Source organism: Antedon mediterranea, chromosome 6 (assembly GCF_964355755.1).
Source record: "Antedon mediterranea chromosome 6, ecAntMedi1.1, whole genome shotgun sequence".
NCBI classification, from domain to species: domain Eukaryota; kingdom Metazoa; phylum Echinodermata; class Crinoidea; order Comatulida; family Antedonidae; genus Antedon; species Antedon mediterranea.
This window is the reverse complement of record NC_092675.1, coordinates 18514123-18658301: the sequence shown is the minus strand read 5'-3', so window position 1 is coordinate 18658301 and position 144179 is coordinate 18514123. Positions and strand designations below refer to the sequence as shown.

The 144179-nt window shown below is 32.4% G+C and overlaps 9 protein-coding genes and 1 non-coding gene across 15 annotated transcripts; 4 read left to right on the top strand and 6 right to left on the bottom strand.

Moving 5' to 3' along the window:
- Nucleotides 1-2613: 2613 nt before the first annotated feature.
- LOC140051106 (hydroxyacyl-coenzyme A dehydrogenase, mitochondrial-like) lies at nucleotides 2614-11787 on the top strand. The gene is made up of 8 exons (XM_072096215.1): nucleotides 2614-2771; nucleotides 3133-3261; nucleotides 4547-4704; nucleotides 5394-5520; nucleotides 6717-6806; nucleotides 10017-10089; nucleotides 10512-10628; nucleotides 11151-11787. Exons 1-8 carry the CDS (start codon nucleotides 2649-2651, stop codon nucleotides 11270-11272), a joined length of 939 nt encoding a protein of 312 aa, XP_071952316.1. The 5' UTR covers nucleotides 2614-2648; the 3' UTR covers nucleotides 11273-11787.
- Nucleotides 11788-15045: 3258 nt separating this feature from the next.
- Nucleotides 15046-47560, bottom strand: LOC140051261 (synaptotagmin-15-like). Of its 3 annotated transcripts, none has more exons than XM_072096411.1 (8): nucleotides 47216-47560; nucleotides 24191-24270; nucleotides 24001-24054; nucleotides 20729-20925; nucleotides 19400-19673; nucleotides 18510-18849; nucleotides 16947-17079; nucleotides 15046-16268 (listed from the first exon to the last, which is right to left on the bottom strand). In XM_072096411.1, the coding sequence occupies exons 4-8, from the start codon at nucleotides 20910-20912 to the stop codon at nucleotides 15964-15966; spliced, it is 1236 nt and encodes a 411-aa protein (XP_071952512.1). In that variant the 5' UTR covers nucleotides 20913-20925; nucleotides 24001-24054; nucleotides 24191-24270; nucleotides 47216-47560; the 3' UTR covers nucleotides 15046-15963. The 3 variants fall into 3 exon arrangements, with proteins under 3 accessions (XP_071952512.1, XP_071952513.1, XP_071952514.1); XM_072096412.1 differs by having other exon boundaries at nucleotides 47220-47560; XM_072096413.1 differs by lacking the exons at nucleotides 24001-24054; nucleotides 24191-24270; nucleotides 47216-47560 and adding an exon at nucleotides 23432-23449.
- A 361-nt stretch (nucleotides 47561-47921) lies between these two features.
- Nucleotides 47922-51480, bottom strand: LOC140052229 (uncharacterized). The gene is made up of 4 exons (XM_072097693.1): nucleotides 50938-51480; nucleotides 50465-50532; nucleotides 49344-49515; nucleotides 47922-48920 (listed from the first exon to the last, which is right to left on the bottom strand). Exons 1-4 carry the CDS (start codon nucleotides 51182-51184, stop codon nucleotides 48589-48591), a joined length of 819 nt encoding a protein of 272 aa, XP_071953794.1. The 5' UTR covers nucleotides 51185-51480; the 3' UTR covers nucleotides 47922-48588.
- A 243-nt stretch (nucleotides 51481-51723) lies between these two features.
- Nucleotides 51724-55371, top strand: LOC140052230 (sphingomyelin synthase-related protein 1-like). Of its 3 annotated transcripts, none has more exons than XM_072097695.1 (5): nucleotides 51724-51829; nucleotides 52521-53147; nucleotides 53727-53844; nucleotides 54507-54548; nucleotides 55272-55371. In XM_072097695.1, the coding sequence occupies exons 2-4, from the start codon at nucleotides 52537-52539 to the stop codon at nucleotides 54510-54512; spliced, it is 735 nt and encodes a 244-aa protein (XP_071953796.1). In that variant the 5' UTR covers nucleotides 51724-51829; nucleotides 52521-52536; the 3' UTR covers nucleotides 54513-54548; nucleotides 55272-55371. The 3 variants fall into 3 exon arrangements, with proteins under 3 accessions (XP_071953796.1, XP_071953798.1, XP_071953795.1); XM_072097697.1 differs by lacking the exon at nucleotides 55272-55371 and adding an exon at nucleotides 54738-54756; XM_072097694.1 differs by lacking the exons at nucleotides 54507-54548; nucleotides 55272-55371 and adding an exon at nucleotides 54158-54205.
- A 1578-nt stretch (nucleotides 55372-56949) lies between these two features.
- LOC140052228 (sphingomyelin synthase-related protein 1-like) lies at nucleotides 56950-62421 on the top strand. 2 transcript variants are annotated; one of them, XM_072097692.1, is made up of 5 exons: nucleotides 56950-56965; nucleotides 57748-58374; nucleotides 58954-59071; nucleotides 59385-59535; nucleotides 61867-62421. In XM_072097692.1, the coding sequence occupies exons 2-5, from the start codon at nucleotides 57764-57766 to the stop codon at nucleotides 62169-62171; spliced, it is 1185 nt and encodes a 394-aa protein (XP_071953793.1). In that variant the 5' UTR covers nucleotides 56950-56965; nucleotides 57748-57763; the 3' UTR covers nucleotides 62172-62421. The 2 variants fall into 2 exon arrangements, with proteins under 2 accessions (XP_071953793.1, XP_071953792.1); XM_072097691.1 differs by having other exon boundaries at nucleotides 56955-57064.
- Nucleotides 62422-67466: 5045 nt separating this feature from the next.
- On the bottom strand, nucleotides 67467-69873 carry LOC140052227 (macrophage mannose receptor 1-like). Its single transcript, XM_072097690.1, has one exon. It carries the CDS (start codon nucleotides 69831-69833, stop codon nucleotides 67989-67991), a length of 1845 nt encoding a protein of 614 aa, XP_071953791.1. The 5' UTR covers nucleotides 69834-69873; the 3' UTR covers nucleotides 67467-67988.
- A 726-nt stretch (nucleotides 69874-70599) lies between these two features.
- LOC140051961 (macrophage metalloelastase-like) lies at nucleotides 70600-76634 on the bottom strand. The gene is made up of 7 exons (XM_072097317.1): nucleotides 76420-76634; nucleotides 75024-75147; nucleotides 74571-74782; nucleotides 74006-74213; nucleotides 72201-72491; nucleotides 71895-72034; nucleotides 70600-71678 (listed from the first exon to the last, which is right to left on the bottom strand). The coding sequence occupies exons 1-7, from the start codon at nucleotides 76501-76503 to the stop codon at nucleotides 71112-71114; spliced, it is 1626 nt and encodes a 541-aa protein (XP_071953418.1). The 5' UTR covers nucleotides 76504-76634; the 3' UTR covers nucleotides 70600-71111.
- Nucleotides 76635-80899: 4265 nt separating this feature from the next.
- Nucleotides 80900-114556, bottom strand: LOC140052243 (choline O-acetyltransferase-like). The gene is made up of 13 exons (XM_072097707.1): nucleotides 114456-114556; nucleotides 103499-103684; nucleotides 98670-98864; nucleotides 98207-98379; nucleotides 97548-97728; nucleotides 97173-97347; nucleotides 96675-96871; nucleotides 96199-96299; nucleotides 95902-96036; nucleotides 94926-95048; nucleotides 94341-94479; nucleotides 93952-94152; nucleotides 80900-84354 (listed from the first exon to the last, which is right to left on the bottom strand). The coding sequence occupies exons 1-13, from the start codon at nucleotides 114516-114518 to the stop codon at nucleotides 83992-83994; spliced, it is 2232 nt and encodes a 743-aa protein (XP_071953808.1). The 5' UTR covers nucleotides 114519-114556; the 3' UTR covers nucleotides 80900-83991.
- On the top strand, nucleotides 101244-101315 carry Trnad-auc (transfer RNA aspartic acid (anticodon AUC)). Its single transcript has one exon. It is a non-coding gene; the product is annotated as a tRNA-Asp (tRNA).
- A 5030-nt stretch (nucleotides 114557-119586) lies between the features above and the next one.
- On the bottom strand, nucleotides 119587-142481 carry LOC140052004 (probable vesicular acetylcholine transporter-B). The gene is made up of 2 exons (XM_072097376.1): nucleotides 142379-142481; nucleotides 119587-124004 (listed from the first exon to the last, which is right to left on the bottom strand). Exon 2 carries the CDS (start codon nucleotides 123954-123956, stop codon nucleotides 122385-122387), a length of 1572 nt encoding a protein of 523 aa, XP_071953477.1. The 5' UTR covers nucleotides 123957-124004; nucleotides 142379-142481; the 3' UTR covers nucleotides 119587-122384.
- Nucleotides 142482-144179: the final 1698 nt, after the last annotated feature.

Genomic DNA, 144179 nt, shown 5'->3' with positions numbered 1-144179 from the left:
GTATCATAAAAAAATATTGAAGATGGTATAATCATGTACTGATAATTAGTATTATGATTCAGGATTTCGTATAAATGGTGTTATTATTCATATACTATTATCATTAGTTAGCCTTATGTTGTTATTTGGTTTATTAAAGAACAAGTTTGAAAGTACCTTCGGGTCAGTTTAAATTAAGAATAGCAAAGATATTTCACTTGCAATTTGAGATTTAATCAATGATACGTGCAATAACATGTAGTGCCATATATAGACTTATCACATTTCATGTTCAAATAATTATTATTTGAAAAGAGCAACGTTCATTCTGTTATAGTTATTGGGAACGTATTTATATTATACGACTTATAATTACTTTTAAATGTAATAATTCTAAAAGAAAAATGGAATTTTAACTTCGCTTCAATCAAATATAAGAAGTCATTAACATTTAATGTAATAACAGTACTCTAACATGAGTATACATTGTAAGAACTGGTCCAATGTTTCACCCTAACGAACTCAAACCGATTTAATAATTCATCAACTGCACATCAATTAAACTATGTATTCTTACAAACATTGTTCTTGTGCTAATACCCCTTTCAAATCGCTTTACAAACTCCCGAATTTACACAAATGGTGTACCATTGTATACAAGGAGAACTCACAAGTTACCCATCAGGACTGTTTTGTGCTATTTTTGTACTATGTCCACTTTTGATTGATGGCTTTAGAATGAAAGACTTTTTTTTAATACATGACAAAAGTTTTGCTAGTCGACTTGAAATTGGTAGGCGTTAGGTAAAGCTATATACATTTTTGATATAATATTTGGCAAAATGAACATAGGCCTAAATTTTTATTTGTTTTTTTTTATTGGTAGAGCTTATAGGATGTTGCTGTATGGTTTTGAGAAGACTTTTTTTGTTTAGGTGCTATCAACATTAGAATTAACTTTATTTTAAACGATTTTATTTCCATGGTCGTGTCATTCAACTAAGTAAACAAAGGTATAAATACATAACCAAATATCAAATCACCGAAAAACAATATCCATATAATTAAATAAAGCTGGTAGAATATTTTATTTTCATATATTTAACTAACCTACTGTGAATTAAGACACTGATACTTTTGACATCGAACCTGACGTTTGAAACTGCCAGGCTAAAGACGTCAATTAGGCCTATACTATATAGGCCTACAACAAAATTAAAACAAACAAATTGTTCAGGAACAGGTTCAGTCTCCTTATATAAGCAATAATTTGAAAAACCCAGATCATAATTGCTTAAAGAAAACAATGTGAAAATTTAATTTGAGTGTAACATTTTTGTAGACAAACTTTATTGCCAGATGTTTCATACTTGTCGTGCGCACTACGGATGCAACGCGAGGCGAAGTGTACGACTATGTAGGCCTTTTACGATTAAGTCACATATTTTGTATACAACTCAGTATAATCTGCTTTGTGGGTGGTAGTACGGCTTTTGACTCGTGATATTGCTAGGAGTTACTGGATTTTATTTCAACATATGAAAGTTTACGTAAAAGAAGGGCTTAATAACCATACATTGTTTCAGTTGCACTCGTTAAAGATTCGTACATTTTGTATTATTGGATTTTTCCATTATCGCCTTTTCTTCGGAGAGTTTCGATCTTCACGGCTAATTTCAACTCGTTATCCAATCCGAAGTCGAATTGACATTGGCTGTATAATCTAATAAAATACTAGGTTAAATCAAATTACCGAAGAACAACAAACACTTGGAAAATATATAGTTTCAGCTAATGACATCATAGATGATTATACTTAAGGCTATCAACATTTGACAGCAATGTGTCACTTTGTGTCTGTACCTAATTCTTTGATCTTTACAGCTACATTAGACTATCAAAAAGTATTGGTAAAAAACATGTATTACAATTACAGTTCCTCGCATGTTACACGCATTTCATTAGGGTCAGTGTGCATTGCCTTTCCTTTGAGGTATTGAACCGCAAGGGCCATACCCAAAATACTACGCGAGTTTATAGACCGCAGTAGGCATACTGTGTTCATGCTGGAATAAGTGAAATAAAATTGGACGTACATTCGCCAAGTAAAATTGTGGTCATTTTGATAGCCTACTCATTGTGTGTATGTGTAGGTGTGGATGCGTGCAATAGCAACAATCTGTCGAACGCAGAGGGAAATGAAGGTGTGGTATTTATGTCTAATTGGATCCAAGATGACAGATAAATGTTAAATTGTATAAAAACCTTCATTAATTCTGATACTGCAAATAGGCATATTACGTATACTATAGTAGGAAACATACTTAAACTTATATAAAATTAAGTGACTCTCTTAGTTAAATTAGTTTACGCAAGGCACATGATAACTTACTTTCCATGTTAAATGGTGATAATTGAATATTTGAAGTAGTCACGATAACATTATAAAACCAATAAATGTAGGAAGATATGGCAGTTAAAATGAAAATGAGCTGGTCCGAATCGCTTCAACAACTACTATCAAATAACTATTGTTATCCAAAACCAAATTCTTCATTAATATAATTATGCCCGCTAAAAAAGTTATAGAATCAGGGAAAGAAAGAGGGCGCTCTCTTTTTAAAAACTGGTTGCTCATCGCGTTGCATGTGTCTTTTTTCATTCTGAAAATGTCATTTATAAACCTTACAAAAAATTGTACTAGAGGCCTATCGACCTCAGTAGCTCGAATGGCGGCTATTAAAAATGTAACTATCATTGGCGGGGGTCAAATGGGTGCTGGAATTGCTCAGGTAAAAATATTTTTGATGTAACTAGGTTAGGACTGGGCTAGGCCTATTCTAGTATAGCCTAGGCCTGGCCCTAGCCTAGCTAGGCCTAGGCCTAGAGGGGCCTAGCGTTACTACTTTTCACAGCTGCGGGACAAAGCCGGGCAGGGTAGTACTAGTAGTATGTAGACCTAGGCTAGGGCCTAGCCGCGTAATAATAGACTATGCCTAGATAAATAAGCCTTTATTTTTGCATTATTTGTTTATTATTACAGTGTTATTAGGCCTACAGCTTAGTAGCTAGGCCTATTTTTATTAAAAGATGGAGGATTGTAATGATTTTAAATTGATAAGTTTCTAACAAATAACATACTGTCCTTTCCAGGTAGCTGCACAGACCGGCCATCATGTTGTAGTTGTTGACCAGTCTGATGAGATTTTGGGGAAATCTGTTGCTGGAATTCAGAAAAGTTTAGCAAGAGTTGCAAAAAAGAAATATGCAGATGATCCTGCTGTAAGTTATTTGTTGATTTGTTTCCAAATACCATCCATGTGTATCTTCATTCTATTTTGTAAAACAAAGGCAGGCCATTTGAAGACAAGCCCACTGGGTTTCTTTTCAAGATAGTAATGCTAATGGTCTTCTTTTCTTTTTGAATGTACTGTATTTAAATGTCAAAGAAATAGACATTTATTTAGTGTTTTCTAGATAGTATTTTTATTGCACCTCTTTTCTCTTGTCTGCTTCCTTGGCAAATATGCCAACGTTGAGTTGAGATTGGCAGGGATGTCTAAATACATTATATTTTTAGTAGTAATTCATAAAATGTACAGCATTCATTAGAAAAAAGCTTCCTTTTCAGTGTGTAAAGTAAGTACGAAAAGAAGCCCATCTTGAAAAGACGCCCACCCAAATAATACTACAAAAATAAGAAGCTCATGGGCTTCTTTTGAGGTTTTATGGTGTACACAAATAGTACCATATGAATCCTAAAAGTAGGCCTACTTAACTCCCGCTTACAGTAAATAAAAAAGTAAGTTAAATTAATTTTAGTCTTCAAAAGTGCCTAAAACACTTGAAGAAGCAACCTGAAGAAAACAATCTTATTCAATGTTATAACCGACTACAGTACCATTATCTCAAAACCTCAACCATGTTAGCCCATGTGCTATAAAAGAAAAAGTAAATCTTTATATCTGCCATAATTGTGGTAACTCTTTACATTTTTGGCCTGAAGCCTAGAACTAAAATTCTTTTAGGATAAGGGAAATAATTACTATGAACTTCATTAATAGTCAACACCAGCAGCAGAAGAATAACCAGGCGTACTGAACATCACAAAGGCAGAATCATTATGTTGTTAATACTAATTTACGCTAAGTAGGCTTACTACCTGCATTTTTTTTAAACTCCAGACTTCAGTGTATTTTTAGATCATTAGAGTACTGTAATTACTAGCAGTTCTTTTTTTGCAGATTTTTGGAATGTTATGGTATCTAGCTTGTTTATGATCCTGTTATTTTGAGATGATTGTTTATATAGTGCTCCTTCAATACTTTCAAAATAAAAACAATTGTAAAAATGAATGCATCTAGTACAGAATATTATTCTTGTTAAACAGGACTAATACTGTAATACAAAATTGCATGCAAGCTTTTGGAATAAACAGTTTAGCATTGTTTAAACACAAAATTACTGCAAAACATCATACACTGTATTGTTAATGAGTTGGTTTTATGTCATTTACTATTTTGAATATTAACACATCAATTACCTCTGATTTATTTATATGATACAGGGAGGTGAAAGTTTCATGAAGACCACAATGGGTCAGATATCAACAGAAACAGATCCTGAGGCAGCAGTGAAAGAAGCAGACTTAGTGATCGAAGCCATCGTTGAAAACATCAAAATCAAGCAAGACCTCTTTGAAAAACTTGATAAAGTGGCACCACAGTACTGTACACATCCTTGTGGTTTATTTGAATGTGCTAAGACCGTGTTTCCGCAGCCAAAACCAAATTATCTGTTAATTTTTTAACCAATAAAGTGCGCATGATCAGTCATTATCAAACAACCAGATGCACAATCACATCGCAACAATTTGGCCTCCGGGTAAAAGGTTAAAAATAATCGCATTTATATCCGTTAATTATCTGATTTGAATGAGGTAATTATCGGTTAATTTTTCTTGAGTGGAATCGGTTAAACCCTGTTTCCACTGGGAGTTTATCGGTTAATTATCAGTTATTTTTTATCGATTCATTTTTGGCTGTGGAAACACGGCCTAAGTAAAAACCCTATTGCTAACAAAGTTTCCCCTGAATAGTGGGGTCCCGTAAATTGTGTTAAAAAAATTAATTTCCCCTTGTTTATTTCACAGGTAATTGTCCTCTGAATTAGTCGTTACATAGTGACTAATAATCGCACCCTATCACACCACCTCCTTCCCCAACTCTAAATCTGAAACTAGTTTTATTTAACATCAGTATTTGTGTAAATTTTATCCATTTCAGTACATTTAATTGGGAAATATTATATCTATTATAACTAATTATATCAACATTTAAAATGTCTTTTATCATCTATCTAATTGACCAACTTCTCTTATGATTCTCATATGTGTTCATTATTTTGTTTTTCAGAAATGCAATTTTTGCTAGTAACACATCGTCTTTACCAATTTCGGAAATAGCACAAACTTCTCAACGTAAGAGCAAATTCGGAGGGCTACACTTCTTTAATCCTGTGCCAGTGATGAAGTTAGTAGAGGTAAACACAATTTAAGTACAGTACTACCAAAATATGGACACATGTGATTGTAAATATGGTTTTTATCTAATATTGTTACCTGTTGTGTGTGTTTAGTGAGTGAGTGCAGCTCAATTGTTTTAAAGCTCAGGTACAGGCATGAATTTTAAATATAATATTTGGTTAATTGTACATAAATCAAATATTTGTAACAGAAATCGAGACGAAAAAACATGAATTTCCCTTAATATGGTCAAATACAAAATTTGGCAAAATTCTTCCATAAAAACCAGAAAGACTTTTTTTCAGTAGTTAGGTAGTTAACCTAATGTAATAACATGTCTGGTGACTCCTTAGACGGTGAAAAAAGATGGTGGATATACGGTGGAGAATTTTTGCTATAGCATGAAAATAAAAATCTGAAGTTGAATAAAAATATCAGAAATGTAATATTCTAGTTATATTACCTACTGTATATTTAGCCATCTGATAATATTTTTTACCACACCATTTATTTTTCATAGCTTTTTAAAATGCCTCTCTATTTACAAAATTTGTGTACAAAAGAATAGAGATTTTACTGTGTAATTTGAACTATCCCCCCAACTGATATGAAAGTGCTTATTTTCAACAAGCTTGTGTAACACAAATAAAATCCCAAAAATTATGAAACATAGGGGAAACTATAGATCGATAATTATTGGAATGTATGATCAATATAAATTTTTTGCCCGCACCTGGCCTTTAACACACTATTTGATAAATAATGTACTAACAACTTATTAATAGGTTTGAGTTATAAAATAATAAAAACTATATAAAATAACAAACCGAAATAAGCAAGAGAAAAAACATGGTAAGCATAACACTGTAGCTTGGTGGTTAACAGGCTTGCCTTCCAATCCCAAGGTCCAGGGTTCAATCCTGTCCTAGTGCAGAGAAGTAACACACGGCTCTTTTAACTCCACTCCCTAAACCTCAAATGAGACTTGGTTTATAAGCATGATACATTTTGAAATATATAATATCTTTTTTTAAATATATATATATTATCCATTCTGTAATTGGCGAGTTACTCGCTGTTGGATGCGCATGAAATTAAAAAAAATAAGGTAAATATTGAGTACATGTTGAAGCTAACATTTCATGATTATTGTAGATGACATATAATATTGTTTATTCACGATTCAAGGACGTCTGGCCTTTTTTCCCTTCAGGTAGTAAGAATTGATGAAACTAGTGATGAAACATTTAATAGTCTGGTTGCTTTTGGACAAGCTGTAGGCAAAACTACAGTGTCATGCAAAGTATGTATACAAATATTTAACATCTACACCTTTATATTATTTTGAGAGAACATTTTCTTGTATTCATTTTAATGCTAGAAGCATAAAAAAAAATGTTGATAACCTCACATCCTGTTTAGATTCCATAAATTTTAATTTTGATGTAATTTCTGTATCTGAAACATGGATGAAACATGAAAACCCTCTTATTAATATTCCTAACTCTATTACTTTTAAACTACGTACGTACAAGTGTGGTGGCGTTCTTATGTATGTCAGAGACGGTCTTTCTTTTAAAACAAGAGCCGATTTGTCATCCAGTCCATACTTCTGTGAATCCCATTTTACCGAAATAAAAACCAATGATAAGAATATAATTGTTGGTACTATATATAGGCCTCATATAATTAACATTCCATATTTTAACGAGCAACTTGATTTATTAATTAAAAGACTTTCCAAAGAAAATAAGCGTATCTATATTTTAGGTGATTTTAATGTTGATGTACTTAAATTTGAGTATGATAATAATATAAAAGATTTTGTTAATTGCCTTTTTAATAATTTTCCTATATCAGTCTTATTCATAGACCTACACGGATTACTCTCCTCTCTACGCTTTTAGACAATATTATTACATCTCCCAGTTTTTAACATCTCAAGTAAAGCTAAAACTAATACTAACATTAATAATAATATAAAACGCACGTTTAGGCAAATTAACGTTAATAATATTAATAAATTTCGCACTGACCTATTAAATTGTTCCTGGGACGATGTCATCAATGCCCGGGACCCCAACGTAGCATGTGATTTATTCTTAAGCAAATACTCTTTTCTGTACAACAAGCATTTCCCTCTTATTAATCAATCTAAAAAGAAAATCAAACTTAAGCCTTTGATCACTGATGGTTTATTGAAATCAATTAATTAAGCACAAACTGTATTCTAAAAGCCTCTGACATCCTAATCATGTTAATATAACTAAATTGAAAGTTATCGTAATAAATTTAATTTAATTTTGAAAACTGTAAAGAAAGATTATTATACTAATAAATTTAGCGAACTAAAAAACAACATCAAAGGTACTGTACTTGGCGTGTCATCAATTCTCTCCTCAAACTGCGTAAAAACTAATAACTTCGATAATATTGAAATGAACTTTGAGGGTAAGTTAACTAAAGATCCCTCAAAAACTGCAAATCTTTTTAATGACCACTTCACTAGTATCGGACCTAAATTAGCTCATAAAATCACTAATTCTGGTTCTAATATCTCGATCCCCCATTAATTAATTTGTTTTTTCCCAGTAGTTAAAGAAGAAATTCTAAAAATTTTTAACTCCTTTAAGAATAATAAGGCCCCTGGCATTGATGACATCAATAACAAAGTCGTGAAGCAATCTATATACCCAATTCTTTTCCCTCTTTCGCACATTTTAAACTTTGTCCCTCTTGTGGCGTATTCCCGAACGGCATGAAGATTGCTAAAGTAACTCCTATTTTCAAGAAAGGTGACAAAAGTGACCCTAATAACTATCATTCCATATCAATTCTACTACCTTTATTTTTCAAAATCCTTGAAAAAATTATTTATGATCGTACATATAATTTTATCAAAAAACATAATATCCTTTATAATAAGCAATTTGGTTTTAGAAAACAATATTCTACATGTTTCGCCTTAATTGACCTTATAAATAATATTTCTGATTCAATTGAAAGCAAAGTTTTTTTACTGGAATTTTCATTTACCTTTCTAAGACATTCGATACTATCAATCACAGTATTCTTATTTCCAAATTATTTAATTACGGTATCCGTCGATCTTCTCTTAACCTATTTAAAGACTACCTTAGCAACCGACAACAATGTACAAAGATTAATTCTTCACTTTCAAATTTTAAACATCTTACTTGCGGTGTCCCCCAGGGTTCCCTCTTACTTGCGGTGTCCCCCAGGGTTCCCTCCTCGGTCCTCTTTATTTCTTCTTTACGTAAATGATTTACCAAACTCATCTAAAGATTTAACGTTCTACCTTTACGTTGATGACACCACCATATGTGACCCGATCTGGCAAAACCCTACTTTTGTCGTGAATTGTCTATTTTACTATGGTATAAACAAATACAGGCTACAGCTATTGCAGAACACGCCGAACACTTTACTTTGAATATTAAAATCGTTTTTATTCCAATTTAGGACATGCTGTGTGTAAAATGAAAATAACCTCACAAAAATGTAAACAACTTTTTATTTCCGCGCGTAGAGCGTATAACATCTAGCGCGTTGACCAATAACGTTTGTTATTGCGATGATGCGCCATAGCAACACACACAGTTCGCTGTTCCAGAAACTTCGAAGAACCGAATTTTCTGAAATTATGTCATAGTAAATCAAAGTTTTCATTGGTTCCTTCTTTAAACTCCGCCCTAATACTTCCATATTTGGAATGTCAAATGGATGAGCTTTATTTTGATGTGTGACCTTTCAACATTGTGCAGCGAACTGGCGATCAAAATGTCGTCAAACTCGGCAACTTTCAACGCAAAATTTTAGCGTAGATCGTGAATAAATTGTTAGGCTTGAGGAAAATACATGTTTTTAAAACTCTCTTTTTTCATAATTTTAATTAAATTTTGGGAGTTTAAATCAGGTAGACGTATTCTTAAATAGTGAAACATTTCGAAAATGCAAAAACATGAAATCTGCCAGGGTAGTCGATTTGGACTTATTCTGACTGATTACGTGAATTTTGAATTGCCGACAAAGAGAGGGTTTTGCGAGATCGGGTCACATATTTTATTCAAATTCAAATCTTGATTCCCTCTTTTTTTTCTTTCTGTGCTAATTTACCATTACAGACCTTCCAACAAGTAAAAAAAAATGGGTTGCCAAATGTATTTTCCGCCTTTGCCATCACTGGAAAATGCTGCTATTTATATGTCCAAGAATTTGTTTCTGTAATGTAGTAGTGCCCTCTGTAGTTTGGTGTGTTTTTGTTCTGTAGCACCTTTTGTTTGATCATAAATTCTGTCTTCCGTATAAAAAGAAATAATTTTGGGGCAAATACTTTTATTTTTGTCTGGACATTTTGGCCTTCCTGTCAAGAAGGAAGATTCAATTGGTAAAACATGTTTACTCATTCTTGTACCGCATGTAATATTTATATCCTCTTTTTTATAGTGACTAGTTATTCTTTGATATACTAAACTATTATTGTTAATTGCAGGATACACCTGGATTTATTGTTAATCGACTACTTGTGCCTTACCTTATGGAAGCTGTTAGGTTATTCGACAGAGGTAAGTACAACCCCCCTTTTTTCCCCTAGTTTATGACTGCTAGAATTCGATGGTTGTTACGCATGGTTTCAACCGTACCTGGAAGGAAATTGTAAAACTGTCTGTTATAACATTATGTGACATTCATTTGATAATATATTTTAATTTTTAACTTTTTGTACACTTGTTCATAAATCTATATAGAGTAATAAAACTGTACACTTGATAAAACGTCTTCTTCGCACATTCAGTCCTGAAACAAAAATCTTTATTTTAATATCTTTCTGTGTCTGAGTACACTTATCATTTGAAATATTTATTTTGAAATTCCCATTAATGGTTTTAAAGCCTACTGTTATGTTATATCATCTATTTTTCCTTCATCTATTCCAACAAACCAACAGTAATCAAGTTTTCGTTGATATTTTTACTTCAACATTTAGGCGATGCCAGTGCACGAGACATCGATGTTGGAATGAAGTTAGGAGCTGGACATCCAATGGGTCCATTTGAACTAATTGATTACGTTGGCCTTGATGTCACTAAATTTATTATGGATGGTAAGTAAACAGTTTAACCATAATACTGTACTTTTAAGGGTTGTGCAATGAATTTAGCAAAGAAAAATTATTGATAAATGATATTAATGTTGATGATCATTTTGGATGTCATTAAAGTAACATGCTCTTGACTCTTAACTATTTAACTTACCGTTGAAAACTAAAGAGTACAATGTCTTCAATGAAGATTCCACCTACCTCCACTTAAAATTCTTCACAAGATGCTGCTTTTCTGTCAAAGGGACCAGCCTTCTTTCTCTCCTTGAATAGGCAAAATAAGCTTCCCTATAAGGAAGCCAGGCCTCCTAGTAGTGGAGTCAAAGTATTCTAGTAGCAGATTGTAAGCTTCTCCAACAAAGATTAGTTACCCTGTCAAGAGAAGCATGGTTTCCTTATAGGACGGTAGAGAACCACATTACTCATTAGCTTCACCAATAAATACTACCTAAAGGCTACCTCTGCAATGCTACCATAACATAGTGTACTGCTTCTTTTATTTTTATTTTGTTTACCTTTATCTAGGATGGCACGAGAAATATCCAGACAACGCTTTATTCAATCCCAGCCCCTCAGTAGACAAACTTGTGTCCGAGGGAAAACTAGGTGTTAAGACCGGAGAAGGATTCTACAGTTATAAGAAATAAATGATTTAAACAGAATAATAATATTAGTAACAGTAAATGAATAAAGTATATTAAATTACTAGTTTTGATAATTTTACATTATTGCAAGAACCACCTTGTTGTTTTGAGGGGATGTTATTGTAAGAAAATTGTCTTTATACCTTAAATTGTATTTGATTATTATATAATCATTAGGTGAAGCTTGTCTGTTTCATCTTGTCCTATGTTTTTTACTTTTAATAATGAAGTAGGTTGCAAGTCACGGAACAAAAGGCAACGATACAGCAGACATCAAAATAAATAAAAAATATTTCCATTGTATTTGTGATAATCAGGAATCACATCCACCAATTATCCACATTATTAAATATACAGTGCTTCTTCAGATGTTGTGGTGCATTGACAAAACATTTCCTATGTAACAAGTAACGTATTTATAATTATTATATTTTTTTTCAACGTTATTACATGGAATAAATTATATGGAGGACTGAGATCAACTTTCAGCGGAGAGAATAAATGTATTCTGAAATGAATTATTCAGTGTGTATTTTTTTATTTTTTTTTGATAAAAAAATACGATGGCATCACCCAATATTTGATAATTGAATTGACGCTTGGTGTTGAAAAAGTGACAAATATTACTAGACCCAGAATACGTAAATATTTCCTCCAGTAATATACTGTTTATTTTTAGTTGTAAATCAACATTTCTAATTGAGATGACTCCCTCGCACCATTTCGTTTTGATATATTGCCCCCCCCCCCCCACTCCCCTAAAAAAACAAAATGTTACATATATTATTTTTTTCATATGCCTGTGAATTTAACTGTTTATTTTCTCTTTTGTAAGTGAAATCATTACTTTGAACGTGAATCGGCTATTCAAATCTGAATTGTTTATGTTTTGGGGGGACAATACACCTTTAATGTGTACGTTGGCGTGATTAATTTCTACATTCTGCAACAGTTGCGTTGGTGTGTTTTAGACGAAAATATTGACAAAGATAATACATTAACGTCGTCCAAACAATTTGCCTCTGGAATGTTTATTAGTGATACTGTCGTTCGTTAATGTTAGAGAGATTGTAATCAGAATCAGCAGTGAGACTTAACAGTTTCATTGCTGTTTCTGAGAAAATGATGAACCGTTGCACACATTACATTAAATTGTACATTTCGTGCAACGTATAGTATTTGACATGATCGAGACATGCAAGTTTTCACAGATGTTCGTTGTTCCACAAATGAGAAAAAAAATCATGACTCGAACTGGGCTAGTTGCATCTCATCCCAGTGCTGTTTCTCCACATACTACTGTATATATATTTTCAAAGTATCAGGAATATTTGGTAATAGTTGTGCCTGTATCATGTAAGGTTAGGTTAAGGGTTGTTAAATGTTCTTGTATTACCAAATATTCATATGCTTCGGAAATAGAAAACGAGAATCGACTACTAGTTCGTAGTCCTATTGACCATTTACTTCTGCATGTTCCTAGCTTGAAAGGGGAACATCAAGTAAAAGCGCCTGTTTGTTCAATAGGTCTAATGTATAATTATTTAATTGTCAACCCGTAATTGGTGTGCCTTATACCTGTTGATTATAAGAATAAAACACGTCCGTTGTCCACTTGTTTTTTATGTGGGATATCATGAAAATACGTTTTTTCAATGAAGAGGCTTAGTGTCATTAGCCGCACTACGTGATCTATTTTGATCGGAACCTTGATATCCAATTGACTCAAAGCCCCAAAGCAGTAAGGTTATTATTGTAATATTTTCATTAACCACTTTGTAATACGAATAATTACAATAATAGTAACAATCAGCCGCAAGCCTTAATGACATACCGCATCTTTCCCCCCTAATATCGTACCCTCATATTCATCACTTTATATCACTTTTTTCAAAATGGTAGTGATATGCTTAAATATGGTAGTGATAAGACATCATCATGTTCATATATATCCACATCACATTTTTTGTCACATAAAGTTGGATGTAGACAGAGCTTTAGGCCTAGGCCTATACCAAGTCATTTTACAAAAGTTAAGGGCTATTTTCTTAAAGCTTTTAAATAACTTGCCTTTCGTTAAGACGCTGCTTCAGCGTTGCCTCGTTAAATAGAACGGTTTAATATGTTTTCCATTCAACTCTTAAACCTTCTTTATTTTGTATAATAACCAACATAGTATACGCACTGGTCGGTATGTCGATAGGATAAATAAGTGTATAATAGTAGGCCTACAAACCGATATGTTGACAGTACGAATAGTTAATTACGTACCGGTATATCGATAGTGTAAATACGGAGAGTTCATAATGAGCAATTATGAAAATTGATCCAGTATCAGCAACTAAACGAATTCGCGTATTACACTTTGACGATTTATTTTAGTAATTATAGTTGTAATTAAAAAATGCTGTCAATTTGCATTAACCTGAGTACTTTTACAAACTCATATAATAATTCTCCCGTACGTGCACTGATAACAACACATTAATTGCAGTCATGGATGGTATACTTGTATATTATAATAAAATACTTGTTTTTTATTCAAAAGAAAGAATTTTAATTGACAAAATAATGTGTTCTTGGAATTTAACTGATCAGAACTGACGTCCGTTTTCTTTTTGTTTCAATGCTTGCAGCGGCAAATAAAGTCAAGTTTGTGGTACACTAAAGTAACGTTGAAAATGTCTGGACGTTGGTTGTACTGTTTACTTGGACTGTTTACTTACTACTGTACTATATTCCATTATTATTGATCGCACTCGATACTGCAGAGTATCATGAACGACAGTAAAAAAACATTAAGTATCGTGTCTTCCCACAGAAACCTGATACGGTAAATATTCTAATAATAACCAGCACTCTAATAGTAACCCACCTTATAAGTCAATCTATAATAATAACCCACTACTCTAATAGTAACCCATGGGGGTACTATAAGAGTCACAAAAACTATTGACAAAATGACATTATGAAGAATGGTCGTTTATGATGCAGACGTATTTTGAAAATAAGGAGGTAATGCTGATGTTGATCTCGGGAGTAGGGAGGATTGAGTGTCTTTGAGTTTATAAAATAAAGTTAGAGTTCAAACAAATGTGTTTATCCCTACTGTTTTATTATTTTGTTATGAGTTGCTGACCGGAAAAAGTCGGGTGAGTTACTATTTCCAGGTGCCTAATTTAAGATTACTAATAGTAATACTAGTACGGTAACCCACTATTCTAATAGTAATCCCCCTTCTAATAGTAACCCACCCTAAAAAACAATCAAAGAATAATAACCCAGGGTTACAATTAGAAGATTTATGGTATTCAGTGTAATGGTCTACAACGTGAAGTAGTAATATTTGTTTGTACCCCATCCCCGTCGTTCCGTTTATAGAATCGATGGTGTTGACCAGTTTACACAGACGAGAGGTAACGGTAAGCGGAAAACCGCGTAGTTTTGTCCCATAGAATCTGCATCTATCCTGAAACCGTCCGCTCCGTGTTTTGTGTAAATGGTCATAAGAAATAACATAAATTATATGTGCTCATCATACATATAATAATATATTATATGACCTTTTTAATTGTCACTCCACTCCGAGTTAAATTGTAGGCTTATTATGCTGAGTACGTGAATGTAGAATGCTAGAAGAAAAAATGAAAAAAAGTGTAGTTCATGACGTTCATTAAGTCATTCAACGGTCAAAATGAACAAACACAACGTCTCCAGTTTTTATAATTAATATACTGTCTTTATACACATTTTTCAATATGATTAACAAACTTCGCATAAATTTCCTCGGAATAACAATAATAACATTGACAACTATTATACTATTATATTAGCCCTGACTAATGTTGTATTTTTTAAAGATGTAGTTCACCTATAGTATTTCTACGGTCATTATCTCTCCATAAATGTCAACTATATCGATTTATATCTGGATGGCTCATTAACCCATCTCTTTCGGTTATCAGAGAGATGGGTATAACATTGTGAACAATTCGTTTCATAGATTTCTGATAATGAATTGAGCTTAACATTAGAACGATTGCATTCTAACTTAAATCTGTCGATGATTTTATTGAGCAAAAATGATTTTAAAAACGACCATTGTATTTGTTAAAACATAGGTAGTAACACGAATTGCTTTGGATTATTAAAATAAATGTACCAACTTTAGCCTAACTAATCGTCGATATCTTCCGTGCAGTCGTATAACAACAACAAAATACAACATTGATTACCACCGTGCTTTACCAGAATGCATACATGTATTCATTTAAAATGCAATTCTTGTCTTATTGTACGGTAAATGTTAAAAATTAACATGTTAATTGGAAATATTATCTTCAATATGTCAACCAAAACACAAGGCAATAGTAAGTAATTATAAAATCCACTGAGTAGGGAAAAAACCATATTCATCTTTTCCAATCGTGAAATGAAATGAAATATCATATCTCATTTATCCATTTCTTCAAAGATAATGTGTGGATTTTCCAAGCGTGTTTACCAGATTGTCTAATAGCCCAACACGATGGATGTGTCCCAATCATAAAAGCTTCTTACAATTTCTGTATACATCCACACATTGGGTAGATTTATTATTGATAGCTCTACTAACTGCATTATGCAACAAGAAAAACAGGCACGTACTCACATCACAGTATCAAAAGCTTTTACAACGATTTAAAAATTACGATTCATAAATATAAATCATGCCATTTTTTGGTGGCTTCGCGATGAGTGACCATTTTACCCCAGTGACTTAGATTGCGACCATCTGTGTACATGTACGGGCCTAGAATTAGTCGTCCAATTGTATCATCCCTCTTAAAATGTCCTTTCTGCAAAACTTGTATTACAAGACAAGCGTCACTAATATATTCATTTGGTACGACAAACGTCAATGATTCTGTGAATATAGGGCTCGAGCCAGTCGACACGTTAGTATGACGTGATTTTACCTTGTCCTCACCCACCATTAAAGATACCTTTACATACGTTTCTGAAATAAAAAATATGCCCTCATTAAGTGGCAATTCTTTTGTGTATAGAAGCTATAAAAACGAAGCACACATACGTGGACGTATAAATATTAGAGTTCATTAGTGGTACAGTTTGATCGTGACGTCATTAAAACATTATTTATTTACTCGATTTAACACTGGCATAAGGCCTATATTCGACATAGTATAACAAAACCATGATCTACATGAAGGAGGTATAACTCTCCTATAAAGGGCCGTTAAATTTAGCAGTTTTTTTTACAAACCGTGTCATTTTATCTTTGATTAAGCTTTTCGTCAGTTAAAAGTGAAACAATGAAATATCCAGTGTATTGTTTATCATTTGGACCCGTTAACCAAACAATATGTTATTAACTAACTGCCCTTCTTTAAATTTATAGGCCTTTAACGTTAAATATCATACCGTTAGTATGTTGTGATGACACTCTCTTCGTTATGCGTGATTACATTATAGAATGACGTAATGCATAACGGTATAAGATACGTACGTTGGGACTCATTTCGTTCCCATTGTGGATCGGTGAATGTTATGCATTGTAACAGGCCATCGTTTTCGTAAATGCAGTTAAGAACGAACTTAACTTGATATCGTTGCTTTATATATATTGAGATAACAGGACGGCATATAACTATTTATAATAACATGTCTAACTTACCCATTGACTGTAGCTCCTTGGTCTCCTTTTCCATGCCCTGTAATCCATTAGCTTTAATTATAACAACAGACAAGCGATCAGTCGAAGGTAAGTACGCCAACGTTAACATCAGTCGTCCCAAGTGGTGTGTTATCTGTCAACAACATTAATTGTCGTTAAATTAATCAAATTAACATATTCTCAAACGTACATTTTACTTTTAAAAGACAATTCCAAATGAACACAATGTATACATGTACGATATAAACTATATTATAGAATGGCATACACCAGATTCAGCCTAAAGCCGATTTTCCACTAGGCGAATTTGTTCGCGCGAATCGAAAGCGTCATGCTATGCACATGCGTATTCGCGTTTCTGTCTGTCATACTGCCTTCTTCGACGAATTCTAGTTTCTTTGATTTTTCGCTTCAGCGAAATTTACTAGTTCGAATTGTTTCTATTTTTTGCGAAGCGAAATATTGCGCAACCAATCAGAGCTCAGGAAATGAGATATGACGCTTTCATGAGCACTCATGCGAATCGAAATGCTCAGCAACCACGCGAGGAACATGAACGTCGCAGCTATTCGCTCATGTAGTGGAAAGAGAGTAGGCGATTTATTTCTCTTCGAAACGTTGGATTCGCGCGAACAAATTCGCCTAGTGGAAAATCGGCTTAAAGAGGATATTTTATGCACTTGCTTAGACGAGGTCGTTTTAACAAGCACGGCACACAATTGTCATAATAAATATTCTGTGTGAGAGAAATAAATGTAAGACTGAGTAAAGAGTATTTTGTATCTAACCAGCACCCCATTATGTTACTGAACTATTCAGATGGAAAGCGATTTGACTAGTTCTATTGTTTATTGTTTTATGTTTTTTATGTAAAAGGGTCCTGCGAAAACAGAAGTGTAAACTTCTCTATGCAGGATCCTTGCCATCATTTATGCTATGAAACTGTATTTATAAACGATGAGTAAATAAATGTGAATTGAAATGAAATTGAAAAAAATAAATGTGCTTATTTACTGTTTTCTATTTTTATTCATAGGAAGTGTGCGCTCTTTAAACGAGTTTCCTCGTATTTCATTTTAAAATAGGTACATAATACGAACGTTTATTTTTAAACAGCGCGTGTTTTACTAATAAATCCATGTTCAACCGCGGTATCACGATTGAAGCTAGGCCTACACGAAGTACACTTAAATACAGTAGTTTTAATGGATTATGCATTAAATAGGCGATTGAATCATTATTCTCATGGGATATATTTTAACAAGTTGTTCGATATTTAAGAGCTTAGATTACAGACTTAGGTGCTTGTCAAAAAAATCGTGATCATTTAATCATTTCGCTTTTTAAAAATATATGAACTTTTGCACTGACGTAAAACATCTAACTAAATATTATTTAGTATTTAGTTGGATAGCATTGAGGTAAGATATCAAAACTGCTACGTAGGCCTACTTTTTTATGCGTCAGTGAGTGAGATCTTATGACTGTAATATTTTGATATTACAATGTGCAGTCTAAATGTTCATAACCACCTCATCGTGGTCTAAATAAACCTATTCATACCTTTGATCTTTTCTTGATTGCTTTCTTGAACGTTTTAGGGGTTCCACTAAAATCACACTGTGGAAACGGAACGATCACGTGTCCAACGACGTTATACTTATGACGTCGAACAGCATCACATACAGACATTCGCAGTGCTTGTCGTTCTAATGATTTCTTCATATCTAATGGAAAGTCGAGTTCTTCGTCATAATCTGGGTTTAGCGTTCGATGCACGACGCTCGACTCGCAAGTAAACTTTTCATCAGGTAAAATACATGCTGATACAATAGTGTCATACGCGATGTCCCCTTGTCCTTTTGCTGGTAGATCGGAAACTTGCTGAAGATGTACAACCATCCTTTTATATTACAAAACAAAAATGTAGACACACATACAATGATATTATTTGATATACTGTAGACCTATAACATAACGTATTTGCTTCTCATTTAAAGTGACGTTCTTACACATTATTTTTTGCCATTAAATGAAGAACAATCAATATCAGCAAATAATCGTCAATCTCATCATAATTTTGGCAGCTTTAAATTGTTGACGACCCACGTATTATCGTTGATTGTCGTCACGCATAATTACCATGAGCCTAAACTAGTACCTATGTAATCTTACCAAATTTCATTTTAAAAAAAACTCTGGAGCCGACAATGTGAAGCCATATTCAGATATGATTGCAACGCAAGGACGTAAGCCACAACCCAAACTAATTGCCCAATCAAAAGCGAAGCGTCCTAGTGGGACCTTACAGCACGAAATGCAATGCTACGGTCCAGTGCGTAACGCATGTCTGTTTTTAAACAGACATGCGTTACGCACTCTTTTGAAAATTAAAACCAACCTAGACAAATAATTTTGATAACATAACATCTTGCAGGTGTTATTGTACTTACCTATGCGATGCTTTGCTGTATCTAATAGCGAACGTAACAGATCCATACGTTTCCGTAAATTCATCATTACTTCCTCCGGAATATGACCTTGAACGCTTTCCATCTGCTTTGACGTCATCACTGGCGTAAAGCTCAGGACGTAACGTACCTAATGGAAACTGAGGTGTGAAACTCCGTCGCCTTTCTGGAATCGGTGAGACGCTCGGGGAATTTGTGTACGTAATAGCTGGCACTGCTTCCTCGTGCGATGTTGCGGAATCTCCACTGTCAGATGCTATGTGATTAATAGTAGTAATAGTAACAGTTTAATGCAGCACTCACAAAGCCAGACTAGACGCGTGCTTCCGCGACGTCATATCAACGCAATCTAAAATAATGTACGCATTATGCGCAGTGAAAAAGACTCTACTCGGTCACGGTGACACTTTTTATCGTTAATATAATTTCCCGTAAAACGAAATAAACAGCTTGTTCTTGTGTGTGACGGCAACCACACGTTCCACATGGGCTACAACGAGAAAATTAGATAGATACTATTGGTAGTTTATTGTCGTTATAGATTGAAACCTTATGAGAGCCTCACATGAATTTCAATAGGAATAACAATTAAATACACACAATTAAAAATTGCCATTCTATAAAAATATCATACACTTCATGCTTTTTTCAATTTAATTTTGAAAAAAAAAAATTTGTTTTTTAATTAAATTCGAAAAATCATTACATTAAATTTATATTTCATTTTCCCGTATGTTGTTTTAACAACTAATAAGATAATATTAATCCATTATGATTTGTTAACATTATCTTATATCAATATATAACTTAATGCTATTGAGTTTATTCCTGAATCGACGCAGCGGTCATACGGAACAAAATATCCTTCAAATGGGTCGCGTGGGAGGTATACATCAAAGCATCCGAGTCGTTTCGTTCAATATATGGTTAACATAATTAATAATACCAATGTACTGTATGTGTCAATTGGACACATAGTTAGGTTTTAGTAATGACATTTTTGTCTAAAGACGTGATCCTTTCTTTTGTGAGGTGTGAAAAACATGCGCACAACTAAAACCACGCAGCTTTTCCCACGTATACAGAATCTGTATCCTGCGCGGCAACCGCCCGTCCACTCCGCGGTTTGTGTAAATGCAACTTGGCCTTTATTTAATTTGGGCTTAACATTTGGTGCTCACTTTTGGGCGCAACGACGACGTAGGCTTAATACAATGAGTTGTTCGAATGATTCACGGGTCGTGATTGGTCAAATTACTTGCGTTTCGTTTAAATGGGAACCAAGACACTAATATTAATCAATGCACTCACTAGGCGGGGTCTTTGTTTCCTCTGTGGGTTTTGAAACCCAGAACCACACCCTGTCATTCTTCTTTGCGTCTGGCCATAGGCTCTTGTTCTCTGCTGTGGATGACGACGTTAAAGTGGCAAATGAATCCGTTTCGCTTAACTCGTGATTCCTAGGAATGTATAAGCAACAGCAACATTGGCCCATCTTCTTTGGGTGTCTAGCAACAAAAAAAAACAAAACAACTGTATTTACGTTCAGATTACTCTTGGCACTGAACCAGGCCGAGGTTTGATGTGAAACGTATCTTAACCACTGGTAAAATACAATGCTGTGTACTAGACATGCTAGCAATTGTGTGAAACGGGTATGGAATACATGGTTATATAAATTGGTAACGTTAATTAAAATGATATTATTAAACCACCCACGGATATTATATCATTCGTAATGTGAATATCTTGGTATAATTTGAACTGTTATCATAAGCAATATCATTAACACTATAATTAATTATAGCATTGTTTGTTATAAATTACATTCTTTTGAATTAATTCTGTAATTGTTTGTTGGTTGCTTATTTAAAATTAATTATACAAGATATTAAATGTGTCCTTAATTCTTCTTTCAAACATTATGCATAATTCGGTAACGTACTGTTTTAGGTTGAACTCAGTGCTGTATGCTGTATCTCCACATACTATATTGCCGAAATATTAAAGGAATATAGTGAAACAGCATCTCATTTATATCACATGTGGTACCTGTATCATGAAGGTTACGTTAAATGTTAGGTTACTACTACATACATGTGAAACACATGTGATGTTGTATTATCAAATATTCCTATGATACTTTGATAGATACACAGTAGGCCTACCTGGACATAAGTCTCATATTGTATTTTTTTACGTTGGTATATATTCATTTGATTGTTGACCAGATCAAGTATTAATATGACACGCCAAATATCCTTAACTAGAATGAACGCAGTTGAAGCATTGGTTGTGCCATAAATAGGAGAGGAGACAAACTGTTTTTACGATACGCATCTCTTCTCTTTCCTTAACTTGAAAACATATGTCACGATTTTAAAAAAAACACATGTGAATTACTTATTGAACACATTGGAAATTGAAGGCAACCAATCAACCGAATAGAATGACTGTCAAACGCTGGTGTGTGTCAGGAGACGCACGTTGCTGTCCTATGACTCGATAGCGGTTTATTGTTGTTATTATATCATGTTTGTCGGGTTGACATATCCATATTTTTAAAAATGAATACCTACACTGTCTTAGACATTTTTTGGTGTAAGTAGTTTGCCTTTTAATTGGCCCGAATGTCGTATACAGTATCATGACTAGCAAATAGTAAACAACCTCTATAGTTTCTTGCCTGATGATTACAACCTTTTTTTATAATTGATGTTACATTTCCTCTCATTTTCAAAAGCATTGTGTCACCCGTGTGATATGGATGACACTGTTACCTTAGCTTGACATGAAACTGTCCCGTTCCTGTTGTTATATGACCGTACAAGATTTAAATGTTTAATTTAAAATGAGTTCTACCGATATGATAAACAAGTGCATCTTTAAAGACATAAATCTGTGGAATTGCTATAAATTGAATACGTCAATATTTAAAGTTATTCTTATTTCTTATATCAGTTTCTGTCAAACTGAAATTAAAATGAATCACAACAAACTACAAAAACATCGCATGTAACAAAAACATACGTATGGGTGTAAACAAGTCCTACTTTTGGAAATGTCACAGTCTTACTATTGTTATAAAAGTACTAATATTCGATCACTGTACAATGATAAAAATAATATATAGTAGAGCGTTTTTTTATAATGTACGCTCTCGTGACTTTAAATCGTAGAGAAATTAATTAGTTAATCAATTCTTGTTACTGACGCAAATAGAAGACGACACGTTTACCATCGAACGTGATAAACAGCAAAGAAACTATTTTCCACGTAGTGAATATACGCCGTAAATACGTAGTGAATATACGCCGTAAATATACATCTTAAAAACACCTCCTAGTTTAAATTTATAGTATACGATTATTTGTTGACTGTGTTAATATCATGTTAGTAGTTCAAATCTGAGGAAACGCCCTTTTCATTATTAGAAATCGATGGTCCGATTAACATTTAGATTCGTATTAATGTGTTACATCAGGATAGAGTAAAATCAATTACTCTTTCATGTTTACGCTACATTCCACTTGTTTCGTTTCAGGGAATGGAAGATGATGCTGCCGATTTTCCATTATTTTTATGACAACACGGCGCCGTCTTCCGTTCCGTAAAACGGAACAAATGTGAATGTTAAATCACCAGTATTCATAATATACACATAGTATTATAATATTATTCCAAGTTATAATTATGCTTTGATTAATAAATAGAAGAGAGGACGCTTACGCTTTTTATCAGAAAATGAATAGGCTTTTGTGTGTGTAAGTTTCGATCGAGATATTCGAGAGGTCTAAGCTCTGTCTACATTATCAAACTTCATGTGACAACAAATGTGACGTCATATCACTACCATATTAGACACATCACACTTTCTTAGTCAAACTAGTTTGATAGTGTAGACAGTGTTTTACATTCGAAGCAGTTACAGTTAGAAGCTGGGAGGCACATTAAATATGAATTGATTTTAATTACAATAAAATAACATTATACATAATGTATATTGTACTCAACCTTCACTCATGTACTTTATCACAAGACGCGTCCTCGATCATTTCTTATGTACGTCAGCCTGTAAAGTTAATCCGACATTAAGCGCACTTTACTTTGTAGTATTGTGTCATACTATAATCATTATTCTCCTTTTTAAATATATAAAATCATTTTTAAAATGTGAAATATAGTTGGTTATGTCTATGACAGTTTACCTTTTATATCGTTTTTATTCTAAGCTTTTTATGGTTATTTTCTCAGCTCAATCAATACAGACGCTGTTTGCCGCATTATCATTAATATTTCATAAATTTCCTTTGGATTTATATAAGTAGAAAGCATTATTTATGAACATAATAGGTATTGTGCATTGATAATAATGACAGCATTTTATTTCAAGAAGATGTTTACTCTCTCGTATTGAAAAAATACTTTCTTTTAAATGCCATAATAAACGTTGAATATGTTTTCTATGATACATGATTCTGATATTCCTTATTACTATAATATTATGAATGTAACTTAAATTGTCGGTTATGGTGACATTTCTTTTAAGGCTAAAGTAAAGTTAGAACTAGACACCGTCTTACCTCTGTTCATTAATTCTACTACTACTCCCTAAACAGAATCTCACATTAGAAAATCTGAAAAAAGAAAAGCATTTTTTTTGTTAAAGTTGGATCTCACCACGAAAGAGTCACAGCAAACTATGTTGCCAGGAAGAGAACATTATATTTTTTCTAAGAAAAAATAGTAAAAATGTATTAATCAACTACAAACCTGATTGATGTTGCCCTCTTTATCAATTAACAGCTCCTCTCATTTTTATTTTCTTTGCTTGATGCTGGATAAATACTTCGCTGTAATAAACAAAAATATATAAAAAATGTATTTATTTGCATTGATGAAGGGCTAGTGTTGCCCGAAAGCTCTGCTAACTTTTCTGGCTATTTTACTTTATCGTTTTGATTTAGATTTTCGCTTGTTTTTTGTTTCTCCATTGAGATCCCGCTACTGATACCCACAGTATTGTCATTTTTTTTCAGTTATTTGCCTTTGGATTTATATATATATATATATATATATATACTTTCATTTAAAATAATAATGTTATTCTCTTTCGAATACACCTTACTGATCTGCAAATATATCGGGGTTTTTTAATATTCTGAATTGTTATTTTTATGTTGAAATTGAGGATGAACTTAAAATGTTTTCACATGTTGCAATGAAAATGATTAAATTGAAGAAAAAAAATGTTAGCTTACTGATAGTATAACATTAAGCTGTTTATGTATTGTGATATAACGTATTAAACCTCGCGGGGTTGCCTAGAATTTTACTCATCTTGAAGAATGTGTCAACCATACGAAGCATAAAATTAATTACTAAATAACACGCTTTCTTGGTTTTAAATTATACTAAATAAAATTGTGATATCGGTTTGTTTGTATTTCATCTTTGAGTAAATCAATGTATAACATTTTGCTTTCTGTCTTGCTGTTACATTAATTAAATGATGATGATAAAGTGGTCTTGACGATGCTGTTACTAAAGTTATGCCTACACTACACTACACACAACTATGTGACAAAAAATGTGATGTGCCCATATATGGACATGATGATGTCATATCATTACCATATTTGGACATATCACTACCATAATTGGGAACATCACCCTTTATTTTTGTCACATAAAATTTGACAGTGTCGACAGAGCGTTAGAATGTTTATGGTATTAATGATTATAATGAAAGAAAACAAAAATGTTTTTTAAGGAATTATAAACATAACCCACCCGATTCTTTGTACTGTATCTGCACCTGACATTGTCTATCATAGGCAACTTTCTAATAAGAAATACCAGGGAAGAGTCTTCCCTGGAAATATAAATCACCTGCCAAATATTTTCTACAGGCTCAGCTTTGATCATAATTTCCCATATGTTATCTGACAGTAATGTTGCCGTTTATAGAGGATTCTGCGCATTTGCATCATTTGGCAGACAGAAATTGCAGAAGAATGTCATCTCTAGTAGTTCTTAGACTGTAATACAGTATATTTTTATCAATTTTAATTTCCATTTTCTGGATTATATTTCCGTTTATTCACTACTGTGGGCGTAATTACAAAGTTTTGCACACAGTGTTACGTTGAGCTAAGTCTATTTAATTTAATTTACTTCGCGTCTGCAACAAACACTTCAATTTGACGCGATGTTCCGATACTTATAGGATTAATATACTACAGTACACTATTAATCCTCAAATGTACATTTCCTTTTTGTGAAACACCTCCGTCAATTTGTCTTCAATCAATTCCAATCGAGTATTATATACAATAAAATGCTCTGTCCAATACGGATTGAAAACAAATATTCTAGCTTCTCCAGCGAAGAAGTATATTATAAGAGCAGATCGTTTCTTAGATGGTTTTCATTTTCTATTTCCGACTATCGATTAGGGCAGTCAATACAAAACATTTATATTCCTGAAGTACAACAATTGGTTGTTTAGATGACAGATAAAATGACGATCAAAACACCTGCTAGTAATATTTGAACAGGTTAAAGAATTTATATCCACTATTATAGAAATGTTAAACATAATAATATAAACAACGTTGCAACAGCATCGGTCTAAAAGGATATTATAAGTTTATTTTTTTATTTGTTGACATTTTGTTGATCATGATTCGTCTTTGAGGAAAACAATTATCATATAAGCAAGTCGTATTATATATTTTTTTAATGCATGATGCTATAGTAGTCAGATTTTAGCAGTATTATTCAATAAGCCTAAACACTCACGGGTGATTCTCGTTGGCATAACGTATTTTAGTGGCATTGTATGATGATGGTGTAGTACGAACAAGTTTGTGGTCTGATTACAGAAAGCATGCAACGTTTGCTGTCTCTAGACATAATAGACCTACTGTACGAGAATCGAGTGACATTTTCAATAATCTATTTCGAAAATTAGAGCAATTTAATAAATAATGTTTTGTTTAGAATAACAATATGACTTATCCTACTTGTGCTTAAGTACTACAATGAAATATTAAAGTTTTTTTGGATACACGTGTTTCAACAAGATTGCAAATCGTCGAACAACGACCAAATTTGTAGTCGTAGACACGACAAATGTAGTACGCTTAGTCTCATTTTTTATTATCATGGTTGTAAAGTCGTTTTATTGGACTACGGCTGTATTATACTTCGATCGTTCAAACACGATTCTGCAACTATGAACCTATTCATTTATCTTCTACTAAGTACTAGATACGAAGTATGCTTGCGTTATTACCAAGTTCATTGTTCTGTAAACCAAAAGCAAATCACCCCACAATAATATCATTATGATTTAGCTTTTTAGATGTTACTAATGTGATTGTACAAATAGGCTATTAGTATTGTTTTAATTGAAGGTAATAAGAACTTGTCTGCCCTCATCTTGCTATCTTGTTTATTTATTGTAAGTTTTTGGAGGAAATAAATAAATTATTATAATTTTGTCTCAAAGTTTGAATATTATATTTTAGAAAAACTGTACATTTTGCCAAGGTTTCAGATTGATAATAAACGTACGAGATTCGGCTGAAACTTATTATATTAGTATTTGTAATTTATTTTTATGAATTTTTTACTTTTTTGAATGAAATATTATCAAGCTTGGTTTCCACTCTGACGCAACGCAATTTAACCAATCATGACCGAATGGATTATTCAAACTGTGGCTTGTGATTAATCAACTCACTTATCCTACCTCTGATTTTACTTTATATATTATTGTATTTAATACCTTATTTCACCAGCCAATGTCTTAAGATGTCTACCGACTAAGTTTAATATTATTATCAATACTTGTAAAAATAATTGGTAATATAATCTTTTCAAATGAATTTATATACACTTTTAATTGTCTCCAAGTGCATACTGGATGCGGGCACGTATATAGGTTAATATAATGTTCTGTATAGTTAACGTGTGTTATATAAATAATAGACGATAACCTTTTAAGTTAATTTTCAGAAATAGATTTTGTTGTATGTAGATTATGCGCACTCGCTCTCATCTTAGTGAAGTAGTTGCTCTCAGGGGATAATAAGAAAATTGCATTTTAGAAAAAAAGATGCGATTTCAGTTTATAAATCTTTTTAACCGTATATTTCACACTGATGGATGATACTAGTATAAAAATAGCATTTATTGTAACGAGAATGCAATTTAATTGTAGAAAATATAGACATACAAATATCTCTTATTCAGAATAGCACATGGCATTAGGAAAACGAGCCCTATTTAACGTGAGCTTTTAGTACCCCGGCTAACCCGGGGTACTATAATTGCCTGTAATTGTTTTGACCCTGATCAGTCTTGTTGATGGGTAATTAACAGAACAGTGGCCATCAATCATGCAGGAAAGTATCTGGGTACTAAAAGAGGCCAAGCCCACTTTGTTTGCCAACAGCCAATCACCGACAGCATCAGGTTTCAGTTACAGCATGTTTTAATGATTAGTTAATAGTTTTATTTCATGAAATAAATGAATATTTATATAATAGCCTTTTCACGCCTTATAATTATTTAAGTAAGCCTTTATTTCCATGTTTCCTTTTCGATTTTGTACATTTTAACAACATTGTATGGGGAGCTACAAAGTTCAACCTTAGATTGAGTAGTCAAGCGATCAACCAATTACAATTGAATAATTTAAATTTTATTAATTTACCAATGAAATACATAGCCTACTACAAATTGATTCTGAAATAAACTGGGATGGTGCGATGGGATTTGGTAGGGATGTCAAGAGGTACACCATCACATCAGACTCGGGCTGAGGTATAGGCAGGGAGTTGTTATTAATAACAACTCCCTGGTATAGGTAGGCCTACAATTTTTGAGAATATGAGCGGGAAATTCAAATAAAATAATGTAGCCGTAGGGGTGGTACCCATACGCTTCCCAAAAAGTGTTTGCGCTATATTAGTATATAGGAACAGATATATGAATTAATTAATAATACTAAACAATCTAAAAAATAAATCTTTTTATTTAAAAAAATGTAATTGAATGAATGTTAATAAACATAAACGAAACCCATATAAATAACAATCTTTTTTATTGTGTAATAACAAGTTGATGTTATACGATATTATAATAGAGGGATTATGCCTCATTTTAGTTGTTTATGTTATTCTAAGAAAACTGCACATAGGCCTACATACATTATGTTCACTTTAGCATTCTAGTATTTTACAACATTGATGACTAGCAATTATACACGCCCGGGCGGGTTTCCTATGTAGTTTTAAAACTTCACAGTACATTCCCGATCATTTGATAACTCATTATCCAGATGCCCTAAAATGCACCCACCTCCCCAACACACACCCGCACTCGGGGATTTTTTAACTTATAATGTTAAACTTCCTGGTACAAATTCTATTGCAAAAACCCCGGCTCTATGACGGTTTTCAAATGCAGTTAAAACATACCCCCAGTTCACATTACTCATGTGGTCATTGATACTAACCCCAGCAAATCACTAAGCCTCCAACCCCTCTAACCTCTGCACACTGTGATTTTTTAAAATATAGTTTAAAACCTTCCCAGTACAATTGTGGTCATACAATCACGAAATATTGTGCTAAACCTACATTTGAGAAAGTGTGCAATCCATTAAAAAAATTGTGCTCCTCTTTGAGAAATTGTGCAATATGCAACATTCAGGAAATTGTGCTACCTTTTTGAGAAATAATTGTGCTAACCATTCGGGAAATTGTGCTACCTCTTTGAGAAATTGTGCTACCCATTCGGGAAATTGTGCTACCTCTTTGAGAAATTGTGCTAACCATTCGGGAAATTGTGCTACCTCTTTGAGAAATTGTGCTAACCACTCGAGAAATTGTGCTACCTCTTTGAGAAATTGTGCTAACCATTCGGGAAATTGTGCTACCTCTTTGAGAAATTGTGCTAACCATTCGGGAAATTGTGCTACCTCTTTGAGAAATTATGCAATCCATTCGGGAGATTTTGTGCTACCTCTTTGAGAAATTGTGCTAACCATTCGGGAAAATGTGCTACCTCTTTGAGAAATTGTGCTAACCATTTGGGAAATTGTGCTACCTCTTTGAGAAATTGTGCTAACCATTCGGGAAATTGTGCTACCTCTTTGAGAAATTGTGCTAACCATTCGGGAAATTGTGCTACCTCTTTGAGAAATTGTGCTAACCATCTGGGAAATTGTGCTACCTCTTTGAGAAATTGTGCTAACCATTCGGGAAATTGTGCTACCTCTTTGAGAAATTGTGCTAACCATTCGAGAAATTGTGCTACCTATTTGAGAAATTGTGCTATCTTTTTCACATTTTTTCATCCCCTTCATAATCCATATTCCTATATCTTACCATGCACCAACTCATTCCAAAAGTTAAAGGATACAAGTTATACTGTGACGGGATTTAATATATGTGCCAACAATACTTTATCGCATTATGCAGGTTCACATTTTTAGTCGCGTGGACGCGACTCTATAGTTCACTATGTCGGTCGGTCTGTCGGTCTGTCTGTCTGTCGGTCCGGTATCACTATGCATGTTATCGCTTTCTGACCTAATCTTGATATCAGTTTAATCTAGCTAAGTCAATTTTTCACAGTATATTCCTTATGGCCAGGAATCGATGTGGTTATGTTTTCATGGTGCGCAATAAAAAATTACGCGGTATACGCACGATTTAACGAAATCACGTTTGTAATCATATCTTCACAACCATGAATCACAATTAAATAAAATTTGGTACTCATAAATTTCAGGGCATAAATCATCATATGGCAATACAATTACGTGCGTAGCGCATTTAACGCATGTGTACGCGCGCTTAAAATGTTCAAAATTTATTTTCGATGAAATAAGAGTACGTTTCTGGCAATTTTAAGCGTTTACAAAATTGCCATGAGTGCGCAGATTTTTGCACGCGCACTGCGCGTTAAATTTTGTTGCGCACTCTTTTTGCCCGATTTCTGTTTTCTTGACTTACTTTTCAACTAGAAATTACGTTATATGAGCACGTCAAAAGTGACAGGCTACGCACGTGTAAATTAAAAAAATATAAATGTTTTTAAACATTTCAACATTTTTGCACATGTTCAGTAATTTCGATCAGTATAGTTCACTATGTCGGTCGGTCTGTCGGTCGGTCCGGTATCACTATGCATTGTAGAACGCGACTTAATTAATGGCTGTTGGCCTTGTTTTTTAACGGACAGGAATTTTTTAAGAATATAACTCTATAAAATTTAATTCAAATTAGGCCCATAATATATGTTTACATGGCAATTGTTAATTTTCAAATTAAAATAAATATATAACATGCACATACAGATTTTATTCAGTGTATTAATTACAGTATCTGATTTTTTAGTTAATCGTTAAAATAATGATATCCTGGCCTATAACAAAAATGTTCCATCTGTAACATTAACAACAATTTTTTAATATTTACTTAGACCTAATCTATTGATTACAATTCAGGAGTTACAAATTAAGAGTTAACATTTTTGGTATCATTACTTCACACAACTTAGACAAACAAATGTCACATTAATGTGTAATAAAAACTGAACTATTATGTATTGAGAAAAACATAAATATATAATTATTTCCTCCATAAATGTGCATACAATTGGGGTATACTCAAGAAAAGGGGTTTATAATTGAGACATAAAGTAACTATTATATAAAATATGATTATAAAATACAGTATTTAATTGTTTGCTTAAAATTTGAAATAGTATTACTGTACTATTTATTATAGGCCTATATATTTAACATTAGAGGGGTGGCAAATCCATAGAGATCATTTTGAGATCTCAGCTGAAGAACATGAAATAGTTTATAAATATAGTTTTAATTTCAAAACAAAAGTTTTTGCTTTTCCAGCGATTTTAGTCTGGGTGCACAAAAAACACAAATTTTTAATTTAAACTCATCTCTACAGTTCATTCTTTGGTTCCCTGCTGTTAGATTAGAACTGACATTGCTAACCACAAGGCCACTTGCATTCTTTAATTTTGTGTGCAAAAAATTTACCCATGATATAATGGTGGTTTCTAAATACAATGAGTGACCAATTCCAAAATAGGCTGTGCATTGCAGCCAATCAGAAGCAAGGAAGGCTGAGCCTGGAAGATGAACAAGGTGTTACGTGATTTATTAATTGACTAAGACATTAATGACTGGCTTTAGGCAAAAATAAACAAGTAAGATGCCAGAGGCAAAAGCTCACGCTAAATAGGGCTCGTTCTCCTAATGGTTTGCAGGGCATTCTTCTATTTGATGAACTGATTCTAGTCTATATGATTTCTGCACTATTATGCTTACATTAGCCGATTCTCGTACTGTACGTGTCAATGTACATCCTGCAGTACCATGTCTTTAGCAACAGACCCATACCATAGCCCTTTACTCCTAAATTATTAACTTAACATAACCCTAATCTCTCGAGATCTATGAAAGGGTTCGAATCAAGATCTACGGACAGTATCAGGAGAAACAGTATCCAAAGGTATGAATGTTTCTGTGTCAGAAGACGCGATATACTGCACGGTGTTTAATGTCATCATTCTTGATACTGTGATCTATACCTCCATGCTGTGATCAAGGGTGTACAGAGTCCATTTCTTCTCTACCCCATACATCCGGAAAGAATTATTAGGCATGTTAATATTAAGATAATACACACGTATAGACCTACTGTTATCTTAATCATTGTAATTAGGTACCGTACTGTAAGAAGATTGTTATCAATTTACATGTTAACACTGATGGGTGTCAGTAAGACCGTCACTAGGGTTACGTCTCGTATTCTATAATGTCATATATTGTCCTTGTATTAATTATGTTAGTTATCATCCTTAATTCATTATTTTAATTTGATAAGATCGATTATGATTTCACTTAGATAATGTTTAATTTGCATATATATATACTATACATGTGACACAATGCTATTGACTTTAACGCTTGTTTTTTTACTCTGCGAATCTGTTAGAACAAATCGAACATTGAGCTCTGACCATGGATCATACAGGTGTTATATACACAGAAAGTGAATTGACGCAAACAGGCAGGGGTAACGACCTTTTCAAAATGGCTAAATAATTATAAGTTATGCAAACCAATAATTGAAAATATTATGAAAACCACATAAATCAGAATACAAGGCCTAGAATAAGCGAAATTCAAAACTGGCGTATTTGATTGGCAGCCGGTAGATGATCTATGTGCAGCTATATTCGATAGTCCCTCTCAAAACGGTTTCTCGCTTTTTGAGTTGTGATTGTTGGAGTTCAATTATAAATGATTGAAACAGTGATTTCCTTTAATGAATACTACAGATATACTGCATATAAATGAACGGTGTTCACCATTGAACTGAAATACACGAAACCATTTTGTTTGTTTGTACCAGTATCGTCATCCAAGATATTATTATGATATAGACCTAATTAGCCTATTCAATTTATTGGTTTACTATTGGTATTAATGTATTATATAATTAACTGTGTTTGCTTTGTGAGATTTATTTACTGTAAAACAAATTAATGTTCTTTTAGCCATTGAATTAATGTAAAATTGCCTGATATTATTTAATATTATTTAATATTCTTTTTCCTAACTTGCTCATGCTGTGCTTGCCGTGCGACAATAAATTGTTATCGTTTCGTATCGCGATTACACATTTCAAAGTAACTTTTTATCACATAAACGGGCCACGTTTTAATTGAATGAATAATATAAAATATGACTTAACTATTGAATTTCACAATGACCATGGACAAGGCATAATACACATTATGAACATTGCCCTGACACTATTGAATGGAATTGATGATTAATGATATATTTTATAATTTATTTACATAATACTTAATTCAACCTGCTTGAAAACATCAAAATGAACGCAAAAACGCATCATCAGAGATTCTGAAATAGATATTTACTTAAAGTTCTCTGTAAGTGTATCGCACATAAATACTGTGTCCAGTAGGCCTATCATATGCAAATTCTGTAATACATTGACACGTGTATCACATGTGGCTCCTTGGATTATGGTAATAAGGTTAGAGACTTACGGCGTACGATGTAAAAGTCATTATTCTGAATGTGCCTGCTGTACAATATAAATACAATATCGATAATTGGCTAATTAAATAGCTGTGTTCAGTTACTTTAGATATTAGATCCCGAGTTATATACTGCTATGTATTATAGTAGGCCTGTTAAGTGACCCAATCCTTCAAATTGTGATAACATTCTGAGACTTTGCACAGTTATTCATTAGGGTGTCAAAAATATGAAATGGAAGGGTTGCACAAAATTTGGTCAGTGGAAAGCCGCCATTTTGGATTTCAAAATGGCGGACCCAAATTGTTCACTTTTCAGGTATATCTCTGCTAAATAGGCACCTTGAGTTCTGAATTTAGGTGCAAATTATATGGTAATGGGGTCACCAAACATATTGGTATAACTAACATTTTAATTGCATGGCGGCCATTTTGGATTTCGAAATGGCGGACTTCAAATTTTCCCTTTTTAGGTATATCTCTGCTAAAAAGGCACCTAGAGTTCTGATTTTAGGTGCAAATTATATGGTAGTGGGGTAACCAAACATACTGGTATAACTAACATTTTGATTCCATGGCGGCCATGTTGGATTTCAAAATGGCGGATTTCAAATTTTTATTTTTCAGGTATATCTCTGCTAAAAAGGCACCCAGTGTTCTGATTTTAGGTGCAAATTATATGTTAATGGGGTCACCAAACATAATAACTAACATTTTGATTGCATGGCGGCCATTTTGAATTTCATAATGGCGGACTTAAATTTTCACTTTTCAGGTATCTCTGCTAAAAAGGTACACAGAGTTCTGATTTTAGGTGCCAATTATATGGTAATGGGTAACCAAACATATTGGTATTTAACTGACAATTTTATTGCATGGCGGCCATTTTGAATTTCAAAATGGCGAACTCAAAATGTTTCAGTACGGTACCTACAGTTATAATTTTAGGTACAAAGTATAATATAGTATTGAGGTCAACAAACATATTAGTATAACGTCTTTGATTGCATGGCGGCCATTTTGAATGTAGCTCAACCCGTACTGGCTTTACACTATTTGTTTATGTTCATAATTACATGCATTTAACACGGACACTTATTGTAGGTCACAATTTCCCTGGCAACCACACAGCTCTGTACATGGTAAATCACTCTTTCTGCATTTACAGCATCCAAGAACACAGTCGGTGTGTCCACAGGGGGTCCACAGCGAATTAAAACCTTTGTGACATCTGAAAGTTCCGGCAATGAACTCCAAGCTGGACTAAATTGGTTGCCGTCCTTCCTCTATCTCCAGTTCGCTGGGTCCTGCTCAACCCTGAATGCATCTAGACAGTCGTACCACTTCCTGGCTTCCGTTTCACATGTTGCAGATGTTGGGGGATATTTTCAATAGTCTTTCTCTTGTTGTAAAAAGATATCGTCTTGCATCATTAAATGTTCTGCAGTAGACATAGTTACAACAAACTGTTACTAGATAATCTGTGTCTGTTTCACTAACATGCCCTACAGGCAATGACATCCTCTCAAAAACTGGAGTCATGCATGGCATCTTTTTCAAAGTCTCGTTAAATGTAGCTTTACCTTTTCCTTAAACAGATGAAGTTCTATCACAACCGCTAATGGTATGAAAGAACAAGTAAGCGGCTGATGCTTGTGATCCAAGAGAAGAAGCAATCTCGTGTATTGTGCTTTGTGCTTCCCCACTCCAAACTCGATCCGAAGCTTGTGGATGCCAGGTATTTTGTGGAAAGCTGACAACAACATCACTGTGTACAGTCTTGACAATGCGTGGAAAATTTCTGCGGGAAGTTTAACGTGAACAAACATACGTTCATCTGCCTCTTCTATGTTACATGGCATCAGCCATTGTATATTTACTGGTTTGTTACAGCTCTGTCTCCCAAAGACCCTACAAACATTCCGTGATTTGTGCCAATGTTCTCTACTACTTCAGTTACAATAATTGAAAACAACTCTGATTTGTTGTCATCAAATCTAAAAAATCTGAAATCTGAAAAGTGAAAATTTGGGGTCCACCATTTTGAAATCCAACATGGCCGCCATGCAATAACAATTTTAGTTATACCAATATGTTTGTTGACCCCATTACCATAATTATAATTTGCACCTAAAATCAGAATTCTATGTGCCTTTTTAGCAGAGATATACCTGAAAATTGAAAATTTGTAGTCCACCATTTTAAAATCCAACATGGCCGCCATGCAATCAAATGTTAATTATACCAATATGTTTGGTGACCCCACTACCATATAATTTGCATTTAAAATCAGAACTCTAGGTGCCTCTTTAGCAGAGATATACCTGACAATTAAAAATTTGAGGTCCGCCATTTTGAAATACAAAATGGCGGCTTTCCCCTGACCAAATTTTGTGCAACCCTTCCATTTCATATTTTTGACACCCTAATGAATAACTGTGCAAAGTTTCAAAATGTTATCACAATTTGAAGGATTTGCCTAAAATATGCACCTTAACATGCCTACTATTACCTAAGACGTAAACTAAGCAACAAGAGGAATAAACGTTTTTATTATTCGGTATCTGTTTATATTATTAGCAGTAGACACTGGACAATTTGATAAAATATTGAAAAGCGTTAATGTCTCCACCACATTTTTCATGAATTTTTCTGATGAGAAGAATTATCATATTTTTTATGAGTTGAGTCTTATTTAATAATGTCATTGTATGCGATATGCTATTTGTCTTTTCTGATAGATATGAATGAGAGTTGATTTTCTTCTGTCAACGTTACCTTTTTGTAAAATAACTGCAGATTGCTGTCTACACTATCAAACTTTATGTGACAACAACAAACTGATGTGCCCATCATAATTGGGCATGAACACTATCCTATTTGGGCACATCACATTTTGTTTCAAACTAGTTAGACAGAGTTTAAAATATGCATAATGTTAATGACGTACACATGAACTTAAATGTTATAGTATTTCCCCCGACACACATCGTTATGGTTGGTTTTTGCCATCTTAAACCAAGGGACCGATTTAAGCCAAACATATTCCTTTTCAATCGGTTTTGGTCCAAGTATCGCTCAATTTAGCATAACTGTGATAGTGACATGTTAGCGTAAATACAAAACCGTTTTAATAATTACATTTCAGGAATTTGAGATACTAAAATATGGTGGTTTTCTCGGGAATAAACAGTAAAATGACGTGCTGATATTAGCTATTCTTATTGTTTTTCCTCGAATGTTAAGTGGTTGTTATATTTGTTAATATTTTCAAGACCATTTCATTTGTATATTAGGCCTATAAATGAATTTTTGCCAAATATACCATACAATAACACAGTGTAGTATCACAGGCCTATTCATTTATGGAATAATAATATTTGATATTTGATATTTTGATATTTTGATATTTGGTACAATATGTTTTCAAAGAATTATATCAGCATTTATAAATGGAAACTGAATTGAAAGGGTATTTAGCTCCGGGTATAAAGTTTTTATTGTTTATTTTAATAGATAAACCTTGGCAAAATCATTGACAATAACTCCACTTATTTTTCTTTTTAAAATGGTTCTACTTTATTTGTTCAGCTTTTTGTAAACATTTGAAGAATAATTGTGCAACGCAACATTAAAGAATAATGAATGTGTTGTATATTGTATTCGTTGAATGGGGACAATATTTTCATTCGTTGAAATGCTGGGACCGCCTCGTAAAATAGTAGAAGAGTCATGACTCATTCATTATCAATCCTTCGCATGTCCATATCAAACATAGTAAAAATATAACGTGTTTGCTGTTGATATAACACTGTGTGACATAGATAGGAGCTCTGGTGTTGAAATTACCGTGTCTCTTTTACTGTTTCTGATTCTAAGTAATTAATTATGGCCCCAATCGTACGGAATGGATGATATAGTAATGGAAGGCAAAATACATGTGGGTAAATTCTTTCATTTCATAAATTTCACAAAGATCATCGGTATGTCTTTAATAATGAATAATTATTATTTTGCCAGTTATTAAACGCGCGTGTTCAAAATCTGTTGAATATCATATTTGAGTGGGCGATGTCAAGTTTGCCTTCCGTGATGTCTTTCTTTTATCCCACTAACGTAATAATCAACTAATATGTAATAAATATTAAGCACTAACGTAAAAACATTTAACCAGTTCCGTAATAATCAATATGTTGATTGTGGAACTTACAACAATGAAGAAATAAAGAATCACTAACAACATACGGAAATGTTCACGATAGTTTGTCAAATGTTATTAAATCTTTCACATGAACGCTGAACTTTTTAAATTTATTTACCACTTTTTCATGACTGTCGGTCTGTCTATCCTTCAATTCTTTCTTTATCGAAAGACATTACGTTAGACATAAAGTTGAATTTCGTCATTGTTGTCTTCAGACTGTTTTTTTCTTAGAAAACAAAGCCTATAAACTTTTATGCCAGCAATGACGAAACCATGTAATTGAAACCTTTGGAATTTAGAGTATTGTTGAACAGACAGATATTAGCATAGAAATGGAATGGCTTTCATGAAAAAGGTTATTATTTCAAACTTTTTATGCGGAAAACAATGTGTTATGTATAATATTTTACGGTTATAGACTTAATAGATGATTCAAATTAGGAAAATATAGACTGAAGTTTTAAGATTGAAATTTACATTTGAAGCTGATACGACCCTATTTAAAACATTGAAAGACTCACTTTTCCCTGGAAATATTTTAGTTAATGGTTTTATTGACTTAAATTAACCACCAGTTAAAATAGAGAGTTGGTGGATAAACAGACAAACATGAAAGAACTGCAAGTCCTTAATTTTCAACTTTCAAAACAAACAGTTTTAAAAGTTTAAGATTCCTTAACATTTTTTTGTTCGTTAGTTGGTTAAATATTTGTTACGTGGTTAATGTTACATTAGTGAGTGATACAAAACAATTCAGCTTTTTGCAATATTTTTATCTGTTTGTATATTATACAAAATAACTGTTTATCCTATGTATTCAGTGCGCATTTCTATTCCATAAAGGAATTTGAACTTCCGGGAACGAGGTTATAGTTTAATTGTTTTATTATTTGTTTATATCTATAATTATTGGAATGATCACATGTTAATGTCTGCCTATTATATAGCTCCTCTATGTAACACTTGGCTTACACCCAGTGCTTGATAATAATTATGACATGAATTACATTATAACAAGTAGGCCTATTGATATATTTTTAATGCCTATTTTGTGATCACAAGGTTGATTGACCGCCAGTCGTTATCGATCATGATTCGACCTTTGGTCTGTTGGTGGTAAATTTAAGGAAAGCGTGATTGACTAAATAAATGAATAATAATTCAATAATTCTGATCATACAAACGAGAAATAGTATACAGCAAAATATACACAAACTTTAATTGCTCAATTACGATATAAATTTGAAATTTGATATTGACTGTATTCAGAGAAGCAGGTTGATTGATAGTTATTTACTGATATTAATCGAACTTAATTTTTCAAGCGTTATTTTCATCAATAGGTCCTATGAGATCGCTTTATAATAGCACAGTACCGTAGCACATTAAAATTAAACTTAGTAAATTTAACATAATGTAGGTTATGAGTATTTTCAACGACGCAAAGTGGGTTCACAAAAGTAGATGCTTATCAACTTGACCTCACCACGCCCACTTAAATTTGATTTTCAAACAACAGTCTTAGTAAAATATAGCCTATATATTATATATGTATTACATGCAAAAACGAAAACTACACCTAATTTTACTATTACAAAATTGCGCCTCTTATATTTCATTACATGTAGAAATATTCGAATTAAATTGACACCGACAAATCAATACATTGCCATTATAATTATTGTTTTTTTTCGGTTGTTTTCTGCGTTAGATCTACGTACGACCATAACATAAACCCATTTCTTTATAGAATTACACCACAGCAATCAATTAGAAAGATAAAGGTAGGCTTTAATTTAAGTTTTAATATAGACGGATTAAATTATGTCCTTGTAGACGGTAAAAAAAATGAACATATCAACAGTTTGATTAATATTTTCACTATCATCATTCCAACGTCCATTTCGTGTATTAGATATGTTGCTTGCTGCTGTTTATCGGCAAGGAATACCATAGGCTTATGTACTACTCTAAGTACCATAGTACATCCAAGCAATTATGGTCATTGAGGCCTATTGCATAGTTAGTGCAAGTTAAGGAGAAAAAAAGCTTTAAAACCTTTAGAATACTGAACACACCTACCGTCCGGTCCTATAGAATAAATCCGGGAGATACTGTACTTCCTATCCAAGGTGGTATCGTAATATTTAACTAAACATAAAACGAGATTGTTTATAATTGGTCCACAACAAGGTTATTGTGACGTAGATATATCCGTAATCAACAAAATCAAGAATGGGGTTGGAAACACAATTCTATTTTGAGATCGGAGAGGGCGGGTTTTCGACCTCTTTGATCAAGCATCCTCTCTGTTAACACGATCACATTAAGTTGAAGACAATTTTCCCTCCCTCCCGCCCAATATTATGACACTTATGGCAATAGGGCTATTTTTCTCTGAGCATCCCTGTTGTGCTTACTTAGAATTGGAAATTATTGCTATATAACTTATATTTGCTTATGACTTTTATGTGCAGTTTTACATGGGTGAATGTTCATTTACTAATTAAACTATTTAAGCCAGAACTTATGTTGTATACGTCTTTATTTATTATTCTATGAGTTTGTTAATTGCCGCAGTCTCCGAGTAGCAAAAATGTGATTCGTGTTAAATGGAATATTCCGATTATGGAACGTCACGGTAACAAATACCAATGATCATTTTTAAGTATGAGGAAAATATTTGTTTATACTTTATCAATCTGATTTGCATGGACGCTTTGACAGTGTATTAGCGTAAAGATTAATGAAATCGCTTATGAGAGCCATTTTGTGCTTGATGTAGCAAATTAAATCTATGTGATATTCATAATTACAGCTTAATATTAATAGAAAAATTATAGTTTGGCCATTATTAATGGCATTTATACCGATGAATATTTAATATTACAAAAGATAAATGTTATGACATCATTGTAACCTAATAGAGTATAGTATTTTAATTTATAAACACTAGAAATGTTTCATGTATATACTGTATAATGTTTTATAACAATACTTTTTATGAGAGCATCTAACAAGAAATGGAGGCTAGACGGAGAATGGTGTAATGATAATATTGCACTAACATGCGATAGGCATGGGTTCGAGTCTATCTGTGCCATACTAGCTGTATGCTATAGGCAATAGGCTTTACTCTCATCACTTTGTCCTTTGGATGGGATGTAAAGCCGTTGATCCCGTGTACATAATGCAAGTTAAAGAACTTGGTAGACTATTCACAAAGACTAGATATCGACCGCCGGTTAGCTTCACTGCTGGCTGCCGTGGGTCTGTGGTAGGCCAAATCCGATCCGATTTCTTCAGTTTCTAGTTTAGCTTAAAGACCATGAGTATAGATACCTTTAATACAGCCATCTATTTTTGTCAGACCGAGCGTTAAATCGACAATACAGTCCCGATAATACGGAACGGTGTGTATATACAAATTTGTGTATACAATATCAAAATGTGTCTCTTCCTTGCTAATAACAGAGACTGAAACCGGCGAATGCATTGACTTTGAAAATGAAAAAAAAAATGTATAATGACATATACTGCATACGATAACATTTATGGTGACCTTTTAATGTCTAAAAACTCGTCATAAATAAAATGCTATAAGCATTTAACATCAGTAGTCATTTATTTATTGTTTAAGAATAATTCATGATGCAATATACAAAATAAAGCGTTTCGTATTAGTAGGGCTGTATTAAGGACTTTAATCGCATTTAGAGCTAAAACTTTTTAAATGACGAGCCGTAAACTTACCTCAAAGTCTATATCATTTTGGCCTAATCGAACTACAAACTTTCAATTACAGTACTCCTTTTATGCATCGAACTAACAACTTTTAAAATTTAGTCGTGTAGATATATAACATTGGGATTGGTTAAATGTTTTTCTTTTCTCTCGGTGTCTAAACCTGCAGTTTATCTCGTCTTGTGGGCGAGGTATTGTCTATACTTGTTCAAAAATAAGTAGGCCGGCGTATGATAATGGTAATCATGTCTTATTTTTTTTATTACTGATGTTATCAAAATAGGCCTATTCTGCATGCAGCACGGTGTATCAAGGTAAAACAGGATTGTGGAAAACGTCTTTATATTAATCTTTATCAGTAGTTAAAGCATTTTCTAAATATGTGTTTCAACCAAGGTGGTCTAATTTGCAACAATGAAGAAGTGTTGTATATGACGTGCGTTTGATCATAATTCCCTGATGTCATTAACTAAAGGTGTCGTGGTGGACTTCTTTAACTTCTAAATGCAATGAAGTCGTAAACAAGCAATGTTATACACACACATACAAGTAAATGCGCTTCAACAATATGAATATCTTCCTAATAATACAGATCGACGTACAGCTGTAAAAAAAATACCATTATTAACATGTAATTTAGTTGCTCATACTCAATCATCAAGTACCAAGTTAAGTTCTCTTCCACTGTAGAACAAAAATACCTCATCAAGTACCAAGTTCTCTTCCACTGGAAGGCAAGAATACCTAACCATTAAGTACCGAATTCTCTTCAACTTGAGAACAAGAATACCTAATCATCAAGTACCAAGTTCTCTTCCACTGGAAGGCAAGAATACCTAACCATTAAAAGTACCGAATTCTCTTCAACTTGAGAACAAGAATACCTAATCATCAAGTACCAAGTTCTCTTACACTGGAAGGCAAGAATATCTAACCATTAAGTACCGAATTCTCTTCCACTGGAAGGCAAGAATACCTAACCATTAAGTACCGAATTCTCTTCAACTTGAGAACAAGAATACACAATCATCAAGTACCAAATTTGACTATTAGTAGTAACTCAAATTAATATTATGTATAATTATGTAACGACACCATAATAAGTACAAAACAATAGAATATATAGAACATTTGAATAGCATCTAAACCTAATATCATTTAAAACAATTCTGATACTGTAAAGGATAATGATTAATATTCTCATTTTATTGATTCATTCTCTCAGTTGCTTTTCTGATAAATTTGTTATTAATAATGGAGAAGTCTACACCGAGGAAGCTAACGGCTGACTTCTAATTTCACGCTTCTTAATAATAAATAAAATAAAAGTGTGTCTATTGAATTTGTTTTCGAAAATATTAAGATTGTAAAATAACAAATTAGATAATATTGATCGACAAAAATAGTAATTTGTATATAATTATCAAATTCAGAAATTAGAAATTTCTTAAGCCTAAGCTTGAGTTGTTGTCGTATGATAGAGTGTACTCCCGTAAGATAAAACAAGTAAAAGGCTACCAACTATTGAATTAAGCTATGTATAAAGTATGATTCGAAACTGCAAGATAACATATGTTTCGGGCGTTATTCAAGAACCACTAAATCGGCAAGATAATTGTGATTCTGAAGAGCCCTTTGGTTTCAAGTGATCTGTCTGTCTTTTGTACTGTATAGTACTTCATTTAAATCTAACAAGGTCCTATACTTGTTAAATAATTTCGTACAGAGCATGGATTTTTGGTTTACTGTGATAATCTGTTTTCAATTAAATTCCTTTTCCGACGGTTGATGATTTGATTTATTTCTATACCATACAAAGCTAGCAAAATACAGAAAAACAAGGGATAGCCCTGTACATGCCAAAAAGAAGATTTACATCCCGAGAGGCGTTTGTATCAAAATGATGTAATCGAAGCAACCGGAAAACACACGCTTACACAATGATTCCACAAGTGTAAACTATTTTTATATTTGAGAATATTGTCCATGAAACATAATTATAGTTCAATCACATCCTATTGAATGTTTCGAAAAGATACAGAGGTGTGTTAAAGAATCAATGACACTCAGTGGATTATGATTATGAATGAGAATATAAAATGAGCATAAACGATACTTAATGTACTTTATACATGTTAATCTATGTAGAGACAGTTGAGGACTGGATAAGTTGTTTCTACTTTAGGTGTCTTGAAAACATACAACATTAATTGAAACTCAAGGGTATAATATTATTACGAATTATTTCCAAATTAATTATGCATCTTCAAATATTAATTCAATAGCAACAATCACGTCACTAATTAGTGCAACAAACATGTAATTATCAGAAGACATGCTATTGTTATTGAAACCTTAGAATAACCATAATTAAACTTAGGCCTGCAGGTTTTACCCTTCAGTTGAAAGTTGATTTGTAAAGAACTAGGAATTCATTGGTTCAAGTCTTCGTCGTCTACTAAAATCGATTTTTTTTTTAATACTAGAAGCGACGAAATTGGGTCCGACGATGAGCAACAACTTGACAAAAATTGCCAAAACAAACTAAACGCATGCGCACAATAAATTAACATGACGTCATAAGAAAAGAGTCTTAAGCTCTAAAGTTGGGTTTTGTGATTTAATGTTTTAATGTATTCTTCTTATAAAATATGTGAATATTTTCTGTTAATTTATTTTCTGTTTAGCCTGGGTATTTTTAAATCGAAATACAAAACTAAAACCTCACTTTCCGCATACAAAATGCTATATGAACACAACCCTGCGGCATCATCGTTTTTTTTATTCAAACTTCTTTTATGTACAATGTTATAAGATGTTATTGATTGTCAATGCAGCTAATACTATACTTTCACGAATTAACGATTTTTCAAAAAAGAAGAATCATTATGTGTGTGATGATTCGATACATTCATTCTGTAAATGGTAATACCGGGAACGAATGAGATCCCTGGTAATACAATACCATAATACCGTATCGTTATGCCATGGTATGGCTATGTACATAACAATAATAATTTGATGAGATATTCAGTCACGGAGATTCGAAGATTTGGGGAAGTATCTTCCAAACCCATTAGAAAAAAATGGTTTGGACCATGGAGAACCCCGCCTAATGGTGGATTACTGATAACTCATCTAAAGTAAAAGTATACTGTCTATTTGAATGTTTCATTTCGCATCACATAGTGTATTTTCTTCAATTTCAAAGATTGTTAGTAGGTTTGGACCATGGCAAAAGATTTAAACTCATCTAAAGTAAAAGTGTACTTTCTATTTCAATGTTTCATTTCGCATGATGTGTATTTCTTTTGTAAACATTTCTTAGCGTAGTGTTGAATTGCGCGATCGAATCCAAATCTGTATTGTACAAGGGCGCGTCTATGTTTTACTTCGCGGCCAACCACACCCATCAAGCGCTTGATTTTTATTGTATTTGAAGATGGAAGCGGTGTATTAATTAATTGAATAAACGAATAATGTTATACTTTCTGACAAAACAAAGGAAGGTATTTCTTTTAAGTTGTTTGCGGGTGTAGAATAACGTCATCTGAAGAAGATAATAACGTACTATCACTAGCCTACTATAATACCGAACCGTATACATTTTCGAAGCCAACTGTCTGATACGTTATTAACTATTAGTAATAGTGATTTGCCTATAATCTATAGTAATTAACCATACCACTAATGTATGAAGACGAGTGTGTGCACGTTTTATATCCATTATCATTACACATTTGGTAATTAGGGTTGATCTGACTTTTCGACACGTGTAGCACAACAAATATTATGTTTCATAATAATAAGTTGGAAGTTTATGAATTTATGACGCGGTAATCGCAACGAAAATTGCTACATCGATTTTAGATACAGGTTATCAATCATGTCATCCCACCTATCCACCCACTCACAGGGACCAGTAAATACAAGCAAAAACACTACCCATCACCAAGCAGCAGTAACACGTATCATTTACTCGTCTTTCCATCATCTAACGTTCAATCTCTTTCCATCTAATAATTTATCTAATTTATCCAGACATCCATCAATTTCGTCCATCCTTTCGTTATTCAATCAATCATTCAAATCAACAATCATTTACCAACTTGTAATGTTAAATTCTGAGGGCCTAAACTGTTATGTAATTTTACTCTTCTCTCGTTATACTTGGTGAATTATTTGCTTATCATTATATTTTTAAGAGCTTTTAAAATTCAATATTTTTATTTTGATCCAAAAAAATTAATCCATAAAATAAGAATTGTATATTTTATTGACCCAAAATATCATGAATTATTCACACAAAGAAAATCAATCTCTATTCCATCAGAACCATATCTCATAATAAATGAAAGTGCAGTTTTTTATAATTCAAGTACGAATGTAAATTATATATCAATTTATAAAGCAATTAATTATTTTATATGACTATTTGTAAAATTAATTAATTATCTAAGCTGCTGTATTTACACTAAATAGCTATCGTGTGCGTACCCTGAGAAGTGGGTTGGGTGACGTGACCAGTCCCACTCCACCCTATTAGTCCTGAAATGTAGGAATTGTAGGCCTATAAACGCAACTTCAAAAACATTGATCGCAAACTGGTCCGTTATTTGAGATTTAAGATTAATACATGATTGAAAACTATAGGTAAAATAACCTTGGATTTATGAAATATTTTCATGAAGATTGATAACCTACCGTATTATGTAAAAATGTAATAATTTTTTAACGATAGCGTATCTTGTTTGGACTATTATTAATATTATTATTTTTTTAATTCTTTAGACTGTTATTACATCTTGCTAGTACTAAATATCAATTATGTTGTGTTACACTGGGAAAGTGTTTGGTTAAAATTGACCACCAGAGTAATAGAAATATTTTACAGACACAATATACAATATGAACTAATAAACGTCTTAATGTAGCCAACAGAGCAAGTTTCCAAGTGTGTTAAACAATGGCAGAACGTGCCTCGGGAAATTCACATCGAATATAATGTACTTACAGAAATAAAAACATAATTAAGTGAACAGGTTACACATTGATAATCGAATCGGATTGAATTGTACGGTACCGTATGTACTGATGTAGAATAACAAGATAACGAATTATATTCTGAAAGTCATTTTTCACCTATGACATAGACTTATAATACTTTATCCATGCTCATATCATATCAAAACAATACAGTACATTATATTTTCTTAAATAGTAATTGGAACACTGTACTTTTCTATAATTACTCCAAATTACACAGTCAAGATGAAAATAAAGTTATAACAAATACTTATAGAAAGAGGAATTATTTAGAGCATCGATATAATGTTCAGTTGTAATATGATAACTCTATGAAAATTGAGTGATTCTTTCATAGGAACTATAATAGGCCTATGTACTGTTTTAAACTTCGTTTTCTCAATAGATCGTTTTGTTGATAACAGCTAAATAAAACCCTTGACCGTTTTAATCACCCTAATAGTTTATATGTCACAGCACAATCGAATGATTTTATATATGTTTCAAATAACACTGCATTAAGGTATAACAGAGCCTTGGCGCTTTTAATAGTTTTTTTTTAACATTGTCATTTGCAATTAGATGTATTTTTGCTTTGTTGTCATAATCATGCCAAGCAAAACAAATTTCCATTTTAAAGTGGACCAATAACGTTTCTTGAATCTTGAAATTCGTAAATGAAAATAATAAAATGTGTAACTTACTTACTTATCTGATTGTAGGTATACTCCTTCTTTAGTTGTGGGTCATAGCCCGTACACATTACAAAAAATAACCACAGTAGCTAAACTCGTGTGTTGAAAAGAGTAAGATAAGAACTAAGTCATTGATTTACTGGCAGAAATCTACTTGAAAAACACGGATGTTAAAACCGTAGATCGCTCATCGAACAAAGCTTTGCCACAGTCAAACGCTTCTTAAACGAATACAGTACGATTGTATAAACACCTACAGTAGGTCTAACCGTAATGCACGCAATTCTGTCCTCTTTTTTTCCACTGGGAATATTACAACTTGCATAATATAGGCCTACAAACCTTGCTATTAAATTGAGTAGTGTGTTTACCGCATCTATATTTCATAGAATCTGTAGAATTGATTTCTATATTATTCTTGATCATAGAGGGCAATATATCAGTACTACGTGTTAAGACAGGTGTACCGGTACGCCATTGTATTTTACGAAACGACAAAATTAATCTAATAAATGATTAAAAATTAGTCTTTTCCAGTTTTAAACTACATTCAGACCAAGGGTCCTGTGTACAGTACAGATTAGTACCGTAAGCATTAACGTCCGGGTGTGAACGTAGCCTTACCGAACAAACAAAAAGCTGAATCGGAAGACGTAGAAATAGATGCAAATTAATAATAAAGTATATAATGAAAAGAAACACATTTTGTAAAACATATATTATACATTTATTTCCCTTCCTGAAAAAATAAACTGTACGTAATCATAGGAGAAGATAAAACACGCGTTTATATAATGGTACCGTACTATCAGCTAAAAAGTACAACATATAAATATCAAGGTTAAATATATAAAGTGTAATAACGATGGCTGTAATAATGTTAGACGCAATTATGATGTTAAGAATGTATCCAGATTGCTTTATTGTCGTTTTATTATTAGTCAGGCATTACTCATACGGATATTACAATATTTTTCATACTAATTATTCATGTTGATAATGGGATATTAGTTTGTTTATTAGGCAAATTGGCAAGGATAACCATAAGCGAATTCATTCACTATCCTTCTTAAAGAGGTGGCAATCCAATTCACAAGACAACATACACAGATGCTTTACATTAACAAAGTATAATAGAATTCTTTGGGATTGTAGTTGTAAGTTTAGAAAACAATTCAGACATAACAGGAAAAAACCCAGGACCCTTAGATTGGTAGCCAAGCATCATAACCACCAAGCCACAACTCCACTCTGATCTCTATCAAAATAAATTGTGTTTTTATTAAAATTCAACGTTTACACTTTGTAGCGGGATACACGTTGTGCAGGCTCCCGTAAACGAATATCAAGCTATAGTAGCACCAATAGGCCTACATCTTTATTTATAGTTCATCTTTTATTTTTAAATCATCTTCTATATTGATTACATCTTCATCATCAAGAACATCGGAATCCTCTACTTCTACACTTACAAAATCATCGTCGGATTCGTATATTCTATCATTATTATATTCTAATGATTTCTCATCTATTTCTTTGCTTGTTGCCTTTCCATCTTCATCGTTATCATCATCGTTATCATTATCGTCGTCGTCATCATCATCATCGTCGTCATCAGTCTCACATAGTATAGCCTTTTGCTGTGCCTTTTTATAGTCATCACAACTAGAGCTCATCATAGAAGAGAATAACAATTTACTCATCATTTTGCATCCTGAAAAAATAAACAAGTTTGATTTTTAAAATGAATTTGGTTAAACAATAATGCATGATTAACCCACTCCCCTTCTTTCTGACTCACAGCTGCCGACACAAAATAAATGATCAGTGATGGATCATGGATATCAAAATAGAGGGGGCCAAGGAAAGGAGGGCTGTAGAATTAACTATCCATAAACCCTTTACTATAGTAGGCTACTATAATACCATCACAAAATGTAAGGGCAAAATGTCAATAATTTATTTTTCTGAATATCTTTATTAATTATGCTGACCTGTACATATTTCTTAAATACTAAAATGTTTTTCTTTAACTGAACATATTTTATTTCTTTTTTAGGCCTAGTATATAATACAACGTTGTGGAAGGACACATTTTTTGGTAAAAATTTTTTTTTATTGTACTACTGTATATTACCTTGTTCTTGTGATTCTTTAAACCCAAGAGATTTCATAGCAGTTCTACATTCTGTTTCCATGCACGTGTGCAAATGTTTATCGCATATTTGTTTAACTTTTCCAAAGGTTCCATAACAGATGTCATGTGTATCACAGCATTTTATAATTTCAGGTACAACTGGAAAATCAAGCTGAAGAAAAACAATTATAAACAAAATTGAATGTACAGATTGCAACTTGTATAACTCTCTGTGTATTTCAAATTACGAAATGCAAATGAATTGTTTACACAAGGCTGAATAAACATGGCTTATGAAACATGAAATTAAAATGATAACAAAAAAAGCAAAAAGGGTAGGGGGTGATAGCATCTGATGTCATTTCATTTATTTCGTCTTTTTTAAATAATAAAAATCACAGGGTACAGAGCACTTTAGGGGGTAGACGGGATTGTCAAAAAGTGAAATAAAACACTATCGAGTGACTCTCCGACCCACTAGAGTGTAAAAATGAAATAAACTTAAATACAGAAAAAGTAACACAAATATATACAACAGTTTAAAATAATCAGTTTCACATTTCGCTGAGTTCAGATGATTAGGTTATTTTACAACCACATGACGTCTGAACATCTTTGTAAACTTCTAAAAGTTCATAATACTTATATCATAGACCTATAAATATTATAGAAAACATGTCTTGATAGGTTCTGGAAGGAATTTCCATGAGTGGAGTGAAGTGTAGTATGTTGATCACAAAGCAACAATTGCAAATTTCGGGATCAACCGTTTTGGATCTGGACATTGAGATACAGTATATTAGTCTTGCTTCTAGGCACTAAAGGGTCTTTCACACCTGTTCCGACACGGTTCCGGTCCGGCAAATCGAACGCCAATGTTTCGTTTTCACGATGCTCTACGCGGCTATGCGCCAATCGATATGCGCGTAGCCACGTAAAAACAAAACATTGACGTTCAATTGGATTTGCCGGCCCCGGACCGGAACAAGTGTGAAAGACCCTTTAGTTAGGTCAATCCAACTGTAAGAGATCTTGTTCATGTCTTAAAGCAGCCTATGTTTTTATTCTCCAAAAGATTCCAAATGACACCTGTATCTGTAACTACAGAAATAATACAGTACCTTGTTTTCTGGGTTTCCACAGCCATCTGGATAGACTTTATGTTTTGGTTTTTCAACGGCTATAAGATCTGAAATATAATTTCGAAAAAATGTATTTATTTGTTCCATTTTAAGTTTTGATTTAACAATAAAATCTACTAAATGAATTTATAACTGCTTGCATATTTGTTTACCTAATATTAATGGAATTCATTCATCATATATACTGTATTTATTGCACTCAATTAATGGTTCATATACTTTTGTATGCACAATTTTAACTTTTATTTTTGGTAATATAAAATAGCTGTGCCATTATCCAAGTTTATCTTTAATTGTTTTTAATTAATATTATCAAAGAACTTACATGTTATATGTCCTTTGATATTATGGGTTACTATAGGATGTAAATAGGCCTAACAAAAACATATAACTATTTAATGCATGCCAGGTAAATGAATCACATGTTTAGTTATTTGATAATGGATGCCTACCTGTTGGACAATAAAATCCACAGTCAATATTTTGGTTTTTGTTTCCAATGTCAGCCTTGTCATACAATTCGCCCAGCTTTTTTATACTCTCAATAACTCGTGCTGATTTTTCGGGGCTTAGCTGTACACCGTCGTTTAGTTCGGGTGGCAACTGGAAGTCACTTGCAGCACAGTAGTTCGTAAACATTATTACCATCGTGAGTAGGCCTAGATTTTCCCAATACATCTTGCTACTACTTATCTGCATCTCGCTATCCTGTTTATCAAATCCAGGACCCAGGTTGATCGTCTCCACAATCAATAAGAATTGACAATTTTACATTACGGGTTAAAAGAAATTTTCTGTTCAAAAAATAGAAGATTTCCTGTTAATTAGCAAAAGACCTTTACCTCAGTGCTACGTGGCTTTTATTACGCATTATTAAGCTTTTTGGCCGAGTTTTACAAAGAACATGCCTTCCATTGTTGTCATTTCTACGCTTGAATAATCTTTTTGACATTATTGTCAAATGAATATTTATGAGGAAGAAAGCTCCATTTTGGTAATGGGAATTATGCACAATATAACAATAATAATATTTGATTTTTGTTTTATTGCTTACACTTTTTTTATTAGTTAAAATTTAATTTGTTAACATTTATATTATTAATACGTTTTTTATAATGCTTTAACAATTAAATAACCGACGATCTAAAATTACCATATTAATGTAGGTTAAGAGGGAAATGGTAACTCTTTATAACCTTTGGCCTCAAAACGCCCACGGAGCGTGTCATGTGCTGGCAGGTATGATGGGCGTTCTACACACATTTCTAGGCCTAGGCCTACCTCCTACTTATTTATTAGATAGTAGAGGCCTACGCTTATCAGACCAGCCTTTTTGTTGTAAATGTAAGAATATTCCAAAAAACAGTAGTTTCTCCTCACATACCTTGAGGAATAGTAAACCATGTTTTACGGCGCGACTTGTCCGTCTAGCTAGTAGGCTAGATAGGCCTGGCCCTCCCTGCCTGGCCCTACGTACCTATAGACTAGCCTAGTAGGCCCTTGTTAGGATTGAGAGTGTAGACGGATCCCCTGTACTGTACTGTACTGTTCTAAGCTGTACTGTAGACTAGCTACTGCAGTGCTAGGCCCTTGTAGCAAAGATTGTTGTGCGAGCGGCGCTATACAGTCTTTGCTTCTAGTAGTAGGCTAGCCTTTTCATTATTATTAGCCTCTTGTCTTGATGAGCCGGCTAGGCTAGTTTACTTTGTTAGTAGTCTGTACTAAAACTATTATAGTTAGTAGTAGTAGTCTGTGTAGTAGGGAGCTACAGTAGTCTAATTACAAATCTCTGGGCTAACCAGATAGCTATCCTACTTGTCGGCCTAGCTAGTTTGGCTAGCTTAGCCAGTGATTAGATGACCTAGCTAGCCTAACTAATTAATTTGTTATAATACAGTATATTTATTCTGTATTGTGTACTATAATAATTGTGTTCTTTTCACAAATTTAATTTTATGTTCACACATTATCATACAGTATATTATTATTAATTGGTTTTGATTTAATTTCATCAATAATGATGGTTTCTTTTCAGAGGTATTCTTTTCAATATGTATTCTACATCTGCTAGTACTTGGACTTGCTCTGATGTAGAGCAATGGCTGATTCACAATGGATTTCAACAATATAGCAAGATTCTCTGTGACAAGCATAAAATCGATGGGAAAGCTCTTTTATTACTCAATGAGGATGACCTAAAAACTCCACCACTACAATTAAAAATATTAGGAGACATTAAAAGGCTTTATCTTCTTATTTCTACACTTCAAACCAACCAAACCAGTGAATATGACAGCATTGACACCTTCAAAACAAATGGAAAACCAAGTTCAGGGGATTTTATTCATTTACGCCGCAGAAATATACGATCAAAAAAAAACGTACAATATCAAGATTCCACAGATATTAATAAACCAAAGTTTGAACGTGAAATACACAAGACAGTTATCAGTTTTGTTTATGCTTTTGTTGTAGCCCTTCTGACAGCTTTTGTAATGGTAGTTGTACATGACCGTGTTCCAGATATGACAAAGTACCCTCCTCTACCTGACATTTTTCTGGACAGTGTGCCTATGATACCATGGGCTTTTCAAGCATGTGAGATGTGCGGATTAATCCTTGCATCAATTTTCTCGATTACAATATTTATACATAAACATAGGTAAATATGTGTGCTGTCTACACTATCTATCAAACTAGTTTGTGTGATGTGCCCAAATATGGTAATGATGTTCCCAAATATGATAGTGATATGACATCATCATGTCCATTTTTTGTCACATATCACTACCATATTTGGGCATGTCACTACCATATTTGGGAACATCACACTTTTTTGTCAAACTAGTTTGATAGTGTAGACAGAGCTTTCAGATGAAAATAAGACTGTATTCAATCATTGACATCTCAAACAAGAGTGATACTTAATTATACATGTATGCAAACCTTACTGATAGAGTTTGATCATAAATAGATTGAAGTCCAAAAGAATTGTTAGTTTCATGTCCAGGATTTTAAATTCTTTTTTTTTATGAAGAGCTTTAGCTATTTAGGTTGATGACCACAATCATGTTGTTTGCTATGAAAAATCGAAGGATTCGAAAAAAATATTTAAATAGCCTTGGTTAAAAGTCATTTTTATATAGTGGGAGGGAACTTCTTGTTATTTGGCCTAACCTTTGAGAAATAATGTTTGTTTTGTTATTGATTGTAACTGATCTTTAAAACATTATTTTTTTAGGTTTATTGTCTTGCGCCGTTGCTTTGCACTACTTGGTACTGTGTTTCTATTACGGTGTGTTACAATGTTTGTAACATCCCTCTCAGTGCCTGGAATCCACTTACAGTGTGCTGGAAAGGTAAATAGTATTTTTTTTTGTCTTTTTTTGTAGTCCCAGAGGTAGAACTAAGATTTCAAAAACTGGAAGAGATGTTTTTTAGTAAAAGTGTATAGTGCTAAGCAAGCCTAGTCTTATGTGTGTGTTTATGGTGAGCTTGGGTGGCTTACAATACCATAAACAATGAATTTATAATACTGTAGGTCACATATTTATTGCAATATTTAGTATACACACATTCCTGTTTATAATGTAAGTCCTTCATTGCACCCAGGGATAGCATATTTCGAAAATCATAACTGGTAACTTACAATCTTTTTTGTTTCTTAATAAGGTATATGGTGACATATGGACCAAATTAAATAGGGCATTTGAAATTTAAACAATAATGCATGATTAACCCACTCCCCTTCTTTCTGACTCACAGCTGCCGACACAAAATAAATGATCAGTGATGGATCATGGATATCAAAATAGAGGGGGCCAAGGAAAGGAGGGCTGTAGAATTAACTATCCATAAACCCTTTACTATAGTAGGCTACTATAATACCATCACAAAATGTAAGGGCAAAATGTCAATAATTTATTTTTCTGAATATCTTTATTAATTATGCTGACCTGTACATATTTCTTAAATACTAAAATATTTTTCTTTAACTGAACATATTTTATTTCTTTTTTAGGCCTAGTATATAATACAACGTTGTGGAAGGACACATTTTTTGGTAAAAATTTTTTTTTATTGTACTACTGTATATTACCTTGTTCTTGTGATTCTTTAAACCCAAGAGATTTCATAGCAGTTCTACATTCTGTTTCCATGCACGTGTGCAAATGTTTATCGCATATTTGTTTAACTTTTCCAAAGGTTCCATAACAGATGTCATGTGTATCACAGCATTTTATAATTTCAGGTACAACTGGAAAATCAAGCTGAAGAAAAACAATTATAAACAAAATTGAATGTACAGATTGCAACTTGTATAACTCTCTGTGTATTTCAAATTACGAAATGCAAATGAATTGTTTACACAAGGCTGAATAAACATGGCTTATGAAACATGAAATTAAAATGATAACAAAAAAAGCAAAAAGGGTAGGGGGTGATAGCATCTGATGTCATTTCATTTATTTCGTCTTTTTTAAATAATAAAAATCACAGGGTACAGAGCACTTTAGGGGGTAGACGGGATTGTCAAAAAGTGAAATAAAACACTATCGAGTGACTCTCCGACCCACTAGAGTGTAAAAATGAAATAAACTTAAATACAGAAAAAGTAACACAAATATATACAACAGTTTAAAATAATCAGTTTCACATTTCGCTGAGTTCAGATGATTAGGTTATTTTACAACCACATGACGTCTGAACATCTTTGTAAACTTCTAAAAGTTCATAATACTTATATCATAGACCTATAAATATTATAGAAAACATGTCTTGATAGGTTCTGGAAGGAATTTCCATGAGTGGAGTGAAGTGTAGTATGTTGATCACAAAGCAACAATTGCAAATTTCGGGATCAACCGTTTTGGATCTGGACATTGAGATACAGTATATTAGTCTTGCTTCTAGGCACTAAAGGGTCTTTCACACCTGTTCCGACACGGTTCCGGTCCGGCAAATCGAACGCCAATGTTTCGTTTTCACGATGCTCTACGCGGCTATGCGCCAATCGATATGCGCGTAGCCACGTAAAAACAAAACATTGACGTTCAATTGGATTTGCCGGCCCCGGACCGGAACAAGTGTGAAAGACCCTTTAGTTAGGTCAATCCAACTGTAAGAGATCTTGTTCATGTCTTAAAGCAGCCTATGTTTTTATTCTCCAAAAGATTCCAAATGACACCTGTATCTGTAACTACAGAAATAATACAGTACCTTGTTTTCTGGGTTTCCACAGCCATCTGGATAGACTTTATGTTTTGGTTTTTCAACGGCTATAAGATCTGAAATATAATTTCGAAAAAATGTATTTATTTGTTCCATTTTAAGTTTTGATTTAACAATAAAATCTACTAAATGAATTTATAACTGCTTGCATATTTGTTTACCTAATATTAATGGAATTCATTCATCATATATACTGTATTTATTGCACTCAATTAATGGTTCATATACTTTTGTATGCACAATTTTAACTTTTATTTTTGGTAATATAAAATAGCTGTGCCATTATCCAAGTTTATCTTTAATTGTTTTTAATTAATATTATCAAAGAACTTACATGTTATATGTCCTTTGATATTATGGGTTACTATAGGATGTAAATAGGCCTAACAAAAACATATAACTATTTAATGCATGCCAGGTAAATGAATCACATGTTTAGTTATTTGATAATGGATGCCTACCTGTTGGACAATAAAATCCACAGTCAATATTTTGGTTTTTGTTTCCAATGTCAGCCTTGTCATACAATTCGCCCAGCTTTTTTATACTCTCAATAACTCGTGCTGATTTTTCGGGGCTTAGCTGTACACCGTCGTTTAGTTCGGGTGGCAACTGGAAGTCACTTGCAGCACAGTAGTTCGTAAACATTATTACCATCGTGAGTAGGCCTAGATTTTCCCAATACATCTTGCTACTACTTATCTGCATCTCGCTATCCTGTTTATCAAATCCAGGACCCAGGTTGATCGTCTCCACAATCAATAAGAATTGACAATTTTACATTACGGGTTAAAAGAAATTTTCTGTTCAAAAAATAGAAGATTTCCTGTTAATTAGCAAAAGACCTTTACCTCAGTGCTACGTGGCTTTTATTACGCATTATTAAGCTTTTTGGCCGAGTTTTACAAAGAACATGCCTTCCATTGTTGTCATTTCTACGCTTGAATAATCTTTTTGACATTATTGTCAAATGAATATTTATGAGGAAGAAAGCTCCATTTTGGTAATGGGAATTATGCACAATATAACAATAATAATATTTGATTTTTGTTTTATTGCTTACACTTTTTTTATTAGTTAAAATTTAATTTGTTAACATTTATATTATTAATACGTTTTTTATAATGCTTTAACAATTAAATAACCGACGATCTAAAATTACCATATTAATGTAGGTTAAGAGGGAAATGGTAACTCTTTATAACCTTTGGCCTCAAAACGCCCACGGAGCGTGTCATGTGCTGGCAGGTATGATGGGCGTTCTACACACATTTCTAGGCCTACCTCCTACTTATTTATTAGATAGTAGAGGCCTACGCTTATCAGACCAGCCTTTTTGTTGTAAATGTAAGAATATTCCAAAAAACAGTAGTTTCTCCTCACATACCTTGAGGAATAGTAAACCATGTTTTACGGCGCGACTTGTCCGTCTAGCTAGTAGGCTAGATAGGCCTGGCCCTGGCCCTACGTACCTATAGACTAGCCTAGTAGGCCCTTGTTAGGATTGAGAGTGTAGACGGATCCCCTGTACTGTACTGTACTGTTCTAAGCTGTACTGTAGACTAGCTACTGCAGTGCTAGGCCCTTGTAGCAAAGATTGTTGTGCGAGCGGCGCTATACAGTCTTTGCTTCTAGTAGTAGGCTAGCCTTTTCATTATTATTAGCCTCTTGTCTTGATGAGCCGGCTAGGCTAGTTTACTTTGTTAGTAGTCTGTACTAAAACTATTATAGTTAGTAGTAGTAGTCTGTGTAGTAGGGAGCTACAGTAGTCTAATTACAAATCTCTGGGCTAACCAGATAGCTATCCTACTTGTCGGCCTAGCTAGTTTGGCTAGCTTAGCCAGTGATTAGATGACCTAGCTAGCCTAACTAATTAATTTGTTATAATACAGTATATTTATTCTGTATTGTGTACTATAATAATTGTGTTCTTTTCACAAATTTAATTTTATGTTCACACATTATCATACAGTATATTATTATTAATTGGTTTTGATTTAATTTCATCAATAATGATGGTTTCTTTTCAGAGGTATTCTTTTCAATATGTATTCTACATCTGCTAGTACTTGGACTTGCTCTGATGTAGAGCAATGGCTGATTCACAATGGATTTCAACAATATAGCAAGATTCTCTGTGACAAGCATAAAATCGATGGGAAAGCTCTTTTATTACTCAATGAGGATGACCTAAAAACTCCACCACTACAATTAAAAATATTAGGAGACATTAAAAGGCTTTATCTTCTTATTTCTACACTTCAAACCAACCAAACCAGTGAATATGACAGCATTGACACCTTCAAAACAAATGGAAAACCAAGTTCAGGGGATTTTATTCATTTACGCCGCAGAAATATACGATCAAAAAAAAACGTACAATATCAAGATTCCACAGATATTAATAAACCAAAGTTTGAACGTGAAATACACAAGACAGTTATCAGTTTTGTTTATGCTTTTGTTGTAGCCCTTCTGACAGCTTTTGTAATGGTAGTTGTACATGACCGTGTTCCAGATATGACAAAGTACCCTCCTCTACCTGACATTTTTCTGGACAGTGTGCCTATGATACCATGGGCTTTTCAAGCATGTGAGATGTGCGGATTAATCCTTGCATCAATTTTCTCGATTACAATATTTATACATAAACATAGGTAAATATGTGTGCTGTCTACACTATCTATCAAACTAGTTTGTGTGATGTGCCCAAATATGGTAATGATGTTCCCAAATATGATAGTGATATGACATCATCATGTCCATTTTTTGTCACATATCACTACCATATTTGGGCATGTCACTACCATATTTGGGAACATCACACTTTTTTGTCAAACTAGTTTGATAGTGTAGACAGAGCTTTCAGATGAAAATAAGACTGTATTCAATCATTGACATCTCAAACAAGAGTGATACTTAATTATACATGTATGCAAACCTTACTGATAGAGTTTGATCATAAATAGATTGAAGTCCAAAAGAATTGTTAGTTTCATGTCCAGGATTTTAAATTCTTTTTTTTTATGAAGAGCTTTAGCTATTTAGGTTGATGACCACAATCATGTTGTTTGCTATGAAAAATCGAAGGATTCGAAAAAAATATTTAAATAGCCTTGGTTAAAAGTCATTTTTATATAGTGGGAGGGAACTTCTTGTTATTTGGCCTAACCTTTGAGAAATAATGTTTGTTTTGTTATTGATTGTAACTGATCTTTAAAACATTATTTTTTTAGGTTTATTGTCTTGCGCCGTTGCTTTGCACTACTTGGTACTGTGTTTCTATTACGGTGTGTTACAATGTTTGTAACATCCCTCTCAGTGCCTGGAATCCACTTACAGTGTGCTGGAAAGGTAAATAGTATTTTTTTTTGTCTTTTTTTGTAGTCCCAGAGGTAGAACTAAGATTTCAAAAACTGGAAGAGATGTTTTTTAGTAAAAGTGTATAGTGCTAAGCAAGCCTAGTCTTATGTGTGTGTTTATGGTGAGCTTGGGTGGCTTACAATACCATAAACAATGAATTTATAATACTGTAGGTCACATATTTATTGCAATATTTAGTATACACACATTCCTGTTTATAATGTAAGTCCTTCATTGCACCCAGGGATAGCATATTTCGAAAATCATAACTGGTAACTTACAATCTTTTTTGTTTCTTAATAAGGTATATGGTGACATATGGACCAAATTAAATAGGGCATTTGAAATTTCATTTGGACTGGGTATGTCTCTTACTGGAGTACACACATGCGGTGATTATATGTTCAGTGGACACACTGTTTGTCTTACCATGTCAAACATGTTTATTACTGAATGTAGGTATACTTTTGTTTATCTAATGTTGGTTATTTTAGGCAAACAATATTATTGATGTGGAGAATGAAAACATAACTAGTATTTAGGTAAACCAATCTAAAGACGTTAGACTTTGAGATTTGAATTACAACTGTTACTCATCGACAAAAAATGCAATTCTAAATTCTTAAAAATCATCGTGAGATCATTCTCCGCCATCTTTTTACAGTTTTATGATTTTAAAACGTCCATTCGTACTCAGTCCAAAAAAGTTGACGTGTCGGTCGACTTGCGCATGCTCATAACATAAAAATGACGTCATAGGGTATCAGGAAATTTATTAGTGGCATTGATAGTATCGGCAGTATTATTTGTATTTATTACTCATACAGCTATTTCAAAATATTGCATTGTTTTTGATCTTGCAATACTTCATCAGAGCTTCCACATTGTGTATTTTATTTATATATAATTTATTTATAATTGTTGTTGTCATTATTATTTATTTAAAGGGGGGTTCCGGGTTTAAAATGAATAGTAAAAAATGTAAAATATATTTGTTTGTCTCTTGAACGGTAAAAGTTTCAATTTATATAAGCGCCCAGTGAAGCAGAACGAAAGCTGTAAAATCAGGCCAGATTACAAGTGCAGCTACGGCAAAATCACACTGTGGTTACAAAATAGGAAATTCGTGAAATGGTCCATCTTCCGACGACTCGTTATCATTAACCATATCAATTACTTTTGTAAAATTATACTTATCTGATGTAATTTTAGTCGGTCTTCCCATTTATAAAGTCATTTTTTAATGAAAATTCATCAAAATAGTGAAAAATTAGATATGTTTGCACTTTACGTTTGCCGATTTTCGCACCGACTTAGGGAAAAATCAAAATCAATGAAGCGTAACGTATACTGTACATTCCTGCTGAGGATCGAGCGAGACGACGATACACGTGCTCTCTCTGCTGCCCATGCCTGGCATCGTCACGTGATAAGCAGATTCAACAATACCAAACTGGTCGGGTCGAGTATACCCCGTCTATAATCACAACATGAACGATATACAGTATTTGATTGAAGGTTGACTCGACCTACCGGAATGGTATAGATAATATAGCTCAAATGAGAGAGTTGGAATATTTGTGTAGTGCAGTCTATAGTAAAAGGCCTGGTAGTATCAATTCGCATATGGTCTACTACACTAGCTAGCTCAATTTTTAACTGGGCCGGATCGGCTAGGTCTCCTTCCTACTACCTGGTCTACTTGCTTGATGCATGAGTATCCGCTTTTTTGGAGAGTAAACTAAGCCTATTTTATTTTAGACGATCGGGACACCATACGTGTGGACGGCGATCGGACCTTGTTTTGCTTCAATATTTACAGCCGATTTTGTAGAACGTTTTAGGTTTAGATTGTTTATGAGTTTGGTTGATAGGATGGGTTTTATTATTTATGGGCCAATCGTCTAGTAGTAGGCTAGCTAGGCCTATGGGCCCCACTGTTTTAACGTAGCCATCATGGCATGGAATCCCTAGTCAGAATGGCTCTCGCCCATTAGGCTAGGCCTCGAGTAGTATTGTACGTGAAGCCGATAATACAATCTGTACTATAGAGGTATAAAAATAGTATAATTTATGACTCCGTAATCTGTACTAAATTTGGTATTTCATTAAATGTCAAATAAATATATGCTACTACTGTTATTATTACACTTTAGGCCTAGCTTAGAAAATCTACAAAAAATGTATTTCACAATGATCGGGTGGTCGTCGTTTGACAGGGGAGAGAGATGTAAATTAGTCGGGAAATTAGTTGACAAAGACAACGTACATGACGTCGCGAGTTTGGAATCCACTGGCGACGTGATTTTGTGAATATCTCATGAATATTAATGAGCTTCCCTAAGCTGCTGAAAAACAGACTTTCCATGAATTTACCCTAAAATGTATGAAATTTAATTTTTTTAATTTCTCGTTATTACTTCTTCATTCTGACATGTCTATATTGTTATAATATTTTTTATTTAATAAATAAACGATATTTAAAAGCAATTTTAAACCCAGAATCCCCCTTTAATAATATTTTAACATCAACATTTAACGCAAAGCGACCAAAGTCGTCTATAGGATTGAACATTATTTAATTTATTATCATTATTCAACTTATCATCATTATTATTATGTGTGGTACTCACCAGTTGTCATATCTTAACTGCTTCACTCAGCTTAAAAACTCAGAACCTTTAGCAACATGTGGCCAACATATGTGTACTTCCCCCGTATGTTTAACAGCCATTCCAGGTCATGGCTTACTTTCTAATGTGATTTTATTTAATTCTCTTTTGCAGACACCCCGCGAAGGTTTACTCTTCTTCACACACTGACATGGGTTCTCAATCTGTTTGGCATTTTCTTTATCTTAGCAGGCCATGAACATTATTCAATTGATGTTGTCATAGCTTTTTATATTTCGTCTCGTTTATTTCTTTATTATCATACACTTGCGAATAACAAAACATTGCACCATGCAGATAGAAGAGCACAAGTTTGGTTTCCTATGTTTTATTATTTTGAGTCTAATGTTAATGGTATTGTACCTAATGAGTACGAGTGGCCTTTTAAATGGCCTAGGTCAATCAAATGCTATTTTTGAATGAGAATAAGATATGGCAATCGAACATCATCATTTCAATTGAGGGGTAGAAAACCAATGAACTGTGTTGCAAGCCACCAGTTTTTTAATATTGGTGACCTACCAGATCAAATGATGAAGAAAGAACTGCGGTGTCACATTGTGATCTCCATCTCCAAGAAAATGTGTCCAACATCATATGGTAAAACGTTAAGTGTATCAAGGGAATTCTGTATGCCCAAACCATTAAAATAAAGTCACTGTAAAACAATTTAATTTCTTCTGCTTTTAAATGAATTATAAAGTTTGAATAGTTACTATTACTATGTAAATTTCTGTGCAGTACAATAAGCAAGGCAATATAATATGAAAACTTGATTTTAGTCCATCGCTTTTTTCCCCTTGCAAAATAATTTGGTAATACAGTAATATACTCGGAATATATGTGATATCTGTATCATGCAAGGTAAGCATTAGGAGATGGTAGACGATACATGTGATGCTGTATTACCGCACCAAATACAGTATCGAGAATCTGATCAGGCTTAGTTATTAATCATTAGTACCCTCCAAAGATTGCCATGTGCCCACGAAATGAACTTAACCAGGTAACCGATCCACATACGTCTCCCTCCCTCCGTCAAATGTATAGCCGATCAAGGCAATATCTATAGCATTGATTCGATGTAACTTCTATAGGTTTCATAATGTACCATATATGTTCACCGGATTATCATGGAGAAAGTACTCCGATAGAGACCGCAATTTAACTATGTTTGAGAAAATAGCATTTGCGTTATTGGTTATCCACACTTGTTATTGTCACGATCTTTTTTTTTCTTCTTTACTTAAAATCACTTCATACGAGCACTTCGAATTTTCGCGCGTTTTTTATAAAAAAGTTCAAAAATTCGTCAAAATTATCCCTTTTTTTAAACAATCATAGTTTCTGAACTAAATTGTGAAGTTTTATTTTTATTACATATTCTGGAAGTAGATGAGTTGTAGATATCGGATCATGCATCAATATGGCTAACCGGACATTTTCACGTCATCTTATGGCCACTCCAATATAAAATATATGATTTTTTTTTTAGATGAGTGGAAATAGATGAAAAATAGGCGTTGAGTCAAACAAATTGCAACAGTTTGTTTTTTTGCTGAAACATGCTCAACTATATGTAGATATTATCATATCCAAAATCTACCCTGATCTGCCCATTATAAATTACCTAATTTGCATAAAATCAAAATGGCTGCCATTTTACAACTTTGATCCCAATTATATCTTAAACCATAAAGAATTTGGTATAAGAATGTATTGAACACAAATATAAACATGACCCCAAAGAATCAGAATAATATATTTGATTTGTCTTTGGGGTCAAGGTCAAAGGTCATTCCAGTTTGACATCTAAATTATGCTAATTATCTCTTAATCCATTAGGTATTTTGAATAAGAATGTCAAAGTACAAATATAAACATGACCCTTAAGATTCAGAATAGCACATTTGATTTTTCATCTTACCCTGGGGTCACTGGGTCAAAGGTCACAATATAAAAAAAATTCAAATTATCCTTTAAATCAATTTGCATAGTAGTCTTACTACTACTAAAAACATAGCATATACAGTACAGACATTGCAGCAGATTGATGTCTGCAAACTGCGCCCACACTCCTCCCACCCAGAGATTACTAGATCAATGATTTTACCTTAAACATTTTGAAAAAATTGTTTATTTATTAAATATTATAACTACTAAATTTACATATAGGATCAGTAGGTCATTCTTATTTTGACATTTAATTTTACATTTAGGCATACTATATAGTTCTTGGGTCAGACTCGATCGAAAAGATGTTTTTGCCATACTCTGGACAATTCTCGCTTCACTGAGAATTCAGTAAAATTACATCAGAGTAGACCAATAAACTTAGCTTTCTGATAATTAGTAATTTATAAATTATCATCTATAATTTTTTTTTAAATCAAATTATCTACAGTTAAACCAGGGAAGAGTTAAATTAACTCTTCCCTGGTTAAACTAAGCAACAACAGTTGCAAAGAACTAGTTTTGTTAAAGTATACTTTAGTAAGTATCACAATGACTTACTGTCTTACTGTATTCATTACATTCTCGATTGAAGCATCATTTTGCTAATAAAAGTATTAATAAATACTGTTACTTAATCCTAATATATACTGATACTTTAAAATGTTTGTGTTTAGATAAATTTTAACATACACTAAGGGTATTTAAATATGAATACAAACTACACTTGTTTTTAATGGCTGGATTTTTTTAAATATTCATCCATCTCAAACTTAAAAATTTAGGGTGTTACGAAAGATTCTATTTTTTTTTAATGTATCTCTATATTTTCTGTATTTGTGTCATTTGAGAGCAGAGGACTCGTTCTTAATACTTATACTAAAGTAAACTATAGACACTTGTTCTAAAGATTTTTAGTTCACATAGTCTCTGTATTCTTAATACACAGAATATGTCATCTTTCACTACTGCACACACTTTGGTTAGTACAACTTAACTTTTCCCAATGTTAGGGTCAGGTTTTACTGTTTAAAAAGTGGTTGGTTACTGTTTGAACCACATGACCTCCATTTTCACAGCTACAAATTTTGTAACTAAAGGTGTTTCCACACTTTCCCATAATTTCAGTTTAAACACTTCACACAACCAGCCAGGATTGACAGTTTTTGTGTGACATATTTTAGCATAGTGTACTATTATAATCTAAAAAAAACAAACAAATATAATAAATGTAATTCCTTACAATTAAAACACCTTTCCTAATAGTCTGATCCCTGAAGGAGCTTTTCAAAATAGATATGATTTGTTCATAGTACATCATCCAAATTGAAATGAATTCACTTCATAATTAGAGTATTTTATATTGTAAGATAATGACATTTTATCTTGACCCAATACAAATTAATCAAATGCAAATCATAAGAACATATTACTGTATATTTCTATTAATACATTCTTGTTCAAAATACCTGATGTTTGAGAGATAATTAGCATATTTTATATGGCATAATTAGATGACATTTGACCCCATACAACTCAATTGCATCTTTCTGAATATTTAGGGTCATATTTATATTAAATACATTCTTGTTAAAAATACCTGATGTTTTGAGAGTTATTTTCAAATTGTATATAGTGTAATTAGATGACCTTTTGAACCTTGAACCCTAATACAATTCAATTACTGTACATTATTCTAAACCATTAGGGTCATGTTTAGGCCTATATTTGTACTTATAGTTATACATTCTTATTCAAAATACCTAATGGATTAAGAGATAATTAGCATATTTTAGAGGCCATACTGGAATGACCTTTGACCTTGACCCCAAAGACAAATCAAATACAATACCGTAAAACCTCGAAAAGAAGCCCATGGGCTTAAACCTCGAAAAGAAGCCCATCTCGAAAAGAAGCCCTCCTCTACAGTTTGCAAAAGTACTCTCGAAAAGAAGCCCATCTCGAAATGAAGCCCCCTGGGCTTCTTTTCAAGATAGTGTGGGTTCTTTTCGAGATAGACTACTATACTGTATTAGGAATGTAGGTTTATTAACTGAACGTCAAAAGAAACAGAAATAAACAGTACAAAGACGTGATTAAGAGTTACTGTAGTAGGATAATTTAATGCCAGATACTTGTGATGCAGACTGATGATAATAATTAATATGTATGATCGTGTTTATCATACATTTATTTTACAGTTTATTTTCGTCCACGGTGCTTTAATCGCATCTTGTATCTTTTTCTTGTCTACTTCGTTGGCATATATATATGTTTTTTGGCTTTTTATATTGTTTTTTAATTGGTATATTAAACATAATTTCATGGTTGAAAAAATATCTCAAAAGTCATATTATTGTAGTAGAAATTCACAAAATTGACAGCATTCATTTCGAAAAGAAGCCCCCCTCTACAGTTTGCAAAAGTACTCTCGAAAAGGAGCCCATCTCGAAAAGAAGCCCATCTCGAAAAGAAGCCCACCCAAGAGCACTAAAAAAATAAGAAGCCCATGGGCTTCTTTTCGAGGTTTTACGGTATTTTAAATCTTTAGGGTCACATTTATATTTGTACTTATACATTCTTATTCAAAATACCTAATGGATTAAGAGATAATTAGCATATTTTAGATGTCAAACTGGAATGACCTTTGACCCTGACCCCAAAGACAAATCAGATATATTCTGAATCTTTGGGGTCATGTTTATATTTGTTTTCACTACATTCTTACACCAAATTCTTTATGGTTTAAGAGATAATTGGGATCAAAGTTGTAAAATGGCAGCCATTTTGATTTTATGCAAATTAGGTAATTTATTATGGGCAGATCAGGGTAGATTTTGGATATGATAATATCTACATATAGTTGAGCATGTTTCAGCAAAAAAACAAACTGTTGCAATTTGTTTGACTGAAAAGTCTATTTCCACTCATCTGTCTCTTTCGTCATAGCTCATCACATTTAATAGAGCGCTCCACTTATCCGTATTCCAATTTTCCCCCATATTTTGATATTGTCAAGGTCAATCAATTATCTTTCGCATGATTTATGTTCGAAAGCGTGAATAGCCTGGATCACTTATTTTCATCATTACAGTAAATTTCAATTTGTTATAGCTCCTCAGAATGAAAAGTGATACTCATGATTACAAAATTTTCTGGAAGCTTTTGAATTGTAAATACGAATTCATGTACGAATTTTGCGCATCGGATGTTGTGACGTCATCATAATGGCCAGTTGAATTATAAAAGTCGTATTTTCATATTTTGCGTCATATTTCATGACATTTAAAACTAAAAGAGCGCGCATCCATATTCTACGTAACCAAATTTCGTCAACACGTTAATATGTTGTTGCTTAGATAATTCCCTTCCAAATTTGCTATATACGTGTTTCATTATGATGACGTCATTATGTTAAAAATCGTTATTTCCACCTATTATTTACTGTATGTAGGCCCTAGTATGTATACAGTATATATACCTATTGTATATTAGCTGTATATACTTAGACACAAAATAGAGGGCACACTAACATTTTATTTTCTTCAGGTCACAATGGCATAATCGTTTTTCTGTATGAGACGTGCACGTGGCGTTTGCGCGGCGGATAACCTAACTCGTCCATAGTGACCGAGTTCAAATCTAGTGTTTTGGTTTGTATCCGTTTCTCCAAATTTATCTTCTATCCCAAAACATAAACTTTAGTTTATAGATTAATAACTTAGATTGAGACGAGTCAGTAATTAAACAATAACCAACAGTTATGCCATTTCACCATTTTAATTGAAAGTAAACTAAACCGAGAAGGCAAAGTATAGAATATTTACATGATTAGGCTTCTTGAATAATGTTAAATCAGGTAATGTTATCATCAACTTCAATTTACTTAATGCATATCAGACACTGGTGTGGTACAAACCAGTGCCTAATGTTTATTAGTAAATGATACTTCCAAATAAACGATCATTTTTTTAAACAATTTTAAATAATAATTTTGAGTTTTAAAGGTTGTGACATTATTATCCTGTACTTAACATTGGTTCAATTGCCATTTTTAAGATTAAAGCTACGTTCACATTGAGCCCGAACTCGATCCGGTTGCCGGAGAAAACTCCGAGCTACGTTTAGGTTTTCGATAACACACGTATGTTTATTCCGGAATCGAATCCGGAATACGTTAATCAGAACAGTTACACCATTTTTTTTAACGATTTTCTACCGGTTACCGAATCTGAATATTGGCTAAGTGTGAACGAAGCATAAACAAATGTTAAACATTTCAATTACTCGTCATTGGCGCCGCCTCCACAATCTTCTATTAATGTATTAATCACCTCTTCTACCTTTTCACACATATTTTGTGTGTCATCTTCGACCGTCAGTTGTTCGGACGCAAAACATGCGTCCCGCATATGCAACAAGGTATCTTTCAAATGACGAGCCATGTCATCAGCAAACCTGCGTGCTGGATCAGGTTTCTTACAGACAACGCTTCTTTGCGCCTCACACGAAATATCATCCCACGAATATGGATCACGAAACGGAAACCACGCACAATTCTGTCCGGAGCCAGCGTTGTTTGGTTCTCCTCTTGAAAACCGTCCATTAAAAAAATCATTACCAGGTTCAGCCAAAGTAAATCTCCCTTCATATTGCATGTCGTCTATACCAACCCATGTTGTTGGTGGGTCCGACGACGGATCATCTTGAATATTATCATAAACATACTCATTCTCTTCCGGGGTTGTAATTGCTAATATATAACCACCATGTCCAATACACGATGCCTTAGCTGTAGGATAATCAACGGAATCACTATAGCGCTTGTAGCAATGTCCTTGATTCTCGGTCCAGCCAGCTGCACATGGAGCTACATTTTCACATATATACTGTGCACTATTGCTACAGCGCATGTCGTCCCATCCATACGTCTCTCTAAATGGAAAGTAGGAACAGTCCTGATTACCTCCCCAATCGTTAGGTTCACCTCTAGTGTATCCACCTCTAAAGAAATCTGTTCCATCCAAAAATGTAAAGACGTTTTCATGACCATTATCATCAAGGCCTATCCACGTATTACGCAAATCCAGTTCTTGTGCTTTATCGATAACGAAAGCATTCTCCGCGTCGTTATGAATAGACACCATATGCCCTCCTTGAGTAGTGCAATATTCTTCAGATGCAGCATAGTTTCGTTGTGTATTGTCGAACTTGTAGCAGCTGTCGCCATATGAAAGCCAATTACCGCTGCAGCTTGTCGCCATTTGTTGAAAGTCAGGTTTCTTGCAGACAGCTTTTCGTTGCGCCCCACACGAAACATCATCCCATGCATCATCTTCACGAAACGGAAACCACACACAATTCTGTCCGGAGCCAGCGTTGTTCGGTTCTCCTCTTGAAAACCGGCCAACAAAAGATTCAGTATCCAATTCATCAGCATAATGCCATAGCCCTTCCGTATCTGTGTCGTCTAGACCAACCCATGTTCTTGGTGGCCTTTCACTTCCACTTATTTCTATAGCAACATTCCTAATGACGAAAGTATTCTCATCGTCGGTTGTAATTGATACCAAGTAACCACCTTCTTCAGTACATCTTGCCTTGGCTTGGGCGTAAATCATTTCTTCTGGAAAAAACTTGTAACAATGGCCATTTTGTCCCCACGTAATCCATCCTTCTTCGCATTCAACATTTTTTTCACATACAAATCTGCTGTTCCGGCTACAATCTAAGTCGTCCCATCCATATGGTGTCGGTCCAAATGGAAAATAAGAACAGTCCTGTCCAGCCCCGTGATTGTTAGGTTCACCTCTAGTGTATCCACCTCTATAGAAAGGTGTTCCATCCAAATATGTAAATTCGTTTTCATGACCATTATCATCAAGCCCTATCCACGTATTACCCATATCTAAATCCCGTGCTGTTCTGGTAACGAAATCGTTCTCAGCTTCACTATGAATAGACACCAGGTGTGCTCCGTGGTTCAAACAAAATACTTCAGAATCAGCATAGTTCCGGTTACCACCTATTTGATTAAACAAGTAGCAGTAGCCATTGTATGACTCCCAACCATCTTCACACGCTGTCGCAAGTGCGACAAAGCCGATGATCGCCAGTATTGGGCGCATCTTGATTGTTTGGCGGTGCAGACACTAATGATTGTACTGTAAAGGTCCAAACTAATTTAAATGCTCATAGCAGGGGAATGCGAAATTATCATTATTGATTTGACTATTTAATCTTGTGGGAACAAATCATGGTAAATTCCAATCGATAATTATATTTGATCACGCAATTGATTTTGGATCAGCCAGGATAATCTTTCGTTGGTATAACACCTGTTTCCACCATGCGATCTTATCAGAAGTATTTCTTTATGCAGATCAGGAATGTTTGATTCGCACGAATAAAAGCATATAGCCCAACCTTTGTAATTCTATAATCATGTTATAGAATATATATACTTTTGCGTATGACAGCTGTATTTAAAAAAAAAACTATAGGTCTATAAAGAATGTTTAGTCAATAAAAATGAAAGATTGTTAATTTAAAACGGAAGTTGAAGAAGAATAAAGTATGTTTGATATAGGCCCTACCGTAAATTGTTGTGTTACAAAAAAGCGGGCCCAGATTAGTAATATTATTGTTTATCACTGTTTAGCATGTTTAATTTAAATAGAAATACATTACAAGAAAATTAATGAATGACGATTTCAATCCACTTTGGATTTGAAGAAAGAACAAAACTGAAGATTAAATAATTTCATATACCATAAATAGGCCTATTAGATTCAGTTCAGTTATTGTTCATAGACAGGTGAATATAAATCTATGTCTTATGTCAGTGGGTAGCAGCGCAAAAGACGAAATAAAAAAATATCGAAATGAATGGATTATTATTTTATTATTGATTGACGGAAACAATACAAGAAATAACGGAGAAACGAGCCACTGTCCAGAAGTCACTATACAATTAATGAACGTTATGAGTTAAATAGTGGAAATATTGCATTATTTATTTAAAATAGAATAATCAATCAATCTGTCTTACTCATGAAATATTCTCTCCATTCAACGAATATAAAACATTCATTATTTGTTTTACAGTATAACACACATATGGCTTTAATATAAACTTTTATTCAATTAGTTCGTTGCTTCCATCTTGAATCAATGTTGAAAGCTAGGCTATAATATTAGGCCATTAAAAAAAGCAGCACTACCAATTTTAAACGCGGGGTATTTATGTTCTTTTCCTGGACGTTTTCCTACGCGTCTCTTCAACTTTATCTTCATTGCAAACGAACGTCACTTTAATACGGCATAGATACTGGAGTCGATTCCCGTTAATATGGGTAAATTCAGTGGTCCGCATCGAACAAGATATCTTTTGTAAATTAGTTTTATCATAGACGAAACAGAGTCAATAGACCTGTAACAAACATTAACACAATTGAAAAAGGATGTGAATAATTCGACACTGCATTATTGTTCTGGTTTAATACAATTGTTTTAGTGTCTGTATCAAGAATGCTAGATGTAGTTGTGCCATCTGCGGCGGGTACAGTTGGTGTGATTCCAGCCCCTTGTAAAGCAGCTGTATTTGAGCAGCCTATCCACCAAATTGCCGTGAGTCTGGGGTAGTCCGCTTCTACGTCAAATGCTTTGTCGTTAAAACGCCAATAGCTGCTTCCCGAAAAAAAATATGTCTTTCCATTCTTCCACTGCATAGCCGTTTCAATGCGAGGTGGAAGTCCTTTCCAATTTGATAACGGTGCTGGGTAGCCTGGATCAACCTGATAAGTAGTTGGGTTGTATCGATAATATTGTCCATCTTTTACAAAATATATACGACCATTTCCACTCCATACAAAAACTGCGTCCATGTTGGCTGGTGCTCCACGCCAGTTCGAAATAGGTTTTGGGTAGTCAACATCAGGAACTCGATTTGTGTATCTCCAGTACTTGTTTCCCTTTAAGAAATATCAAAACAAATGTTGGAAAGAATGCTATGACATTTACTTACGATGGATAAATTACTCTGTCATGACGATAAGCAAACGGGACGTTAGCCTTCTCCACCACCTTATTTGTTTAAGGTACCCTTTTTTAAAGAAATATTATATCGTAGATCTATCAACCAGTGCCATAGTTTTGTTTGTATCGATCTTGGGTATTGCAATACTTACCTTGAAAAAGTACGTTTTACCACTTCTTTCCCAGAAGAATCCTGCATCAAGTTTGTTGGGTAGCCCTGGCCAGCCTTCTTGGATTGGCTTTGGATAACCATTGGCTGCACCAGTATCAGTAATAAGCCAGTAGTTATTACCTGTTGAGTAATATATAAACACGATATCATACTACTGAGTTACATTCATAGTAAAAATAATGCAAAAATATATATTTATCTGTTAATTTCCTATATGTTTACTGCTGTTTATTATTGTACCGAAAATTAATTAATGTAATATAATAATTTAGCCTCAGACCATTACCATAAAATCCAAATGTGTTCCCATCTGCAGTCCTTGTCATCACATCTAGTTTTCCACCACATTCTGATGGTTTACGTGTCGGGTTGTACGTTGGTGGGTCCGTTGCAGGTCCTTGTACTGCTGTTTTTCTACCATAAAGGTGTTGAATTCCTTCAATATCATCTCTATGTAATTTGTAGCTTGGTATATATCCTCTATAAAAAGGCGCCATTAGTGAAGCGCTGACGTCAGAATGAGCAAGACCTAAACTATGACCAAATTCATGGGCTGCTACTTGAAAAAGATTTGTTCCTAGATATAAATTACGACCATTATTAGTCAAAATAAGCAAAAATTGTGTGAAAACAAAGTCAAAATAATTGATTTGGGATACTTTTTTGAAATCTTGTTTTCATAGCTAGCATCACAAAAGTTTATGCCATTGATTGTTTTTGGTCAGGGAGGGAGGGGAAATGCCATGGTATGCCTATATACTATAGTTTGTCAATATTTCACCAGTGAATATTTCCGACTCTTCACTATTCGTCTTTAACGGGAAGTAAATTACTTTATATTAGTATGATTCATTTATTTTGCATATTGTGTCATTCGTTTAAATTATTCTTTTCAGACACTGATCATATATTTGAATTATCTTCTTGAAAGATTGCAAATTACAAAATATCAAAGATAAACGTAAAATTAGAACAAAAAAAAACAGAAATAAAGTTGTGCATTCCCACAGTTTAACACATTAACCAGTGGTAAGTAAGTAAAGGTAGACCCCTATATTTAAATTTCAATTCAATCTTTATTTCCAATCATCTTCACTTCACGCAGTAAACAACGTAGGACAGGGAAGGATTACACAAAAGAATTTTTTTATGAAATAATGACTTTACAGAACATTATTAGTTACATGGAATATAGTTTCTAAAATTTGTTAGTTCTAACTGGTGGAGTTTTTAGCAGTATAGGCCTAACACATTTTCCGATAAACGTAATAGTCAAGATATCGTGCGTGGGAAGGACAGTTGTTATTGTGTTCTGTTTTGATCTGTATTGAATTATTATAGATTTGTTTTATTCATTATTTAAGCGCATTACAATCTATTTTGTCGTAATTTAAAAATCATTTGCAAAGTTGTGAAATGTTGTTAGATCTTGCATCGACCATAACCGGACGTGTTACGCGGTATTTTGCACACATTGTTCGAGTTTAATACCGTTCTAATATTAGTAACACACTTTCGCTCGAACAATCATGGGATCAGGGATTAGTTGAGGTGTGGGTGGTGTTTGACGTTTTTGACTTAGTTCCAACTACTACGCAACCTCTCAGGATGAGTAATTCGGCCCAATAAAACGTGACAGTTTTGATCAATCTAGGTTTAACAGAATACCGTGGCGAATCCCTTATTTCTTTGGGATGTAGAGTAAGGGGTGAGGTTGGAAGGGTCCCGTAAACCTAACAAAGGCCTTTTACTATGCTTAATCTTTCGCATTATATTTTGATCCAATTGTGATGTTTAGGGTTAAAACAGTTATTAATATTAACAACTTTAACCTACTATTGAAACATGGATTGGTGTACATAGACTCATTAGACGTGTTAACAAGAATGAACTGTATTATAACAAAAGCAGTACGCTCACAGCGCATATTGCATAAATCAATCTCGATACTCGTCACAGAGTTCAATTGAGTAGTTATTGAATATCATGTGATCCACAATCCTTCAATCAAATGACAAGAATCCGCTCAGGTGTGTTATAATAAGTGCTATATAACGTGTTTATAATAATACATGCACACGTTTAACTTACCTGAGTAACTATTTAGAGTAAAACGCTCTGCGTCGTCAAAATGAGCATCCCCACCGAACTGTGGGAAGTAGGCATGGGCTAACGTACCACCGATGCCATCGAATGGATTGCCGTCACCGTGGCTACCTTTCGCAAATTGTATAACGATGTCAGCTCCCCTCTTGCTATTCTGTCTTTTGAAACTCAATGCGGTTTGTTTAGCCCAAATCTAATAAAACGACAATTGTTGCATTACACTTTAAAATGGCATTCACATAAGTATGATAATTTTGTAGAGGTTCTGGTGCACAGGCTAAGTGAAATTCTACACTAATTTTAATAGGCCTAATGGTAGTGTCGTTTTCTCTTTTATTTGTACATGATTGACTCGTAAATGTTCATACTTTCGTTTGTTCATTATTAATGTATCCGGCCGTCGGTCCGTTTATTCATTCATTTATCTATTTGCTATTCATACATTTTATATTTATTTATTTATCTATTTTCTTTTTATTTGTTTGATTGTTTATGTTTCGTCATCGTGCATTGGATGTTTATTAAAAATGAATTACAGAATGGATCTTACATCAAATGCTGCTTGAATAACTTTCACTTGATTAGCTTGTGAAAGATCAGGTGAGAAGTTTTCTATAAAGTAAGTAAGGTCGTTCTTAGGCCATCTGCTTCCTTGAGGTGCGTATCGTCTTCTGCGTCTTGCGTCTTGACCAGTACCCACAAAGTCTGGGTTACCACATCGAGGTAGACTCATCATTTCCATAGTAGTTTCGTCAAATTTACCTATATAATACAATTTTTTTATATCTCAGACAGACACAGACTAAAAAAACGAAGACTCGATTTCGACGACGACGATGACATGGGACAAATGAAGTAACACATACCTTAGGCCCCAGGTCGTCGCAATTCGAATGTTCCTTAATATGCCTACAACCAACTCAACACAACCAGTATATCCGTAATTAGCACAATAAATACACGTAGTAAAGTTTATGATTGACTTTAAGTGACAAATTCTTACCTGTTACCGAAATGTTAGCAAAGCGTTGGAATTTTTTAAGACCTTCAATAAGTTCATCCTGTGACCTAAGTTGACCTGATTTGGCATCTACAGGATCCATGTGATTAAAAACTGTCAGATATTCCTTTGAAGTAAGGAAATAATAAAAACATTTATGTATAAGATGTATTTAAAATGACACAAAGAGAAGAAAATTATAATAGAAAGATAAAAGAAACCAGCTAACTTGGGAGTAGACCAATGATATAAATATGCTTAAAAGGCCATGTCCTCATCCGCACGCACTCTTTCACTTATACAGTAGCACGCTTATTTCGAATATTGATAAACTTTAAACATAATTTATTAAGCCCAATGCACAAACATTCTGTGCCAAATGTCTTTCGTTTACGATTAATAAGTCGAATAAGACTAGACTAAATGAGTAATATAAAAGGTTATATATTCATGAATGACAGCACAGAAATTGCGATAGATCACTTATAGGGGTGGTGCGTAGGCGGGTAGGCCTACAATATAGAGGACCTAATCATTCTACAGATAGGCCTACACTACTTTTATCAAATTAGAAAAAAAATTGTCCTATTTCTACAGTTTTATTTCATTTGATATTTAATTTTATATTATTAAGTTGTCGATAGTTCTCGATGACTTATCGAATTGAAAACTAGTTTACGCTCGTCCTATAGCAGCCGTTCACACGCGTGCTCGATCCTTGGAGTAATATGCCTTCTATTTTACGTATCGGAAAAAGAGGAAATTAGTCGAATAAATCGAATTGAAAGTTTTGGAAATCAGTGGTGATAATCATCTCTGTATACGTATCACATGAGTCCTTCATAATTTGTTTATCTTGAAATTAAAATTTAGTACAATTGAGTTTAACCAGTGAAAAAGTTCATGAAATTATAGCCGGACTAATCGAATTTATAATGTTAACGTCGGTGACGCACATGCGTCTCAATTTTACTGTTTTAACATGTTTAGAAAAGTTGTATTCACTTAAATAAATTAATCGTCATAATTGTTTTAACCACAATAAAAAAAATCATCTTAATGTGCTCTTAAACTAATAAAATATAAATGTGGGCCGATATAACATTTTTTTTTAAATGTTGATGTAAATGGGATACATTCCTGTTCTGTAATTACAAAGCAAAATGAACGTTATGTTTAAAAATATATATATATTTCTATCATATTTGTCTTGTTCTTAATTGTGTATAGAATGAAATGTGCTCTTTGTTTTATTTTAAACATATGTTTTAAAATTAAATTGTATTTATTTAATTTTCAACTTCAGAAAACCTAAATAGCATAACTAAAAAATATTTTAAAATATGACATAAACAAACTTAGAAAGCATTCTAAAACTAAGCGATCGGAATATACTCACCATTGCAGCATTTGCATTTGTGACTGGGGAAGTATCTCCATAACGAACACTTAAAATTGACAAAAGAACTACAACAGACAACATGTTAGCAACTTGTCTGTTCTACTGGAAGTGAACACCGGTATCTTGTCTGTCGTGTCCTAGATCAGACAGTATTTTAAGTTGAGCTCTATTCCTCCCAAGACACTTATAGGCAGACGACACTGAACTAAGCGCTCAACAAGTGACCGGGTTTTTATAGGGAAGTGAAGAATATTTTCTTCGCCGGGGTTGCACGCCAATTGAGTTGCGGTTAACTACTCTTAAAGCACGTGAAGTGAGTAATAGCATTGTGTTGGCAAAAAAACTCCTATAGAATTCCAAATACAGTATGTATAAAATACGAAACCGAACCAGAAACAAATATCTAATTGGTAGTAGATGATAAAAACTATTATAGCTTTAACAAAAACAACTTTGAAAATTGGGAAACTTGACTGATCATGAAATAGAAGAATATGACTTGAATATGAACTACCAATGATGCTGTTAATTTAATCGTTTTTATTCCAAAATCCAACACATTGTATTTTGATTCTGAAATATTAATAAATAAATTGCACCTTGGTACTTGAATTTCTGAACCACGATAGTTCTGTACTAGTATAGTCTACATGTTTTATTAATAACCAACATTTGATAAATAAATCGAGTATGCGAGTACAACGCTCACGGTTTACTAATGCATGTTTATTTTCCATTACACATTTTACATAGCACAATATTTAATAAGAAATTATAGAAACAAAAAAAATCAATGATCAATAATACCAATCATTAACGTGTACTGATTGATATGTCAGTCATTTTGAAATTTAAAATTGTGTTCGATCATAGGTTGAGGTTAATATTTGTCTTGGTTTACACTAAACGGTATATTCATGTTTCAGTTTTTTCTATATATTTTTTTTTTTATGATTCAAATAATTTGTTACGCAAAGCATATAGAGGAAGTATTCTATTGTCCAAGTACATAATATTTCGCCTTTATACGATAGGAGTATCAACCCTGTTTTGTGAGTCACTAATAGTAAGTATTACTCAGTGAAAAGTTCCTCTCTTTAGAGCGGTCGTTACGTCATAAAAACACATGGCTCTTATTCTGTAATAGTATTAAAGTATTATGTTTTTTTTTCGTTAGTTTTTTTTACAAACATGAACGTAGGCCCAAGGCTAGTTGATATTCTTAGCCTACCTAATTAATATAAGTTACAGCCAATGACTTTAAGACGTTATCATTATTACCGTTACGTTATAATACGTTATTAATATTAAACAAGATAATAATAACAGGATTTTTATAGCGCACATACCACTCAAGAGTGCTCAAGGCGCATTAAAAAAAAAATAAATAAATAAAATAAAAAAATAAAACAAATCATACAAATGCCCGACAAATAAAATGCAATTTCTTTGGAGGGTCCCCATCCGTTCTCGTTCTGTCGCGGTCCCGGACCCCTACCTAGGTGACCAAACAAAGGAACAGGATACACATTTTCCTTGCCACAGACGACCGGGTGCTCAGAGACAACAACCAAGACAGAGGCACCCCAAAGATAATGCTGGTCAGGAAAAAGTATACTATACAATTCTAGAACTTTAAGAAACCTCATGATTTCCATATGCCTTAATGAATAAATGTGTTTTTAATAATTTTTTAAAAGTATCAACAGTTTTGCAAAATCTGATAGAGCTCGGTAGAGCATTCCATAGACGAGGAGCAGTAACGGTGAAAGCTCTGTCTCCCCATGAGTGGTGAGACTTAGGTTGATGTAGAAGCAGCGTATCACTAGAACGCAGATTCCGTCTGGGAACATACAGCCTAAGCATGTCAGAAATATATTCAGGAGCCATGCCATTAATAGACTTATAAACAAAGAGTAATATTTTAAAAACAATGCGGTACCTAACAGGAAGCCAATGCAAAGTTTCCAAGGTATTTGATATGTGTGCATATCTTGGTAGTTTTTAACAACTCGTGCAGCTGTATTTTGAATCAGCTGAAGCCTGTGGAGTTGTTTTTGTGGTAGCCCATATAGCAATGAGTTTCCCATATCCAGTCGTGAAGTGACAAAAGCATGAACAAGTTGTTTAGCTGCTGCCTCATTAATAAACTTTCGAATCCTTCGGATGTTTCGTAAGTGAAAAGACGACGTAGAAATAGTTTTTGAGATATGAGAAATCATAGTCATACCCGCATCCATTTCAACCCCAAGATAGCAGTAATATATTATTATTTTTAAAATTAAATAAATTTAATAGCTGTATATTTTCTTGATTATTTATTAGTAATTTCTTCGTCTCTTTACTCTATTATTCTGAACAGAAGTGACGGTGAATAAAATTAAGTAATTATATTCACACCCTTGGTGCAAAAAAAAGCATAATTGTTCAAATACATATTTCATTCCTCTAAAGCTCTGTCTATCACTATCAAACCCAAATATGGTGGTGATATGCACAAATATGGTAGTGATATGACATTATCATGTCCATACATGGGCATATCCCCACTATATTTGGGCATATCACACTTTTTGTTCAAACTACCTTAATAGTGTAGAGAGCTTTACACACCACAAATATACATGAGAGCTACAACCAATGCCTTAAAATGCAAGTAGGGGCCTACTGTATGACATGTTAAGGAAGGATAAACCTTCGTTCCGCTTGCTAATTATTTGAATGAATGCCAAGCGTGTTTTAAACAACTAAATTAGCCTAGAGTCTAAATAGCTTCCGTTAATATTATTTTAATTATATTCGACGTTAATTCATCCTATGACAACATTAAAACAATGGATCATTTGCTGTATTATAAAGGAAGTAAGATCTCAGGACTCCACTTACGATTTGTTCTCTACCACAGGAAGGCAACATCATGACTCTTTGATTTATTTTGAAGTTAATACAATGAGTTAATATTTTTGTTTCAATGATTTTATATTTATAGCCACTATTTAATCTGATGCTAAGCCAAATGAAAAATTAGTTTCAAGTTCCCTTCCTCGTCAGATTTTGAAGCCACATGCTGTAAAAAAATTGAATGAACCAAGGTACCAAAACATTGGTTTGGTGATAGTTACCACAATTTTTATAGTATTCCTTTTATCGAAAAATTAATACGAAGGCCATCATCGAAACAATTTCAAATCATGGAAGTGAAATTAGCGTTTTTAAATTTGTTTTTTCCTTATTATTATTATCACAAGAATATGTTTGTAATGTTTGTACTAGTCCATCAGTATGCATGGAATTTGTTTTTGTTGAAAAATACAATACAAATGATTAAATGCAATATATATTGTCAACAATATTCTATTTTAACCTTCAATTGGGATTTTCAACATAATGAACACTGTAATAGCACGTAATTCCTCCATGGTTAAATAATAACCTAACCCACCTACTACATTACTACATAAGGCTTGCGGGTTTCCGGGTTTTCAATAAATACTAGTGTTATAGCTGCATTATATCAGCCGATTTATTTATATCGCCATATACGTTACCGTATGAGAATTGGAATGAAATTCGTTACGTGGACTCTTTGAATCTATTTATATTTTTAAAGGCGGCCACATTGAAAACTAAAAATTGGAGGCTCTAAATGTCAATATAATAATCTATAGTTTAAAACCAGTCATTTCTGTTCAACCAAATAACTTTATAAGTCAATCATAGTCTTTAATTTAACTTGTTTTTTATATTACTGTTTTTGTTATATTTACGTGTTTAATGCTATACTTTGTAATGTTTATATTTTTTATTTTAGATTGTAAAAAGATCCCAATGGAAATAAGCTGATAAGCTTTTTTGGGCCATCCTGGAAAATCTTTTATAAATGTATTATTTGTAATGTCCGTAATTTATGTTATCACTTTGTATGTATTTTTTATGATGATTTTCCAAATAAATTCAATTCAATTCAATTCAGGGGGGAAATGGCAAAATCAAAGTGTTGTGAAAACAATATAAATTATCTGATAAACCTTCTAGAAAGTAGGAAACCTTTTGTCATTATTCCCCCTGACTGCAGTGGAATTGTTGGATGCCCTTCATGTTTCATTGAACCTACCAAAAAAATCAAATTAAGACTTTAAAATGCCTGCTCATCTAACCACCCCAGCACCACCCCATCCATTACCCATGATATGTCCCTACTTGGGTGCTCTATTTTACTCTGTATAGTTTTTAATAACGAGCATGTGTGATAATAGATTTAAAAACACGTTCATTGAGTGATGGGATCACTTCCTCAAGTAATCTTGTCACGATAGTATTACTTATGTAATGAGTCACTGTATTATAAATCTGAAGAGACACAGATTATTTCCCTATTGTTTTACCTATATTAGAGGTCTAATGATGCAAGAATGTCCTATTTATACTTTCCTTTCCGTTGCCTGTGCTATGCGTATTGCATGTTGGATGACTTTTGCATATTCATGTCATATAATTGTAATCGTTGATGTTGACAGGTATCGAAAATAGAGTTGATTTTTTAAAGTTTCTCTTTCTATAAGATAAACGCATTTTAATAATAGGCCAACAGAAAGCATAATCAATTTTGTTATAAGATCATAAGATTGTGTTTTTATTAAACTTCTATTTTCACATCAATTGAAATGTCTAATAAATACATTATCGATGTATTTAGCTTTGCGAAGCGACCCTACGACCACACTCGGTCACGCGGGACTAATATACAGCTTGTGTAACAAACTAGTTTGACAAGAATGTGTGATGTGCCCAAATATGATAGTGATATTACATCATCGTGTCCATATATAGGCACATCAAATTTTGTTGTCACATAAAGTTTGATAGTGTAGTTGTTTAGTTTAAAAAAAAAACAACCAAATAAGCAATAAAGTATTTTCTATTCATTTTTATTAACATTAGTAGGACAAATATTAGTAACGCGTAATCCATTAATTTCACTCAACTCTACATTTTTTAATAAAATGTTAAAAAGTATTGGTTTAATCACAACAATATTTGCCCAATATTGTTTTAGGTCAAAGTATAAAAATTATCCGGAGTTTAAATAATAATTTTTATTAAGACTAAATAATATTGCTCAAATAAAATATTATATTCTGACCAATTTCTGCAGAATTATATTATCAATAAAAAAAATCAGGTTTGTTTTTTACTTTAAGCTCTGTCTACACTATATGAACTGTGATGTGCCCATTATGGACACCATGTTATATCACTACTATATTTTGGTACATTTTTGTCCGATATTTGATTGCAGACAGAGCTTTAAATGCCGGTACACCTTTATACTGTGTAATGTTCTAAATTAAGTTTTTATAAACCATATGATTCCAGAAGAAACCCTATTGTACGTAAATCAAATTGTGCATTATAATACTAAGCGCAAATGAATACACTTTTGCTGTGTAAATGACGAAACATAAATGTTACATCCCGCAAAATGCGCATTTAAATTGCTTTCATGATTTAACACTATTAACACCCTGACATTTTAACACAGTAATATAAAGCTAATTAAGTTATAATAATAATTTCTTTTTAACAAAATAAATAGTTTCTCTTCACACAAATGTATCACTTCATCAAAATCATTTTGAAAGAATGTTGGAATGCAGTTACGTCTAATTTCAGTAACATTTCGCAAGGTTTTTAATTCAATTCTATCGTTTTAAGCTCTTTTTACACTATCAAAAAAGTGTGATGTGTCCAAATATGGTAGTAATATGCCCAAATATGGTAGCGATATGACGTCATCGTGTCCATGTATGGGCACATCACGTTTTTTGTCACATAGAATTTGATAGTTTAGACAGGGCTTTAGTCTATTTCTATACAACCCACAGAGATAACTAAATTGTTCAATGGTTTCACCATACAAGTATATCTACGTATCTACAACTATTTTCCAGTATCATACTTTCTATGGACCAGAAATTACTGAGTTGAATAATCAAATTCCGTGATATCATATATATGAAATTCTGTAGCATAGAATTATTTTTACTGGGCAAATTGTATAGCTACAATACCGAATATCAGTTATTCAATTTAGAGTTGAAATGGATGATGATTGAGTTTGAATCCTCTTGATGTCAGCTTCTTACTTGTACAATGCTAAATACATGACACCATTAGCTCTAAAAATTGCCTTGATCTAAATTACATTACTAATCATGGCCTGTCTGTAATTGTATGGCTGTATACATGTTGCTATTAGATAAATCATTAGCACAAAATAAAACTAACTTCATATTAACCATGGTTTTTATGACTCTAAATTGTATAATAGACTCCAAAATTTTGATATTATCTTATAGGAAAATGGAAAATTGTATTATATTCAGTGTATAACATTTCTGCTAATCACGTTGCATTATAACTACCCTAACATGTACTGTACTTATTCACATACAATAGATTATATATTTGTTATATTATATTATTAATTATACTTACACGCACCATTAATTTAAAAATAGGTAAACTCTGTTTTATTGCATCGATGTTCTTTATACGTATATTTACTTATCTATATTATTTTACTTAAATAAAGTATGCTAGATTATAGGTAGTGGTTTCTAAATAAATATTTCACACGTTACTCAAAGGTTTATGTTAAAATAGATTTGTACTGTTACTTTAAAACGTAAAAGTAAAAAAATAAGTCATAGAGTATCATAGTTATCGCATGTGTACCAGTTTTGATAATTCTAGTCATACATGCTCTGCCCATCGGGTGAGCATGACCATAGGAAATATACCTACTGGTGAGTTGAGTGGCCGAGTGGTTAAGACAGTGGAACCGTAATTACGTAGCCATAACATCGGCAGGGGTTCGAGGTTCACTCACTCCATGGTTCTGGTAGTAGAACGAGTCTTCTCGGATAAGGACTATAAACCGTAGGTCCAGTGTACACAACTAGCTCGTGTGCACTTTAAAGAACCTAGTACATCTTTCGAGATGAGTAGGGGGTTACCCAGTGTATTAGTACATCACAGCCACTGATCACCAACTGGGCCCTCTGGGAGACCAGTCTTTGACTGAAGAGGTCGCCCAGGATAAATATATAAAAAAAAAACTGTCCCACTAATTATATCACAGCCACTGATCACCAACTGGGCCCTCTGGGAGACCAGTCTTTGACTGAAGAGGTCGCCCAGGATAAATATATTTTAAAAAAACTGTCCCACTAATTATAAACTGTGCTTCATAATTTGAGACAATACGACTGTAATACAATAGCAAGCAACAACAATGTTTTACGCCAGAATCGAAATTGTATTCCATTTATAAGCTGACTTATTAGATTAGATTTGGTTCTAAAATGGAAGTTAAATTGTTAGAATCAATTTCGAACAGGAACACCATTATGTATCAATAATACACATGGGGGTTGGACAGAATAATGGCAAGAGCAGACACATTACTAATCTTTGTCGACTCGGGACATTTTGACTCAAAAATAATTATTATAAACGGTTCAACATGATTAGATAAATCAATCTAGTCGTAAGTACCTTGTTTTTTTACAGTCCATTAGAATTGTTACTACTACTACTACCATTTATAATTACATCGCCATTTTGAACTGAATTTTCCGATACGTAATCTTCGTCACCATTTTTTACGTCACCGTTCTCTGTGCAGATATCATTATGAACTTCAGCACTCTGCCGACGTAACTTCCGGCTCATCTTTAAACACAGGTTATGCATGTCCATCAGTGAGTTATATAGAGTCTCTCGAAAGATAGTCGAATCGGTTTCTGAACAATCTTTGAAAGATGATATGGCAAACAGTATATAATCTTCATGAGGATTATATGAGGCACCGTAACCATTTTGAACCACCGGACCGTAACACATAAATGTGTCTAGCTTAGTTAGAACCTACACAATAAAAACAGGTTAAATGTATTGATATATTATTTTAACAAACTACTTTAATAAAGTTTTGTGAGTAATGTAGTGCGCCCTCTATATCGTCACACATAATTTGGTTCCATCGACACGACGGACTGCCTATGTTTAAATCTCGTGTAAGAATGGTATAGGTGAAACCGTTGTTATTATCTTTTCTAACAGTACATCAGTCAAATTAGTATAATGGCCAAATATGACTTTTGTAATGTGGTGTGCCCTCTATATCGTCACACAAAATTTTGTTCCGTCAACACGAACAGCCCGAGTTTAAAGGACAAATTGACCGAGGACCATATTTTAACAACGTATTAGGAATGTACATCTGATTTCAGAACAATCGCGAGATTAAGTATATCGCCGCACGCGGTCACCGTACAGCTGTCGCTGTAAATTGATGTGCCGTACACGATGATTTATGTAGTCAACTAAAATTAGCACCCTGGGAATTAATTTCGAAAGAGAAACTTGTCACAAAATTTTTGATTTGGACTCATTTAAATAAACCCAATTTGTGTTTTGTATATAACATTAAGGGTTGAGGGATGGGGGATGGGGAAGAAGATGGGTACAAAGAGGAAAAACGTTTATTCTTAATCCATCTTTATCAGTTAACAAAATATTTTTTCATGTTTTATAGGCCTATAAAAATTATACCACTAAATACATTAACACATTTGCGATTTATTATTTTGTTAAAACTGTCACTGTCATAGTCGATTGAAATATAATGTTTAGTAATTAAATAATTAATACAAACGTTAAGAAACAACTGTCAGTAATAAAGTTCATTTGTATATTATGTGTTTGTATATTTAACAGTAGGGCCTACCCACATTCGCAGTAATAAAGTTCATTTGTATAATATGTGTTTGTATATTTAACAGTAGGGCCTACCCACATTCACAGTAATAAAGTTCATTTGTATAATATGTGTTTGTATATTTAACAGTAGGGCCTACCCACATTCACAGTAATAAAGTTTATTTGTATAATATGTGTTTGTATATTTAACAGTAGGGCCTACCCACATTCACAGTAATAAAGTTCATTTGTATAATATGTGTTTGTATATTTAACAGTAGGGCCTACCCACATTCACAGTAATAAAGTTCATTTGTATAATATGTGTTTGTATATTTAACAGTAGGGCCTACCCACATTCACAGTAATAAAGTTCATTTGTATAATATGTGTTTGTATATTTAACAGTAGGGCCTACCCACATTCACAGTAATAAAGTTCATTTGTATAATATGTGTTTGTATATTTAACAGTAGGGCCTACCCACATTCACAGTAATAAAGTTCATTTGTATATTATGTGTTTGTATATTTAACAGTAGGGCCTACCCACATTCACAGTAATAAAGTTCATTTGTATAATATGTGTTTGTATATTTAACAGTAGGGCCTACCCACATTCACAGTAATAAAGTTCATTTGTATAATATGTGTTTGTATATTTAACAGTAGGGCCTACCCACATTCACAGTAATAAAGTTCATTTGTATATTATGTGTTTGTATATTTAACAGTAGGGCCTACCCACATCCACAGTAATAAAGTTCATTTGTATATTATGTGTTTGTATATTTAACAGTAGGGCCTACCCACATTCACAGTAATAAAGTTCATTTGTATAATATGTGTTTGTATATTTAACAGTAGGGCCTACCCACATTCACAGTAATAAAGTTCATTTGTATAATATGTGTTTGTATATTTAACAGTAGGGCCTACCCACATTCACAGTAATAAAGTTCATTTGTATATTATGTGTTTGTATATTTAACAGTAGGGCCTACCCACATTCACAGTAATAAAGTTCATTTGTATAATATGTGTTTGTATATTTAACAGTAGGGCCTACCCACATTCACAGTAATAAAGTTCATTTGTATAATATGTGTTTGTATATTTAACAGTAGGGCCTACCCACATTCACAGTAATAAAGTTCATTTGTATATTATGTGTTTGTATATTTAACAGTAGGGCCTACCCACATTCACAGTAATAAAGTTCATTTGTATAATATGTGTTTGTATATTTAACAGTAGGGCCTACCCACATTCACAGTAATAAAGTTCATTTGTATAATATGTGTTTGTATATTTAACAGTAGGGCCTACCCACATTCACAGTAATAAAGTTCATTTGTATAATATGTGTTTGTATATTTAACAGTAGGGCCTACCCACATCCACAGTAATAAAGTTCATTTGTATAATATGTGTTTGTATATTTAACAGTAGGGCCTACCCACATTCACAGTAATAAAGTTCATTTGTATATTATGTGTTTGTATATTTAACAGTAGGGCCTACCCACATTCACAGTAATAAAGTTCATTTGTATAATATGTGTTTGTATATTTAACAGTAGGGCCTACCCACATCCACAGTAATAAAGTTCATTTGTATAATATGTGTTTGTATATTTAACAGTAGGGCCTACCCACATTCACAGTAATAAAGTTCATTTGTATAATATGTGTTTGTATATTTAACAGTAGGGCCTACCCACATTCACAGTAATAAAGTTCATTTGTATAATATGTGTTTGTATATTTAACAGTAGGGCCTACCCACATCCACAGTAATAAAGTTCATTTGTATATTATGTGTTTGTATATTTAACAGTAGGGCCTACCCACATTCACAGTAATAAAGTTCATTTGTATATTATGTGTTTGTATATTAACAGTAGGGCCTACCCACATTCACAGTAATAAAGTTCATTTGTATAATATGTGTTTGTATATTTAACAGTAGGGCCTACCCACATTCACAGTAATAAAGTTCATTTGTATAATATGTGTTTGTATATTTAACAGTAGGGCCTACCCACATCCACAGTAATAAAGTTCATTTGTATATTATGTGTTTGTATATTTAACAGTAGGGCCTACCCACATTCACAGTAATAAAGTTCATTTGTATATTATGTGTTTGTATATTAACAGTAGGGCCTACCCACATTATAATAATATATAATATAATAATAATAAATACTTTATTTTAACACGGAAAAGCTTGTGTCACCATAAAGGTGTTCTTCTACAAGGCCGTGATCAACTAACAGTAGTACATTACACATTTAAAAATAACAAATTTTAAAAATAACAAATTTTAAAAATAACAAATTTTAAAAATAACAAATTAGAGAACAAAAATATATGAACAGAAACCTTAATTACATTTGTGACAAGAGTACAAAATAAATAATAAATCACACCAATAATTTTTTGAAAGTATTCAAATTTGTGGCATTTTGCATTGGTTTTTTTAGAGTATTCCATAAACTAGCACCATGATATGAAAAACTTTTTTTTTTATATTCTGTTTTGGGTTTATTCAATTTTAATACATCCTTTGATCTTGTATTGTATGTGTCTAGTTTGGGTGTAAATAGTTCGTTTAGATATGGTGGTGCTTGATTATGGAATATTTTATATAACATTTTGGCTTCATTATTATGTAGTTGAGTATTAAGATTTATCCAGTTTAAGTTTTGCAGGGCTTGTGTACTTGAGTCGTATTTCCTTGTTTTTGTAATAATTTTGGCTGCTCTGTTTTGTAGCATTTGTAGTTTATTAGTATTTTTTTTTATTTGATCTGCCCCACACAATATTACAATAGTTAAACTGTGGAGAGATAATACTATTATACATTAAGCAAGATACATGTTTTGGGACGAGATTTGAAGATTTTTTTAAGTAGTACAAGCCTGGCAATACTTTACTTTTAACATTATCTATTTGTTTATCCCACAGTAAATATTCATCAATAACAACACCTAGATGTTTACAGCTTTTTACTCTTTGTAGCCGAACATTGTCTATGTTTAAATTTAGATCAATGTTTGCTAATTTTGCAAGCCTTTGTTGTGTTCCTATAAACATACACTGAGTTTTATTTACATTTAGACTAAGCTTGTTACTTGCTAGCCATGATTTGATTTTTTTTAAATCTTCATTAATTTTTGCAAGTACTTCATTTATATCAGAAGATGCAAAGTAAAGAGCTGTATCATCTGCATACATACTAATCTGTACACTATTTACATGCTTTGGTAGATCATTTACATAAAGTATAAATAAGAGTGGTCCCAAAATTGATCCTTGGGGGATTCCACAATTACTATAGCATTTATCTGATCGGACACCATTTACTTGTGTTAAGTGCGTACGATCACAAAGATAGTCTTTAAACCAATTTATAATAGAGACATCTAAGTTAAATGATTTAAGCTTGTCTATAAGTATGGTATGGTCTACCGTGTCGAAAGCTTTTTTCAGATCAAGCATGACTAAACCTATATACTTCCCACAATCAATATCATTTATCCAATCTTCTGTAATGTTTAATAATGAAGATACAGTAGAGAAATTAGGACGAAATCCTGATTGGTAAGCATAAATCATATTTTTTGAGTTAATAAATTGATAGACCTGATCAAATACAACCCTCTCGATAATTTTAGAAAGAATCGGTAAAATTGATATGGGTCTGTAGTTGCTAGCTTCAGTCCTATCTCCCCCCTTAAACACTGGGCATATTTTGGCACATTTCCATCTTTTTGGAAAAGTACTGGTTGAGAGTGAGAGATTTACCAAATAAGTGAGAGGTCCAACGATTTGATCAATAACCAACTTCAGCATTTTAGCTGGAAGCTCATCTAAGCCTGTCGCTTTACTAACATCGAGTGCGTTTAATTGTTTATAAATATATTCCTGATTAACAAAACTAAATTTAAGTAGGTCCCTACTTTGATTAGTATTATTTACAATAAGTAATCTAGGAATTTCTGGTGGGATGTTTTTTGCAAGGTCAGGTCCTATTTTAGAAAAATATTTGTTTAAATTGTGGGCTATTTTAGAAGAGTCTGCTGTTAGTTTGTTATCATTTGTTTTTAAGTTTGATATTTCAGTGTTTATACTCTTTGCTGGGACAATATATCTTAAAGTTTCCCATATTTTCTTTGAATCTTTTGTATCTAATTGTTTAGAAAAATATTCTTTTTTACATTTCTTTATTTCAGCATTTACCTTATTTTTACTTAGTTTGTATTGAGCCCACATTTCAGGTGTATTAGTTTTAGATGCTTTCTTTTTTAGTACATCACGCTCACGCATAGACCTAACTAGATCATCTGTTAGCCAAGGACTAGTTTTGTTTCGCACCCTCTTCTTTTTTAGCGGGGCATAATCATTAGCAATTTTAAGAAAATTAGATTCGAAAAAATATGTAGCGTCATCAATATCATTATAATGTTGAATTTCTTGCCAGTTTATTTTTTCAATATCCCTTTTAAATTCATTTTCATTAAAATGTTTGTAGTTTCTACTTGTTTTATATTTATGCTTATGAGCTTTACACTTTTCTTGTTTACCAACAATTACATAGATAGCAGAATGGTCACTGATACCTGTATGTAAAACACCTGATTTGGAGATACTATTAGGAACTGTTGTGTAAATATGGTCTATTAAAGTACTACTATTTTCTGTGATTCTCGTTGGCTCAGTTATTAATTGAGTTAGATGAAAATTTTTAGCAATATCAATTAATTTTTTAGTATAACAAGATAGGTTTTTAGAATGAGTGTCACAATTTACATCCCCAATTATCATATATTCTAAATTTGTACTTTCAACATTCTCTAGTACTTTTTCTATTCTCTCAAAGATCTGCATATCAGAATTTGGGGGTCTATACCATGATAAAAGGAGGAATGGTTTTGAATTTAGTTGTTTAATTTCAATAATAGACATTTCCAAATGTTCATTCATAAGATCTGGTCTTAACTTATGAGTAGTCTTCCCGTTGCGATTTAAGTACACAGCAACTCCTCCACCTTCCCTGTTACGATCTTTACGATAGAGATCATAGCCATTTATACGTACATCATTATTACTAATAGTATAATCAAGGCGAGTTTCATTTAAAGATATAACATCAATTTCATTATTTTCTATAATGTGTTTAAAATTGTCAAAATTACCTATAAGTGAAACAATGTTAAGACTTAAAATACTTAGACCATGTCTTTGAAATATTGAACAGTCTTCAGTGAAAACATCCGTTGTACCGGTTACATCTTGAATCGAGTTGTTAGTTTCAAATAAGAGCGGTAGGTTTAACGTTTCGTTTAAAATATTGTTACTGTAAATGTCTTTTATTTTCACGGCCCTATCTTCATTGCCATCTTTTCATTGTTGTTGTAATAAACAAAATTTAGCCTTGTGGCCATCCTCTTGGCAGTACCAACATTGGAGCGGTTTCCTATGTCGACAAATACGGCGAATATGTCCATTTTCTCCACAGAAATGACAAGAAGCAATAGATGAAGTTAGTTCTGTTTGGCGGGTGTTTGTTTTTAAGATTGTCACACTAGAGTTTATGCTTTTGATGAGTGCAGTTGTTCCACGTTCATTAAGGTGAAGTCCATGTCTTGTAAATTTCGAGGTGTCAAGTCCAAATGGTGATAGGAATGCCTTAAAGTTATCTATGAAGCAATCTTTGAAGTTCGCTTTTAGCATTTCATTAGTTTGTAGTACATGTAGATTTAGTTGAGGGTTGTCTAGTCTTGGGCATAAACCAGATACATAAACCTTTCCTGTGATTCTAGATTGCAGATAGACCATAAGTTCATGGAAATCAAGTTGTAGTTTATTTTTGTTGAAATTTGGATTTCCACAGTCATTTGTACCAGCATGAACAATGACATTTCTTACCTGACTTAGATTTATTTCTTGAATGGTGGCAGTAATTTGTTGAACAGTAGCACCTCGTAAAGTCTTTACGCTAGTATTTATAAGACCTCTTGTTCGTATATGTTTTAGCATGGAGTCTCCAATTATCAAATTTTCTTTCAGTTCCATATGCCTTATGATGGGTTCAGGTTTCGGAGTGTCTTGCTCGACTTTGCTGTCATTTAGATATATGACAGAGCTTGTTTGCTCATCCTGAGAAACAGATGTATCATGATCAGGTGTAGGTGCATCATTTACCGCAATAGCTGCAAATCGATTTGTAGTTTGTACATGAGTAGTTGATTTTACAGGATCCTTTATTTTACATGCTTTACTTGGCGTGCGATACTCATTTTGTTCCTCTGCTTTTTCATGACGCAAACTAGCAAACTGTGTTTCAAGGATTAAGTTCCTTTCATTTAATTCTTTGAATGATGACGTGAGTTGCACAAAGTTGCTATGAATATGTTTCAATTCATTCAGTTGAGTTATGAGTTCACTTATTTTTCCATCCTGTTTTCTAATTTTGCTTTTAAGAGTTGGAATTTGGTCCCAATGACTAGGTGTCTGGATTGATACATCAGTTATTTTAACTTGAGGGGTTTGTGTTGAAATTTCCCGAGTTTCATTGTCAGAGATTTCAGCAATAGAGTTATATGTCCTAGTTTGGTTTTCCTTTACACATCTTGTTGGCGTTGAAGCAAAGGGTGAAATTAACAATGATGATGAGTTCATGGTTATTTCTTCATCATCGTAAAAATGACATTCACAGTAATAAAGTTCATTTGTATAATATGTGTTTGTATATTTAACAGTAGGGCCTACCCACATCCACAGTAATAAAGTTCATTTGTATAATATGTGTTTGTATATTTAACAGTAGGGCCTACCCACATTCACAGTAATAAAGTTCATTTGTATATTATGTGTTTGTATATTTAACAGTAGGGCCTACCCACATTCACAGTAATAAAGTTCATTTGTATAATATGTGTTTGTATATTTAACAGTAGGGCCTACCCACATTCACAGTAATAAAGTTCATTTGTATATTATGTGTTTGTATATTTAACAGTAGGGCCTACCCACATTCACAGTAATAAAGTTCATTTGTATAATATGTGTTTGTATATTTAACAGTAGGGCCTACCCACATTCACAGTAATAAAGTTCATTTGTATAATATGTGTTTGTATATTTAACAGTAGGGCCTACCCACATTCACAGTAATAAAGTTCATTTGTATAATATGTGTTTGTATATTTAACAGTAGGGCCTACCCACATTCACAGTAATAAAGTTCATTTGTATATTATGTGTTTGTATATTTAACAGTAGGGCCTACCCACATTCACAGTAATAAAGTTCATTTGTATATTATGTGTTTGTATATTTAACAGTAGGGCCTACCCACATTCACAGTAATAAAGTTTATTTGTATGTGTTTATATATCTTATTGTTATTATATAACTTATACTATATCTAAATGTTTTAAGTTTATCTCCAAGGACCCATAAACTTACCTACTTGTGTTAAACCAAATAATTATACTGAGAGTGTAAGATTGGAATGTTCCATTCATCGCAAATCAATACAATTTTGTATAAACGTATATTAAATCAAAATATAATTTTTTAAGAAAATCGGTCTTTCTTCAACATTTTGATGCTGTACTCGAGCTGTTCGACCGGTTTTCAGCTATTAAAAACAATTATCGTAGAAGGAGATAAGTAAATGCGAAGCATCCTTGTATGTGGGTATTTTTCAAGGACACCCATTAGACAGTGTATACCACGATCGGAAAACACCCCTATTTGGGGCAAATAGTTGAACCTAAATTCGTTTTAATTGCCGTAGAAGGAGATAGGTAAATGCGAAGCATCCTCGTATTACTGTGTGCGGGTATTTTTCAAGGACATCCATTAGATAGTGTGTACCACGATCGGAAAACAGCACTATTTGAGGAAAATCAAATCGAACCTAAATTCGTTTTTATTGTTAATAACTAATTATCTAACTCAATTTAATTAGTAAACAGGGTTACCAGGTGGTAAAATCAGTACCGAAAGTACGAACCAACTTTATATACCATCGAGTAAACATTCTAGAAGTAACGCGCGATTTTTTTCTTGTTTCTTTTGCCTATCTGGATATATATTGAAGTGTTTCTTCAAAATACCAGACTAAACATTTTAGCAAATTTAAGCCTAATACAAGTAATGTTAGCAATTGAAGTGACGGTAACTATCTCTTTTATGTTAACAACAGTGAAAACTAATTAAGTAGATTTTTGCGATGCAATTTACAGCGACGGCTATACGGCGAGCACGTGCGTGCGGCGATATCCTTAATCTCGTGATTGTTCTGATATCGTATGTACATCTCTAATACAATGTTAAAACATGGTCTTCGAATGTTAAAGATGTTATGTTTTGTTTAAAATATATAGTTTAAAATATGTTTATTGAGGTAATATAGTGCGCCCTCTATATCGTCACCCAAAATGTTTTTGTTTCGAAGCGGACAGCCTGAATTTAAATCTAAACCAATCGTTTGGGAATGTTAAAAATGTTATATTGTGTTATTTTTTCTAACAATACCATCGGACTAGTTTAAATGGTGTTTAGTGAGTAATATAGTGCGCCCTCTAAATCGTCACACACAATTATGTTCCATCAACAAGGAATAATACAAATCGTTGTTTGGTTATGAAAATATTAAATTGAAAACGTTACAGAAATAATTATTTATACGATCATATTATTCATGTTGACAGGGTATACTGTGTTATCATGATTAGCTACCGTACCTGACTTGTTGACAACGTAAAGTCGTTGCTTATTTCATAAGCTACGTCTTGGAATATCTCTGGCACTGGTTCTCCCAATTCCCTCGATAGTTCACGAAGACCAAGTAGATGACAATCAAAACCCTGTCCCATAATTGTTCTTACGCAGAAATCTGTCTGAGATTTGATGGCTTTGCGCATCAATTTTATCTTCTCTTCTAACTGTAACAGTAAATCAAACTTTTCAATCAATGAACTGTTTATAAATTAAAGGGATTGTTTACAATAGAAATAATAAATGAATTAAAGATGCTAATAATCTACATAATAGTGAGTTAAATGCCACACGAACCGGTGTTTCAATGTGGTTAATATAAATAAATGTTTTTATAAATATTTGTTTCTTTTACCGTAGCTAAACAGTCGCCTTTTATGGCTCTAGCAAATTCCAACGCCTCTTGTGACGCAGCTCTTATGTTGTCCACACGACCTTCATGAAAACGTCTTGTTGACCCACTCTCGTACGTCGATATTAGATGCCCATACATACTATACATACAGACACATTGTGTAATAATTCAATTAATTACATTGTTCAATATATAATTTGGCGTGAAAGAATAATTCTTGATACTGAAAGTATCTATTTTTATTTCATCGTTTTTGTTTTTATTTATTATTTTATGTAGTAAATTGTATTAGTTTAAATGTATGTGTATTGTTTCTGGGGTCTTTCTCGAGACAAGAAACTTGTTTTCTTCTAGAGAAGACCCCAAATGATGGCTTATTACTATGTTTTCATTTATGTACACACCTATAATTATATTATACTGTATAATGCCATTGTTGAATAAATAAATGTTTTTTGAACTTGATATACCGTAATAAACGCTACCGACTGATTCAAATATTAAAATGATATTTTATATAATTAGAAACAGTTATTAGTACTGCTTATAATCAATCATTATAAAGTTATAATAGTAACAACTTACCTGTAATATGTAACTTGTAAAGCAAGTTGGACAAACGCATCAGGGCTCATGTCTTGTGATTTGGGAAACCCTTTACCAAACTCAGTAAACCGTAATAGTTTCAAGTCCACATTGTGTACCAATCTACAATTACATTAATGTTAATGAATTTGTGTTAACGTTTTCTCAACCAATCCAAACTGATCATTTCATTCATAGTTTGTTGATTGTAGAAGTAGTGGTATTTGTCTACATCTGGATTAGGAATTTAGCTCATTGTATAGTTGGATAGAATGGTGTATATAGACTTCAAATCATGTATACCTAAATGACGTAGAGGTATTTTTTATCTTGTAATATAACTATACTCCCGACTATATATAAGATTTTGTTTAGCATTTTGTCATTCGGATAAATGTTGATTGGTCAGATATTTTGAATATCCAGTAAATTGCAAATTCGCGAGCATTTGGGTATAATTACGTTAGATCAATTATTATATTTGTCTAGTTTACTAGTTAATATTTTTTATACAGTACCATTGTATCATTATCATGGATTATTTTGTGTTGATTGATTGATTGATTGAAATATATATTTATACTGGGTAACCTCTTCAGTCAATGACTGGTCTCCCAGAGGGCCCAGTTGGTGATCAGTGGCTGTGATGTACTAATACACCGGGGTAACTCCCTACTCGTCTCGAAAGATGTACTAGGTTCTTTAAACTGCACACGAGCCAGATGTGTACACTGGACCTACGGTTTATAGTCCTTATCCGAGAAGACTCGTTCTACCACCAGAACCATGGAGTGAGTGAGCCTCGAACCCCTGCCGTTGTTATGGCCAGGTAATTACGGTTCCACTGTCTTAACCGCTCGGCCACTCACTCACTCACTGTTGTTAACCGTTAAACAAGTTTTGGACATTGGTTTACGTAACAATATATTTATCCTAAATGTTTATAAAGTGAATATAATGTATAACTAATTATCACCTGTCTGCCCTTAATCGTGCATTATCAATATCAACTATGCTATCAGGAGACAACTTCCAGCGTAGCCGTCTTGGATAAGGTAACTCACATATTGACTGTGCTCTAATTAACCTTCGTCGGTGGGTATCGGAGTCTCTGTGAATACATTTTATAAACTTATACTAACATGTTGTGTAGCAGATAAAATAAATTACTTGATTATAATGATAATGGTATTGTTGAAAATGAAAATAGAATGATTATCTAGAATATGTTCAAAATCGTTATCATCATTACGAATATCAATTTGAGACTTACATGTATCGTAACAAATGCTCGACCAACTGCACCACAGCAACGCCCTCAGACGGCGAATGTTCGTAATTTAATCCACAAGAACCATCCTCCCCCACAATAAACTGAAATGTAGATAAAAGTTATATAAAAACGTGTTACTCTTAAGTCATACATTAAATTATGTGAGAATAGAGCTCGAAACACGCCTTCGGGCCGTGATGATTATGCTTAACATATACTGTATTACAAATGTGAGAAAGATAGTTAAAGTTTGTGAGTGAACGACGAAGATAAAACAAATATAGGTGGGCTGAAACAAAATTTAAAAATACGCCTCCGAAGTTGCCGTTACGAGCTACAATTTAATGTTCTGGGTTTTCCTGATCCTTACCCTTTTCATTTTGAATAGTCTTTGCTTTACTTTATTTTCAGTATTTATCTGACTATATATGGACGTATTCAATTCACTCACATAGATATTTTAAATATTAATATACCTGCATAGTCTTATCAAACCAACGGTTCCCACTATTGGCCTCACTCCCTCCTCCATGCAGCATTTGTTTTGCAAGTGGAACATCTTCTCTGTCCATGGGCTTATTGATGTCGGTGGGCGGATGATTCATGTGCTCATCAAGACAAAGCACAAATATACAACGTTCAATCATGTCAAGTGAATCCCTATTGGTCGAATCTGATTTAAAAATGTAATTAAGTTATATAATGTTTAGTATAAGAAAAGTTCAATATAAACAAGTACACTGGGGTTGGTTTTTTTTAAAGAAAACCGCTGCATATTGGGTAAATTATGATGAAAACATACACACTTACGTCATCCTAGTAGGGAAGAGTGATAATAATATTGTACTACCGTAAAACTCAAGTGGGCCGGCCATGTGTCAAGTTGACCCCATGTCAACTCGGCCCACGCCAACTCAGTATCAATCTAATCGGTCATTTAAAAGTATAATGTGAATGAATCAATTTAAACTTGCCTTCCATTAACCTCATTCGAGCGTTTGCCCAGTCTGTTCTACCATCTCCTGTTAATAAACCGATAGGCGGCGTCGGAGATGAGGATGTAGCGATATGAACAATTCTTTTCAACTGGCTCGATAAATCCTGCTCACTGAGTCGCTTAAAGTTTATGATGACATCCAGAACAAAGAACTATTATTTAAAACAATAGAGAATGACTATCTGACGATTATCTTAGCTCCAGTAAATTTAATCAAACAATTTAGTTTAACCTCTGGGATTTGAATAGTTTTTGGTTAGAGGCTTGTAACCTAACTAATGACACCCTTTTTGTTATATATAACTGTCGGTTGTTCACTAAGTTATTTTAATTTCTCACAGCAGCAGCCTACCTGGTTTCTGCAGACGACTATTATATGTTCGGGTTCGGGCATAACACTAACAGTTGGCGCCACAAGTTCGTCTTTAACCACGCCTGGTACGCGATAGGAAGAAAACAATCTGTAATATTGCTCCATACATAACGGTTGTCCAGGTTTATTATGTCGTGCTCTGTCCACTGGTAAGGCTCGGCTATATAAAAATTACAAATAATAAATATTTATTTAATAAATAACAGGTATTTAGAATAATTTTAATTTCCTAATATAACGCAAGACGTGTGGTTTAGTAGGCTACATTTGAAGTAGTAGATGGCGATTCTGCTTAATATTTGTAAAACTGCTTTGGCACACATGGCTTTTCATACATATTTTACAAATTTGAAGGTTTGTATAGTAACACGTAAAATTAATGTTTAGTATTACATGGTGATACAGAACAGAATAAGATGTTTGCCTGGTTACGACGATATGACAACGAAGCTATAGTAATTACATAATCTAGTACAGTACTTAGTATGTGTAATGGTTTATTTGTATGCGTCATATTATTTTATAGAAATGTTAATTATACAAATTTTCCTCAGGCTTCCTATTTCATTGAGGCAAATATAAGATAGCCAAGCATTTGGGAATAACAATAATATGTTTTATTTGCAACGTATACTCACGCGTCAATAATAACCTTGTAATCGAGTATTCCAGATATTAATCTTGCAGCAAATTTTAGTTGTTGATTTCGATCCTCAAACTGCTGCTTAGGGAAGACCATTCCTGGGTTTGAGTTGACGACAAGCGGTAATCTAGCCCTTAGGTACATGTCATCAAGCCACCAGTCGTTAGCCTGTAAAATTCACCAAATAACCTCATTATTATTCAAATTCGATGAATAAATCTGATAACCTTTTATCATTTAGATATGATGCTTGTTTTTAAAACGTACTGTTTTGCGATATATATGGACATGATGATGTCATTATCATTACCACGTTTATCATATTACTGCCATATTTGGGCATATTACACTTTTTTGTCACATCAAGTTTGATAGACAGAGCTTAGCTTGAGTCAACGCGCACGCAACTCAAGTGAGTTGACCAATCAGGAAGCGATAACCAAGCTTTACACTCTTACCCAATTTGACTTGCACTTAGCGTATTCACATAACTTGCTCTGTAGTTTTTGGCCACTTCCTCCCATTTCTCCAAACCTAGTGACGATTCGTTCAGTTTCTCTGAACTGCTCTTCTGTCAACAGAGGCTTTAGAGATCGAAGATACAGCTCTAGTGACTCTACTAGAGGAGGAACAGGTAAAGGTGGAAGCTGCCTCTGTACATAATAAACAATATTGTTATAATCCATTCTAAACATATTTTAAACCTTGTCAATATATAGATAAAATTAAGGTTTTTTCGCCGATGACTATATTACTTTTAACATTATTTTTGCCCGATATCATGGTAGATCCTACCCATCGTATGGTACTCTCCCGGGCTTACTCTTCATGTATAATTCCTTATAATTATGGTTAATTATGATTTTAAAAAATGATTAATTTAAAATCGAACAAGTACTATAATTATTAATATGACTATCTCTCTATATACATTTTCCGTTTAACGGAAATATTTTGTTAAACAATCGAAAATCGTTTAAAGAATAGGAACGTTCGCACCAAGTCTGTTTCTTCAATGGCAGATGACGCGTGTGTACAAACCAGTCTGCCGTTCCGTGATACTGAGCAAGTGTGAAATGTACCGTAACTCGGTCAAATTGATTTTCTTAACAGTTTCATATAGATCGAACTTGGAACAATACTTCCAATTTTTGAAACAAGAGATACCAATAATGAGATAGCAATATCATCATTGAACACCTTAATAAATTGATACGACAGTGCTGTTTAGACGGCCTATAATCTTCGATACTAGGTCATAGACGTAATCGTTAATTCTGTATGGTTCATTGGATCGTGATCGGTAGCGACATAACCCTAGTAATAATACCATAATATAAAATAAATAAATATAAAAAATAACTAATTATAAAACAATATAAACTATAATTAAATATATACAACATACACCATTATTTATATTATTTAACAGCGTTACATGATTATGTAGGTGTATCTTAACGAATAGAGATTTTGTTAGATCAGAGATCATTATAAGTATGATTCGTTATTGCTAATATTACCATTGTTGTTTAATACAATTACTATTACTATTTTTCATTTATAGAGCGATCTTCTCTGTTATCGATTTAGGTCAAATGACGTATAATATTGGAAACAGCAATAGAAATTTCAAGAAGAGAAAACTAATTGAGAACACGAAACGGCATCAGAAATAAATATGAACTTTTAAACACAATAAAATAATTCATAAATTATACAAATCTATTTGCTGGTAATTAGTGACGTTCAAATAAAAAATGGAAATTAGTGAAATTATGCAGCAAAATAAACGCTCTTTATCGTAATACTCTTTCTGTATATCTCTCTAAATTAGTGTATTTTCCTTCCAAAGGTTAGGTTTTGGACAAAAGACATTTTGATATGTTTAAAAAGCAGTATTATCACCGGGCGGTTTAGAATTAATGTTCTGTGCCTGATTTGTTTATATATATAAAAGTATCTCTTCTGAGAGATCCCGCCTCGTGAATAAAAATACTGTAAGATGAGGGCGTATCAATTTGATCTCTGGTGCGCGTGCGTACAACTGAGGACTAGTGCTGTCCCGCCGGCGATTTTTTTTTTCGTACATAAGTTGGGGACCCCCTCATGAAACGTCACAAAATAAACATGAATAATTCATCAGTTAAATTTTCTTGTTCCGTGTGCACCCAAGCGTATAGCAACAAGAAGTGATTACACAAGTGCGGTACGATTCTAGGCCTATCTCCGCTGTTGTTGCGGCGTGCAATTTCATAGAAGAATAGCGGAGTTTTGTGTGGATTGTCGAAATAATCAGCCTTTAGTTTATGGTGTTTTTAATATAATTTATTACTAAAGAATTACGTGTTAAAATTATAGTTTCTATTAATACTATTAGGCCTAATTTAGTCTCTAAACCCATGTCTATTCTAGTAGTAGCTGTGTGGATGTGTGTGACGTGTGTGTGTTAGGTATGACCAAAGATAGTGTAACTATCTTTGGTATGACACAATCCGAGTAATAGTCAGCAAAATTAAACAATAAACATTACACAAAAATACATTTTTTATTCTCGTGTGTCAAATCTTCCCATCTCATGTGTTCATATGTCGCGCATTTTTAAAGTTCCTTTGAGTACATGCATATTTGTTTGATAATAAAAGCAGAATTAAAAAATTACAGTACAAAAATTATACACATTCTTTATTCTTGTGGGTCTAAGCTTTCTTTGGGCTACGTCCAATGAATTACTACTTAGTTTAATGTCTTGCCTAGCTGTCGATTAGCCTCGACTCGACACATTTTGCATAGTGGTGTGTGTAGGCCTACTGTAGAAAGTATCGTATCGCAGTTGTGTAATCACTTCTTGTTGATATACGCTTGGGTGCACACGGAACAACAAATTTAACTGATGAATTATTCATGTTTATTTTGTGACGTTTCATGAGGGGTCCCCAACTTATGTACGAAAAAAAAAATCGCGTCCCACCGTACCACGCCGAGAATGTTAAAGAGTCGCTATCCAATCGAGTTCGAACAATACCATGAAAGCCCCAGTGGTCTAATGGTTAGGACATCTGCATATCAAGCAGGCGGTCCGAGTTCGAATCTCGGTTGGGGCGACTTTTTCTTATTCTCACAGATTTCCTCATCTTTATCGTTTCAAATTAATTAATTAAATTTCAGTATATCACCGGGCGGTTTAGAATTAATGTTCTGTGCTTGATTTGTTTATATATATATATATATATATATATATATATATATATATATATATATATATATATATATATATATATATATATATATATATATATATATATATATATATATATATATATATATATATATATATATATATATATATATATATATAATATATATATATATATATTATATATATATATTATATATACATTTATAACATAGAAATACATATATTTCCAAACTAATGTGCACTGTTTCGTATACCTTCAATTCCAAAAAAAACTTTTGAGAATGTATACATAATTTTTTGACATTAGTTTTAAGCTCTGTCTACACTATCAAACTTGATGTGACTCAAAACAAATGTGATGTGCCCATGGACATGATGATGTCATACCACTACCTAATTTTGGCATATTACTACCATATATGGGCACATGACACTTTTTTGTTAAACTGTTTGATAATGTAGACAGAGCTTCAGATGTTGATTATTTCATTTTTCACACATGCATGTTCAAGGTAAAGTCATTCATGACTTTAAACATGATAAATTATATTGTGTATTTGGCATCTTACAGTATAGACTTCCTATAAAAATGTTGAATGATAAAGTAAAGTATATAATTATTGATAAATATTTTGTTTAAATAGAGGTATGAAATTTAATATTTAGGAGATAACCACTAAGTGATATATATCATTGTAATCAATACAATAAACAACACTAATTGACTTGCTTTTATAAGTTGTTTTCATAAATTTAAAGATAAACTATTTATGCTCATGGAAAGTATATCGCTTACATTGAAGCGATTGAAGTTTGCAACAAATGAATACAAACGATTATAGCCGTCGGCGTTCCATACCCTTCAGGACCACAATCAAATTAGCCTAAAATCCGTTTGACAGAGTTTAATCAATACATCTAGCAAAGCCTTTTGCTGGCTGCATTCTTAGTCAATAATGGCGTTTCTATTTAGTGCAATAAAATAATAGCATTAAATTCCTTAATGATTACTCTTAATTTTGTAAGAGAAACAGAACTGACATATATTTCTGGAATAGAAGGGATAACTATTATATCGATTGTGTGGAAGAAGGAGAAATAATTAAAGCAAAAAAAGGTTGAAAGTCGAAAGAAAGGTAATACAGCACAGCAATGTATTAGGTATAATAAAGGGTAAATGATTTCGGAGTTATTTTTCTTTTTTCGAGACAATGTACTGTATGGTTGTCAATCATGAGACAGCAACAGACACTTGCATGGCCGCGTTAGTATTAAAAACGACCACATGCATCAATTTTGACGTCAATACTTAACCGATTTGTGCGTGTGTGTTTGTTATTGTTGTTGTGGTTGTGGCTGGGGTGTTTATGAAGAAAATAATGATTATAAAAATGATTATGACGGTATTCCATTTGCTGATTAACATTTATGTTTATTACAATCTATGACGAAAAACTAAAATGCATATAAGATTTCGTAAATGCTATTTAAGTATTTCTCAATCCTGGTCATATGATTCAGTAAATCGTCTACCAGCCTAACTTAATGCTGAAGATAACGATCGAAAATGTCACAAAATAAGTGAACATTTTTTTTTGTGAGAAGTAGTATGTAAATATTATTCATACATTATAAATATAATTAGGCCTAATTAGTAAAAATTGTTAATAACCAACTAGAGATCATCAACACGCAAACGGTTTGGAATCCAAGACCGTAATTGTTATAGTCTACTTCGGGTAGCAACATGGTTATATGAGTGACGTAGGACTAAACTATCAAATGTTATGCAACAAAAAATGTGATGTGCCCATGGACACGATGATGTCATATTACTACCATATTTGGGCATATCACACTTTTTTTGTCAAAAAAGTTTGATAGTGTTTGACAGAACTATAAGATGAAAATAAGATGTTATTCCAATGTCACGTGTATGATAATATACCAATCCTAATAATTTTTTTAATTTACTGTAAGTAAAAAAATCCTTTAATTTGTGTTTAACCTTAGGCCTAATTTATTTGCTATTTGAGGAATGGAAAATAAATAATTATTGCATTGAACTGAAAAGATTAGTATACTTACCAAACATATCGGATTGGCAATCTCGTCATCTTCTACAACATACGCGTTGTTAAGGTAACGCTCTGTGGCCCTCTTAGTACTCATCAGATTCTCCAAGTCTTCGTTCACACCTTCCAAAGCTCCCCCTTCCCCGTGTGTGCTACGACTAAACACTACCTTATCAGCTGATAATATCGATGTATACAACTGAAAGACAATTTATTTATGTAAATGTTATCTTCAAAGTAAACGTAACGCGTTTAGCATTTGAACATGTCATTAGCATTTTCATGTGTTTAGTCGAAATTATTATTTTATTACTTGGATGAACCTTTTATCATGTATTAGTTTATTTCCTCCAACATAGAACTTAGGTTATACCAACTATTTCGAATTGTTATCTAAATTGTAACCTAATGCAAATCATACATATTTTCATTTGACGACAAATCATATTTATTGTTTCCTTTGTCAATATTTATATATAATGGTTGCGATGCATTTTAACAATTACCGGGTTACAATGTATAATATTAGAATTGCGTTGTTATTTTATTACAAACATGGTAATTTTACTAAATATCTAAACTTCACCCAAAGGAAAATAAATGTTCAGCGTAGCTAGTAATAACAAGAAAATCCGTTTTTATGAATGTTCTACTAAAAATTGTGCTTTTAAGATTTACAATAGAAATTGTCAATACCAGCAGCTTTACAGCATCACAGAACTTTTAAAGCAAACAACGACATTACCATTAGTAACAGACCTCCCACGGCTTACAACATTTATTACTATACTTAATATATAAGTCTGTAATTATGACATCGATTTAAATGTCATCATTATATTAAACAATCAAATATTGTCAGAGAGTAGTCTGACAGGTCATAGGTTAAATATTTTGACATCACGTGATGACTGAAGAAGGCATCAAACTGTGCTGTCAGAAAATGCGCTCATTAAGTTCAATAATTAGGTTATTGATTAGCATTACCACTCAAGGTTACTAAAATTATGTAAAATTAATTGTTAATACTAAGAATTGTACTTTAATTAACTTAACTTGTTGTAGGCCTACAAAATAATTATCTAATGATAATAGGCCTACCAGTAGGCAATAGGTAATATGCTTATTATTAGTGTAAGCGTATAATAAATGTGAATTGCATCATACCACCGTATAACATTATGCCTAACTAACAAAAATCACTAGTTATTGTTCTAAATTTCTGTTATTGTATTGAGAAATGACATCATTATCTGGTAGCTCAAAATATTAACTGTTATAAATATTATAAAAACTATAAATATTAGGCCACCTGTACCTCCCAACCCGCACATCTACATCACTAATCCTCTCATCTCGAAATAATAGCTAGCTTCTTCCTAATGAATTTGTAGTAGGCCTAATAAACATACACAGAAAATTAAAGAAACTGTACCTGAAGATCTTCTCAAGCACCGTTGTTAGCGCATTGTAATCATGAACAAAATGTATAGTGTGGTAGAATTACATTTGGTATGCATATCGATGTCAATTATTGGATATCACTATTGAATTCTCATAAACAGAACCACGGTCATCGGCATTATTTACTTCAAACCTTTATTTACGCTCAAATGGGCGAACATGCATGTGCACGTAGCGGCGTGTACAACAAAACTTTATATGTCTTAATAATCCTATTAATCATAATAATAAGTGATGTTTTATTCATATTTTGAGGAGTCAACAGTCCTAGAATGTTGCGGTTATGCGGCCATCTTTAGTATAGTCATAGTAATATATTAGTGAAATGGCCAGACCCAATTATTAACTTAATAATAACTCTTTAAGAAACAGAATACATGCCGATACGATTAACATTTACCATTAGGCCTATACCGTGCTGTGTAAAGTAATTCATTCATTCATTCATCTTTTTATTTCGGAATACCATGGTGACATAATATATCCATAGCAAAAGAAAAAAGAAAAAAACCTTCATCTAAGAGCTCATAGAACAAAAACAAAAATGTATATATATATAAATATAAAACCGGGACTAAAATTTAAAAAATAATCATTTAATAGAACCTAAATTTCGTCTTATATTTTTGAAAGCGAAATAAATACATGTAGGACTATATCAATTGAATTTAAGCTATGAATAAACTGCAATCGATGGTAAATGTGCATAATGATTTCAAAGTGCGCCACCAGTTTCCAAGAAAGTTTTCAAATTGAAAGAGGAGTGTAGTGTGGCGCACTAATTATGCTCTATTTTAAAGTATGACCATAGTTTTTTATTATAATTTATTATAAATCTTATTTCTAATTCAAAATTATATTTGATTTAAACAATATTTACATTTAAATTATATTATACTTGTGTGACTTATAAACAGTTGTATGTGGTTGGCCCTGTAGTGTTTACAATAACTATGTAGTAAAGAAGCCTCTGTACTAAGCAAATGAGTAGATTTGTGTATATATAACGTATGGGGCGCGTACTATGCACTAATTGCTCAAAAGAGTTACGTCGACTGCCCAGCTGTTTAGAGTCATCATGGCGCTATGGAGAAATCTCTTAATACGCACTTGGCCGCAACATAAGCTACTGATAATAAATATGTCATATTAAGTATGCTGCAACTACGTACAGTACCGTTTGAATGTATTTCGTCGTTCCTAGACCTACATTTTACTACCGATTACTGACTCCCGTAACATTGATAATTTCACTTATTATTAGTTTAATAAAAACTGTGTTATTTAGTAGAAGTATCATTCAATTGATTTATATTTATTTACTAAATAACACATGATTATTATAATACTCTATAATAAGGTGAACTTATATTTAACACACATACTTTACGTATAATTCCATCAAATTACTTTTATTTATATCCATACATTGAGCGTGTCATGCCAAATAGCCTACATCTAGTATGAATGCTTAATATAAATCAATTTTGTAAGGTAAATTAATTAGACGAACTTTGATTCTCATTCAGAAAACGCTTATAATATACGGGGGTAATGAATATGCAAATAACATGGTAAGTGCGTCACGCTTGCCTAATTACAGTCTGATTTTCAATCAATCAATCAAAACTGACAATTATTTATCAAGATTTTTTTTATTAAGCAAAACGGCAAATATTTATTTATGAGTTAAGTGGGACAATACAACCTTATTGTATTGTATGTAAAAAGATTTTATAACAACATCAATAGAGACAAAATAGTACAACAGGCCTAATATTATTTTGAATGTGTGAGAAAACAACGCCATTAGTCTTCTATAGGTTTAATTTAAAATGTTTATAAAAACTTGAATTCTTTCAGATTTAGATTCAATAATAATTTAATAGACCTATAGATTAGAATTACGGTGGGGTAATTTAAAATGTGATTATAAGTCGTTTCAATGCAATTATTATTCGTAATTATTGTGAAACCTGAGTATAGTGTAATAAAACAGACATAATTTGCTACGCGTTGACAGCACTGGGTTATATTTTAGGGGTTAAGGTTTATGTAACTTTTCTAAAATTTTTACAAATATTGTTAATCTTTGTCTCCAATTTGTAACGGAGCCTATTGGAAACAAGTTGATTTTTTTTACCGTTCATCCGGGCTAAAGCTCTGTCACATTATCAAACTAATTTGACAAAAAAAGTGTGATGTGCCCAAATATGATAGTGATATACCCAAATATGGTAGTGATATGACATCATCATGTCCATATATGGGCATATCATCACATTTTTTTTGTCACATAAAGTTCGACAGTGTAGACAGAGCTTTACATCTGGTGTTTGGTGAACGCAACTTCATGTATGGGTCATTGATGCATGTTTTAGTATTGATCAACGATGATTTTCTATAATGTTATTAATTATTTAATTGTTTTTAGTACGGAGGTTTGAATCTTGTTTTGTTAATTTACATTTTGTATAATACAACCATAATTTTGTGAGAGTTATTGCATTGTATGACACACTGTATCATAAGAAAGAATACATTTAAATACAACTAAATCATGCAATTTGTTATCAGCTTAAATTAATTTAAATATGGTCTTGCCTCTGGTAAAAAAAAATGTCAATTATTAAATTTCCAATCGTAAAATTAATAATTTCAAACTGAATAAGGAAAACTAATTTCATAACATGTACGTAGGATATGTTGTCCAATTAGAGATGTCGAAGTAGATTTTATTAGCGTAATGAGACGCGTGAGCGAGTAAGAATTATACTAGTTGGGACGAGACGAATCGCGTTTACGACAAAATTAAGTCTATAAATCACCAACTAATTCGTCATTTTGAAAGGTGTTCATATATCATTGGAGTTATAGTATAGTTATTGGCTATATAAATCGCTAGTTGAAGCTGACTTTTGCGCTAAAAAGTGAAATATGATATAGTGTCTATCAAAAACACATTCTGATTAGATATAATGCCCCAGGCATTAAAAATAGAGCACGTCAATGCGTTACGCATGCAGCAAACGAAGCTTTCGTAACGCTTAAACGTTGTAACGCGTTATATTTTAATTTTAAATAACTATAACATTAGAATATTACGATATTAAAGTTTACAAGATTTGCGCGAGGACATAAGTACGTACGTAAGATAACGAAGTGTCTAAAACGATTGAAAAGATATTAATATTTCAAATTACGATTTGATTCTTTAAAAAAATTCACCAAGATATTACTGTATATTATGAATTTAATAACAATGTGATAGCATAATAAAACAATTTGTCTTTTGTTTGTTTTATCTTCAAGATTTAAGTTAATACTAAATTTTTTTTTAAAGTTTAGTGATCATAGTACAACCCTATTCTATCCAGGCCCTATTCAAGCAGTATTACACCGAAAATATGCACGATAAACATAAACACTTAGAGACATGTACACATAATGTAAGCAGAGCGTTCACAATGCGTACAAATTGAGCCAATTTATCACAATAAAAGGATTTTCAAATACATTTGTTGTAAAGTAGATTACCACGTGTTTTTTTTTATAAGAACATGAAACATAGAGAATTTGATATTTAAGTAATAGGCTAGATGTAATAAGTCACATATCTATCTGACGTATATAGGAGAGGGACACTAAATGTGGTTTATTTTCTACAAAGTGATAATGTAAATTACTTAGAAAGTTAGAACAGTTAGTACGAAATAAAGTTTGTGAACGTATGTTTTATTTTTAATTTTGTATGTTCATAAAAATGTAACATTTATATATGTTTTGTACAGACTGTTGTCGGAATATGATAATGATACTAATAATTATGAACTTAAATAGTCCTAGTGAAAAATTAGTCTCACAAAAAAACATTGTCATTAATAAACGCATGCATATGTTAACTAAGATACAGACAGACTTGCTTGATTGGCATTTACTGTTGTGTACTGTGCCTAAAGGAAATTGTACTTTCAGAAGAAAACGTATTAGTATCTATAATAATTTTGTATTAAGTCACTAAAACAAAGGCTAACATTAAGTAACCTCTTGAAAATCGACTTTATTTTATAAGATGTAGATCAATTTCAATTTTGTCAATTTTCGCTTGAAATACAATATGTGAAACTAAGCATACCGATACTATGAGGTTTACTTATTTAAGATTGAGAATTAGAACAACGCTTAAAACATCGATCTTTAAAATGTGAGTATCCAATTTCGACCCTTAAGGCGTTTCATATATATTTTTCATATTTTATTTACAAATTAGAACACTTTGTAGGGTTGGACATCAACAAAACGATTACAGGTGATATCGGCTTAAAGTTCTTATTTGGTGGTAAATATGTTGTATTATTAAAATACTGTAATTCTATACATATGAAAACTAATTATGATGTCAAGTATATTCCCTAGAAATTACCATATTAACAGATTCGTAATAGTAAGAGAAAAGATCTTTAAACATTGTTCATATTATTGATTTCGATCTGATTTTTTCTTTAAGGAAACTAAAGACAAACAAATCAAACTGCTTAATGAGTTAGTTATACAGTGTGAATCATGAATTCATAGAAGTCTAATTTGTATTTTCTCTTTAAAATAATGTTAAAATGTGGCTTAGATGGAATTTTTAGTAAATTATTACTTATCTCCTTTCTTCTCAAATGTCTTATAACATTATATTTCCAACGTATTTTTACTAATTATTATGCACACTCTTTATTAACTGGAAACATTATTTCACTAACTATTCTGAATGACGAATGCTTAATGTTAATTAGCAAAATCATTGCGTAGGAAATACAACACTTTGAGTCGCAAATCGAGTGATCTTAAACGGGGCAATAAAAGTTGATTTAGTTTTGACATTGGTTGTTGGCGCGTTACATCAAGGGTTACGTCACAGCATTTACTTATGTCGTTCAATTCCGGAAAAGTTTCTCGTTGTGGCAGTCATCTGCTGCAATTTGTCTTGCCAGAATCTATTGTTTATTTCCGGAGTGTATCGATCCGATTGGCTAATTAAGCTAGCATGCCGATTGATTTATTGGTATTTCGATTAGATTTGACTCAATAGTTGCACGAACTAATGTGTTTTGTTGGCCTTATGCTTGATGAATTTGTGTTGTATTTAATTAATTAGTCAATGGCATACCTATTTCAAAACGTTTGTTGTTATTTTTAGTTCTATTGTAAAAATGACTTGTGGGGTTTTTTAAAGTGAATTAATCGATATCTTTTTCATCGGTATGTATGAAATTGTACACACATTTAAAATCATACTGAAGATAAAAATGTAATTATTGCAATTTAAATGACTATGTTAACTAATTCTAATCATCATGCCTTATTATCAATTGATAACAACAAATAGAAACAGTGCTTCTCTATACTAAACATGACCAAGACGTTCCGAATTGTTGGTATAACTATAATACAGTTATAGTCATCTGCTGCAATTTGTATTACGGCTATTATAATTTATTTTTTAATTAAATACTATTTGAATATACAGTATTCATTGATATATTTATTGATAACAATTACATTACAATTTCATCATGATTATTAATGACATTAACTCGACTTGAGTTATAATACAGATTAAAATATTTAATGAAACAACAACTCAGTTATTTAATTTATTTAAACGTTACATTTTTTTAAAAAGGACAGTCTCTTTGTCTGAATGATTTATCTAGATGTATGTATATTTGTCATTATTATTGTAGCCTACAGCGTCCTACATTAATATCGAAATATACGTCATGTTCCGAATATATTGAATTCATCCGAAATAACATGAGTCTATTGGAAAACGAGGGATATCATCTCATTATCTTTCGCTATTACCAAAATTACGTTGCTGCTAAATTTATATATTATGAATCAGATTAATAATATAATTACAGATAACTTGATCACCAAAAAAATATAGAGATTGATTGATTAAATTATTGAAAGTCAATGGTATGGTTAGCATAAACTCGTGTTTTGATATACGAATGTCTTTGAGTCACATTAGATCTGACAAAGGCACACTCAATGTCGTAAGTTTAAATTCCACCACCCCAACCAAAACGCACCAAGATAAACAATTTTTTTTAAATATTTCAATATAATAAAATCCTATAAAACAACTATCACAAAACGTTAAGTATCACATGGCCACAATGGAAATAAGTTTGGCCATTGACTAATGCTGTGTGCTACCCTGACTGTTTTTAATATTGTTTTGAATTTGAATAAAGAAATTAAATGAAAATATCGTACCAAATAATATTTAAACATAAGGTTTTAAATAATAATTTATACGGTAATAACTATGACAAAAATGATAATAATTATTAATAATGACATACTAAATCTTATCTTATTACAGGTAATACAGTTTCTAGGTCACATTATCATTAGGCACATATAGTTAAGGTATGTTATTATCATTATGTGATATTTTAACATGCTATTCTTTTAGTATTTTCTTGAGGAATGAGTAAATGTCGGTCGCTCGGCCAAAATCATAGGCATCACATTTTTACAACTTGTCTCATGAGGTGTAGTATTTTATATAATTCCGTCTTTGTGTATTATATCTACTCCCAGGGGTGAAATATTAAGTTGGCTCTGTCGTGATTTGTGATTGGTGTTCTGTAGTTTACTGTATACATCAGGTTGACTGTGGTGTTATTAAAGATTTATTTACAACATACATTCATAATAAATACATAAAATAATGTTTAAAGCAACTTCAACGGACTTAATTTTCGAATTATTTAGGGTTACCAAATGTCCTTACTTTCTATTTGTTCATAAGTAATTGATGTTTCATTGAAGTAGGAAAGAACTGTAGGACACATGAGCAAAAGTCTGTAGGCCTACAATATAGTTTTACGAACCGCGTTTTAACTAGAGTTGTTTCAGTATTTTTTAATATGTCAGTGTAAGACCTATAAGAATAATTAAAATAAACTGAAATAAAAATGTATTATTTAAATGTTGTAGTTCTATCATTAACAGACCCTCACCCCTCCACCTACTTCAACAGTCTGAATCCGCCAGGGCGTGTCGACGTGTGTATTTTGAGTTTACGTTTTTAGAAAACCCCATCTGCTCGTTCTACGAACTACAGCGTAAAGTGTATGGCATGTTGAGCAGGTTGGGGAGGACAGGCAATATGGTCAGGCAATATGGTCACAAAATGTATTTATGAATTTGCTCTTCTTTCATCCAATCTGCATGGTAGGTGGATGAAGCTATTGTTTTTAACCACGTGACTATGTGGCGTAGGTTTTTTTTTTATAATTATATATATATTTATATATATATACGACTTGCACTGATGAAGGGCTAGTGTTGCCCGAAAGCTCTGCTAACTTTTCTGGCTGTTTTACTTTATCGTTTTGATTTAGCTTTTCGCTTTTTTTTTGTATTTCCATTGGGATCCAGTCACTGATACCCACAGCATTGTCATTATTTCAGTAATTTTCCTTTGGATTTATATTTATATATATTTTTGTTTCCATATATTTATAATAATGTAGACACTAATTTTTTCTTGAGCTATGGAGAATTAATTTTTTTCCGAAATAAAAGATGAATGAATGAAAAATGAGAGCTAAGTAACAGCAATGAATTTGTATTAAGTTGCAATACCATAACTTGGTTCAGTTGCAAAAGAATTAATCAATCCAGGTTGTATAAAGATAATTTGAGTTGGGAGGCAAGAGAAGAGAAATAATTGCATACGAGATTTATTTCAGTTGCAAGAGATGAATGTAACCGAGTTATGAATTGCAGTTATAGGTGGTGAGTTCCTGCTCTGAATCGAGTAATATGTTTTCGCTTTGTTAAGTATTGTGATTTTTTTCGTTACATTACTATGAACAAAGACATTCATCACGCCTAAATACTTTTAATACAATGTAATGTTCTTTATCATGAATCGTGGTGTTATCACGTTGTTATGATCTGAATACATAAGTCTGTTTTGATATCAGTTATTTGCACATACATACATTCCTTCTGTTGTTTATCGTGGTTCGTCGTATAGGCATATGACAGAAATATAAAAATTGGAATATTACTACTTCTCACGTAATTAGAATATTGAGATTTTTACATCTCGTGTTGATGACTGTAATAACGTTGTGTTTTAGCTTTAAAAATGTCCTTAGTGTCTGATAAGAAAGGCTGATCCCGTGCTAATAGGCACATTGGACAATTTATTACGTTGCCTGTCTAGTTCAACTACAGGCATATTTCTAATGTTAATGCATCGAGGAGATGTTAGCCTTGTTGTTAAAAAAACCGCCGCCCGTTGAAACCAATTAATCACACCTGTAAAACACTATGAGATATTACCATATCAGTCAAAATGTCACATAACTAATGCATTACAACTTCATTAATTTCATAAAATCTGTGTTTAGTTAGTTTAATTATCGTTTTAATAACCCCTCTGTTTACGAAACACAATAATAATTTATCCTATATGATTATATGTATTTACAATATAAAACCACATGAGTTCCTCTGTTTATACATAATGGAATATTGAATATTGCGATATATTATACTAATATATGTATTGGTTATTTTTCCATAGGCCAATGCAAACAATATGCATCGTAAGCCTAGCTCAACTATCAATCAGAATGTTAATATATTGCATGACGGTAACAATTTATTTATAGGCCTGGTTAAATATTTGCTTCTTTAAAAAGGATTTCCATCAATTAATCTAATCGAGCTACGCTTGTTTATTGCAGTCATTTCTGAACTATCGAAGTTGTGTACTACATTAATAATGCGTACCATACTTTGCTGCTTTGGTTACAACAGATCTGTAAATTCTGTATCAAAGTAAAGTAGCATAGAAAAGTTACCAACACATTAACTATATGAAAGTTAATTTATATTATTTGAACACGTGATAACAATTGAAATTAGAAACGTTTAAAGGTATCAATATTAAAATTAAAATATGTAAAACTTTGATAGGCACAACAAATTACCATTTCCACCCCTTTCACGTTTCTCTGCTGCTCCTGTCGATAACATTGTCTGGAGACTGGTAAGGACTTAACTACGCTATTTGTTTTTCATATTATGTTTTGTATGTAGGCCTATTATTAATTTATTACTGTACAGTATCTGTATATACATTGTATGCATTGTTCATTCTGTCAACAAAATAACTGTTTCATACCATGTGACATTCAACAAGCAGGGTACATGCAAAATAAGCAGATTTAATGGATAATGTGAGCTTATAGTGTCTCTCATATCCAAGTTTAAGACTGTGTATTATTGTAAAGCTAGGTTCATGCACCCATAATTACCAGTATTGCAGTAAAGTATGAACGTCAATTCGTTATAATGTTTATGGTAATCCTTTGTAATTGTTTACTAATACCAAGTTCAACATGCACAGGCACACTTTCCTATATTTTGTATGATGGTTTTAGCTCTATTAGAAATAGAATGAAGAAATGAAAGCGAACCTGTTGTATAGATTCGAAAGTTCCTTGTGTGTTGTACAAAGACAAACTCCACAACGAGTTCATGCCAATATGGTCGTAGCTACAAGTAGAGCAACCACAACGAACAGCTAAAATAAAGAGAACAACAACACATGAGTATGGTGAGTTATTCAGTGTACATGACTTCCATGCATCTTTCTAAGAAACAAAACACATAATTTATATAGATAAACATTTCATTTGAAATTTTAATGTAGTTATAATACAACGTAAAAGTACAAAACAATTATTACAAAAGTAACATATTATCTGTTGGTGTTTGATATTGTACTTAGGAACAGTTTCAGTACTGTATTAAAAAGACATGTTTAGACAGGTTGCCAGTATTTAACACGGAATTATAGTAAATAAAAAGTTTTGTTAAAATCTTCACTGACAGAAATGTGTAAATAACGCCTCCAGAAAATGGATTTACACATATTCGTATCTAGATGACTGTCAATAGACAGTTAAAATTTATCTGCGGAATCGAGTGCAATTATCCCATTGTTTCAGTTGTGTTACTTGATCTTATTTCTTGGATCTACTTCATCCGAGGTTTCAGTGTAAGACATTTTCGGGTATGTTTTGCTTCTAACCTAACCAATATCATCACTTACCTGCTCTTTTGAAAAAAACAAAAAACAAGACGCTATGAAATGATAGTGCTATTCTACGTTAAAATAAAATATTGGAGCTCGGATTTGATCCATTCTTAAGATAAATAATTGAACGTAAATTGAACGGCCAAGTAAATGCAGTTCTTGGTAAGTTGACTAATCCACAATATATATCACAATTCAGAATCGAGTGCAGATGACAATGTTAAAAACACAACAAGCAATTGAATACGTGTGGTCAACAATAAGTCTTATAGAGGTAAAATCACAGTAATAACGGTTAATGGTAAGAGCTAAATTCGCCAAGAGGTATTAATAAACTATTCATTATAATCAGTACTGAATGCTAAAAAGCTATATCCCATATTTTCCTTAAGAGAATCGTTTTTTATATAATATATTTTCTTACGATTAACTCGCTTTCAGTTAAAATAATATTATTGTAATTTTATTTTGCAATTTTTAGTGGATCTTACCTCAATTATTGTTTCTCAATAAATCAATTTGTCGATCTATAAATCTATTTTCCAATATATAATCAATTTTACCCACACCCCGATAAATTAAAATGCCAATACCGAGGAGTCCTGAATCGATTAATCATTTTTATAATTCTTTATTTGGATCACTCACTCAACATTCACATTTCTAGTGGCTAATCAAATGTGTCAATATACACATACCTACAGACAGTTTTTATCAAGAACAGCATGAACATTATAGCTACAAATGTGTCTAAAAGAAAATGTTAGGAAGTGGAGCACTTAGCGGCTGTTCGATCGTCGGAATCATTCAAGCACTCCTGGGGAAAAAGTGCTCCTATACCGCTGAGTCGTAAAAGAGATTAATGTACACCGGTCGAAGTCTAATCGATACAGCCTTATAGAACACTTTATAACATTACTGCAAAACGCAATTGCTATCCCTTACAACTAGAAATATGGCAAGGGATATCGTATGAAAAATGTACTTAATATTTCTATATCAGTTTCATAATGCAGTGTATTAACTGTACGTATAACTAGCACTATAAAGTCGAATAGTGGCATGCAATGTGAATAATAGTTCCGCACTAAATAATGAATTCATGAAATTGATTATGCAATGCTTCTTGGAATCTGATAAGTTACTACTATGAATTCATTTAAGTGCCATTTCTGTTTTAAAATGGTTTATTCTATATTTTTACTAAACATTTCGATATAAATGTATGGCCCTACAAGAAGTCATAAAGAAAATTACTATTATAATCTACTTGTAGTAGTGGAGTGTGGACTTTAATAATGATATTAACTAAGAAGTGACTTTAATTATGTAATATCACAATTAATATTCACTGTCTAGACTTCTACTTCAAATTAGTACTTTAAATATACCAATATATACTTCTGGGTGAGTAGCTCTTGATATAAATTAACTTTTAAAAATCAACTAATGCTAAGATAAAATAAACATATCCATCTATGATTGTTTTGTTGACGAACTTGTTACATAACTTCATTAATATTTGTCACGATATACAAAAATTGAATATTATTATAAAGCCTGGCTCTAATGGTGTTTTCTGAATATGTTATGTAGTACTTATATTGCCCCTTAAAGAACCCTTAATAGGGGTGTCCTCTTGATGGTGGTTTATCACAAAGAAGCGATTGTAACTGTACTTAATATATCGTATATTAATTGATTATTGGTTTAATCTAAATTAGACACGTCTTAACTTGAAAATATTTTAATAGTTTTATTAGCATAATATTATTATTATCTAGTTTATTTGTTGTGTTATTATTATTTATAAATATTTTCTTTTTAGGCTCCTACACCTTCCCACCATATATGCGAAAATATCTAGAATTGTGTGTATTATACTGTATTGAAGAAACAGTATCAAAGAATAATGGAATGATCTTTTCAATTCACCTTTAGTATTTTGAAAGCCACCTAAGAAGTCAGGTTATTGAATAAAAAATACGAGTTATGTTGCATTGGTTATTTTTCAAGAACCGTTAGTGAATTAATATGTCTGGAGGCACTCGAAAATTAGAACGAAAATTAATAAAATGAAACATTTAATAAATGCCTTATCAATTACCCAAACACAATGTAGGCAAAAAATGTGACGTCACTGCTGACATTTCATTGGTTATAATGGTAAATAGCCTAGGTTATAATTATTAGTATTATTATAAATATATTTTTGCTAATAAATAAATCAATAACTAATACATTTCGGCAATAAAAAAACCTCGTTATGGTATCTTAGTAAAGTAAACTGGGTATGGTTATACAGCTAGATTATTCCCAAAAATCACGACATTTGGAGTCTGAATTACTACTACAACTCCGCCAACCACTCATCATGTCATGTGATTAGCACATTAAAATAAACATACATGAGTATACACTTGCTTGAATTGATTACAGATGCATACGTTACTGTTATTAATCATAAAATAATATGACATATAATAATAGCACATAATTGTTAGGCAAACATTATACTTAACACCTCCTATCGGATTTGGCCTACCAATATTTTAGTTTAAACAAACCACATTAATTGCATGAAATAAGAATACACCCGTTTCATTGAAACTAAGTCGCTAATTGATTTAAAATGTATTCATTGACTGCACTCTGCACAAATATCCCATATAAAAAGTAAAAACAAATTGCAAACAATACAGTAGCCCATGTGGGACGAAGCTTGCCGTCAGCAGACGCGATACCGGCTTCTGTCTATTATAGCCATGCCATGATACCGTACTTTAACGACTGGGTCGTTTTTAATCTAATTTCATAATGATGGGAACATCACAGAGGGGACAGAATCGAAAAGTTATAAGTTAAAATTGTATCAGGTAATTCTTTGTTTTCCGTTGGTCATTAGGCCTACGTCCTTCACAGAGATGGGGCGCCATAAGAAGCAAAGGTGTATGTGGAAAACCATTATTTTTCATGTTTGTACTTACGCTGCTGCTCTAGCCCGCTACGTCCCATTAGGACTACTCAATCAGAAGCTAAAGCAAGCAGCAGTTATAGTTCTAAGGACGACAGTTTTGCGAAAATGGAAACTCCACTATAATTTATAGATTCCAGCTTCTAGACCCAAAAAACGTCTGGGAAAAGAGTCTATTAGGACATGTCATGCTAAAATTACAAATCCCATTTATTTATTTATTTATGAGTCCCATTTGACTATAATACTGGCTTTTGACTGTAATTTACTGTCAGATATTCATTGAATTATTATCAAAACAGTCCATTAAAGTTTGTGTTTGTAATAGGATACTTAACACTTGAAATATCTAGGGTGATGAAGTGACCCCCAGACTTGACCTTAGAAATAAAATTAACTAATGTGACAGAAATTGAGTATTCACTTCTGTAACAAAAAAAAAATATTTATTCACATATAAAAAGAGAAAAGAAAACCCCAAAACCATTGTCTGACAGACAATTTCAGTATTTGTTGCTTTAAATTACATTTTTTTTCAGGTAAAATAACTATTATGTGACAATAAAATGACACATTCAAAAACATTTGTAAAAGAAATATTTCTTGTTTAATGTAGAATTGCAATTGTAGTATATGCCCTGCTTGGCTGACAAGGAATGTAAATATTGAGGAGGAACAGTTTTCGGAAAGGTTGTCATTATATTTATTTATTTTATTCATATTTCTATGAAATATTTGAGGAAATAAGAGTTATCATTTCTAATTTATTCAATTTGAATAATTATACGTTTGTTATAACATTGTTTCAAATTACATTCTTTTCTAGTAGTGACGAAATGTGTTTAATCACATTCCATATCTTATAACTAATTTAGATGTACAATTACCAAATACTACTGATAACGTTATATATAATTATTAGCAAGAACCTCTACCCATTTGTTTTTGTGTGTTTTAGTTGATTCACCAAGCAGGTTTAATGTGTGTTCGTTACAACGCGTTAATTTTTCCATATCGCGTTCTCAAAATTGCCAGGGCTCGTTGATTTCTAGACAAAAGTTAAGTTTCGCTAGATTAACACATTATAGTGCATGACGGGTAATCAAACATATAGATGAAAGTTTATCATTGGCTGTCAGTAAGGTTTGTATATAATCATCTACTTACTCATCCAATGATAAGGACGTGTGAGCAGTGGTAACTGATTTACAAATTTTAACTATGCGTGTCTATAATTTTGGATGAATATTCGGGAGAAATTATTTGTTAATGATGTGTATGTTATTATATAACGCGAAAAAAAAAATCCCCTTCCTCATACTATTTTAAAGTCACATGGCTTGTTTTATACTATATTAGCTATTTTTTTATTTCATGAACATTGTCATATATTCGGTTTTTAAAATTTGGCAATACTCGTTTTAATTCTTTATTTTGAGTGACTGAACTTTTACACTGTCATTCTAGTGTTTGGGACGTAACAAAAGATTTGTCATAAGATTAGTTTAACTGATATTTATTTTATTATGACTTTCAATCTATAATTACAACAATTAATTCAATCTTCAACAATATAATTTCAACTTAAATAGTATTAATATACACATCATTTTGCTTCATATCAATGACATCAGTAGAATATATTTTGTACAATATACATACAACACCAACAAATCAACGTAACATAAGATAGAACGTTTTAACGGAATACACGATAATATAATAAAATTAAGCGCTCATGTCAGCCGATTCTCTGCACTTATATATACCTCCAGGTGGCATTATATGTCCAGTAGCATAGGCAGACATGTGGTACATCCATATTGTGGATAGGTAAGACTCAAAGCCCAAGCAAATGCAATACATTTAACACTGTATTACATTGCTTATGACTTGACAAAGTTACAGTGCCGAGAATCGACTACGAGTGTTGGTAATTCCTTTTTCAACAATTGAATGTGTCAGAACACAGAAAAAGAACATTAGGCGCAGTATAAATAAAAACAACCATGACTCTACCGAGTCGTGCGCATGTTACGCACCCTTAACTTTCACAGTTCACATGCCGGCAGAATACAAAATTTATATTCAAAGTAAGAGGGTTTTTTCTCATGCATTTGAGTTCCACTCTCTCCTAATAAGGCACATTTTATGCAGTGATTCATGTAAAGAATTACACATAAAATGAATTACATTTCTTTTATTATATATCTTAGCCACCACACTATCTATTTGATATATTGCACGCGTCATTGGATATCTAAACTTGGTATTTAGTTCAAATTAGTTACGTTTTAAACTATTAACTAGTTTGACATAGCAATCTATAGTCTTTTTGGTAACTTAATTCATAGTCACGCGCCGACCATCATTGATGTGCCAAAAGGCTATCATGAAGAGGGCATGCGACTGAGGCAATGTATTCTGACAACAACGTCTACTCATGATAGGCCTAACCAACAAAAATACAACAAACAAACTTTTACAAAAACCCAAACTTGTGCCTTCTATAAAGAAACATAATTAATGTAAATATACCATATAGGCAATTTCATATTTGGATTAAAAAAAATATAGTTAACTTTAGTGACTGAGGTAACTGGACGCTAAGACTATTGATATTATTGCTGATACACTGAGAATGTCATAGAATATCTAGACATTGTTTCATAAATAAAAACATTTAGTTTATTATTTCACACAGACTTTGAAATTAGTACAAGTACAACTATTACAATCGGATCTACATAATGTCACAAGGTAAGATTAAGAAGATGATGTTTTTATAATTTTAAAAATAAATGATGAAAAAGTAGGCTGAAATCAGGAACAAGTCTTGTTTTCAGTTTTAACAAATGAGTTAATTATCTCGTAAAGAACTCGTTAGCTTTTAGTACGATATTGTTTAATGGTTATATATACGCAGTGTTATCTTTTTCTGCGTGTATGGGCGTTAAATGTATTCCTTGCATAGTCTTACGCATATATTCGTTCTGTAGGTTTCCTTATAGCTAAGTAAATTAGGCATCACATATATAAATGCGTATACCAAAATGGTATTGGGCTCCCATAAGGATTAGGCATTATCGCCTTAGTGTAGTGATAAGACACGAAAAAACAACTTAAGTGGTAGCCTAAAGAAAAAAATATAGCAAATAAAGGCTTACGATCTCATGGGATATAAAATCGAACATCTACACCACATTTACTAATGAGTTGACAAAATATAAATCACTATTGTTGCACCTGATACGGTTGTACATTTATAATTATTAGAAATCACTTTGGAAAGGTCGTAACTGTGTGCGTCGGATTCATATGCTATAATTATTCGCGACGTAACACTACTTAAGTACTTGATACGACAAGTTTGAATTGAAATCACATTAAACTGAGTTTTGCAATTACAACCCCACAGTATAAGTATCAGTGAGTGTGATGGAAGTTTTTCCCGAATGGAATTAAGTTGTCGTGGAGATATCCTCTTGACTCAAATATCTCTTAAAAGGTATTTTACATTTATATGATGATCATTCGTTACTCTATCGGCAGCTTTCAGTTCTTAACTAATAAACACAAAAAAAAATATTAAAGAGAGAGATAAAATTATGATAATGTAGTGGCATACAAATGACATTAGTTGATTATATTGCATTCATTTGTTGTGATAATGTTGTTATTAGTACGTTTGTTTCATCTTTTCATTTGGTTACACATAATATAGACATCTTCGTAAACAAAATAAAGCAGACTTGTCGACCACACAAATTAAAATATATAGGGCCTATGGACGGGTTGTGCCAAATTATATCAACTAATTTTCAATAAATACAAAAATACATGTCTATAACTTAACAATATTTTTTTATGTTTGATTGATTTTAAATGTGACGTCTTTTATTTATCTATTTATTTCGATACGGTACATTTATATTTCTATAAGAATATTTTTCAAGACACAGTCACAACTAGTTCGTAAGTAATTCTATTGTTAACCTACGATTTTGTGTAAATTCATCTTTTGACCTAGTGCCTATTTAAAGCACTATCATTAAGTCTTCTATATAAAACATTAAACAGCTGATATCTGATCAAGTAGCCCTCGTTTTTTCTATGTACGTGGTACTATGTACCTTAAATATCGATTTTGCTTTCATCTTGTCGTCATCTAACCACGTGCTCAGTCACAATTCTTACTCTTTATTAAAGAGCATGATGAACCGATTCGATAACATTTCCTATTGCTTAATAAATAATTTAATTATATTAATAAACATCTTTCATATATATCTTATTTTTTAAATCTCTATCTTAAACTTCTTAGATAACTGACTATTCGTGATCAGATCCATTGCCTTCGCTTCGTGAGATTCGCCTGTGATGAAAGTTCTCGTTTTCTATTCGTGTTGGAGCTTGTTCTGCTTGTCCGGCAACTGTGTTACCATTCTGTTTATTAGGAGGGTAGTAGCCATTGGGTTGTGGAGCATACGCAGTATCTTGTGTTTGGTTAGTTATGTTATTACCATATTCTGAATCAGTAGCCCGATATTGGTTTCCTAGGGGATCATCGCTTAGTAGTACCGTAACTTCTTGGTGTACCGGTGTCATATAATGAACCTTGCGAAGTGAAAATAAAACTGGAGCATAAATAAAACTTGCCAGAGCTAAGCATATATTCATTGTAAGAAACCCTGCTCCTGCAGCTATCTGTCCAGCCAAAATAGGCCCAAGAAAATATGCAATACAATAGGATATATCGGCCAACGCATAAACGCTGCCGTAAACAGAAACGTGACGAACGTCAACAAGAAACGCGAGAGTTGGCAGTACTGCCGTGTCGACTAACGCAATACCGAAACATATTCCACAAAGTGGAATAATTAGCACACCAACCGTCTTGCAGAAGGGTACTATCACGACAAATATGCCAATTACAACCAGCCCCGTTGCAGCGTACAGCCACTGGTACTCTGGTCGCTTTTGAGTTAACTTTACAATAATTACCACACCAATAACGTGGGGTATAAAAGCAGGCAACCATATTATTCCACTTTGCCAACTTGATGCGTGCATCGTATCTTCCATCCAAAGTGCTATGGTTGGTTCAAGTGAAGCTAAAGGTACGTAACTCATGGTAAGCGCTCCCGCTGCTACAAGAATGTAAGGATCTAAAATTAGTTTATAAATCGGTGTTCCTTTCTCTTTTGTCCAATGACGGTTTGTAGCAGACGGATTTGTGACGGTTAACAATAACGTTGCGTTAAAGAGGGCAACAAACGCTAGAATAATGAACGGTACTTTTTTACCCGTAAATTCATAGAATATACCCCCAAATGGCGGAGCAACAAGGTACCCAAAAGACATGAAGGCTAATGCAATTCCCATTGCCTTACTACGCTCTTCTTCTCTTTGGTATCGGTCAGCAATCATAGCTAATCCAGAAGAATATGCAAATGCTGAGCCAATTCCTTGGAGGCTTCGAGCAAAAAACAAAATGCCGTAAGTTTTTCCAAATGCATAAACCAAAGTTGCCAGAAACATGACTATGAGCCCTATGATCATTGGAATATCGTATCCAACTCTGTCAATCAGAGTTCCAGCAAATGGGTTAACAATCAATTGAATAATCGCTTTTGATGCAAATAAGAATCCAATTTTAGCACCGCTTTTATCATCGGTGTTGTTGGAATCTCCATAATCGTCTGATCCTTTACCGTCCCACTCACTTCGCAAATAGTCCGGAATAATCGGAACAATAACCACATAAAGCATACTGTCCAGTAGCAGCGCAACACATACGATTGCAAGAATAATACGTCGTTGATTTTCTTGTTCACGGAGACGTTCTATGAATGCTGTAATCCGGTCTCCAATGCCCGAACCTACTTCGTGTAAAGACGCCATCTTGTTCTTAACAAATTGGGTCGAGTATTGCTGATGGATATTTCACCTCTGAAAGGTAACAAAAATAAAAATTACTTAATTTGTATTAGCAATTTTATAGATTTTAGTTTGCAGACGTGAAATATCCATTACAATACAACATATTAATAGTAAAGTGATCTCCACCTGAGGAAAAGCGGTAAAGTATTTAGTACATTTCACGTCAGGTTGGACAAATTAAAAAGCAGATGTATTTTCCTGACGCAAAATGTAAGAACATAACAATATTACCTATATATGATAAGTAATTTCTATCAAAATAGACTTACTAAAATAGACAATAGATTTTGTTTATATGATTTATCACCACCTAAAACATTTAAAAAACTACCACAAAATATTTTAATAATATTTGAAACAATAATGTGTGAACTTGTTTTAATTTGGAACATAAACTAGCATTAAATCAATCTGTGTTTTAAAAAAAACAATTTAATTAGCAATAATGTATTTCATAAAGTGTAAAGAAGCCGTCCGTTTTGGTTTCAGTGTAGTGTTCTAATTACCTTTCTTTTTCACTATGTATCTATCGAGTCGAGAAGTCATTCTGCGCACACTCATAAAAATATGAACATACGTAGAACTATTGCTGCTAGACTCAACAGCTATCTAATTGCGTGGCGCACCGCATGAAATGTCTCTAAGCGACTCCATGATGAAACTAAACCGAGATCTCGAACTTAAGGTAACATTGCGTCAAATCACTTGAAGTTTACTTCTCTGAATATGAATCAGACATTTATTTTATTTCCACATAACAGCTGCATCAAATGTTTTGAAACTTGATTTCGTTGGAATGACGTAAGCAAACTTAAAAACTCGTTTCTTCCTTTGATTGACCTAATACTTTGTCCAATCCAACTTCAACTGTCCATGGCAACAACTTGATTCATCCACAAAATCGTTTACATTGGTAATGAAATGGCGTCCTGAGTCTTATGAGCATCATCAGTTGTGTACAACCACTTTTATTTATTGTACATCAGGCAATTTACTCTTTTTGACTCATCAAAAGCCAGCTCAAACGAATTATTCTTACAAAATTAAGAATCTATCAAGAGTAATTTAAAACTTACAAAAGTAGGTAGATGCATTTATAAATAAAGCCGTTATAGGCCTACATTGGACCGTGATTGATTATGAAAAGAAAAACAGATAGTGATTTTATAGACAACGAGGCCAATCCGTAAAGTACACATTGGTGAAATTTCAATTCACTCTCTTATATGACAGAATTCTTTAAACCTTATAATCACGAATTTTGAATATAAGCAGCATTGATGCGTCTTAATGACAGCAATTTTCCACCTTAAGTTACCTTTACTTAAATCCAGTGTAATCTCCTTGAATCGGTTAATTCCAGTCTCTCGTCTCCGAAGCTTAATTTTTCGCCCAGTTGATTACATAGTATTTTATCTATGATTCACTTGACGAAAAAAACATGAACTATACATTCATTTTGCGATTAAGTTGACTTATTTCAATAACATCAATACTTTATGTTTTTTACAATTCAACCGACACTGTTATCAAGAACCAATAGCTAAGTGCACATGGCCATCTTTTACTTTTTATTCGCCAGAAGTTGATGTAGTGAAATACACGCATGGAGGAAAAACTTTATAAAGTGATGATTTGCAGGATTTATATGGTTCATGGTGATAATAACGAATACTAGGTTTCAACGCATGCGTAGATTTGTTTTTAAAATATAAATTAACGTCTCCGTTATAAAGAGCAGACGTATAATTATTTTACAACTTAGTCATTGATTGAAATAAAGATGATTGTATAGGCATAGTTAAAACCAGAAATTATATATATATATATATATATATATATATATATATATATATATTATATATCAAAACAGTTGCGAAATGTCACTAACTTTTATACGCCATTCTCATAAAGCACATGAAATATGGCAAGTGAATCAACTGCTTTCTTGATAACATTTTACATGGGTTTAGTTTGAAAACGATAAAAACGTTAGTAAAATCTGAATGTTTTGATGGATGCTCGAGCTTGTAATTTTGTTAGAGTTCAGTCAAGTATAACGCATTAATCAATATTCCATATATGGTACATGATGTATAAGTGAACATGCTATAAAACATAATCAGTACGTTAATAGGCTTTTTTGTTGCTGTTAAACAATATAGTTAGAAATTGTACATATAACAGCTTCCAATACTCTAAAATGAATAGAATTTGTCTTCAATGGCGTTCCATAATATCTTCTCAATAATCTTTCCTTACATTTTGTGTCAAATCCTGTTCTTTAAAAAAACATTCTTTTCACACATTCCATTTTTTATATAGTTCGTACAGTTCAAAGTTATTTGAAAAATACCCACTACATTACATGCCTATCACACTTGAGGAATTTGACATAAACTTAACGCTCTACAAAGAGAACTTGTCATACATTTTAAATTGTCCTCTATTTTTATTTATTTATAATGCACCTAGTAGAGCATAGTAACAATCTGTGTTTCGACTACTTTCTTTAAATCTGAACAGATTCAAAATATAAAGCAGGCCTGTATTTCATTTGTTTTAAATATTACGATTTAAAAAAGCAATCAAAATCACCGTATAATAATTTACTACTAATTGCAAATTCATGCGTAATAAAGTATTTTTTCGATCTAATAAAAATAAAAACATCAATTGTAACACTGTGTTCAATTGCAGGTCATGTCAACTTTTATTATGTGACGTCACTGAAAATGTGAATATTTTTTTCAATATAGCCCAAAAAGTGTCATTTTGGACGACGTTATATTGAATACATGAACATTATCGATAAAGTTATTGTTATAGATTTGCTATACTTTATGTCTATGAACACTCTGCACACTTTTGACAAACAAGCATGCGCATTAGTTTTGTTAAAAATAAGGGTAACTATAAATTTGGATCGTCACCCAGTTCTGCAGCTTTCATTAGATAATATCTAACTGAATATTGGAAGTCAGTTAGATAGAGCTGCATAATCGGGTGGTGCTGTAAAACTCTAAAACAGAATCATTAAACAATTAATACTGTAGGCATGTTTTTTTTTCCTATAACGAGTGGGAAACAATTACTTTATCTCAAAGGAGATACATACATTGGAAAGCCAAAAAAAGAATGTTACAGTCTAACATACGAAATACTCGAAAACTCAATTCCGAATTTTGATTACTTATTAAATTTAGCATTATTGGCGGAACGAAAAACATGAATGTTTGTACGTGACTTTAGTTATTATATTTTTGAAGAAAAGAAATTATATCACGGTAATGTAACATACAATTACTAATTAGGCAATGTACTAATTGTGATATTTAAAGAATGTCATTCATTTTAAGAATTTCATATCTTGTCCAATCAATTGGCATATTTTTATTCGGCCTATATCGAGAAACTGTTTTCTATGCTATTTTAGCGAAACAGTTTATCGTTGGTTTGTGTTACTTATGCGTAGTTTTAAACAGTATACATTTAATGTCGATACGTTGTACAGTAATGTGTGGCACCCACCATCTATATATAAATTTACGTAAGGGCAAAATTCGGTAAATCGCGCCTTACTTCTAGAATTTTTACTCGATGGTATGTAAAGTTGGTTCGTACTTTCGGTACTGATTTTAACCACCTGATGTAACCCTGTTTACTAATTAAATTAAGTTAGATAATTAGTTATTGACGATTAAAACGAATTTAGGTTCAACAATTTGCCCCAAATAGGGGTGTTTTCCGATCGTGCTATACACTGTCTAATGGATGTCCATCTTGAAAAATACCCGCCAAAAAAATGGGAGGAGGCTTCGCATTTTCCTACCTCCTCCTACGATAATTGTTTTTAATAGCTGAAAACCGATTGAACAGTTCGAGTACAGCATCATAATGTTGAAGACAGGCCGATTTTCTTTAAAAAAATACTATTTTGATACATTTAATATACGTTTTTACAAATGTATTGATTTGTGATGAATGGAACATTCCAAATTATTTGGTTTAACCATACAGGTATAGATTTAGATTTATGGGCCCCCTTGGAGAATAAACATAAATAGTATTGCAATGCTGTACAATACTGTTAAGGTATTAACCACTTTTGATCGCAATTTGAATCGCAAATTTCTTACTGTGAGTGTTGGTACTGTTAGATGTAATATAAAAATATATACAAATAAACTTTATTACTGTGAGTGTGGGTAGGCCCTACTGTTAGATTATAAACATATAATATACAAATAAACATTCCAAATTATTTGGTTTAACCATAGAGGTATAGATTTAGATTTATGGGCCCCCTTGGAGAATAAACATAAATAGTATTGCAATGCTGTACAATACTGTTATGGTATTAACCACTTTTGATCGCAATTTGAATCGCAAATTTCTTACTGTGAGTGTTGGTACTGTTAGATGTAATATAAAAATATATACAAATAAACTTTATAACTGTGAGTGTGGGTAGGCCCTACTGTTAGATTATAAACATATAATATACAAATAAACATTCCAAATTATTTGGTTTAACCATAGAGGTATAGATTTAGATTTATGGGCCCCCTTGGAGAATAAACATAAATAGTATTGCAATGCTGTACAATACTGTTATGGTATTAACCACTTTTGATCGCAATTTGAATCGCAAATTTCTTACTGTGAGTGTTGGTACTGTTAGATGTAATATAAAAATATATACAAATAAACTTTATTACTGTGAGTGTGGGTAGGCCCTACTGTTAGATTATAAACATATAATATACAAATAAATAAACGTTAATACTGACAGTTGCTTCTCAACGTTTGTATTAATTAATAATTTAAAAATATATAAACGTCGTAGTGGTGTATCGTTACATGTACTTTACTATTTCAATCGACTATGACAGTGAGAGTTTTAACAAAGTACCGTATTAAATCGTAAATGTTTTACTGTATTTAGTGGTATATTATTTATAGGCCTATAAAACATTAAAAACAATATTTCGTTACTGAGTGGATAAGAATATATTTTAAAATGTTTCCTCTTTGTACCTATCTTCTTCCCCCATCCCTCAACCCTTAATGTTACATACAAAACACAAATTGGGTTTGTTTAAATGAGTCCAAATAAAAAAATTTGACTCATTTTGTTTCTCTCTCGGAAGTAATTCCCAGGGTGCTAATTTTGGTTGACTACATAAATCATTGTGTATATTTATTCGTTTCTGTAAACGACAATGTATTATAGTCCTGCGGTATACGTACATTTGAAATCTCCATTTTTTTCTCGCTGGAAATACTGTGTATTCGAGAACCATCTGTGGGCACGACCTAGATGGTACGCGAGCGAAGCGAGCGTGCCATCTAGTTCAACCTAATTAAAGTTCAACAAACCATAGGCCTACTATGTTTGTTTGAGATTTTACATTGTAAACAAATTGTTTAGGTATCACATACATACTATGAAATCTTATACTCAAAGTCGTTCTGTGCAAAATGTATATATAGTGTTGTCGGCATTACTTGATCACTTGACGTCTCAACTTTGGAGTTTATCGATTAATTTAAACACTTTCTCCTTGAGGCTGAGAGCAATTATTAAATCTGTCCATTTAGCATTTCAAATTTTCACAATTGGCATGAGCAATTGTGATTCTATCTGCCTAGGGACAAATGATGGATTTCAAGCAAAACTATAATGAGGAATGACTAGATTCAGACATGTTTGGCTACCATAAAGAATGATCCAATTTAATAGCTACAACAGATATATTTTATCGTTATGTTACTGCATCAATCCTTTTATTTCAGGAGTTATGTTTCTGATTTAAAATTTATAATTTGTACATCAGCATATAATGATCAAGTTGGTTGAAATTAAGCTACTGCTTGTATAAATTACAGAGTAGAATACAATAAAGGAGATAATTATGATACTCTTACAACAGCAGAGAATGCAATATTGATAATATTGTAGTATAACATTTATTTAATAATTAAAATTTCAATTAATCATCACTAAAGAGAATAATGTATACCATTTTCTTGTCTAATTTACTTAAAACTGTGGATGTAAACTAAAAGATAGATTTTAAATTAGTTTTATATCTTGTTACGCATCCTTTTCATTGAATGACGTCATTGAATGTCTGTAAATTAGTGTCTGTAAGGGATCAATATCACACGATAACACTACACAATGGTAATTGGATAATTAAAAAAACGAAATCAATTAAAGCCACTTAAAGTTATTTTGTTTTGATCTGTTTAAAAATATTATTGACTAGCTAGTTGTTTTCACTATGGTCTCATAAGCTGCAATATAAGTCTGAAGACACAAAAACACAATGGCCATTGATTCGATTGTTTTTAGAAAAAATATATTTTTAGATAAATCAAACTCCAGACGTTTTGTTTACGAGACAAGACTAAATGTCCCTATTAAACTGATTCTTTCATTCTGTAAAATGTATGTTTATGGCTCCTAAACAGGCAAACCTAAAGCGTCCCACTAACATTTTGTTTAGAGGAGAGTGATGTTCCCCTTTTTATACTGCTAACTACACTTTAACAGATAATTATAGAAATCATTGTTGGTATAAGTTACCATAGTTAGGTATTGTAATTACTTGCTTTGGAAGTCACACATTATCTCGTCGATTTTTCTCTTTGATGTATAGCACACGTTGACATCATTGGCATACTCGTAGATAAAACAGGTTAGCCAATTTGTCGAATATTACGTTAATAATTAATTTTATCCTGATCTTGAAAGCAAAAAAAAAAATCTGATAGATCTATTCTTCTAATGAATATTATATGTATATAACATGTGATTGCATAGTTTGTTGATAACAAATAACAATAAGTAAACAACCAAAATATGCCATTACGACATAGTTGTATTAGTTAATTAAACATATCACCTTATGTTGCTTATTTAAATTCATTAATTATTAGTGAACACTATTTGTTCATCTTCAATGACGATGTTTAGATGGAAAGTGTAATTTTGCTTTACACTATAATTTCCCTTGTAATTAATATAAAGAAACTGACCTTTTATGACCTAGGAAAAGTGCCTTTTATTGATAATGTAATAGTTGTTGGAAGCTTAGTCGGATCTTCTCACCCAATTTCAACACTCTAGTGTGCACTCAACAAATGTACGCACACACTTAGGCATAGCCATAAAACAACGCCTAATATTCCTATCTTATGGCACTTAACGCATGACAGACAGAAAAAACATCAGATTCGTAGAAGCTAAAGTTTTAGCGTCGAAAATATTACCATAGAGGGAAATCACGCATACATGTAACGTAGTATTTGAGCAATTGTCGCGAATGGATAAAGGTGAGAGATGTAAAAGGTCGATAAAATTAGAAACAGGGAGAAAAAATAATGGCAACGAACACTTACAAGCATTTGAAACGGAATCAACGATAAAATCTCAAAAACCATGAAAAGTATATTGTGACGTCACGATGTTTTGATAGGCAACGGAAGAGCGACGGCAGTCAAACGAGCGTTCACCTTCTGTAAAATATAGATTATCTGACGCGTTTTCTCTTTGATATATTCATTTCAGCAAAATGAACATTATTTTTAGGCTAGGCCTATATGGAATTACTGTTTTTTTAATCGAATAGTTAAGTCCTCTACTAGTTCGAGATAATGTTGTTAGCTTAAATATCATTGAGACAAAAGTGGTTCGAACATTCTGAAATTAGTATCGATGGACATGTGTTATACGAAATAGATATTAATTATGAATACAACGTTAATCAAGAAATCCATGAAAGACTGGTTATGTACGATAGTTCATAAATGTAAAAACTGATGATATTACTTCTCTCCCAGTCTTCAGTCTCGTTCATTTATAATTATAAATTCTGAAGTGATTTTGAGTGGCTCTTGAGTAATTCATTTAAAGAAAATAAGATAAAATGTATTAGATTAGAGTACCTTCATCTGTTTGGATATTGCACCTTTCTCTTATATATCAACACCCTCTCTAAAATCGTCAATCTCATATACTTATTCGAATCTTAAGTAATGCCAAAATAATAAAACGTATGCGTCTACACGAACTGACATTTTCTAATCTAGAAAAATAGTACAGTGTTTCCAATATATACAAACAATAGTAGCTGGGATTAAGCCATCTTTGAAACTAAATCAATATCACTTTCACGATTGTATTTTTGACATAGTGATGGATGGTGGCGGGTGTTTATTATACAATCACACTGATTAAGTTCAACATCTTAAACTAGAAAATATTGCACAAACTATTGTTAAAACATCGATTTTCAACTCAAGTTTACGTCTGATCTTTCACAGACAAAAAACATTGCAGAAAGTCTAAAGACAGTGATGTATCTGTCCCATTGACTCGATTAAGCTATGTAATGCCGTTACTTTAAAGAAGGCGTTGTTGGGGTGGTATGCGCGCGCACAGCGTGACTTACAAGTATAGTTACGAATACGAACTATGAGAAACATATAACGAGCACTCCGATGTGCTATGAGAACATTAATTCATCTCTTAATTTCTGCATTGAAAGAAGATTTCTTCAGCTTAGCCTTAAGAGTTTCAAGTCGATTAATATGTCGAAATGAAAAATCACCGTTTTTCTGTCTCAATTGAATATTTCACACACACAAAAAAATTATCTAGTACGATTATAAGCATAATATATAGTTCATTCGTATTTACCTGAAATTGAGAACCAAGTATCGTGTCGAATGTCACAGGGTTTTATTTTCCTTTTCACTGTCATAATATTAACTTATAACATTGCGTATTATAATATAAGTGGGTCGATTAAGGCAATGTATCTCGATTTGTGACTAGCATAATTAGGCCTACTATTTACTAAAAACAATACACTAATAGCAGTGTATTGCCGGCAACCTATTCCTTTAAAATAACTATTGAATTTGCATTTGATGTATCTTTAAGTTATATTAATTGAAAACTTGCAAGTCTTAAATGAGATCAACTCACTGAAACAATTATTTAATTGTAAAGTTATGAAATATATAGCTACATGATCGTAATGGCCTAGATAGTCAAGTCAATGATGGCGCCGTAAATATTTTTTATATTGTACATTTGATATAAACTTGAAACCACAAATCCAACATTTTTACACTCTCAATCTTTCCTGCTATCATTTGGTATACACAATACATTGAATACTTGAATTCAGTTCACTTAATATCACGTATACACGAAATATATAAGGAAGGAAACTTGTGTTTACAATTATATTTTTACTTTTAATTGTGTTATCGGCCTATTCTATTTATTTATTTATTTATTTACCAGATTTCTATAGCGCCCTTTTCATGAAAACTCATGCTCAAAGGCGCTTCACATCATATTCTATGAATAAAGAAGTATTTTTAAGCAAGACAATAATAGTAAGATAATAATCAGCCGATTCTGCTACTGTCAAGAGGTATCTATCTATAAAACTATAGCAAGTTATACACGTTCCTGTCTGCAGAAATGCTGTACTTTTAATATACATAAATAGTCTAAAACCTTTCTAAATATTTTGTTTAAATATTCGTAAGCCTAGGCCTATATCATAAACATTCTGTACCAGAATCAACTTATTGGGAGAGATATGAAGGGGTAATGTTATTTCTATATATTGCTTTAAGCATAATCGGAGAGCCAATTGATTCCCAATAACAACGATGAAGATGAAAGCAACTAATGAAATTATGGATTTGTCTAAGAGAAAGAGTTTCAGTGTGGGAGTATTTGGTTGACTACCAAAGTGAATAATGTTCGTTGAAATTTACTATAGTAATGGTTTCCAACGGCTTAATTTAAACCTTGAGGTGCAATTGAGAGACAGAAATAACTCAATTGAGGAGTTGGTCATATGCATTGCACTTGGCGCCCAGTGTGGCCGCCGGTAGTGTGCCGAGTGATAATATCGATGGGAGTTTATCATTACATCAGAAACTGTATTCTTACACTGAATAACCTTTAGAATAATGTACTGTCAATAGTTCTTCAAATTGCCTGTTGTATTTCTATTAAATTTTGGAAGATTAAAACAAAATCTTATAATATTCATAACATTGTTTAGTATCAACATATTATCTAAAAGGAAAAAAACAATGCTGTGGGTAACTGATTTGATCTAAGTTTAGAAAAAAAACACAAAATAAGCACAAATTTATCATTTTACATGTTCTTTCATTTTGTTTGTTAATGCTTAATATTAATTAAATGTTATAAGTGAAACTGTGGCATGATGGTTGACATGCTAGCTTACCAATCCCAGTCCTTGTTTAAAATCCTGCCACAGTTCCAGGATTGTTATGATGGCCACTAACTCATTTTATATAATCAGAAAGCATGGGGTTTCCAATCCAGTAAAATGTATTTGCTGTTAGATATTGTCAAAATGAAAAATAATAATAGAATTTATTATTCTTCAAAATAATTGCCAGAATAGTCAGCAGTGTATACATAGTAGGCTTATATAAATCATATTATTTTTCTTATAAATGACCCACATCATTTCATTTTGAGTAATTTGCCTTTAGAATAATCTAACCTTCATATACTCATTTCTACCTTTTACAGCTTCATTTACAATATCCGACTAAAATTATAATGGTATATGTATATTAGTACAATGGTTGTATAAGAGACAATGACACATGTATTGATTAAACAAGCAAATCGTATAAAAAATACTAAGCAGAACAGAATCCTATTTTCTCCCCATTGTTTACAAAATACAAGTAAAACAAACTATTGTTCGTTTAAATTGTCGTATTGATTGATAATAGTTTTGAAATTAACATATAAAAGCATATCTTGCAAGTATAATTGAAAATAATGATTCCCATAATACCGTGTATTACTCTACATTCTAGCTTGATATCCCGGGTTTAAGGGACAAAAAATATTATTAGTAATGTGTTACAATAATATTACAATTAGGTTTCCTGGTAGTTGAACCAGAAAAAACCTGGAAAATTGAGATATGACAAATGGTATACATTTTAACTGAATTCATTATTGTTTAAAGTGACTTTTTATCAACACGGTAACATTTCCAGATATAAAACGAATTTACTTTTATTTAAATGCAAACGTGTTTAGGAAAGGTTTCATAAGTGTTGAATTAACCTATCTTAACAGCTATTCATTTTCTTTAAAATAACACATATCAATATTAAAATCTGTAAGACGTATACAAACAACAAAATAAATCTTTGTTATCTTGGCTACGTTATGCATCACAGTAATATTTTATTTGTTGTGAAATTAAGGCAAAAATGGTTGATTTTTTTAAATAAGTAATCTCATGGTTTTTATCAGTTTTGGAATCAAATTACTTTACTCAATTCTCCTTGTCTTTGCTTCGGACAGAAACTGATCGAATCTGATGGAATAATTTAGTTTTCTGTCTGATTGCGATGGATCGCCTACAATTCAATGACCTTGCTTAGATCATTCGAATGAGTGACTACAGTTATTGACGTTTATTGGTAATTGCTGTTCATTTGTATTGATTTGTTTTTGTGAATAATTACGGTTATTGTTGCTAATTAAGCTATTTTGTATTTTTCTAATTATTACTAAGGATCTTATTCTTCGATATTACAACCATTAGGTAATTAATTGAATTTTCTAATGAATTATTAATAGGATTACAACTATTATGCAACAGAAAAGTACCATCATATATTTTATCGTGTAATTATAGATATACAATTAATGACGCGCACCACAGTATAGTAAAATATTTATAGTGCATGTTTTTAAAATTGTATACAATTACTGTGATTTTACTACTTACAACAGTTATGCATATTTAAAATTGAAAATAATAAATCATTTTTGTAACAGTTTTAATACTTTTATAATGTATGGGGTTTAGTTTGTATTTTATTTCAAATTTTCAATTTAAAAATGGAAAAGTGTCGTCATTATGTTCTGTTTTCTTCTTATTATATAATATTATGTTTATAATTAGAACAAAAGAACATACGTTTATAAAAAACTTTTAATATAAATTGTATGAAACCTTATTATGATTAGTTATCCATGGACGTGTAGGAGAACTAAAGTGGTAAGCAAGAATTTAGAAAAACAACAACGCTTTTTGATGTTAACACATTAATATAACATATTGCTAATAATACTGACTGTTCATCATTGTGTGTATTAGAAAGGGTCGTTTAAACCTGCGATAGTGAAGTTAAAATAAAGTTAACACACTGTATCACAATATTCAACTTTCTAGATTGTTTAAAACGTTCCTGGCATAGTTTATTTCCAACTTTGTAAATTATGGTCGCTTGCCATACATTGAATATATTATATGTTTTCTAATCCATTTATGTAATGTATTGTTATTTTTAAAAGGTCACGTTTGTTGAATGTTAAGAATATAAAGCATTTAATAATGATAATATTATCTGTCACAAATAGGGGTCGAGTCAACAGTTGATATGTAAACGAATTGCTTTCGAATTCCAATGGTGAATTTCAATGGCCTTATTCGTAGTTTGTCAAGTTTTCAATAATTGAAGAATGTTATATTACACATCTTCAAAATCTAAAATACCATTTGCTTGTATTTTAATTTTATTTCTTCAACTCGACCCAGAATACGATAACATTTCCCTGGGGCCTCGAGAAAAGAAAGTTCATAATTACAAATATATATATACTTCCATAACATGTTTTGAAGAATCTTAATTAAGACAAAATGATCATACATTATTTGATTTATTTATTTTACTAAATTGTATCTGTAATTTAATCCTGTTGGTAACATAGACATTTTACGAGAAACTCTCAATAATTTACTTTAACTTTCCATTAACTCAACAATAAACTTTAGAAAGTACAAATCATCTAATTTTGTACTTTGCATAAAAGATTAGGACCTGATATCTATCCTAACAATAATAACGTATAAGTGTTAGGTATTAAGTTATCATGGGAAGTAAAATGACTAATTTTATTTTGAAATGCACTTAGTTTAAAAAGAGACTGCGTGCAAAAATACGAATACGCACGTGTAATTTATGTTGCACAAACGAATAACAGTTGCGGGGTAACATGGTATTTTAATCTTAACAATCACAGATTTATATATATATATTTTTTTGCTTTTTTATTGTATACGTTAGGTAATATTGCATCATAAAATAAACCAACGTATTATGTTGGTTTTATATTTTGACATTTATGCAAAATATAAATCCAAATCAGAGATGCGAAATTGTAGATTTCCATTGAAGACTATTTTAACGATCAAGGTAACGGCCGGACATCGGTGCTATAAATCATTGGTATAAATTCGATAATATTTTATTTTGAAAAAAAAAACGACATAAAATAAAACGTATAATCTTCTTTAAAACAACTTTTGTTATATCAATATCATACTATGCATAGTCACATCTACTCTTAAAATTAGACATACAAATAGGCCTCTGTTGTTATTGTTATTGTAATCATAACAAACTTATTTTGTACCATTGATTTATTTGTTATTATACAGTAGTTATTAGTAGCTTGTATTGTTTAAGGTAATTTTCATTTCAAATGTATTTTTTTTAGGAAAAAAGGTGCAGGTTGTTGTAAAACTGCTATGTTTTTGTTTTTTTTTTCTTAATGCAAAGTTCAAGATTTATATCACGGAACGTCAGCGCTATATGCGCACTGAAATATCTAAATATTTATTACCCGTAACGGACACTTGCTATCTGTAATTATTCAGCTACTGATATCATTCGCGTTATTGCTAAATACATTTCTTGATTCTTCTTGTAAAGTGTCTAAGTTAGGTGCATAAAAAATGCAATCTAGTTGCTTGTTCAGAATGTAATTCATTGATGAAATCTGATGTCTCTATATTGTACGGGACTTAAATTACCCACGAGGGAAATATGATTGCGCTATTCATCTCCCACGTGACGATAATATCCACCTGTGACGATGATAATTAGATCAAAGGTCGTGTCAAATGACGATGACCGCTAATTTGCATTTCAATTATAGATTTGGTTATATTTTTCAATTGCATTTTTTAAACCTAAATGTAATGTCAAATTTGCATGATTCATGATTGCATAGCTCTTAAATAAAAATGTTGAAAGAGAAAGCAGATTCAATTACAAATGACTAAAAAGACGAATTTAAGGGAAAAACATATACCTTTGTTTTTCAATATTAGCCTAGAAAAGAACCATTTTTCAAAACTGAATGTAAAATGTTGTTATATTATAATGAAACATTAACGTATTAGCCTTTGTTTGTCTTACTATGTAATTTTAATAACTCATTAAATCACAGCATAAACAAATGCGTTGTGACATTTTTAATTGTATAATCAGCCTTAAAAGTGCAAAATGTATGGCCTATAAAAAGTAATTATTGTAAATCTAACCGATTGTTGGCTTAAAGAAACGTGTATATTCAGTTTAGCTGTGTTCTTTTTTCGTGATTGTTCACATGTTACTAATTCAAACATTGTCAGCATTTACTTTCTTGTTCTCCTAATTACTCTCTAAGTATTTCACAAGAGAAAGATACAATAATACATAAACCACCTAAGGTTGTGTTCCATGTTTATTCAGCTCTCAAAACGAGTGCATTATTGGGAAACGTTAGAGACGTAAATCAATAACGGATATTGAGGACGATTCACCCAGCGAATACTATTATCTCCCTAGAGGAACAACTCACTCATTATTGTGAATGTAAGGATAAGTTCAAATCAATTTACGCTGAAGTAGAACCATTCGTAGATATTATCTCATCGATATGCAGCATCAGTTCTGTAATTCATATCGCAGATATAAAAGAATTGTCGGTTAGTGTTTAATTAGGAAATGGACTGTTTAAAAAATTGATAATACAAAATGAGAAAAAAGTTACATTAGGCCTAAGTCACAATCTTAATTTGATGCAGCAATTTCTCTTACATTTTTCAAAAGTTTCTTTGACTGGTTTGCTTCCTTTAAGAAATTAAGAAATGGACTAGTTTGTTTTTTTTAATACAAAATGAGAAGAAAGAAAATTAAAGTATAAGTCACAATTCGTATTATTAATTTAGTTTGATGCAACAATGAGTTGAGGAATAGGACTATATTTTCTGTTATATTTATAAAAGTTTTTTTTTACTTTTTCCTGTTGATTATAGTTAAGAAATGGTGTAGTGATACTAAATTAATTTTGTCAAAACTTGTTGACTTTTTGGAAAAAGTACAATAAAAGTTAACGAAGAAAGAAATTGATTATTTAGGTTTAAAATTAAAGAAACAATGATTACGAAAAGAAATTAATTTTATTTTATTTTATTTTTTATATATTTAGGCAAATTGCCAAGGATAACCATAAGCAAATTCAATCACTCCTTCTTAAAGGTGGCAATCCGTTCACGAGACAAACATATACACACAATGCTCTACATAAACAAAGTCTTTATTACAAGTCTTTGGGAGTGGAGTTGTAAATTGTCATTAGAAAAAATCCTGACATATGACAGGACTTGAACCCAGGACCCTTGCATCATAACCACCAGGCCACAACTCCACTCCACTTAATGTAGTATTAGTCACAACTGTACTCAGAATGTAAGAGATTGATACATTGATAGATTAAGGAGTGTTAAAGAATTACTACAATCATATTATTTTTTCAAAACTTTCTCGACTTTTTGACAAATTCAAATGAATGAACACATGACACAGGAGGTTGATGTTTCATTGCTTCCACAGTCATATACGAATGCACTACCTCGTAATTGTGAGTTACGGGAAAGAATACTTTTAGAATTTTGCTAAATTGTGAGTGTGTTTCATCATGGAATGATTGTGTATGAACTAAACAATTTTTAGATTTCCAACTAAACTATTGATAACATCGCTTCTCAATAAGAGTTAGCGAGTATTATGAAAGGTACTGTACTTGGGCAAGAATGTAAATTGTAAAAAGTTAAAACAAAACGGAAAATCTAGTGAAGAATAATGTGGTTGTTTGTACATACATTCACGAAAGATAAAAACATATTAATAGACGATAAACAAAATATTTGAGATTTTGCTAATAAATTATTCATTATTATCATTATTACAGAATACATTGTGTATCATTTCAAGTTTCATAAATGTTGTTGAAAGTTTCTTACACAGCGTTACCTATATTTAGATTGTTGTCAAAGTAAATGAATGTTATCATCTGTGAAGATTTATGGGACGATGTGACACGAATTCATTTACCGCATTGTTATTCTAACACCGGCGCGCATTGGTTGGCGTAGTTCAAGGAGACCCTCTTGCTCCATTCTTGTTTATTGTCTGCCTGTAATCATCTCACTCCTCTTCCGTAAATTAACACGCCACTCGTGTGGCAATTCGCAGGCATCCCATTGGCTTCGACCAATTATCAAACTAACTAGGATAACTATACACACGATGTTTAACTGAAGCAATTGTCGGAAACTGACTGACTAAATTAATTATAGAGTCTTTCTAAAATTGATGAATTGAATTCCTTATGTCAATACTGAGCTATGATGCTTGGCTATCCATCGCACTTACATTGATTTAAGATGTTCTGATTAATTTTGTCAAGCTAGTTTGAGAACACTTTACTTGATAAATACTGGCATGAAGAGAAGACTCAGACTAAACTGATGGAATCACTCCATGCTAAAACCATGACTAGTAATTTTATGACAAAAAAACAATAACTTATTACGGTACAAAACGGTTTCACTTAATTTAAATTCTGAATGCATAATGTTTAAATTCTATCGTTTGTAATACGTTTATAGGCTATTTTAAAATGAATCAATTTTCTTATAAGAAGATAAGATTATTGCGTATTGTAGGCCTATTATTTTAATACACATCCATCATGATTCCACTCACTAAATGTATAAGTTAACATTAGGTTTTTAGTCAACTTAGTTTGCTTCGACATTTTAGAAAAGAAATAAGTTTTTTATATCTTATTCACACACTGTCTTGTCCCTGCTGCCAATGACTATGCTAAAATCGGTTTCAGGTTGGTGACGTCACTAATTAAATTGATCATCGATAATTGGGGGTTAATGCTCAAACAACCGATGCTCATCAATTATGCAAATAAGTTTCATTATTTTTCTATGACCGTTAAAAATCGATGTTTCTTCCAAGACAAACACTATAGTATCAAAAACATACTAGTACTCGAGTTTTTATCATTTCTTGATCACCATTGATAAAATGTAATACAATATGTAATTCAACTCATTTATCTTATTTGAATAAATTGAAAGGCACTAAATTGAAAATTTTGCGGAAATATTGATTTCTACAATCACTTACCATCACCTTCGACATATTTCTTTTTCAAAATGGTGCTATATTACGAAGTTTAAAAAAAATTAATCAGTTATGTTGTATGTTAACTTGAATTCTTTCTTTGAAACGTTATTCTTACGGTTGCCGTATAGATTTATTCAAATTGGTAATATAAGACACATCAGACGCGAGTTCTCTTGATAAAACAATACCATTCTGTCAATTTAGCTTATTAAACTGTTGTTATTTAAGCCAATTTGAACGATCATGAAATTACGTTGCTTTGGTAGCGTCTCATTGCATTGATTCCAATTCAATAAAATAATATAGTTTTTCTGTGTACGGCTCCCTAATTACAGTATAGTCAAATTTTGTAAAGAAATACTAAAACGCTCAACAATATATTATATACTGTCAGTGATACTACATTTAAATTAATCTTAATCCTATAAAGTACGATTAAACTATATTTTCTACACTACATAATAATTAATAAAGTTATATTATACTGTTGCATAAACATTGACAGAAAACAAAGTTGACATGCATTTTGTAATCGAGTATTTTAGCTATTGGCAAAACTCTTGAGATATATTATACCAAAATGTATGTATTAAAATACACACTTTAGTACTATGTAATTTATTTATAGACCTATAATATTATATACAATCATTACACTTTTGCCAAAGGTCACAAGTGTGACAGAAATGTTTGAATAAATAGAGTATCAGGTTCGTTAATGTCTACTTGAATTTTTCGTTTTATATAAAAAAAACTCTACTACGGGCCGATAAATTACATTCATTTAATTGAGTATTTTATTTGATCACAGCGAAATGTTGAGACCTATTTCTTCTATAGATTAAGAAAGTACTGTTGTTTTATAGCCATAGTTTTTCCGAATTATATATATAAAACATAAATGTAACTTCGACCGGTTTAAATTTATAAACTGTATTTCCATTCTTTTTGAGAATAGTGTTTGTCAATGTTTAACTGAGGCAATTTCGTTTCTTTAAATAAAAAAGTTGTGCTGTACTTACTTTTTTTTGCCGATTGTTCGTAGGATGTCCAGAAATCGACGAAATAGAAATACGAAACAACAATTATTACACGTTTGTGTAAGTCGTGGAAAATCCGTTCAAATACGTGGATGTGTAGCGACGACGTAAGGACTGAGAAGAAAAGTCGCGTGAGTGTGCGCTACTCGCTTGCAAATCGATCCTGACGCTAAATTTACCAACTTATAGACATGCGCAGAAATGTACATAATCTCACGAGTTATCAATTGATATTGTAGGGGGTCCTTCTTGAAGCTGAGATGTTCTTTCTTGATGAGCAATGCTTTTAATTAACTATGCCAATCATATAGTCTTTACTCTTTGAATTTTCAAGACTTTGCGGCTTAACTTCTTAAGTGAGCTCTTGATGTTCTAAACGTGTTGATGCTCGTGTTTTTAGAGAAACTGATTAGACTCAGGTAGCTTTACGCAAATCAATTGCACCATCAACGTTTCTGTTTGAAAATTATCCTAACTGAATTAAGGTAATGACGACCGCCTTAAACCTGGCCGTTAAATACAATTTGTCAGAATGAATGTTCTTGCTATGATTCAATTTGCCCGTGATGGCTAGTGTGTTATACTGGCATAATGATCAGAATCTTGGACGAGATGACTGCAGGCTTACAAGGCATTGCTCGTAAAAATGCTCCCTCGTTGCAGTGATACGACCAATGTAATAATCAGTGATGTTAATTACTTTATGTCTAGTGGTTTTCACCAATTATTTGACTGGTAACAAAATCGTGATTTTATTTATTTATTTTTTTAATCCAGTATACAAGAAGAACTCGTATACAGTATAGAAAACTGATAAATAATATTAAGTCTGATTTGTTTATTTTTCTTTGGGATATAAGACGTACTGACATACTATAACGTGTATTTCTTCCTCTTTTTTTCTTTTGCAATCATATTTAGTTCTGCCTCGGCAACACCGTCATATAGATTTGTAGGTATTACTTGTTTCAAGAATAAACTTAACACGATCTTAGTTTATGGCCTCTGCCTTAAGACGAACAAATTTATACTCAAATAAATCAGTTCTTGATTTTGACAGGAAATTTACCGAGTGTGAGCAAACGGAAATAAAAAGTCCGTCGTGTCAACAACATGATAACTCGAGTTACATACCTAAATTATAGAAGTAAAAACTAACTTTGATTTTAATAGGTTTATTGTATAGGTCTATATTTATATTAGGAGGAGGCTGAAATATTTTAAAATTATAATTATATTATATTATTTGACAGTATTTGATTATTACAATTTTTTGATCCGTTAATATTTTGCCAAGGAAAATTGTATTTTGTCGAAATAGTAAACCATCGGCAGAACTATTGTATCAGCAATATCCTTGCCATCACTTTGTTTATTCTTAAATCATTCGATTTATTTGTCTGAGTACATATGACATGCGATGCAAAGTGAATTGTTAAAATAACATCATTAGAAGAAGGCAATAACGGCCTAATTAATGGAGGATGTGGTTGATGATTTGACAGTGATTATTATGATTATAGAAAATAAAGATAATAATGACGCTATTGAGAAAGAATATGAGAACAATATTTAATAATCATGATCAGGGTTTGTAAATGTAAACAAGAATAAACATGATGGCGCTCTTCCAGCATAATTCATTACCGTGTTAATTAATTTACATAGATTAAATTGTTAATCAACCTTAATAAAGTTATGTTGTAACATAGGCCTACTTAATTAACGAAACCAATTTAATTGTTTCAGATTCAAAATGTTCCACTTACTATAATTGTTTTCA

Coding starts and splice junctions, on each gene's coding strand:
- LOC140052227 (XM_072097690.1), bottom strand. CDS start 69,833: ATGCGCCCAATACTGGCGATCATCGGCTTTGTCGCACTTGCGACAGCG.
- LOC140052004 (XM_072097376.1), bottom strand. CDS start 123,956: ATGGCGTCTTTACACGAAGTAGGTTCGGGCATTGGAGACCGGATTACA.
- LOC140051106 (XM_072096215.1), top strand. CDS start 2,649: ATGTCATTTATAAACCTTACAAAAAATTGTACTAGAGGCCTATCGACC. Junction 3,262..4,546: donor AATATGCAGATGATCCTGCT/GTAAGTTATTTG, acceptor TATATGATACAG/GGAGGTGAAAGTTTCATGAA. Junction 4,705..5,393: donor CTTGATAAAGTGGCACCACA/GTACTGTACACA, acceptor TTTGTTTTTCAG/AAATGCAATTTTTGCTAGTA.
- LOC140052228 (XM_072097692.1), top strand. CDS start 57,764: ATGTATTCTACATCTGCTAGTACTTGGACTTGCTCTGATGTAGAGCAA. Junction 59,072..59,384: donor ACTTACAGTGTGCTGGAAAG/GTAAATAGTATT, acceptor TTTCTTAATAAG/GTATATGGTGACATATGGAC. Junction 59,536..61,866: donor AAACATGTTTATTACTGAAT/GTAGGTATACTT, acceptor TCTCTTTTGCAG/ACACCCCGCGAAGGTTTACT.
- LOC140051961 (XM_072097317.1), bottom strand. CDS start 76,503: ATGTTGTCTGTTGTAGTTCTTTTGTCAATTTTAAGTGTTCGTTATGGA. Junction 74,783..75,023: donor TGCTAACATTTCGGTAACAG/GTAAGAATTTGT, acceptor TGTATTATATAG/GTAAATTTGACGAAACTACT. Junction 74,214..74,570: donor TTATTCAAGCAGCATTTGAT/GTAAGATCCATT, acceptor TCGTTTTATTAG/ATTTGGGCTAAACAAACCGC.
- LOC140051261 (XM_072096411.1), bottom strand. CDS start 20,912: ATGGGCCAATGTTGCTGTTGCTTATACATTCCTAGGAATCACGAGTTA. Junction 19,674..20,728: donor GGAAACAAAGACCCCGCCTA/GTGAGTGCATTG, acceptor TTAATCACATAG/CATCTGACAGTGGAGATTCC. Junction 18,850..19,399: donor TACAGCAAAGCATCGCATAG/GTAAGTACAATA, acceptor GTAATATAAAAG/GATGGTTGTACATCTTCAGC.
- LOC140052243 (XM_072097707.1), bottom strand. CDS start 114,518: ATGAACTCGTTGTGGAGTTTGTCTTTGTACAACACACAAGGAACTTTC. Junction 97,348..97,547: donor TAGTCGTCTGCAGAAACCAG/GTAGGCTGCTGC, acceptor TTTAAATAATAG/TTCTTTGTTCTGGATGTCAT. Junction 96,300..96,674: donor GGTTTGATAAGACTATGCAG/GTATATTAATAT, acceptor TCTACATTTCAG/TTTATTGTGGGGGAGGATGG.
- LOC140052230 (XM_072097694.1), top strand. CDS start 52,537: ATGTATTCTACATCTGCTAGTACTTGGACTTGCTCTGATGTAGAGCAA. Junction 53,148..53,726: donor ATATTTATACATAAACATAG/GTAAATATGTGT, acceptor TTATTTTTTTAG/GTTTATTGTCTTGCGCCGTT. Junction 53,845..54,157: donor ACTTACAGTGTGCTGGAAAG/GTAAATAGTATT, acceptor TTTCTTAATAAG/GTATATGGTGACATATGGAC.
- LOC140052229 (XM_072097693.1), bottom strand. CDS start 51,184: ATGCAGATAAGTAGTAGCAAGATGTATTGGGAAAATCTAGGCCTACTC. Junction 50,533..50,937: donor TGGATTTTATTGTCCAACAG/GTAGGCATCCAT, acceptor ATTATATTTCAG/ATCTTATAGCCGTTGAAAAA. Junction 48,921..49,343: donor TAAAGAATCACAAGAACAAG/GTAATATACAGT, acceptor TTATTTTTTCAG/GATGCAAAATGATGAGTAAA.